The sequence below is a fragment of the Opisthocomus hoazin genome, chromosome 27, assembly GCF_030867145.1.
Source record: "Opisthocomus hoazin isolate bOpiHoa1 chromosome 27, bOpiHoa1.hap1, whole genome shotgun sequence".
NCBI lineage: Eukaryota > Metazoa > Chordata > Aves > Opisthocomiformes > Opisthocomidae > Opisthocomus > Opisthocomus hoazin.
Window position 1 is genome coordinate 8757085 of NC_134440.1, and position 136049 is coordinate 8893133.

Genomic DNA, 136049 nt, shown 5'->3' on the forward strand with positions numbered 1-136049 from the left:
CCGGCCCCGTGGTCCTGCCGCTGGCACCCCTGGCACCCGCGGGGCTGGCAGAGCTGGCACCCCGCTCCCCCTCCCCGGAAGCTCCCGAGGGGGGGTCCAGCCCCACCAGTCTCTGAAAGCTTTGAAACAGCTTCAAACGCGGGGCTGTGCAGGAACTGCAGAGCCAGGGCTCGGCCGCGCGCATGGGCAGGTCGGAGCCACCTTTCTGCCCTTTCCTCTCGCCTCTCCAAACGTGCTTTTTTTTTCCCTCTTAAGCTCCTGATTTGAAACAAAACCATCATGAACCCCCCCCGACTCCCTGACCTGGAGCTTTCTGGAGACCTCCAAAGAAGAGGAAGCCCCTGGCTGTCCGAGAACTGGGTCGGAGGAGAGCTGGGAGCCCAGGCCAGGGGCTCCCGTGGGAACAAAAGGCACATCCAGGGTTTAATAAGGGTAAAAAGCCCCTTCGCCACCCCAAGACCTCCTCTCCCCCCCCCGAGGATGCTCCCCGCAGCCCCCCCGGATGCGGGTTTACGGGGAGCGGGGTGGGGAGGGGATGCAGGAGGTGGGGGGCGACGCGGGGGGAGGCATCGCAGCCGGATTCGAGCAGGAGACGCCTGACAGATGGGTCTGCTCTAGATTTCACGACCGGTGCCGTTAATCTGGCTTCCTGCGCCCTCCTCCCCCCCCAGCCCACCTCCCCACAGCTCGCGGCTGCACCCAGGCTCCCCGCTGCTGGGGCGGGGGTGGCAGGGCCCTGCGGGGACGTGGGGTTGGGGCCATGGCACAACGGGGTTCTCCGGTGTCCTCAGCCCTTGGTGGGGCTGCTGGGAACCCACCCAGAGCCACATCACCACTCTCCGTCTTCAGTGTCCCCTGCCACTCGGCACAGCCCCAAACTGAGCCGTGGGGTGCCCACGTCCCCTCTTGTGTCCCCCCCCGGCTGGGGGGAGGTGGGTTTACTGCTGTGTCCTTTCACAGGGCTGAGCATCTCTTCAGCCTCCACCTCCTCCTCCTCCGGTCTCCCTTAACCCACCTTTGGATTTCATCCCATCTCCCCCCTGTGCCCCCCGCCCCGTTCCCCAAAGACCCCGCAGAGCTGCAGATGAAGGGGAGGGGGAGCACCCTGCAAAACCCCCCGGGAGGGACCCGACAGCTTCAGCTGCAGAACAGGTGCCCACGGCCGGGCTGTGGCATTTTTGGCTGCTCCCCGCGTGGGGACATCGCCCGGCGACCACCCCCCGGCAGCAGCCCCTGCCGCCGCCATGCCGGTGGGGACGGGGGACAGCGCGGGGAAGGATGCTCTGCGCCCCTTGGCCGCCCTGTGCCGCGTCCCCGGGCCGCAGAAGCGCAGCCCCCCAGACCCCCATGGCAGCTCGGCCCTCCCAGGAGTTTCTGCTTCTCCTTCCTCCCCGCCGAAGTGACGTGAGCTCCCGGGGGTGCCGGTATCTAATTATACCTCCGTGGTAGCACGGTCGGCTCCCCCACCCACGCGCCGCGTCGGCCCGGGGAAGCGAAAGAGAAGCGATGCCGCAGGCCAGGCCGGGTGGGAGGACACGGCGGAGACGCACCTGCGGCCGCGGCCAAGGACGGGCAAGAACCGGCGGGACTACAGCTTCCCCATGCCCAGCCCTTCCCGGGCAAGAGGGGTGGATTTGGGGGGGGGGATCGTTTGTCTCCGGCCCCCAGGACCTGCTGGGACAAGGCGATCTGGGCTGGTGCGTCCTTCCAGGAGAAGCGCGTCCACAACTCAACCCCTTGCTGGGGAGCTGAGCTATGAATTTAAGTCACTCCGGGTAAATTTCTCCAGGGCACCGGGTCGGTTTTGAGGTGCCTGCTCATGGGCAGGTTGGTCTTTGCTCCTTGAAGCCCAAGTTTTGGGGGGGGGGGGTTCAGCATCTTCCACTTGTGCCAGAGCCATGAGTGGTGGGATGAGGTCATGGTGCAGGCACAGAGGTCAAGGACCGGGGCATTACAGGAGGTGACAGATCCAAACTGGATCTTCCCCTAGCCAGCGGGGCTGGATCCCCCCGTTACGAGGATGGTGAGGGGACTGGAGCATCTCTCCTACGAGGAGAGGCTGAGGGAGCTGGGCTGGTTGAGCCTGGAGAAGAGAAGGCTGCGAGGGGACCTTAGAAATGCCTCGAAATATCTGCAGGGTGGGGGTCAGGAGGACGGGGCCAGACTCTGTTCAGTGGTGCCCAGCGACAGGACAAGGGGCAGTGGGCACAAACTGGAGCAGAGGAAGCTCCAGCTGAACCCGAGGAAGAACTTCTTCCCTCTGAGGGTGACGGAGCCCTGGCCCAGGCTGCCCAGGGAGGCTGTGGAGTCTCCTTCTCTGGAGATATTCCAGCCCCGCCTGGCCGCGGTGCTGTGCAGCTGCTCTGGGTGACCCTGCTTGGGCAGGGGGTTGGGCTGGGGGACCCACAGAGGGCCCTGCCAACCCCTGCCATGCTGGAATGCTGGGATTCTGTGATCCGGCAGTGGGGAGGCAGTCGGGGGGCAGGCGGTGCCCAAACCTCTCCCTGGGCTGAGACCCAGGAGGGAGGATGGAAAACGGGGCTGAGACGGGCCCGGCTGCAAACCCTGGCTTCGCCGGAGCGGGGTCTGGAGCTCGCTCCCGCTGTGGCGAGGGGTGTCACCGGGGTCTGGCCGTCCTCTCCCATGGCCGTGCCCCACGGAGCCTGGAGCAGGGACTCACCTCACCGGGGCGGTTTCTATTACTCCTCAAACAATGCAAAAACTTGACATTATATCACAAAACCCACGAAGGGAAGAGATCTGGGTAGGTGAAGGGAAATCCCCTGGCCGGTCCCAAAGCAGCACCGCCTGAGTCCTCTCCTTCCCCCGCAGCAAAGGCACCGAGGCCACCGCGGTCCCCGCCATCCCGGCACTCGGAGCAGCTCCACTTTGGGGGCACATTTGCAAATTGAAACTTTCTGAGCCCCCCCCACCGCGGCGATGTATTTATTTAGCTGTTCAGCCTGTAGAAGCTGGAAAGGCACCCTCTTAACCACGCGTTACAGCGGCATTCAGACCCCCAGACCCAGGCAAAAACCTGCCATTGCCTCCTGCCCTGTCCTCACCGGGGCTTTTGGGGTGGGCAGAGGGGACTTTTCCAGCTGGCAGAGGGCATATTCGCAGCCCTTTAGCTGGGTGCTGCCACCTTCCACATCCACAGAGAGTATTTACCCTCAGGTCTGACACCTGCCCTCAGGTCCTGCTGTTCTCACCGTGAGGAGGTGCTGGACGGGGCGTTTGCCATCCTCGCCAGCACCCACAGGCAAGGCTCCTGTCCCTGTTCCCCCCTCCGCACTGAACTCCCATGACAGCTTTTTCCTTTCCTCCACCTCTCTCTTCCTCTCCACCTTGCTCCCTCCCTCCTCTCCCTCTCCTTGTCCCCATCCCCCTTCCCCGGAGCCTCCTGCCTGTGTCTCTGCCCAGGCTGGGGGGGGACACACCAGCATCTCCCACTCCCCCCCATTCACCTTCTCCCACACACGAGCTGTCTCAGCAGCCTTCGCCCTGCATCCTGGCGAGGGAAGATGGGTCCCGCCGGCCCCCCTGGGGCACCCCAGCAGGGGCACCCCAGCAGGGGCACCCCAGGAGATTCCCCCCCCACCTCAGAGCAGGCGCTAAGGTGGTTTTTGGGTGCGGGGGTGCTTTTTCTTTCCATTCAGAGGAGATTCCCCGGGCCCCCCGCCCCGGCGAACGCTTACCCAGGGTTTCCTGTTCGTAGGCGGACGCCATCCTGGGGCCGGGGACGCCGCGTTGCCACCTCCCGCACACCGCGCCGAAGCCTCCCTCATCACCCTGGCTTCGTTTTGGTTGATTTTAAGGCAGCTTTTCCAAGCCCCCCCGGCAGGATCGCACCCCCTGAGCAGGCACAAGCATCCCCAGGCTCTGCTGTGCCGTGGGGACCGTATCCTGCTGCCCGGGGGGACAAAAAGCACCTTTGAGCTGGGGCACCCAGGGTGGGATTTTTTACAGTGAAGTCATCTAAATATCACAACTCGGGGACCGACTTCCCCGGAGCCCCAGGAGAGCCCACGGCGCTGGGGTGCTGCATCACGGCACGACCTCGCGCTTCCCAGGGGTCCCACCAGCACCCAGTGGTCTGCAGAAAATGGGCTGGAAAACGCTGTTGCGGGCGGCGTTAGGGAGGGCGGCGGCGGGAGCCCGTTTGTCATCGCCGAGGCACCAGGGCAGCCTCTGGACGGAGCGTTTTTTGCGTTTTTTGCGTTTTTTCAACACTGGCACAAAGCGAGGGGGTTTGCAGGCAGCAGAATTCCCCGCTGCGTTTTCCAGCGAGCCGCCCCGAAGGTTTTCAACGCGCGGGTGAGAAGTTTCCATCCCGGCTCCGCGCGGGCTGGGAGGCGAGCGGAGGCGGGTGCTGCTCTGCGGGGCTGGGTTCGGCCGGTCCCACAGCGCCCGGCTCTCCCGTGGGTCCTCAGCCAGGGCTGGGCTGTGCCCCCTCCCTCCACGGTGCCTCCCTCCATCCCGGGACCCCTGGGGTGCTGGCAGCGGGGGGGTCGGGGCTGCCGACGTCCCCGCTCCGCACGGTGCCCAAAAGAGAGGGTGAAGGGAGAGAGGAAGAAGAGGGTCCCCGATGCCCCCCACGCGAAGGCAGCGAGGACGATCGCGCTCTCGGCATTGCTTCTGTCCCCACAGCTGGAAGAAAAGGAGCAAAACAGTTCAGAGGAGGGGACCCATCCCTGTCACCAATGTCCCCGAGGGCTGTGCCAGGCCACGCTGATGGGCAGCCCCGGCATGCAGGAATGAACTCAGATCCATCGCTCGACTCCGGACTGTCCCACGGGAGATACTCACCGCCATAACGAGCGACGGTGACGATGCTTTCAGGGAGACGCTGGCAGCACACGCTCAGCCCTTCGGCCGAGGGAGCATCCGTGCACGGGGACCAGCAGCACCCCGGCTCTGCTGCGGGGGCTGCTGGGAAGAAGGGGGACCCTCGGAGGAGAGGGGGACAGCGTGGCCGAAGGGTCAGTAACCGCTGGCCGAGCTGCCTGGAGAGCGCGAGCCAAGCCCGACGCGTGGCCTCGCCAGGAGCCCGTCCCCGTGGCAGCGCGGCTGCTGCCCCATCACGCAGGGGGCAAAGTCGCTGCAAAGCCAGAGCTGGGCGGGTTTTAAAGACAAGAAAAAAAAAAAAAAGAGTTTTGAGGCCTTTTTTTCTCTCTCCTTGTTGTTGTTGTTGCCCATAAATAATAATTAAACCACCATTTCCAGCCGAGGCCACTTGGTTTAAATTTCCTGGCTAAAGTGATGTAACAGCTGTGCGTGATGCAACACCATGTGGAAGGCATCATCCGGGAACCCAAACCCTCCGCTGCCTCTCTGCCCAAAGCCTCGGCGTGTCTCCTTCCCCCAGCCCCGGCCCGGGGGGTCCCGCAGCCCCCAGCTCTGTGCTGCGCAGCCCCGATGCTCCCGTGGGCCCTGGGTGCCCGGTGCCTGCAGGAGGAGCTGGGGGGGGGCACAGGGGGGAGGCACCTCCCCAGTCGGTGCCCGCTGAGCTCCAGGTCTTTTTTAATCCAAACCATTACAAACCAAGAACTGTGGCTTTGCTGAGGACAAATAAACCTGCGCAAGCCCGGCACGTACCCTGCCACGGAGCGGAGGGTCTGGGGGGCTTTTCCTGGGGGGGTTCCCCCGTTTCCTTCCCCTCTTCCCCCCAGTTTTGCCCTGCCCTGGGGCCTCACCGCGACGGCCGGGGTAGCCAAAAGCTGCCGGTGGCTTCAGCGAGGCTCCTGCCACCCCCATGAGCCCCACAGCCTTGCTGGAGGGATGCGAGGGTCTCTCCGGCTCAACCCCCTCCACGGCCGCACTGTCTGGTGGGGTTTAACCCCCCCCTCAGCTCCCCACTGCTACAGGGAAAAATAAACTCTCTGGGATGCCCATGACAGAAAGGACTGGCCAGAAAGGGAAGAGAAAGAGGAGAAAGGGAAAGGTGGGGGGGGGCGGAGAAAAAGAAAAATAAGCCCCGAGGTTGCAGTGGGAAATCAGAAGTCAGAGCTGAGGCATTTCGGCAGCCGGGGCTGGAATGTCTGACTCACACTGTGACTAAACGCAAATATGAACTCCAGCTCGCTCCTTAAAGTCGCCCGGATCCAGCACGAAGCCCCAGGCTCCCACCGGCCCCTTGCCCCGGGACGCCCGGCGAGGTGGCCCGAGCCCGGCCTCACGCCGGCCAACGTCCCGGTGACCCCGGGGACGGGCATCGGCCGGAGCATCCTCCGCCGTGACAGCGTCGAGCCACGCTCCGCACCTCCCAGTTTGTTCTACCTCCCTGCAACTGGGACGAAGCGGGGCAGGATGGCACCCCCAGACCTCCGGGTGGGAGATGCCAGCCTGGTCCTGCCCCTCGCTGTCCCCCACGCCCAGGGGACCTCCGTGGGCTGCACTGATTTTTAGGGGTATGGGGGCTTTGCAGGGGGACTTTGGGCAGCCCCCGGCCTCGCTGGGTGGTCCTGGGCCGTCCATCTGCAGGTCCCTCGCGGCGCGGGTGGCTGTCACACGGTGTCCCTGGTCATTAATAGCTGGGGCAGGAGTCCAGGTCCCAAAGGGGGGGCAGGTCCCAGCAAGCAGTGCTGTACCCGGCTGTACCCCGAGAATCACATCACATCCAGGAAAAACAACCCTGCTCGAAGGAAATTCCAGGGAAATGGGGATTTTTCTCCAGTACCTTTTTTTTTTGAAGCCGGTTTTGCTGCCCAGCACTGAGCTGAACGTCCAGCCATCTTCAGCTCTGTCGGGGGGGTGGGAGGCTCTGAGGGAAGTGGCAGCGGCCGGCATCCCGCAAGCCCTCCCTGGGGCCGGAGCCCTCCCCAGACAGCCCCGCAGCATTTGGGCTGGACCAGCCCAGCACTCCCAAGCTCTCCCAGCCAAGGACCCTAGCGAGCCTCCCCAGGAGGTGACACGGGGACAGCGACGGGCCTGGGTGGGGGCTCAGAGGCAGAACAACCTGCTCCAAAGCTGCCGTTTCGGGGGCTCCATCCACCCCACCTCAGGTTTCAGCCTTTCCTTCCATGCCAGCAGCCCTTTCCCTGCAGACGGCACCTCCCCGGCGAAAAATTAAATGGCTGAGGTGGTTTTGTCCCTGGGAACGGTGCTGGGACAGGCGGCAGCCCCCTTGGCCTCAGCTCGGGCCGGTTTCTGCCGCGAGGTTCGGGGCTCCCCTGCCTGGGGGTGCTGGCGTGGGCTGACACACCGCTGCCGTACCCCCAGCAGCACCTGCAAAGATCTCCGAGGGTCTCCCGTGGGCAGCGTTCGTCCCTGCCATCATCTCGCCCAGGGGAAACTGAGGCACGGAGACCAGGGCTGCAGATAAACAGAAAGACCCGACTGGAATAACGGCTTGTCTTCCCGTGGAGGCGGTGCGCGGCTCTGCAGCCTCTCTCCGCTGACTTCTGCCTTCTTGCATGTAACAACCTGCCCAGGCCTCAGCGAGGAGGAGGAGGAGGAGGAGGCCGTGCCGGGAGCTGCACGGCTCCGCTTCGCACACGGGGAGCAAGACCTGGGGCAGGGAGCTCGTCGCGGCCGGAGCTGGGAGCTGGCCGGAGCCCCCCGACCTCAGCCAAGGGCTACCCAGGGATGCTGCTCCTCTGCAAAACTCTCAACGTCGCCAAATCCCCGGAGCGGGAAGCAGCAAAGCCGGCGCGGTGCAGGCTGGCGAGGGCACCCCCGCTCCGTCACCCCCTCCAGCTATCGCTTATTGATATTTTATTACTTTCTATTTCCCCCAGCACGGTGCTGCGAACACGGCACTGCGCCGCGGGGCGGGAATTGATGAACCCGGGTTTGGCTCCAGTGGGGTTGGTTTGGTTCCTGCAGAACTCACCCGTGGTTCGCAGGGCTGCGGGTGCCCTGCCAGGTGCTAAAGCCAGCGGGTACGGTGCTGCGGGGACCCAGGGCTGGAGCTGCTGGAGCTTGGGACCAGGGGACGGGAAAGGACCCTGGGAAGGGGACCAAGCAGCCCTGGAAGCAAAGCTGAGGGACATCAGCTGCGTTGGCGGCAATGAGGGGACTCATTTCCCCGGGACGCGGTGGGACGATGGCAAACCCAGCGTGGGTAGAGCTGGAGGCTCCTTGCTGGGGCTCTGCACGGGATGCTCCGGCCCCGTCGGCACTGCCGGCTTCACCACCGGCTTCCAGCGCTGCAAAACCCTTCCCAGAGGTAGCAGATGCTTTTGCAACAACGGCTGCTGTTCCTCCAGAGAGGGAGCGTTGAGGTCCCAACGTGAATCCTGTGCTCAGCTTTGGGCCCCTCACCACAAGCAGGACATGGAGGGGCTGGAGCGGGTCCAGAGAAGGGCAGCGAGGCTGGGGAGGGGGCTGGAGAACCAGTCTGATGGGGAGCGGCTGAGGGAGCTGGGGGGGTTCAGTCTGGAGAAGAGGAGGCTGAGGGGAGACCTTCTCGCTCTCTGCAGCTCCCTGACAGGAGGGGGGAGTGAGGGGGGCTGGGCTCTTCTCCCAGGTAACCAGAGATAGGATGAGAGGAAACGGCCTCAAGTTGCATCAGGGGAGTTTAGATGGGATATCAGGAAAAATTTCTTTCCTGAAAGAGTGGTCAGGCATTGGCCCAGGCTGCCCAGGGCAGTGGTGGAGTCCCCATCCCTGGAGGGGTTCAAACACCGTGTAGATGTGGCTCCTGGGGACAGGGTTTAGCAGGCATGGGGGAGATGGGGTGATGGTTGGATTTGATGATCTCGGAGGTCTCTTCCAACCTTAATGATTCTATGATGGGCTCTTCCCCTTCCAGCAAGGCTCGCCCAGGAGCGGAGCCCAGGGGGATGACCTGCCCGGGAGGGGAGGTCCCCACGTCCACCCCGGAGCCTCCCCTACGCCGTAGGGTTTTCCCCTGGCATCGCCAGCTCGGAGTACTGCAAGAGCCAATGTGAAACTGTGTTTGATTTATGTCGCAGCTCTTGGTGTCGTAGGACTACGACACAACCTCAGCTCCGTTCACTTCTTTATTAATTACTATGTTATTAGGACTAACAGGGGTGAAGACAATGAAAACTGCTATCCCCACCCTGAAGTTCAGGGGATGGAAACCAGGAGAACTCGAGGTGTTACCCACGCAACGCCACTGGGTTTCGTGCCGTTACGCAGGGGCAAGGGGCCGGATCGGCCCATATCTCACATCACGAGCGGCTCAGGGGACAGCGAGGTCGCTCCCGAGCCTGCAGGCTCCAGCGCTTCTCCAGCCGGGGAACGTCACCGGACCCCCTCCAGCATCCTGATACCCCTCTGAGTATCCCCTCATCCCTTCTGCTTCCTCCTGCCCTACGCCAAAATAGTCCTAAGTAGGAAACCGAGAGGGCCACACCATGAACTGCAAGGGGAAACTTCTCACCTTCAAGAAAAAAACCATGATGCTGGAGGAGCTTTAAGCCCCGCGGGCTGGCCTGGGGTCACGCTTCTCACCATGGTGCTGCCACCAGCAAGGAGGAGCTTCCAAAGCCAAGTTCTATTTCCAACACACACAAAGACGCACAGCGACCAAACCAGCTCGGAGCAGACACATCCCCCCACCGCCTTCACCCCCCGCCCCGGTCCCGGCCGCGCGTGCCCGGGGAAAGGCGGCGAGGCTCCCGCCGACTCCCGCCCGCCACGGCTCTCCATCACTCGGCTCTGCACAGCCACCAGCGGCAGGGTAGGGGGCTCTGAGGTTTAATTGCAATTGTTGACAGGGAAATTATGGCCACACACGGAAAATTAGAATATAATTGTGTTAGGGAAAGGTTTCATCTTCTCCTTGTCATCCCCAGGAGCGGAAGGCAGAGGGGGAGCGGAGGAAGGGGGGGGGATGCTGGTGGGAGGCACTGGCCCCGTGCCTCGCAGCGGGGGAGAGCAGCTGGGCTTGGGGGGCTGCGGGGCGATGGCAGCCCGAAGGGCCACCGGGCACAGAGAAAAGGCAGGGGAAAGGTGAGTGTCTTCATTTTTAAGAGCGCAGCACACGAAGCAGCAGTGCCCTTCCTTCAGGAGCGGGGGGGTGCGCAGCACGGGTGGAGGGGGGCTGCGTCTCTGCCGCCCCATCAGCCCCAGGCTCAGCCCTGCGCCAGTTCCCAGCACCGAGCCCCAGCAACGGTTCCCCGGCCGGGCTCTGTGACCGGGGCTGGGGCAGCGGCAGGGCAAAGGGCGATGTGATCAGTGCGGGACGTGCCCGGGGCGCCGAGTCCCATCTCCAGGGAAGGACGCTCCTCTCGGAGGGGCACAGAGGCCTGTGTCCGAGCGTGGTGGCTGGCGGTTCCCTCTTTGCTCACCTTGGACTGGCATCTCGCTGCCAGCCCGGATCCATCCCCATCCCTGCTGAACTGGGGTGGGGGCTGCTCTCACCCCTGGGAATCCCAGAATCCCAGCATGGTGGGGGTTGGCAGGGCCCTCTGGGGGTCCCCCAGCCCAACCCCCTGCCCAAGCAGGGTCACCCAGAGCTGGCTGCACAGCACCGTGTCCAGGCGGGGCTGGAATATCTCCAGAGAAGGAGACTCCACAGCCTCCCTGGGCAGCCTGGGCCAGGGCTCCGGCACCCTCAGAGGGAAGAAGTTCTTCCTCAGGTTCAGCTGGAGCTTCCTCTGCTCCAGTTTGTGCCCGTTGCCCCTTGTCCTGTCGCTGGGCACCACTGAGCAGAGTCTGGCCCCGTCCTCCTGACCCCCACCCTGCAGATATTTAGAGGCATTTCTAAGGTCCCCTCTCAGCCTTCTCTTCTCCAGGCTGAACAAGCCCAGCTCCCTCAGCCTCTCCTCGCAGGAGAGATGCTCCAGTCCCCTCCTCATCCTCGCAGCCCTGTGCTGGACTCTCTCCAGTAGCTCCTCATCTTTCTTGAACTGGGGAGCCCAGAACTGGACACAGCGCTGCAGATGGGGCTTCCCCAGGGCAGAGCAGAGGGGCAGGAGAACCTCCCTGACCTGCTGGCCGCACTCCTCTGAATGCACCCCAGGATGCCACTGGCCTTCTGGGCAGCCAGGGCACGATGTGCCTGATACGATCCGGAAGACCCATCCTGGATGACGGGCCGTGACTTTGGTCACCGATCCTGTTTAAACACGGGCAATTCTTTCCGCTTTAAAAAAAAAAAGAGGAAAAAAAGCCAAATGGCCGGCAGGTCCAGGGCAAAGCGAAAACCAACGCAGCCTCGCTGACCAACGGCTCCGACGCCGACGGGGCAGGGCAGGAGCAGCGGGCCTGGCCAGGGAGAGCACCCGCTCCCCGCTCCCGATGTGGGCTGAGACGAGATGTGGGACCCCCAGCCTGCACCCGCAGCACCCACCCGCATCCGCCTCTGCCTTGGCACCCACTCAAACGAGCTGAATCGGGGCGAAGGGCCCACTCCCCGCCATGCCACAACCCAGGGCAGGGAAGTGACACCGGGCTGAGGAGAGCCCCCCAACCTCCCAAACCCAGCTCCCTTCTCCCCGGGGCGGCGTTTTCAGAAGCCACCGAACAAGTGATGGGGAAAGGCCCCGTCGAACGGCAGCTCCCTCGTCCCCGGTGACGCGGGCGGACACGCGGCACGTCACGCCGGGTGCCAGGCTCACCAGGCGGCACCTTTGGTACGAAGCGCCCGCCGCCCGCATCAGAGCGCCGGCGCCCAGCCGCCGGGTCACCCCGGGCGGGAACGCGGGCGGAAAGATGTGAAGATCTGGATGGAAAATGTGGACTTTACATCACCAACGCCCGCCATGCTGCCGGGGACGGGCCGAGGCTGCTGGCGGGCAGGGGTGCGGGCAGGGCTGCAGGCAGGAGTGCGGGCAGGGCTGTGGGCAGCCCGCCCCGTCGAGGGGACCCGTCGTCCCCAGCACCGCATGGGGTTCCCGGGGCCCCCCGAGCGGGCGGCGGGGCCAGGCCCCTGCAGGCCCATGGCGGGGCGCCGAGGGGGCGTCCGGCCGGGAGGCGGCTGCTGCCCGGCGGGGGCTCCCGGAGCCCGCCCGGCCCTGCCCGCCCGACCCCAGCGGGGGCCCCGTCGGCGGCGCTGGGGGAGCTGCGGGCGGCGACGTGAACCAGCGGCCGCCCCCGGCCTCCGCCGCGCCCCGCCCCCCCGCGCTCGGTGGGCGGGGACCAGGACAGAGCGCGCTGTGGTTGGCCGTGCCGCCTGTCACTCGGAGCGGCGGGGCCCTGCCGTTGGACGGCGCCCCGAAGACTCATCAGTCCGTCCGCCGAGGCCCCCGTGTCGTCACGGCACTCCCGCCCCGCCCCTCGGCGCTGCGTCTGCCAGTCCCCTCCGCCAGGAAACATAGTTCCCGAATTCGGCGGGGGCTTCCGCTCCCGCGCGCTGCCGTCGGGGCCCGTCCCGCCGCAACACGTGCTGGCCCCGCTTCCCCCCTCCCCCCCCGCCCCCAACTTCGGCGGGGGGGGGTGCGTGACGAGCAGCGCTCCCCACATCACCTGCTGCCTGCGCGGAGGGATACGGCGTGCGGGGTGGGAGGGAAGGAGGCACCCCGCCGCGGGGGGGGGGCGAGGCGTGAGGAGGGGAGACGGAGGCGGGGGGTGAAGCGTGAAGGGGGGAGGGGGCGGGGGCGTCTCGAGCTGCCGCCGCCGCGGGGGAACCATGCGGGGGCGGCGGCGGGAGGCGGAGCGGCCGCGGTACCGGGGGGAGCAGCAGCGGCGACGGCGGCGTTAGGACCCGGGGCGGGGCGGGGCTGTGAGGGGGGGCGGGGGGCGGGGCCGGGGCGCACGCGCCGCCCGGTGCGGGGCGATCGCGCCGCTTCGCTACATTGTATCCGCCGGCGGCGCGAGAACAATAGGGGCCGCCGCGCGCCGGCCCTGGGCGCCGCGGCCGCCGCCCGCCGGACCTTGATGCGCGTCCCCGCGGGGGGTGCGCGCCTGCCCCGGAACAGGTAAAGAAACCCCAAAACCGAAGAAATAAATGCGAATTAGGACAAAACCAGTAAAATAATCAAGCGGCGGCGCTCCCCCGCTCCCCCCCCCCCCGGCGCTGCGCGAGCGGGAGGGTCCCGAAGCCGCTGGCGGGAGTTGGGGCGCCGGCCCCCCCCTCCCCCTTCCCCCGTGGGCTGTCCCGGGCCGGGGCCGCGCTCGGCTCGCAGAGAAGTTTGGGGGGGGGGGGGAGCGGCCGGGGCGCGCTGGGGGGTCCCCACGCGTGGGGGGAGGGGGGGGGAGGGTCGGTTCCCGGTCCTGCCGCGAACTTCAGCCGCCTCCCCCCCCCCCCCCCCCCCCCGAAAGGCGGGGGCCCGGCGGCGGGGGAGTTGCTCCGTGTCCTCCTCGGCGTGGGGGGGGGGGCCGCTCCCACCCCCTCCCCGCGGCGGGAGGGACCGTGGGGTCACCGCTGTGCCCCCCCCCCCGTCCCCACGGCGCGGGGGGGGTCCCGGGGGGGGGGGTGGCTGCTCGGTTACCCCGCTCCCGGCCGGACCCCCCGGGCCTGGCCGGGCCCACGCGTGTCCCGGGGCGGCGGAGCCTTTGTCCGAGGCCTCGCCGGAGGAAACCCGAGCGGGCCGGGGGGAGCGCGGACATCTGCTGCGCGTTAGCCCGGCACCGGCGGGGCCCCCGGCCGGCCCCGGCCCCGGCCCGGCCCGGCCTTTGTGCTGCGGGGGGGCGAGGCCTGCCCGGGCTGGGGGCTGCCGTTAGAAACGGGGGGGGGGGGGGTTGGAAAGGAGAAGCCCGGGATGAATTTGGGGCTGTGGGGTTTGGGGCGGGGGGCCTGCGGGCTTTGGGGGGGGCTACGGGGTTTGGGGAAGGGGTCTCTAGAGTTTGGGGGGGGGCTGTGGGGTTGGGCGAAGGGGTCTGTGGAGTTTGGGGAAGGGGGCTGCGGGGTTTGGGAGGGGCTGTGGGTTTTGAGGGGGTCCGCAGGGTTTGGGGAGGGGGGCTGTGGGTTTTAGGGAAGGGGTCTGTGCAGTTTGGGGGGGGGTCTGGAGTTTGGGGGGGGTCTGGAGTTTGGGGAAGGGGCTGTGGAGTTTGGGGGGGCTGTGGGGTTTGGGGAGGGGGTCTGTGGGTATTTTTGGGGGGCTATGGGGTTTAGGGACCTGCTGTCCAGGGGTTTCGCCGGGGCCGAGCTCCTCGCCCCCGACCCCGCCGGGGCGGTGCGTTGGTGAAGCTGCTGGAAAAATTACTGCCCAGATGCATGGGTGACCCTGAAAGGCTTTTTAAAGAAAAGAAAAAGGGAAAAAAGAAAACTTAAAAAAAAAAAAAAATCCCCTGGCTGGTTTTTATAGCGGCGAAGGGTTTTTACACGCTGGGCTGATCTCGATGTGTGTTTCTTGGTTTTTTTTTTTCTTTTAAAAAACTTAATTGAAGTGTGGTGGCTGAGCCGGCGCAGCCTACAAATGCTTTGGATCGCGTGGACTTTCTTTTTTTCTTGTTTTTTTTTTTTAGCCTTATGATTAATGAGTTAAATTTATTGGCCAGCTGCCCTTTGTAACCATGAATGAGTTCCTAAAAAAAAAGGCCAAAAAAGAAGGAATCTTTTATCTCATCCCAGGCCTCTCTTCCTCCCTCCCAAAGAAATATTTTTCTATCAGAGTGAGCTGGCCAAAAAGATCAGTCTCCCTTTAAAAAAAAAAAAAATCTGTAAAATTCGGAAGAATAATATTTACCTCCCTCGCCAGGTTGCCTGGAGGGCTTGATTTTCGCAAAACCCTCCGAAAACCAGAATTGTTAATTTTTTTTTTTCCTTGATTCCCCCGGTCCCTTTTGGCAGAGGTTCGCTGCTCGCCGGGTACGGCCTGGGCATCCCCACGTTCAGCCCCTGAAAAAGCAGCCGCAGGTGCTCGGCGACTCCAAGGAGAGAGGTGGAAGATCAGACCTTTTTTTTTCTTTCTTCTCTCTTTTTTTCTTCTTTTTTTTTAAACAAAACTAGGCAAGGCCAAGAGAGCCTCCCGCGGGGAGCGAGCGTGGGGGAAGGCGAGGGGGCGAGCCCAGCCAGACAAGCGCCTGAGTGATAACTTGCCTGAACCCTTTGATAAACGACTTCACTCTTTTTTTTTTTTTTTTCCTCCCCCCCCTTCTCCTTCATTCGCCGCACGCCGGGAACAGAATTGGCCTGAACTAGTGGAATTGGCAGCAAAAAACCAACATACAAGTGTGTCTGGTCAATAGAGCGCTTGTTCCTGCCCCTGGGTGCGATGCGAGGACTCCGACCGCGCTCGCCGCGCACGGGTTGGATGCCGGAGGCCGCGCCAAGGATTTTTTCGCTTCTCTCGCTCCGGCTTTTTTAAAATATTCATCAATGGGGTGGGTGGTTTGCTCTAGTCATTAAAATATCTCTCTCCCCTCCCCCTCGCTGGCTGTAGGGCTGCCGCTGCGGAGTCTGTGGGAGTATGAATCAGCAGCAGCAGCAGAGAATGGCTGCAGTTGGGACAGACAAAGAGCTCAGTGACCTGCTGGACTTCAGTATGGTAAGCCAGCGCGGCTGGGCCGGGGGGGGGGGCTTTAAAGACCCCGGGGGCTTTGCTTGCGCTCGGTGTTTCGGAGCTGCAGAAGGGGAGGAAACGCGAGCCCGTAAATTGGACGTGATGGGTTTCAGATGTGCCGTGTTTGTGTGCGTGCACATGTGCGGCGACTTGTTTATTTTCAAGCTGAAGCGAAGCCTCTGCCCCTCCTCCCCCCCCTTCCCCTCGAACCCGTATTGTTTCCTTGCGGGGAGCGCAGAGGTGGGTTGGTTTTTTTTTCTTTTCTGGATGGGAAATTTGGGGGAAACGTCGCGGCGTTGTGTGTTCTCTGCTTCAGCGCTCGCCGCGGGGCGGCCTGGGTGACTGTTTCTGAAGCCGTCCAGAGATGTAACTTCAGTAGCTGATTAATCAGGCATTTTTTTTCCCTCTCCCCAGATCCAGACTATTAAACTTCTGCTCCCGCAGGTTATTTTGTCACGGTTTGAATCGCGTCCAAGCTCTCCAGGGTGTTATTTTTGCCGGAGTTGGACACTGGTGTTCCCCACGCTCTGCTCCCCTGTCTCCTGGAAACCTTTAGCTGCGGTGGGGAGCTGTTTATTTTCAAAGAAACAGGACCTGAGAGTTCCCCCGGAAGGGTGCGGGAGGAGAAGTCCCCTCCGGCTGTAGCGGGGCAAGGGTTGGTCCCCGGCAAGCCCCCGGCACGGCCGTCCGGCGTCGGCGCTGTGCCACGCAGCGTCCGCCGCGCGCTCTGCCGTGGGCAGGTGGCTTGGGAAGGGGAGAGCTTTCTTCCAAAGAAAAGAACTTTCCTTTGGGTTCCTCTGCCGCGCGCGGAGCCCGCGTGGCGCTGGGAGCTTGTGTCTTGCTTGTGAGATAAGCGAACGTGCGGCGGAGATAGAAGCAGCAGCTCCGCGAGGAGGAATAACGATGAGTGTCACCGCTGCTGCCCTGGGGCACCCAGCCACGGTGCTGCCCTGGGGCACCCAGCCACGGTGCTGCCCTGGGGCACCCAGCCACGGCCCCGCTGGGCTGGTTTTCGTGCCCCTTGGAGAAGAAGGGAGTCAAGGTGGGGGGGGGGCAGCGGTGGCAGAACGAGGGGCACGCGCTGTGCTAGTGGGAAGTGTTGAGGCTGGGCCGCTTCGCTGCACCCGAGCGCTGAGCTTTAGCGATGAGAAATGAAATTTTTTATAGAGCTGGGGCTTGTACCCGTCCCGGCAGGGCTCCGTGCTGGGGGGGGGGCGGTGGGGCGTCCCCCAGAGAGCAGCTCTGCGGGAGGAGAGGCACAGTTCTCCCAGTTTCCTGCGCTGCTGGGAGACTGGTTGCGTTGAACGACCAGCCGTGTGTTTTTAGGGTAGTGTGTTTTGCGGTTGGTAGGGGGACTGTGTTTAAAAACAGGAATACGTTCTGGGTGCGTGGTTGTTTGTCCCTCTCTCATCCCGGGGTCCTGCGGGTGGGCGGGAGCCCCGGAGCTTCCCAGCTCCGGAGAGTGCCGGGTTCTGAACTGCGCTTTGGGTCAGGAACCCCCCATCTGCTCCCTGGCCGGGGCTGCAGTGGCTCCCGCTTTGCTTTTTCCTCTCCTTAGAAAAAAACAAAACACAAATTCCACTCACCATTCAGAGCTTTAAAAAAAACCCAGGACCTTATTTTCAAATTTAACGAACCGTCCTCATTTGCATGCCGAGAGCTGTATTCCCTGGAGGGGTCCTGACCTGTTCCCTCTGTACACACAGATTTCTGTCCTTGGAGATTAATCCGCACCCAACGGTTGATTTTGGGTTCATTTCCAACGCTCTTAACGCTGGCGTGAACCTGGGACCGACCAGAGCTTGTTCTGCGTTTGTGCGGCGGCTCTGGGGGCGGCTGCTGGCGGGATCAGGGCCTGCGAATGTCGTTTGCCAGCAAATGGTTCGAAGCTGTTCCCGCCGGGAGACGCTGGCCGAAGGGCTCCGACGCCGGCTGGGTCTGAGCCAGAGCTGTTTCCACAACCCCCCGTCCCCGCATGCCCCTCTCCGGAGTTTGCGTAAAGGGTTCAAGGCCAGGTTGGATGGAGCTCTGAGCACCCTGGGCTGGTGGAAGGTGTCCCTGCTCATGGCAGGGGGGTTGGAACCAGATGGTCTTCAAGGTCCCTCCCAACCCAAACCATTCCATGATTCTGTCAACGTTAACATCTCTCCTGAAGGATGAGGAGCTGGAATGCAAAGCTTCCCGGCTAGCAAACGGTCTTCACCCTGGCATCGCCAGCCTGGGGTGTGCAGTGTGGGTCTGTCGAAGGGGCTGCTTCGTGGGTTGCTCTCCCGGTGGTGTTGGGACGCAGGCTGCTTGACCGCGAGCTCGCTCTTTCAAGTACATTTGTACTTTTCCTTGAACAAGCAGGAGGGGAGCATCGGTCCACTAATCCTCTCCAGGAGAGTGGATGGGAGGGAAGACCTAGAGAGAGACTCAGAGCAGCTGGGATCATTTGCTTCAGATCAGAATTTCAATTCCTTTTTTTCTAGGAAAAATATGTTCAGCCCCAGTAGCCTGTGGCCCGGCTCCGTGCCGTGTGTTGCTGCGCGTGGGGTGAGTGTGAAGGTCTGGGGTTCCGTAGTCAGACGTGGGGTCGGTAAACGGCAGGGTTGTGTGAGGTGCTGTAAATTCAGCTTGCTTCCAGTCCTGGAAAGAAAGGCTTGTGCCTTTTTTAATAAATAAGCACATTGGGTGGTTATTGAGCTCGCCCGAAGCTTTGCGCCAGCGTCATTTGCAGTAAGGGTGAAAATGAAGGGAAGCTGTAACGTGCGTCGAAGCGAGCCGGCGCCGAACCCCCAGCGACGCCGCCCGCTCGCTGCTCTGCGGTGTGCGCGGCAGCGCGCGCTCCTCTGCCTCGGAACAAATTGCCTTTGATAATTGCCCCAAAGTGCAGGTAATTTGTGAGCTTTCTTTCACCACCGCTCCCTGGCAATGGTCCAGGCCGGGCTTGCAAATTTGGAGGAGAGCTTTCGGGAAAGCATCCTGCCTGTGGGCTCGAGCTGCCGGCTCGAGCTGTGTATTGGGCTCAGGGCTACGAGGGTGAGGAGGGGACTGGAGCATCTCTCCTAGGAGGAGAGGCTGAGGGAGCTGGGCTTGTTCAGCCTGGAGAAGAGAAGGCTGAGAGGGGACCTCAGAAATGCCTCTAAATATCTGCAGGGTGGGGGTCAGGAGGACGGGGCCAGACTCTGTTCAGTGGTGCCCAGCGACAGGACAAGGGGCAACGGGCACAAACTGGAGCAGAGGAAGCTCCAGCTGAACCCGAGGAAGAACTTCTTCCCTCTGAGGGTGCCGGAGCCCTGGCCCAGGCTGCCCAGGGAGGTTGTGGAGTCTCCTTCTCTGGAGATATTCCAGCCCCGCCTGGACGCAGTGCTGTGCCCCCTGCTCTGGGTGACCCTGCTTGGGCAGGGGGTTGGGCTGGGGGACCCACAGAGGGCCCTGCCAACCCCCACCATTCTGTGATTCTGTTTTGGAGCGTTACCCTTGGGGCTGCGGTTGCCAGCCCTTGCAGGCTGCTTTCGGCAGGAGCTGCCAGGGGTCTGCGCCATCGGGGGACCCGCGCCCGCGGGGACTCGCTGTGGGTACCCTGGGCAGCGTCCCGGCTGTCGGTGCATTGCGGGATGGCGCGGGCAGGTATCCCGGCTGAGATGGGGCGTCCGAGGGCACCCCACGGCACGGGGAGAGCCAGGATGGGGTTGGGGGTCCGTCTGTGCCGCAGAGCGCGCCTGCCGAGCTCGATGGCGGCAGGCGGCTGCGTGCCAGCCTGGGTCTCTGGCAGAAGTGAGATGCTGTTAACAGCCGTGATTATTAGCAGAGTATTAACCATATGCTGCGGGGCTGCTCGTTGTCAGGGTGGGTTTCCAGCTCGGTGAGACGTCGCGGGGTGGGCAGGGGCTTGAGCAGTCGCGTAGGACCTGCCGTAAGCGACGGCTCCCATTGCGTGCCAGCGCTCGGGGCTGCGGCCGTCGAGCTGGGGGTGAAAGCCAAACTGTGGCCAGGTCCAGGGCTGGAGCAAGCCCCTTCTGCCCTGGCCGCTGCCGCCGTGCGGGAGGATGCTGAAGCCGGGCCCTGTGCCCTGCTCCGGCCGAGGCGCAGCGCCTGCGTTCCCTGATAAAACGCTCGCTTGTGTTTAGAGCGGAGCAGCCGTAAAGTTCGACGTGACGGCGCGGGGGGCGTGCAGGCTGTGGTCAGGAAGGTCTGTCGTAAATGAGCGCCTAGAAAGTATCCTGCTGGCAGGGTGTACCGAGTCGAATTCCCTCTTCTCTCGGAATCAGCAGTGGGATGCTTTCCACGCTGCCAGATGGATGTTGGGTTTGGAGTTCGGGCCTGAGGCTGGTTCAGCTCGGGGTTCAGGAGGTGGAAGGGCGGAGGAAGTGAAAACAGCTGCGCCGGTAGAAGTACAGAATAAACGAGACGCTGCTCGGTGTTGTCATTGTGTCTGGCAAATGCCCTTTCCTGCTGACGAGTTCGCTGTGGGGAGCGTGGGGTCTCGTGGCTGTGACCTCCGCGGTGGCGGGTGTGGGCGCTTGGGTCTTCCCACGCGCCCGATTCGCATCGTTTAACCTGGGAGCGACGGAGGGAGGGTAAATTCTTTGGGAGGGGTGGGAGGTGAGCTACGAGGGTACGCAGAAGTCGTCGTCAGCAGTCGGGGAGGCTGGAGATGGGACTTGGGAAACCAAATACGGCAACTTCAGATGGGGGATTTTACATAACCGTTTAGATCTACATTATTCAAATCTAACAAAGGCCAAGTCATGACCCAGTTATGGTTCCTTGGCCGCTCATGCCGGGGTCCCTCCTCGATGCCGGGGTCCCTCCTCGATGCCGGGGTCCCTCCTCGATGCCGGGGTCCCTCCAGTAGGTGCCGGCTCTGGTTCGTCTCCTCCCTCCCGCCCCGTTGATTTTTAAAGCAGCATTTAAAAGCAGAAAGGAAATTTGCAGTGGGTGGGTGAACTTTGCCTGCGAGTGCCATACGGCGGCGAAGGCAGCCGGCACTTCACGTATGACTTGCGCCGGGCTCCTCGAGGCAGCGTAGCCCGTCGGCTTCAGCCCACACCGCGGTGGAAAAACAAACTGGCAGCAAGAAAAAGAAAAAAAAAAGCCCAGAACGCTTCCTGGAGCTGGCAAGCGAGAAGAGTATTTGGAGCCTGTGCTGAGGGGTAACCCGGGGTTCCCCCCTCTCTGGCATCGCCCTGCTTCAGCCTCCCCCGCTCCCCTCGGTGTGGGAAGGGGTCCGCGGTCCCGCGGGGAGGGGTTGCGTCAGTCTCGAAAGATCTCTGGGAGCAGGCGGCGGGGGCGAGGCGGGGAGGGCATCCCCGGCGCGGCGGGGGCACTGGGGATTGCCGGCGCGGCGGCGGAGGGGGGACCCCCGCGCTTGCCGAAGGCGGGAGCGCTGGTTGCGCAATGGAACAAGGCTGCTCATTCTCTCCGCTCGTGTTTGCTGCTCAGACCTTGGGTTTGTCGGCGTCAGCAAGCGTGAAGCAGAAACGCTGGTGAAGAAGAGCCAGCGGGGCTTTGCGCCTTTTTTTCTTCTTGTTGTTGGGGGTTTTTTTTAATTGCTTTTTGCTGCTCGGTACCGTTCTGTTCATGCATTCCACCCCCCCCCCGCTCGCACATGCAGAACTGCCTCTTGCCGCTCAGGAAGGGGGTTTCTAACCACTGAGATCTGCTTCCCTGCCTTGAGAGGAGGCAGGGAGCACGGGCCGGGTGGGAGCAGCCCTGTACATCCCATTTTGAGTAGTTTTTGGATGCAGAAAACAGCGCTGCCCTGCGAGGAGGGGGTGCAGGCAAAACCCGTAGCGCTGCGGAGGAAGGTGGGCTGCGCGTCTTCGCTGTCGCCGGGCTTTGTTGTTGGTTTCTGGCCCGACTTCCTGAGGAAACGGCGCGTTGGGTGGCGGGGACACTGGCCCCCCCGGCTGGGCAGCGGGTCCTGGGGGGCTGCGGCGGGAGGGACCCCCAGCGCCTGCCCATCGGAGGGAGCGGGGGGCTGTGGGAGCGGCTGTCCGCACGCGGGCTGCGGGCTTAAACGCTGTTCACACCTTTACTTAAATATTAAATACTTCTACATAACATCTGCACGAAGCGCGTGCCTGCGTCCGCATTCATCATCCCAGATCCCTGTGCTTTTTTTGAGTGGCAGTTGGTTTCTTAACTGCTCTCTTTGCATCTCCACCACATTTAACTGGTGGGGTTTTTTGATTTTTTTTTTTTAATTTTTTTTTCCTTTGCTCCCCAGCATTTGTGAAAACAAAGCTGGGCAGACGGTTTTGTGCGAAGGAATGTTTCTGACCACAGCCAGACATCGGCGATGTCAGGGCATGAAATGCTGCCTCTCTGCAGGCTCTTGTGCCATCACATTGTTTAATCTTCAAAGCATTAAACTTTTGAGCTGCGCAGACGTTGCAAAGCTAAAAATAATAAAAATTCAAATGACTTGGTGGTGAAAGTATCTTGAGTTGAGTAGTAAAAGGACATTAAAATGTTAATTCACTAAGCGTTTTCCCACCAGTTGTTTTATTGGCTGGAGCTCCGTTTGTGTGGAGAAGAATTAGTTTTCTGCTGCACACAGGTGCATATAAATTTTTAAATAAGAGCTCCTGAAACCCTCCCAACTTCTATTAAAAATATTTAGACAGGTTAGCGGACGGGGCGTGCAGTATTTGTGAGGAAGCTCCCTGGCAGGAGAAGATCAGCTGTGATCCTGGAGCTGCCCGGTGCCGTACGATACGTTGATCTCTGATCGTGAGTTTAACTCCTTTGCCCTTGGGGCAGCTTCTCACAGAATCACAGAACGTTCGGGGTTGGCAGGGCCCTCTGGGGATCCCCCACCCAACCCCCTGCCCAAGCAGGGTCACCCAGAGCAGGCTGCACAGCACCGCGTCCAAGCGGGGCTGGAATATCTCCAGAGAAGGAGACTCCACAGCCTCCCTGGGCAGCCTGGACCAGGGCTCCGTCACCCTCAGAGGGAAGAAGTTCTTCCTCGGGTTCAGCTGGAGCTTCCTCTGCTCCAGTTTGTGCCCATTGCCCCTTGTCCTGTCGCTGGGCACCACTGAACAGAGTCTGGCCCCGTCCTCCTGACCCCCACCCTGCAGATATTTAGAGGCATTTCTAAGGTCCCCTCGCAGCCTTCTCTTCTCCAGGCTGAACAAGCCCAGCTCCCTCAGCCTCTCCTCGTAGGAGAGATGCTCCAGTCCCCTCCTCATCCTCGTAGCCCTGTGCTGGACTCTCTCCAGTAGCTCCTCATCTTTCTGGAACTGGGGAGCCCAGCACTGGACACAGTACTCCAGCCCCCGGGGCTGTGTCAGCTTGCGGTGCTGCTGGAGCCCCCGAAGGACCTTGGGCTGGGGGTTCAGCCCTCCGGGAGCCGGTGCCAGGCTTCCTGTGCTCCGGTCGAGCATTGCCACGACAAATGCCGTTGTCACCTCTGCCTGCGCCATCCAGAGCATGGGAGAGGGGCTGGGCACAGGCCTGGGGACGTGGGATGAGACCGGGGCTGCTGCGGGTACTGGGGTGTTGAGGGATGAAACGAGCTGTGCTGGGTCTCGGTGGGTGCTGTCGTTTTCCCGCTAGCTTTTTATGAATGGAGTCGGCTCTTCTCCGTGGCCCCGTGGGCACCCTCCGGTCTGGGCCTTGGCAAGTGCATTAGGGAAGAAACTCGGTTTTGACCGCAGCAGCGATGCTTCTTGGATGGCTTTCAGCTGCACCTCGGGACCCAGACAGGCTGTGGACACAGGAGAAGTTTGTGCGCGTAGGAATGCGTGTGCGGATCGGCGCGCGGCTCGCCCGTCCCTCCTGCAGCTGAGCGCGGCAGCGGGGACGCGAGGCGGGGAAAGGTTTTTACATCAGTAAAGTGCTTTTCTCTCCCCTTTCCTCCCCCTCGCCTGCCCACCCTGACCCCCTTAGCAGCAGCACAGTAAAGCTAACATACTGAAATCTCTTTTCTCTTCCCTTCTCTCTCATCTTCTTGTTTTTCTAGATGTTTCCCCTGCCAGTGGCTAATGGAAAAAACAGACCCACGACCCTAGCGAGCACTCAGTTTGGAGGATCAGGTACTGTCATCTTCTTTTTTTTTTTTTTTTTTTTTTCCTTCCTGAACACCGTAATGTCTCTTGCAGTGAATTTGTGTTTGCTTCCAGAGACCCGAAAGGGGTTTCTGTAGTTTTGGGGTATGTATTTTTCCGGTGGTGGTCTGCTACTGTATCTCTGGATGCTTCTCTCATTGCTCCACGTGGCCCTGGGGAGGCAAAGCTGCTCTTGCCGATCTGTCTCCAGTTGAGAAGTGGCTGCCGGGGCTGAAGGTTGTTGTCTCGCCGCTCCGATGGAGGCAGCCTGAGAGCAGACGGTCAGAGCTGTGCTCTTAAGCCGCTTGGACGAGCGCGTGTCTGCGGCTGTGCGCCCTGGAAGACTTTTGCTGTACGGCACCGAGAAGACGCGGCAGCGGTGGTGGGTTCTTGGGGCTCGGCTGCCCGGAGGGAGACGCTGGTGCAGGTTGGGTGTCTGCTCCGTTCAGCCCCTCCAGCCGCTCCCCGCTGTTGGGTGGGATCTCGGCGTTCCCAAAGGGAGCTTTGCAGAGCCCTCCGGGCAGCACGGCCGCCCCGGGGAGGTGGGCAGCAAGGGCAGCCGGACCCTGCTGCCGTTTTGGGGGGCTGTCGAGCAAACCCTCGCCTCTCCGGCCTCGCCGCAGTGCTGCCGAAGCCGGCAGCTGGCCCCGCTGCCCTGGAGTGGCCGCGTCCCTGCCGGCCCGGCTGGCGAGGAGCGGCCGGGGTGCCAACATCAAAGGGCTTTGGGAGCAGGGCGTCTGCGGGGAGGAGCGGGCGGGCGATCTGGCTGCGATAGCAGGCTCTCCGAAGGGCGCGTAGCTTTAGATGTCTGATGGGGAAACGCGGCGCTGGTTAATTTGAGGCTGAAGCGGAGAATTTCCCCGGCCGGGCGGACGGCGCGGTGCCGTGCCAGGCGTTTGATGCCCGGGGAAGCTGCTCTGTGCCGGGCTCGCAGCAGCCCCTGGCATGCAGGAAGTTCAGTTAATTTGCCCTTCTTGCTGAAACATGCCGACGCTTTGTGGATAGTTAAAACTTGACCTTCCCTGTCCTGGGCCGACTCGAGCTGTCCAGGGAAACTCCTGGCCGCGTGGAACGGCCGTGCCCCGACACCGGGATGCATCACGGAGACCAGGGTGGGATTTTGGGAGAGCAGCTTTGATGCCGCAGTGTGCTGTGGGGCAGCTCTTGGCGAAGGGGCAGGAGGGAGTGGTGTCCTCTGCCCTGCTCCTGCCCTTTTTGGCCAGGGATTTTCGATGCTTTCAGACTGAGCAGCTTAGCTGCATGTCAGGAGGGTTTTGAGCAAACATTTTTACACGGAGGGAAGCTGTTGAGTGGGCGCTGGAGGAAATTTGAGGGGAGAAAACTCTTGGGTTAACCCAGATGGAAGCTGATCTCTCCAATGAGTACTCCTGCATGCAACATGCTGTTAAAATAATCCACGAAAGATGCACTACATGCTAGTGGGAGAATAGTAAGGGAGCAAGCTCCCATTAATGCATTCCCTGCTTGGAGGCTGGCTGGCCGCCGGGTTTGTAGTGCTGGCCAGCGAGGAGAGGCTGCGAGCAGGGCTCCGCAGCGACCAGACCCCCCTCTGCTCAGTGTGCGGCAGCCCAAACGACACCAAATCTTTTACTCTCCACCCCCTCTCCTTTTCTCTCGGGTGAGTGCAAGGTAATGTTGACACCACCCTTCCTCTGGGCTGCTGCTGCTGGAGCCTGGCTGCGAGCAGTTGGTGAAAACAGAGGGCTGGGGTTATACAACCGCGCCGACGGCTGTTGCGCAATCGCGGCTGTCCCGGTCCCGGGGCTCTGCGGTGCTCTTTGGTCCTGCCGTGGGCATCCCGGGCTCCGCAGGCAGCTCGGGGCTCGGTCTGGGGGAAGCCCTTTGCTCCGGCGGTGGGGTTGTCCCTTGGCCGGTCAGCCTCGCCTTTGGAGAGCGAGGGACGGGTTTCGTCTGCGTGTCGGCTCGGTGACTGCTCTCTGATCCTCAATGTTCGACGGTTGATTTTTGCTGATGGGGTGAGTAACTGCAGAGAGGGGTTAACGAGATGTGCCTTGCGCAGGGCTGCGCTGTGTCTGTTGGGAGGATCCAAGCTGTCTCAACTAGGTCCTAGAGAGCGGCGAGTGGTTGTTTCCATAGTTTGTTGCCATTGGTATAACTCAATCCACTACTTGACAGCAAAGTACCAGCAGATCCTCGTTCATCCCCAAAGGCGCAGCCAGCCAGCCGGCTCGGGGTTTGAGTTGAAGTTGATGTGGTCAGAGGGTGAAGAGCAGATGGTGCTTGGATTTGGGGACCTGGACTTGCTGAGGGAGCAAAGCCCCTTGCAGCCACGCTGTAATCTGGACCTGGAGATTAGCTCCCTAAGTCTCCTTGCCTTGCAGGAAGGCTGAAGCTCCATCTTTAGCGGGGCTCGTGCTTTCCAAATGCTCCTGTTCCATCGGTATCCTGTACCCCTGATGAAGCACTTGGTAGTGCTGGTTTCTTGTTGTCTGGGGTTCTTGTAGTAACCCCAAGGTAACAACCTGGTGCCACCTGACGTGCCAGTGCAACTGATGTTTCATGCTTCTGCCCGCGCTAGGGACAGGTGAATTCATGGCCTCCCACTTTTCATCTCCCCTGGGGAAATCCTGGGGCAATGTGTAGCTTTCATCTTTTTCCCCTCTGGAAGAGCTGTTAGCCCAGCTCGTTCGTCCGCGGGGAAGTTCGGAGTGGAGGGAGCAAGAAGGGAGCCAGAAGGCCCCACCTGCTGAGCTGAGGTTCTGGCTTGCAAAGCCCAGCCTGTAAATGAGGTAGGGCAGTCCTTTGAACCAGTGCTGCTAGAAAATCGCCATGATAAAATTGCTCCAAATTCAAATGCCTTTCAAAGCCCAATGAAGAATTCACAGAATCACAGAATGGTGGGGGTCGGAAGGGCCCTCTGGGGGTCCCCCAGCCCAACCCCCTGCCCAAGCAGGGTCACCCAGAGCAGCTGCACAGCACCGCGGCCAGGCGGGGCTGGAATATCTCCAGAGAAGGAGACTCCACAGCCTCCCTGGGCAGCCTGGGCCAGGGCTCCGTCACCCTCAGAGGGAAGAAGTTCTTCCTCGGGTTCAGCTGGAGCTTCCTCGGCTTCAGTTTGTGCCCATTGCCCCTTGTCCTGTCACTGGGCACCACTGAACAGAGTCTGGCCCCGTCCTCCTGACCCCCACCCTGCAGATATTTGTAGGCATTTCTAAGGTCCCCTCTGAGCCTTCTCTTCTCCAGGCTGAACAAGCCCAGCTCCCTCAGCCTCTCCTCGTAGGAGAGATGCTCCAGTCCCCTCCTCATCCTCGTAGCCCTCCGCTGGACTCCCTCCAGTAGCTCCTCATCTTTCTTGAACTGGGGAGCCCAGCACTGGACACAGCACTGCAGATGGGGCCTCCCCAGGGCAGAGCAGAGGGGAAGGAGAACCTCCCTGACCTGCTGGCCACACTCCTCTTGATGCACCCCAGGATCCCATTGGCCTTCTGGGCAGCCAGGGCACGCTGCTGGCTCATGGTCCCCCTGTCGTCCCCCAGCACTCCCAGTCCCTCTCCGCAGAGCTGCTCTCCAGCAGGGCCGCCCCAGCCTGTACTGGTGCCTGGGGTTGTTCCTCCCCAGGCACAGGACCCTGCACAATTTGCCCTGGCCAAGCTGCCGGCTCTCGAGCTGGTGGCCCCTCCGCGAAGGCGAACCCATTTCTCTCTCTCCTAGGCCAGGAAAATTCAAAGTGTTAACGCGAGCCCTCCGGCTCTGAGATCCCTTTTGCTTTTATGTTTGTCTGCTGGTTTTATTTTAAGCTCTGCCACCGTTTCCCTCATTTCTGTCCTCAAATGCACCGGGGAGGAACTGGTTTAGCTGCCCCGCCGCACGGACAATCCAGCACCTCCGCTTTGCCTGTTCTTGGCAGGGCGAAACCCAGCGATTGCCGCTATAGGATGGAGCTGACGTCAGGCGGGCCGTGCCGGCGGCGTTTATAGCACATATAGGTCACCGCGGGGAAGTTGGTCTTCCCGGGGCTGTGAGCTGCAGCTCGTGTTTGCCAGCGTCAGCCGAGCCATTTGCTGCCGGTGTTTTATTTTAGCCGGGACGCAGAGCGTTGGCCCTGTTGCCCCGGTCCTGGAAGGCTGCGGTTTCGTGCTCCCCTCGCCAGGCTGTTTGTTTATTATTTGCAGCAGCAAAACGTTTCAAACCGTATCCTCCGTCCCCCCCGTGTCATAGTTCATAAATGACTAAGCTGATCAGAAACGAGCTCCCTCCCGGCGCGCTTCATTAAACTCTGCCTCCAGCAGGAAACCGCGCGTGTGACATTTCGCATGGAAATAACCATTTTTAATTGACTTGAAGACAGCAGGAGCGGCAGCAGGCAAAGAAGTTCCGTCGTCCGTCCCCAGGCCGTGGCGTGGGGCTGTGCCGGGGCTGTTGCCCCGTGGCTGCGGAGTGTTGGGCAGGGTCAGTGCGTGCCGGCTGCAGCCAAGGAGCCGGGGCTCCGCGGAGCAGGGACGTAAAGCCCAGGCGAGCGGGTGTGCGAGGCGACGCGTCTCCCGGGCAGCGTTTTGCCTCTGCGGTGAAGATGGGTGCGCAGCCGTCTCCCCTCTGCGTCGGGAGCGCGGCGTGGTGCCGGGTTCGTGTCCTGCTGGAACGCGAGCCCGGGCGGTCTCCTGCTGACAGACGATTCCGCTCGCAGCGCCTAAAAGCTCTGCTAAAAAAAAATAGCTTTTTTTCTTTTGTCCTTCCCTTTTGAGTCTGTGAATTCGCCATTAAACGTCTTTTCCTTCTCGCTTTGTGCTGAAGGGAGCTCCCTTGCTTGGGGTCTCGTGGGTGGGTTCGGGAGGGGGTGTCCCCTCCTGGTCCGTGCTGCCACCTTCACCCCCGGCATTGGCTCGGGGCTTCTTTGCCGGTGGGACGGTGAGACGAGGTGGGTGCTGAGGGAATTGCTTTGATCGGGGCAAGTTCATAGCATACATTTGAAGCTGGCTAACCGGGGAGCTTTTCAAAGAGTTACAAGCTGGTGCATGTAACGAATTTTAAGTTATAGTCTGCTGAACAAAGTGAATGCGTTCTCCCCGGAGGGAGGTGAGTCCGTGTCCCCTTTGAAAGCCCGCTTTAAACAGCGTTCAGACTCGGATACCTGTGGCAACAGCACCAAAAGTAATAAATTCTATGAAAGACGAGGTTGTCTCTGTAATTGGTGCTGTGGGTGAGCTGTTTGAAGGTTTAATTACTTGGTGTGTGTGCGCGCAGCCCTGTCTTGGGAAGCTGCGAGGCGGGGAGGGTCCGGTGCGGCGGGCGGGAGCCGGAGCCGTGCTGGGCTCCGCTTCACGTGCGGAGAGTTCGCAGGAGGAGCATCCGAGTCGGCGAGCTGCGAGGAGCGAAGCGCAGCGTTTCTGTCGCCGTGCTGTCAGCAGTTGAGTTTTGGGCTGCAGAACAGCGTTCGCAACTCGTTTACCGTAGTGAGGAAAGCGGGAGCTTTTATTAGCAAGGCTGTATCACGTTTTCCGACTCACCGCCTCTAGTTCCCACGTGTTTCGCTTGTGCTGAAGTGGGAGTGATGGGCTTTGCCTGCTATTCTGATAGATGATGAAAGGCAGACGTGAGGTGCGCGATATGTGACTTGATATTTAAAACGAGCACTTTCCGTTAAAGTACATAATTCAGGCTGCTGCTTTGTGTTGCGGGTGCCCATCCAGCAGAATCACAGAATCACAGAATAGTAGGGGTTGGAAGGGACCTCTGTGGGTCACCCAGTCCAACCCTCCTGCCGAAGCAGGGTCACCTACAGCAGGCTGCCCAGGACCTTGTCCAGGCGGGTCTGGAATATCTCCAGAGAAGGAGACTCCACAACCTCCCTGGGCAGCCTGGGCCAGGGCTCCGTCACCCTCAGAGGGAAGAAGTTCTTCCTTGTGTTCAGACGGAACTTCCTGTGCCTCAGTTTGTGCCCATTGCCCCTTGTCCTGTCACTGGGCACCACTGAAAAGAGCTTGGCCCCATCCTCCTGACACCCACCCTTCAGATATTTATAAGCATTTATTAGGTCCCCTCTCAGCCTTCTCTTCTCCAGGCTGAACAAGCCCAGCTCCCTCAGCCTCTCCTCGTAGGTGAGATGTTCCAGTCCCCTCCTCATCCTCATAGCCCTGCGCTGGACTTTCTCCAGTAGAACCATCACTAAACACAAAGCCACCACAACAAGAAAGTCAAAGCAGAACGATTTATTCCCCTCCCTGTTGGCCTGACCATTTCTTTCAAAGCAAAAATGATTTATTCGCCATTATCAAAGGGGAAAATAAAAGCTGTGCCACGGGTGAGTCAAACCTGCGAAGCTGAGAGGTCCTGTCAGCCCTGGAAAGGGAAGATCCCTGCAGCCCTGCGCTGCTCTCGCACCCCGGGAGCGTTTCCCTTCCTCCCAGGGCGTAGCAGGGTGCTGAGGGCAGTGCAGGGAAACACCCTGGGTGCTGCGGTCCCAACCTCCCCGGCAGCAAAGCCTGGAGGACTTTCGGTGAAGTTCATCTCCCACGTGCTAGTCGGGTGTGTTGAATGGCTTTCTGCTTGGTTTTCCTCGCTGCCTTCGGGGAAGCTCCTGCTCTCCCTCCTCTCCCCTTTCTGCTCCCTGTTTTTCCCGTGGGTTGGGTCCCGTTAACCGGGATACAGAAGGCAGGGTTTGGAAGAAAAGGCTCGGAGAGCCCGAAAGCTGGGGCAGGGAGGGCAGCTCGGCAGGACGTAGCAAGCGTGGGGGAACACATGGTGGGGGCAGATCTTTGCGCCCGTCTCCCTTAATGCAGCGTCACACCCGTGACCCTCGTGTCCCGGGGCGCGTGTCCCTGCTCCCAGGGCTTCCCCACCTGGGCAGCAGCTTCTCCTGCGCCTTGGTGGTGGGCTTGGAGCAAAAAGGCCTTCCTCCCTCACTCTTTCTCTGTTACCGCTCTTCAGATTGATTTTTTTTTTTTTCCCTCGAATTTCCCGGTGAGGCTGAGGGTGCCCTGCCGGAGGGGCAGCCGGTTTGTAACGGACACGCGAGGACAGAGCCTGGGAAGCGCAGGGCAAGGGCGGCCGTGCTGCTGGGCGGGGGGGATGCTCTGCCCGCAGCTCAGCGCTCCTCTGGCAGCTGGGGAGGGGCAGAGGTGACCCGCTCCCTCTCCTGGGGTGCGTTTAGCTTCGGGGGGTGAAAGGGTGCACGTTTTCAGGGGAGGGTTTTTTGCCTTCCCACCCCGGGGATGAGTCCTCCTGGCTGGCTCTGAGATTTGGAACGAGGAAGGAGGACGAGGAGTGTCGGGGGTGCCAGGGAACTGAAGCTGTGCTGAAAGAAGTGACAGCTTTTGTTTAGAAGCTGCCAGTTTGACACAGCCCGTGTTTAAGCACGCAGTTTTAGCTTTGCCAGGAGAGCTGAAGCAGCACAGCTATCTCCTGCCGGCAGAGCCTGCTCCTGCCCGAGACGCAGCGGTTCAGGACCAGTGTAACTGTGCCTGCTCGAGGGGCTCTGACGAGGTGAGGGTGTCTGATGTGAAAATCACCGGCCTCGCCGGGATTAAAGCTGACGCGGAGCTGGGCTGCGAGCGAACCTTCAACAGAACGTGCACAAGCTCCAGCGCCTGCTTTCCCTCTAAGAAGAGGAGCTGGCTGCGCATTAATTGCGTCCCTAACATCGTTGCCATGTTCGCGCTGCCGTCTGCTCATCGCAAGGGCCGGGGTCTCGCCGCAGGCCATTTTCCGGAGGGCAGCGCGCTTGGGGTCCGGCTCTGGGATGCAGCCGCTCTGCCTCAGCCTGCCTCAAACCCTGCTCGCGCCGGGCTGCCCGAGCGGCGCGCGTTGGTGCAGCGCGGAGGGGGATGTTGTTTGCCTTTGGCTCAGCGTCCCGGCTCGAGGCCTTGCACGCTTGTTGTGCCCTTTCCAAAGGGGAGAGATGGCTTGGGAAGGAGCCCAGCGGGTCTGGCAAGCGTTGCTGCCGGACCTCGCGTGCTGCTAATTTCAAATTCTGCATGCTCGGTGGGGTGCCCTGGCGCAGCACGTGTCCCGCGTGTGACCAGTCACTGCCTGTCGCATCTCCATTGTTCGTGTTTGTACGCGGGGAGACTCAAATCGGAATGGTTTTTTTCATAGTTTGAGACAGCGAGTGGGTGTCTTGAGGGGATGGATTTAATGCGTGGTGCTGTTTTGTAACCCTGGAAGGCCTCCTCTCTAACCTGGCACTGGATTCTCTGGTGTTAGCGCAGCTGAAGGATGCTATAAATGCATTTTCTCCGTTCACTAACGCCCCAAATCGCTGAGATTTTCAGTGCTTTTCTAACACAAGAGCAGACTGATGATGGTGATCTACCACTTCAGCTGAAAGAAGGGCATTTGACACAAGCCTCCCTGTTGTCATCAGGGTGAAGTCACGAGCGTCTCTGTTTCCCGAGCGCTTTGAGCCGCAGACCCGAGAGCAGGAGGAGAGTCACAGAATCACAGAATAGTAGGGGTTGGAAGGGACCTCTGTGGGTCATCTAGTCCAACCCTCCTGCCGAAGCAGGGTCACCTACAGCAGGCTGCACAGGACCTTGTCCAGGCGGGTCTGGAATATCTCCAGAGAAGGAGACTCCACAACCTCCCTGGGCAGCCTGTTCCAGTGCTCCGTCACCCTCAGAGGGAAGAAGTTCTTCCTCGGGTTCAGCTGGAGCTTCCTCTGCTTCAGTTTGTGCCCGTTGCCCCTTGTCCTGTCACTGGGCACCACTGAAAAGAGCTTGGCCCCATCCTCCTGACACCCACCCTGCAGATATTTATAAGCATGAACTCGATGGGCGGGTGAAGCCCTTTCGGGAAACACCACGAGCCCTCGTAGATGAGGCCGATGCGAGACGGTTGTCTAAACCGGGCTCACCTGCCCGCTGGCAGCAGCGTGGCGGGAGGAGCTCGCTGTGGGAGTGGGGCCGATCCGGCTGCGTCACCGGGAGACCTGCCCCGGCAGCGTGCCTGGAAAACACGCTGCGCTCCTGGGAGCGGGTTCGGTACCTCTGCCTGGCCGTGCGGGGACCGCGGTGTGGGTAAAACACGGGTCAGTGGTGGCTGGCTTCTTGTTTGTCTTGGTGCTCGCTGCCCGGCGAGGCTCCTCGCCGCTGCTGCTCAGCCTGTTGTACCCACTCGGGGCGCGGACGGCTGCCGAGCGCAGGGCTGGGGGGGGACGTGCGGCTGGCGCAGCTGGCTCGGGCCAAAGAGTTTGCCCACATCTGCCTCTCGGGTTTGCAGCCGCGTGGAACAGGCTGCCCAGGGAGGCTGTGGAGTCTCCTTCTCTGGAGATATTCCAGCCCCGCCTGGACGTGGTGCTGTGCAGCTGCTCTGGGTGACCCTGCTTGGGCAGGGGGTTGGGCTGGGGGATCCCCAGAGGCCCTGCCAACCCCTGCCATGCTGGGGTTCTGTGGGTTGGGATTATCCTGCCCTCTCCCAGCGCCTCCAAATAGCTGAGAAATCCCAGGAGCACGGCAAGGGGGTGGCAGGAAGGAGCGCCCGCTCACCCGCCCATCCCTGTGCGGCGGGGACAAGGGACCTGGGCAGCGCCGAGACCGGGTGCCGGGCTGTCCCTGGCACGTCCCCAGCCCACCAGCCCGGCTGGATACGGGCAGTCGCCTGCACCTGAACCTTGGTGTTGGGATTCCCAGCCTGCAGGCAGTGCGGGGGCTGCAGAAAGCCCCGAGACTGTTGGCCGAGCGTAGTCGGTGGGTTGGTGCCTGCGCCCCGCCAGACCCCCGAGCAGAGACCGGCTGGCGCGGGGAGCGTCTGGCTGCACGCTGCGGAGGCCCCTCTGCCAAGAGGTTCCCAAATACTTTGCAAGTCTTGATTAGTGCATTAGCTTAAACAAATTGAGTTACATATGCCACAGAGGGAAGAAAGGTGCTGCACTCCTTCAGTGTTGACTTAAAGTTTAATTAATTTTGTTGCCAAATGAGGCATGAAATACAGTGTGAAATATATTGTGCTGAATGCGTAATTGGACGGGGGAGCGGGAGCCTGGTGAGTGCTGAGGGTGGGAGATCACCTGAGGCGAGCTGGGGCTTGGAGCTCTCATGGCACCGAAACGTGAGCAGCCGGCGGCGGCAAGCTGGTTCGGGGGGACACGGACCCCAGGAGCTCCCCGGGGCGGGTTGGACCGGGCCAACCTCCCCACCCCAAACGGAAACAGCATCTGAAGATGCTGTCACCGAATCACAGAACATTAGGGCTTGGCAGGGCCCTCTGTGGGTCCCCCAGCCCAACCCCCTGCCCAAGCAGGGTCACCCAGAGCAGGGGGCACAGCACCGCGTCCAGGCGGGGCTGGAATATCTCCAGAGAAGGAGACTCCACAGCCTCCCTGGGCAGCCTGGGCCAGGGCTCCGTCACCCTCAGAGGGAAGAAGTTCTTCCTCGGGTTCAGCTGGAGCTTCCTCTGCTCCAGTTTGTGCCCGTTGCCCCTTGTCCTGTCGCTGGGCACCACTGAACAGAGTCTGGCCCCGTCCTCCTGACCCCCACCCTGCAGATATTTGTAGGCATTTCTAAGGTCCCCTCTGAGCCTTCTCTTCTCCAGGCTGAACAAGCCCAGCTCCCTCAGCCTCTCCTCATAGGAGAGATGCTCCAGTCCCCTCCTCATCCTTGTAGCCCTGTACTGGACTCTCTCCAGTAGCTCCTCATCTTTCTTGAACTGGGGAGCCCAGCACTGGACACAGCGCTGCAGATGGGGCCTCCCCAGGGCAGAGCAGAGGGGGAGGAGACCCTCCCTGACCTGCTGCCCACACTCCTCTTGATGCACCCCAGGATCCCATTGGCCTTCTTGGCACCCAGGGCACGCTGCTGGCTCATGGTCACCCTGTCATCCCCCAGCACTCCCAGTCCCTCTCCGCAGAGCTGCTCTCCAGCAGGGCCGCCCCAGCCTGTACTGGTGCCTGGGGTTGTTCCTCCCCAGGTGCAGGACCCTGCCCTTGCCCTGGTTGAACCTCATCAGGTTCCTCTCTGCCCAGCTCTCCAGCCTGCCCAGGTCTCGCTGAATGGCAACACAGCCCAAGGGTTTGTCGCTGTTTTTTTGCTGGAGGATCCAACCACCGGAGCCAAACCGCTGGACAGGACTTGCGCCTGTCCTCGCCGGGATGCAGCGGGAGCAGCCCTGTGGGCGCTGTGTCTCTGCCATCTTGAAGCCGACTCGATCTGGGTTTGGAATAGGATGGGGAGTTCTGCTGTCTGGGTGTAGAGATTCTGGCCTTGCAGATATGCGAATAACGTGAAGAAACATCAGAAGAGGAAAAAGCTGAACTGTGACTGAAGATTGCTTGGTTCAGCTTTGGAGAATTTTTGTGGCGGCTGTTTTGATGCTCTTCTCGCTGCCGTGGTTAATGTTCGTGGAGGGAAGATGTCTTCACAGCACCTTGCTCCTCTGCGGAAGGAGGGAAAGAGGCAGTCCAGGGCATCTGCTCCTGTTTTTTATCTTGAATTTTTCATTTAACTCCCCAGGTAGCCCAGCTCCAAAGCCAGCAGGGAGAAAAATCTACAAAAATACTGTCCATCTGCCTGTTCACCCCGAGAAGCGCATCCACACCTCCAAAGTGACCTAAGGCAACGTCTCCCTCTAAATTTAGCTGGAGATTGCGTCAGGAGCCGAGAGGGAGCTGAAGTTAATGTGGCATAAGCTTTTTCTAGCAGGGGAGTCGTCGTGGTTAGACAGAGACTGAAAATAAATAAACGGGCCTCGTTCCAGGGTGTCTGAGGACAAGGATGGGAGGAAGGGCAGCCTTCAGCACCCCGATACCTGTGTGTGGGGGTTCATACCAAACGGGGCAAAGGACAGTCTTCTACAAAACATTGGCCCATCCTAAATGGGAAGAACCTTCCAGGGAAGCGGGTGATGCTCCCCGTGTCTTGTCTGCGGGGCGGTGGGGAATGCCGGCGAGCGAGGGGTCTCCTTCGGCATCAGCACTCACCTCTCCTGGGGAACCAGTGGGCAGCGGGTTTGGTGGTGGCTGCCCAGAGCTCGCTGGTCACCGTAGAATCATAGAATGGTTTGGTTTGGAAGGGACCTTAAAGATCATCTGGTTCCAGCCCTCCTGCCATGGGCAGGGACATCTTCCACCAGCCCAGGGTGCTCAGAGCTCCATCCAGCCTGGCCTTGAACACTTCCACCACACTCGGAACACTTCTACACCACTCAGAGCTGAGCTGGTCCTCTCCTTCTCAAAGAGTTTTGAAGCCTCTTCTGCCCGTCCTTCATCCCTGGCCCCTGGGGATGAGGAATCGGTGAGGTTTTGCCCTCTCCAGAAGCCCTCCCAGGTCTCCATCGTGGTGCTCTTTGGTCGCAGATGTGGTGGCATCCAGGAGTGCCCCAGGGACAACCCGTCGTGGCCCTGCCCTGGAAGAAGACCCAGCCAGACTCCTGCAGGAGAAGCCATGGAGGACACTGCTCTTGCCAGTCACCTCTTACCTTTCCACCTCGCCCTGCACGACTGGGTGGGATGGGTGGCTTGGCCATGACAAGTGACAAAGCCCATCCTTGTCGTGGTGAGTGTGTGAGCACTGCTCGGAGAGCGGGGAGGTCCTGGGCCCCTGCTGCTTTCTGGGGCATTTTTTTCTTTTTCAAAGTGAGGTGGTCTCTCTTCCAAAGGCTTCTTAATGCCCCGTTAACATTGTTATACAAAACAGCAGTGTGCCATTTAATTAGGAGGAATACGTACTAACCTCTACCATATGTTGCTCTTCTCCTCGTATTTGCATTTGAAAGTCCAGCTGAATTTCAATGCGAAAGTGGATTTTATCCAGATGATGAATGGCCCCAGAGGCTGTGGGGAGGTGGAGGTGCCTCCCAATCGCGTGTGGCTGGGTGGTTTTTTGTAGGGTTTTTTGCTTTTTAAAGAAAAAAAAATCCAGCATTCCTGTATTTCTCGTACCGTGGTTTGGGCTGTTCACACCTTTCCTCTAAAAGGTGAGGTGAGCGTGGTCTGGCTGGGTGCTCATCCCTGCGTCCTCTGGAGCAGAGAGGCTCCAGCCTCCCCGAAAGCGAGCGATCAGACCTGGTTTCGGTGGCAGCTCTGCTCGCGGCCGAGCCGACGAGCCTGGGCTTCAGCCGCGGCTGCTCTGTCCTCGGAGGTTTGCAACCTCCTTTTCTGACTTAAAAAAAAAAGAGCTTGGTGTCGGCAGGCGCCTTTTCGTTCACCGAGTCGCCTTTGCCTCCGCGGCGGGAGCGGGCTGAGGGTTCTCCCCTGCGTTCTCCCCGCCTGCCGTCGCCTGGGGTCCGTGGGCGCGCGCCTCGGCGCGTCTGCTGGCACGCGGGGCTCTGCTGACAGCGTCCCAGCTTCTACCTGGGGGCTGGAGCTTTTTAGCTTTTTATTTTTAGTTTATTGAGCCGGTGGCGGCTCCAAGCCCCTTTCCTAGGTTGGGCCGTGGTTTCTCTGTGGCCGTTGCCTCTCTGGCAGCGCTCCCCGGCTGCTGTGGAGCAGGAGCGGTGGCGTCTCGCTGCTTGCGGAGCCGACGGTGGCTGGGTCCGTGGCAGCGCATCCCTGGCGTCGCCGAGAGCTGCCTGGGCTTTCCTCGTGGCCCGAGGCTGGGTTTTTCTCCTTGTCTGAGGTGCATTTAAACGGGGTTAAGCTGTGTAACAAGCTCAGCATTACATTGCAGAGCTGGGTGTGCTCACACAGCTCTTGGTGACCTTTTACCTCACCTACCTGGCAAAAAAAACACTTAAAAATCACTTCATATCCGGATTATTTCACATCCTCCGCCTCTGCGAATCGGTCTTTGGAGGATCGCTTGGGTGCCGGGCTGGCAGGGGGTTGCCACAGGTTTCTGACTTCTGTTCTCCTTTCTAGTGGCCCCTTGGAGATCAGTTCAATCTATAAGACAGTTTTTGTTGGGGTTTTTGTGTTGGGTTAATGCAGCTGAAGTAGTATGATTACATTTCCAGATTTGGGTAGTGGAATAACAAGTCAGGAAGCTTTTTTTTTTTTTTTTTTTTTTTTTTAATGAGAATTTATGTCACTTCCATAATATCCAAGTCTCCAGTTGGGAAGCTCTTTCCCTTGCTCGGTTACTCTTGGCACAAGGGATCCCTGCTACCATGCCCATGCGTGCAGCACCCGGTCCTGGCGTAAGGGCTGCAGCACTTGGTGCTCCATGCCGTGGTCGGCCACGGACCCGGAGCAGCCCTGGGGTTGTCCTGGGTGCCCAAACAGATGGGTCTTCCCCTCCCCGAGCAAGCTGCTGGGCCGAAGGGGCCAGGTACGTCCCTGCAGTGCTGCGCTGGGGGCAGAGACCCTCGGGCGCGTTCCCCGGGGCGGGTTCACCAGCGTCTCGAGGCGCGCTGGCTTTGCTCATCTCCGTGCGCGCTCTCGGGCTGCGGAGAAGCGATCTGGAAAACAGCTCAGCCAAACCGGCTGGCGATGGCAACTTCCTTTCGAAAAAGAGAAGGATGTGGTGGAGTTAGTGGCTTCCCATTATTTTCCCCAATTCGAGCGCTTTCTTGCCATCGGTCCCTCCGTGTGCAGTCTGCTTGGGCTTGGAGACGGCGTCGCCGCGGCACGGGGCGGCTGCGTCTCGGAGTCGTGCGGGCTTTGGCTCCCCAGAGCACCGAGCTGCTGCTTCCCCTCCCGGGACGGGGGTACCGGCCGGCACGGCCCCGGCACCGGCACGGCCCCGGCACAGCCCCGCCGAGCGGGAGCAGGGCCGTGGTGTTTGCCCTTCTTTGGCAATGCCGTAAGAAGGTAGTGAGTCACTTTCCATCGAGCCGATGGTTACCCTGCTCCTGTCTTGTATTTGTGTTGTGTAGCCAGCGGGATTATTTATAACTTCGCCAGCATCCCGAGTCTATTGTTTCAGCAAAGAGCAGGAATGACTAGATGACTTCCTGAGATTTTTTTTTTCACCACCCCCTCATTTTTAATTTTTTTCTAAAATCTGCTTTTCCTTCCAAGTATTATATTCGCCAGTTGGATGCTTTCCCCCCACATCTTCCCCTCCTGATTGTGCATTTGTGCTGCTGACAATCCCACTACCGGTGTTGCTTTAACTCTGGAAACTCTCCCGGGAAAAGCCGGGGTCTGTGTCCCGGGAGGGCTGGGGCACCTTCGGGTGGGACGAGCGGCTCTCGCCAGACCTGGAGCTGGGCTGGCGGGTGCTGAGGACCGAGGCGCGAGGCGCCGGCAGTGCCGGTACCGGGAGGGCGAGCGCCTGTGCCGTGCAGGAGTTATCGGGTGCGTGGATGCTCGGGATGCTGTGTGGCCCCGGTGCAGGGCTGGTCCGGTCCAGGCCATTGGCGTGGGATTGCACCTTTCTGCACTGGCTCAGCCTTTTTGTCACTGCCCCTCTGAAGGTGTTGGCTGGCAAAGGTCTCACCGGAGCCCAGGGCCAACGCTGTGTCCGTGCCGGCATCCAGCCCCAGGGACGTGGCCGTGGTGGGTGTGGAAGAAGCGGGTCCTGAGCTCCTCAGGTCCTTGCGTGCGCAGCCGCTCGCCCGGTGGCAGTGGTCCCATCTGGGCAGTGTTTGCCCCGAATCCTGGGGCTCTCCTGCTTCTTGTCCTCCTCTTTGTCCGTCTGCCTGCGGTTAATTCGCTGTTGTCACCGTGAGACCCAGCAGTCATCACCATTTTAATGGAGCCCTTCCCTGGCAAGCGGTCCGTGGTACAGGTGTGCGGGATGGAGAGGACAGGCAGGGTGGGTGGTTCGGTGAACTCAGCCGGTTTGAACCTTTGGGAGGGACCTGCAGGTCGAGCTCCCTTGGGGAGCAGCACCCAGGGCCCCGACGCCTGCCATCGGCAGCTCCTCCTTGCTCAAACAGCCCAGGGCCACTGTGGATCTTCTCACTTGAACTTGGAGCGTAAGACTCCTGTTTTGGGTTTAGTTTAGTCGAATTCTGCTCCTGGCCAAGTGGGATGCTCTGAGGTGGAGCCGTGGTGGTGCCCGGCCCGGCTTCGTTTCCTTCGTGAGCTGCTTCTCGGCTGTGATGTCACGAGCAGCCTCTGAGGTTCGAGCGGCTGCAGAAGCGACCCGGGACGGAACAGCTGAAGAGGAAGAAGTCTTTGCTGCCTTGTGGTCAGCAGAGATCCTGCAGAAGTCCTCTCGGTTTCTATTAGTTCAGAACTCAAAACTTCAGGCTCGTTTATTTTTAAGCTGCTGTTTCCAGCCAAGGTGCCTGCCAGCCCTTGCGTGTCCTCTGCCCGTTGGTAAGCGCTGCCTCGCAGCCCCCCTGGCTCCGGACCCTCCCCGAGCGGGGGGCAGGGAGGGGTGGAAGGGGCTGGCGGTTGCCTGGCTTGTCCCCGGTTCTCCCCCTTCTCGGGGCAGCGGCACGGAGGAGTTGCTCTCCCTGCGATGACTTTCCAGGAGCTGCCCAGCTCCGCGGGGAAGCGCGAAGTTGATCCAAAGGGAGCTCTGCCGCGCTGGAAACGCCGCTCCGATGTGAGCAGCCCCGAGCGGAAAACGAGCCCTGAGTTCTGTCCTGTGGGGTTTTGACGTGTTCTTTGTCGCAGTTTTGCCTTCCCAGGTTTCTTGTGGTGCTGAGCACCAGCTATGGGTCGGAAACTGGAGGAGTGTCGCGTGGGATCCCGGGCTTGGGGGAGAGACGATGCTTCGAGGAGGGCCTGGGAATTGAGGCACCTTGGGGAGCTGATGTCCAGAGCCACGAGCTCACTGCAGACTTCTGGGATCCTCTCTGTATTGCTTGTTGCCATCGAAATTGGGAGTCCTTTGGGCCGGGCACGTAACTCGCTTCTGGTCAGCGCTGGTCGCAAAGCCTTTGCAGCCCGAGCGGAGCGGTTTGGGGCCGCCCGGGAGCTCGTGCACCCAGGAGGACGCTTGTGCCGGCTGCTGGCTGCCCCGCTGCTGCTGCTCCTGCCTACGAGGTTTGCCAGCTGCTGCTTCCCTAGCCAGGGCACCCCCGTGGGCTCCTTCCCATCCCAGGTGCGTGGTTATTTTGGTTTTCTGCCCTAGCTGGAGTCTGCGGGCCGGGATCTCCCGAGTAAAGCGCTGGTGTGATTCCCGTTCCATCGGCTCACCGCAGCGTGTCCCCGGAGCGGTGGGAAAAGCCAAGCCTGGATGGCACCGAATTGCCGCTCCCTGCCGCTCCGCAGGGTCCTTTCCACTGAAGTGCATGGAAAATAAAACTGGATAAAAAGATGGGGAGCTGCGACTTGGGCTCCCCGCTGTGAAACCCCTGCAGCCGAGGAGCTCCGACGGCAGGAGCCGCGCCGCGTGGCGAGGAGAGCCGGGCATGAGCATCTCCTGCCCCTTCCAGCCCTCCTGGGTCAGCTCAGAAATAGAGAACAGCACTGCTCTCCCCCAGCTTGCTTTGTATTTTTAAAAGCATTGTGGTTTTTTGTTCTCTTTTCTTTAAATAATTTTCTAAAAAGTTGAAACCGTAGGGCTGGTGCTTTTTTTTTTTTCTTGCCCAAAGAAGAAAACTGAAAGGTTAGCGAGGCGACGCGCTTCGGATTGCCCGTTGTGAAGGTGTTTGCGTGCTCCGGCAGGCAGGGCCTTCGGACCCGGTGAGCGCAGCTGCCGGTGCCGAGAGGCGGCTCGGCAGCGTGCGGGTGAGCGGCTGGCGGTGGGTCTGTCCGCGCAGGTACCGAAGGGATAATCCGGGTCGCTTCCTGCTGTGCCAAGAGAGGCTGTGTCAGCTCCGGTCTCCGCTGCTGCCTTTCCAGCTCTGCCCTGATTTTTGGGCAAGTCTCTCCGTACGTACAATAGCTAGAAACAGTTTGGTTCCCTGGGGAGGCTTTGAGGTTTTAGCATTTATAAAATGCCTTGAGATCTGCAGATAAAGGAGAGCGAGACAATAAACTTCGACCGGGGCTGTGCCAGAGAAATACCCCGTATCGCCACAGCAGAGCCACACAGGACTGGGTGGAGATGGCTTTTGTCAGAGGGCAAAGAGCCGCTCCAGGAGCCGCTGCTGCGGGCTTGGTTGGGAGCCCTGCTAGCGGGAGGGGTGCCGCTGAGCCCCGACCCCGGCCTTTAGCAGGGCTCGGGTTAAGGAGGGCACAGCTGCGGAGAAGAGCACGATGGAGGCACGGAGGTGAGTTTTTCCCGTTGCTCGGGGTGCTCTCCGGCTGTCCCAGGGCTCCCTGGGAACGAACCTGGTCTGGGAGAGATGCTGCCGGGTTGCTCTTTGCTCTCCGGGCAGCGCATCATAAAACCCCCCGAATAAACTTAATCCACTCCATAAACCTCGTTAACTTTCTTTTTAACTGCCTCTGCATGTCCTTAGAGTGAACTCCTTTATAGTCCCCCTAACAAAGGGAGGCAGGAGTGGGCAGGGACGGAGGAACCGGGAGCTGCGCTCCTCCCCAGCGCTGCCCGCAGGGAGGGAGGAGCGCGCTGGGGCTCAGCACCGGGGCGCTGGGCTCCTCGGCTGCCGCCCGCGCCGGGGACATGGCGGCCCCGAACAAGCCACTTTGGGGTAGGTCTTCCCGCCGGACGTCGGGCGACGCTGGGGGTTTTTTGGCAGGGGGATGGTAGGATGGAGTGCGAAGGAATGGTTCTGAGCGGATCGGGTGGGGATTCTGCGCTCGAGGGGTGTGGGCTGGAGCGTCAGGCTGGAAATCTGCAGGGATCCTTCCCTCCTCCTCCTCCTCCTCCTCTTCCTCCCCACGCTCCGAGTACCTGCCTTCAGTGCTGCTTCTGGGCAGGAGCGGGGAGCGTCGCTGCTGCCCGAGGACACGCGATCCTGTTCTGGGAGCAGGATACGTGCCTCTGCGAGGAGACCTCAGCTTTTCCTGCTGCTTCCCCAGTAACCTGTGCGTAAGTCCCTTAAAACCGACAAAAGCACGCTGCGGCGCGTGGCGGGGCAGGGAGGGGAGAAGGGTGCTGGCCCCAGCACACGGCGGAGTTACCTGATGGCGGAGGGTTTCTGGGGTGAGGCAGGGTGCCCGTGCTGCGAGCGGCTGGGTGGGTAACGCGACCTGGCTGCGGGGTTCTCTTCCCCTGCAAGGGGCTGGTGGGGTGGTTTTCATTTCAACTGGTTTTAAAAATGAACCGATGCCCGGCTCTGAGATGGTCTTGCTTGAATTGAAGTGGCCTGTGGGTATCTGGTTTGAACTGGAGAGAAACCAGTTTACCTGAGTCGCTGTGAATGGCGCCTGCTTGGGAACGAGCTGGGCTGCAGGGGCTCTTGCTCTGGCTGGGAAGCCTGCACCTCGTAGTTTCAAACAGACGTGGGCTTGTGTTCAGGTGAGGCAGGATGCCGCGTGGTGCCCGCGGTTCCCCCTGGGACGCCGGGGAGCAGCCGTGGCGTTGGGATGCTGCCGAGATAGGGGGGACAGCGCAGGATGGGCAACACCGTGCAAACCCAGAGTGAGCTTCCCGCGAGAGAGTTCAGCCTCCGTGCCCGAGGTCACGGGACGTGGATCGGCTCCTTTTCTCCTCAGTTCTCCCGGGGTTGAGGGGGTCCCCCCCAGCCTCTGCCGCCGTGGCAGAGGCAGACGGGGCTCTCGCCTCACCCGAAAGGCGAGAGGTGCGGAGCTGCGGCTTTGCAAACAGCTGAGCTGCGGGTCGCTTGCTGCCGGCTGAAGTCTTCCTCTTCTCCTCCGTCCTGGCTCCCCGCGTCGTGGGGGCTTCTGGGGCACGTTGCGCTCCAAATGGGGAACTGATTTTCGTTGGGTTTCCTGCTGCCTTACCCGTTCAGCAGCCCCTGGAAAGTCCGGTGAGCCCCTAAACTTGCTGAAGATGAATCACAGAATCCCAGAATGTTGGGGGTTGGCAGGGACCTCTGGGGATCCCCCAGCCCAACCCCCTGCCCAAGCAGGGTCACCCAGAGCAGCTGCACAGCACCACGTCCAGGCGGGGCTGGAATATCTCCAGAGAAGGAGACTCCACAGCCTCCCTGGGCAGCCTGGGCCAGGGCTCCAAAGATGAATGCAGATTGCGAAGGGCCCTTTCCTTCCAGAGCAGCGAGCGCTGCCATGCCACGAACCAGCTCACGCGCCCAGCGCAGCGAGGAACCAGAGGGAGCTTGGTCCGCAGCCGGGGTGGCCCGGGGTCTCCCCAGGAGCAGAGGTGGGAGCTGCCGGTAGAGCTCGCGTGCTGGAGCCCGTCCGGTCGTGCAGTGTTGACGTTGGTCCTTCCCATTTTGCTTGCAGCCCTGAGGCGAGGAGTGGCTTTATATATTTCCCCCCCCCTCCTCATTTTTAGCTATATATTCTTTCCAAAGCTATGTTTGAAAACACAGCCGCGTTTCCGCAGGGCGGCAGCTTCTGGTCCTGAGCACACGCGGCGTTTCACCCGGGAGCTGCGTGGCTCGGCGCCCGCCGTCCCGACAAACTGTGGAGCTCCGGGTTCTGAACCCCTTCCAGACAACCGGAGCTTCTGCGCTTACGGGTTGGGCACTGGTGCAGCTCTTTTTGTTCGTGGAGGAAAAAATTCCTTGGAGCTTCTTGTAGTTAAGAGAAAGCAAGCTTTAAGCAAAATATCAGAGAAACTTCTTAATGGTCAATTTTACTTACTGGTCAATCTGACAGTTACATCGGCGTTCCTGATAAGAAGCGTTACTGCTTGCCCAGACGAAGGCACTGGAAAACGAAGCGTCGGGTAGAGGAGACACAGACGAGATAATCATAGAATCATAGAATCATAGAAAGTTTTGGGTCGGAAGGCACCCCCAGAGGTCATCTAGTCCAACCCCCCCGCAGCGAGCAGGGACACCGCTAACTGGATCAGGGTGCTCAGAGCCCTGTCCAACCTGGTCTGGAATCTCACAGGTCGCTCTCCGGCTCCGGCTGGTTCCTCTGAGCAGCACCGACGTGGAGAGCATCCAAGGGCTCGGCGCAGCGCGAGAGGCCGGCGGGATGCCTGCGCGGGTTCGCCGGCTGCAGAGCAATCCCGCTCCCACCCTTCCCGGCAGCGCCGCATCACCCGTCCGCAACCGCAGCAATGGGTCGGCGCGTGCCTGGGGTGAGGCGAGAAATGTAAATTAGGTGAAATGTTGCTCATTAGTGTTGTAATAGTCAGAAAAATACAACCTGCTTGCATGAGATCCTCATGGGGCTTCCTAGGAGCTGTGTGGTGGGTTTTCTTAGGGCTTTTTTTGTTGTTCGGCATCAGGCCACTGAGGACCAGCGCCTGGCGACCGTCGTTGGGTGATGCTAAAGTTGCACCCAGGAAATGATTTGAAATGCACATTAAGGAAGAAAGTGTTGGTGAGTCCTAGAAAACAGAGGAGCCGTGCTACACGTGGAGTGCCATCTACTGGCACCTCCTCCGTGGCATTGAGGTGTTTGTCCAGGGAGAGGGAGAGCTGTCACGAAGGTCGGCAGCATGGGATCTGCCGTGGGGCTCGCGGAGGGAGGGCTCGGTGTGCCCAGCCTGATGACGAAGGGGTGGTAAGGACGGGCTTCCCCTCCGCTCATGCAACGATGTCGTTGTTCAGTGGTCATAGAATCGTGGAATGATGGAATGCTTTGGGTTGGAAGGGACCTTCAGAGGTCGTCTAGCCCATCGCCCTGCAGTGAGCAGGGATGTCTTCAACTAGACCATGTTGCTCAAAGCCCTGTCCACCCTGGCCCCATCCAACCTTGTCCTTGCTCAGCAACGTCCTCGTTGTCCAAGCCGGTTGTAGTCCCACCCAGTGCAGGAGGACCCCAGGAGTAGGTATCTGCTGAGGTTGAAGCATCCCAGCCTGAGCTGGATGCTTCACGCTGTACCTCCATGACCGATTTCACATCCACGCTGGTGATGGCAGAAGCCGTGCCACCCTCTGTTGCTGTCCTCTCCCTGAGCTGACCCCAGATACGTGTCTACGTACTGAACCAGACCAGGGGACACATCTAGAGTTTTCAAAGAACCAACCCACCACCACCAGCTCGGTCCCTTCATCTCTTCGCCAGCATTTGGGCTGATGCGGGCGAGCGTTGTGATCTGGTTTTACGGACAAAGGGAACCAGGGCACGGGGGGCCGAAGCGACTTTTCTGTGTCCCCTGGCCAACGTGTGATTAGGAACAGGGTCTCAGAGGCTGGCTGACAGCCCAAACCCGTGGTGCCATGTGGCACTGATATCTGGTGAGGTCAAGAGGGTGGTTGAGACCTTGCCTGATGGGCTCGGCGCCGTCCATGCCAGAAGCCTCAGTAGACTTCAAGCAAAGCTGATGGCTTCATATATCTTTTCAGGTAAGCTGTTTCTGTGACTTGTCCTTTTGGCTTTAGGGGTACAGGGGGAATCTGGGACATGGAGTGTGGTCGTGCGAAGATGTGGATGCTGTGCAGGGGAAGGGACAAGTGAACGTCTTGAAGTGTTTGAAGAGGAAAAAAGGGTCGTGGTTCTTGGAAATGGTGCTTCGTAATAGCAAGTAGATCAAATACAGCCCTTTTTAATGCAGTTTAAATAGTCAATGGTCTATTCAATTACAGAAATATTTGGCAGAGCTCTAAATAGGTCACATCTGTCCTTAAACTGTTCTTACGGTAAATATCTCACCGTGCTGTGTCGTGTTAACCAAATTATGTAGGAACGGGTGCCTGGGAGCGAAACCTCCTTGGCTGTGCGTGCAGGTATCCCCAGAACTCTGTGCCTTGTAGACATTGGCCTTTGGTTTTGCTTTAGGGCTGCCTCCGTAAGCCTGGTTTGTACACTGGGGACATCTTCTGCTCCTGAAGTCGGCAGTCCTGCAGTTGCAGCACTGCAACTGGGCTTGGCCGGGGGTTTTGGCGTCAGACGGGTATCGGTGGCTTCGGTCTCGCCCTGCAGCTTGCTCTCTGGGGACAGGATGGCAGCCCTGAGCCCGCTGCGCCCTCGCGGTGCTTGGCTCCGCGGAGGAGAAGGCAAAAAGACGACGCTTTTGTTGTGGCGACCACAGTCTTGAAGCCATTTGCAAACAAAAGCTGGGGCTGAGGGCTTGCCCCGGCCCCGCGGAGGGAGGCAGGCGGGCAGGTGGTGGTGAGAACACTTTGTTTGGGAAAGATTTTCTCATTGTGTCGAACAATTCTTCTGAGATGATCCTTCCTGTGGGCTGAATCATCGTCTCGGCGAGCGCGTTGGCTATGCTAGCCAGCCCCGCGGCCGCATCCTGTGCGGTCACAGAATCCCAGAATGTTGGGGGTCAAGAGGGACCTCTGGGGTCCCCCAGCCCAGCCCCCTGCCCAAGCAGGGTCACCCAGACCAGCTGCACAGCACCGCGGCCAGGCGGGGCTGGAATATCTCCAGAGAAGGAGACTCCACAGCCTCCCTGGGCAGCCTGGGCCAGGGCTCCGTCACCCTCAGAGGGAAGAAGTTCTTCCTCGGGTTCAGCTGGAGCTTCCTCGGCTCCAGTTTGTGCCCGTTGCCCCTTGTCCTGTCACTGGGCACCACTGAACAGAGTCTGGCCCCGTCCTCCTGACCCCCACCCTGCAGACATTTAGAGGCATTTCTAAGGTCCTCTCTCAGCCTTCTCTTCTTCAGGCTGAACAAGCCCAGCTCCCTCAGCCTCTCCTCGGAGGAGAGATGCTCCAGTCCCCTCCTCATCCTCGTAGCCCTGTGCTGGACTCTCTCCAGTAGCTCCTCACCTTTCTTGAACTGGGGAGCCCAGCACTGGACACAGCGCTGCAGATGGGGCCTCCCCAGGGCAGAGCAGAGTGCTGGGCATCCTGCGCTGCCCAGCACCCCACAGAACCATGGCCCCTGCGAGCTGTCATGGAATGAACGCTCCTGGATGTGCGTTGGCTTCAGCCTCCCTCTCGCCTTGGGGCGCTGGTTTCGGTCCCCTTGCTCCTGGGAGGTTTGCGGGGTAGGTGCTGGCTCGTTAGTGATCAGCCATACAAGCCATTAATCACCATCCCTCTCCCCGGCAAGGGAAGGCTTAGGAATAAACTACCAGGGCCACCGTGATCATGTGTGCGTGTGCTTGGCCGTTTCCCCACGTAATTTCCACATTATTTGGAAACAGTCTCTAATTTGTCTAATTTTTAAGTGCCTCTGGCCTCCCTCGGTGCCGGCCGCGGCGGTGGGCTGGGAGGGCTCGCGGCCGCGCGGCTGGCGTCGCTCGCAGAGCCGCCGAGGAGAAGCCCTTTCGTCTGAGCTGAAACGTCTCTCGTGCAGACTTTGGGGGGTTTTTTGGTCAGGTAGAAGTAAGCGGGCTTTGGTGCCCTGGTCGCTGAGCGATGGAAACCAGGCGGGAGAAGATTTCTGTCCCCGAGCCAAAGGACGGGGTTCTGGTTGCGTCTCTGACAGCGTCGTTTCGTTTTACATTGCAAATGAAACAACGCTTGGAAAGATGCAAATGGGAGCGGAAAGAGAGGTGGGGGGGGGGGGGGGGGGGTCTGCGCATCCGCGCCCGGGTGCGACGCACACGACTGCCCGCGAAACGCGCAAGGTCGGGCCGTGGCGTCTCGGCGGACCCGTGGCCTCCGCGCCGGCGTCGGGCTGCGGCGCGCTCCGCAGAACCAGTCCGTTCTGTGCACGACAACCCGTGCGTCGAGTGCCTGCCTTTCGGGAGGGTGCAACGTGGTGGTAAAACAGATGAGCTGGAAAAGACGGGAGGGGGATTTGCTGTTCTCCCCCCAGCCTGCTGTTTCACGGAACGTGACCCCTTGCTCTGTGAAGAAGCCGCTGTCCACTGGGTCGTCATTGGTTTGTGGTAGCGAACACGTTGAGGTCGTTGGACGCGTGCGATGCAGGATGGGAGCAGACGTTCTCTCCAGGGCTCTCCGCGCGTTTTGGTTTGCTGCCGGGGTCGCAGCTCCCCAGGAGCCCTCTGAGGTCCCATGGAGAAGCGCACGGGCGTCGGGCCGGGAGCTCCCAAGTGGCAGAGGCCGGCGTTCACACAAGGACCTCACTCCTCGTAGCTCCGTGGGTTTTAGTATTTATTAAAAGTTAAATGCAAATTAAATATATTAAATAGAATTAAACATTTTTCAACTTGCGCCCCTGGAAACATCGGGGAGCGTCGTGTCGGCAGTGTGCAGCACGCTTGGGTCGCAGGGCTGCGGGGAGGGGACGGGGCGGCTCTGCCTGTGGCCAGCGCTGCGTTTCTGTGCGCGGAGGTGTAGCAGCCCGCCAGCAGAGCCCGCTTGCGATGCGTGGGTGAGTTCCTCGGTGTCCTGTGGAAAAGTGGTTTGGGGAGGGCTGAGGTGCTGCGTGGAACCCTCCTGGCATGAGGGTCCCACAGGGCCGGGTCTGAGCCAGCAGCGTGCCCTGGGTGCCAAGAAGGCCAATGGGATCCTGGGGTGCATTAGGAGGAGTGCGGCCAGCAGGTCAGGGAGGTTCTCCTCCCCCTCTGCTCTGCCCTGGGGAGGCCCCATCTGCAGTGCTGTGTCCAGTGCTGGGCTCCCCACTTCAAGAAAGATGAGGAGCTACTGGAGAGAGTCCAGCGCAGGGCTACGAGGATGAGGAGGGGACTGGAGCATCTCTCCTGCGAGGAGAGGCTGAGGGAGCTGGGCTTGTTCAGCCTGGAGAAGAGAAGGCTGAGAGGGGACCTTAGAAATGCCGATCAGTATCTGCAGGGTGGGTGTCAGGAGGACGGGGCCAGACTCTGTTCAGTGGTGCCCAGCGACAGGACAAGGGGCAACGGGCACAAACTGGAGCAGAGGAAGCTCCAGCTGAACCCGAGGAAGAACTTCTTCCCTCTGAGGGTGCCGGAGCCCTGGCCCAGGCTGCCCAGGGAGGCTGTGGAGTCTCCTTCTCTGGAGATATTCCAGCCCCGCCTGGACGCGGTGCTGTGCAGCCTGCTCTGGGTGACCCTGCTTGGGCAGGGGGTTGGGCTGGGTGACCCACAGAGGGCCCTGCCAGCCCCTGCCATGCTGGGATTCTGTCATTCTGTCTGAGCCACCTCCTCGCTCGTCTGCCGGGTTGGTTTTCCCATGAGCAGGGGGCTCATTGCCAGGTGTGGGCTCACCCCCAGGGCTGGGAGCAGCCCCTCCAGCCTCCCCCAGCCTCTGCGGTCCCCACAGCCCTGCTTTGCCGTGTCGGGGTGCGGTGGGACCTCAGGGCTGGCCGGCCGGTGGCCGCGGTGTCCCCACTGTTGCCTTGCGTTGGGTCCGTGTTGCCACCCGTGAGGAGGTGAGCGTTGCTGCTTCTCCGAAATGCGCCTCGAGCCAAGGTGCTGGCAAAGAAAAAGTGAATTCTCCGACACCTGTTACCGGTCTGACTCAACCCGATGTTATTCTTGGCACTTTTCCCCACGCTTTTGTCTCTTGGACCCTCCTTGATCTCCTGCTTCTTGCGGAGTGTGGACGGGCTGTTGGGGTCGGGTGGAGGCTGGGGATGAGGGACGTGGGTGGGCTCCTCCTGGAGAGGTTGGGGACAAGGGACAGGGGTGGGCTCGTCCCGGAGAGGCTGGGGACGAGGGATGTGGGTGGGCTCGTCCCGGAGAGGTTGAGGACAAGGGACACGGGTGGGCTCGTCCCGGAGAGGCTGGGGACGGGGAACACGGGTGGGCTTGTCCCGGAGAGGCTGGGGGCGTGGGACGCGGTGGCTTCGTCCCGCGGGCTGCTGACCGTTTGAAAGCACCGACTGGTCGAGCCCCGCATTGCCCTCCGTCCCCTTTTCGTGCTGCTCCTTTGTGCTCTTGTTTGGCCATCGCTGTGCCTTTGTTTTTACAGCTGGGGGAAGTGTTTTGAGCTTGAAAGTTTATTTTCTTCCCTCTGGTTGTCGTCACAGATTTGTTTTCTTTCTCCCTGTGGCATCTTGCTGGCTTTTCTAGGGACGGGGAGGTAGGACCGTCCCTGCTCTCGGTGCCTTTCTCCTGGCGGGAGCCGGCTGCTTCCCCGCGCTCGGGAGGCCCCGTGGCCTCGCTGCCTTCCCTGGCTCTGGCTGCCATGTCGTTAGGTTGGTAACTCCTGCCCGGTTTGGCCTGTCCTCCAGGGAGAGGGTAACCCAGCAGTTCGGCACTGCCGTCAACCCCGGGATGCCGGGTCCGGTCCTTGGCCGCGCCGCGGACACCATTGGCGGTGGCCGTGCCGCGTTGTCCCACCGCTGGCACCGTGTGCCATTGGCGTGCGAGGCCTTGCTGGGGTTTGGGCTGGTCCAGGTGATTTATTTCCTTAATTCTGACTTCAAGCAGGCAAAGTCTCATTTGGGTTATTAAAAATGCACCCCCCAAAACCCAGTGGGGACCTTCCCGTAGGGTCTGCGGGTAACACTTGGTTCTACAGGGAGAGGTGGTTGACTTTACCCGTTGGATTTTCTATTTTTTTCCCCTAAACCTTCCTCACCCCAGTGCTGGGCACTGCCTTGTACACTGATTTTCCTCTTCTGGGGCGTTTCTGGCTTGTCACCACAGAAGCCCCGAGGCCAGGCCGGGGGCTGCCTTGGAGCCTGCCCCGTCGCTGGAGCTGCAGCCCCCCGCGGGCTGGGGCGTTGGCGTTGGGGGGGGTCCTGACCCACAGCTCCGAACGCAGCTTCGCTTTGAAACGCCACGTGCGGCATCTTCCCAAAGGCCGGGAGCAACTAAAGAACTTCTTTGGCTCTTTTTCCCCGCTTTCTGGCTTTTTTTTCAGGTGTTGGGTGTAGATTTAATTTCTCTCCCTGCTCATTCCTCATCCCAGGCCGACGGGGATGGAGCGTTTTTCCCCGCTCGCTGCCTGGTGACGCTCCCGCCTTTCCCCAGCCCCAAACATCTCCTAAATACCCGCTCCGAGCGTGGACGGTGCGGAAACTGCTGAGCCAGGACACGGCGCAGGAGATGCCGGAGCAGATGCTGAGCGGAGGAATTAGTGGTCGCTGAAGTGGTGGCATCAGCTTTTTTTTGCTGTCAAAAATTATCTCTGAGCGTGCGTTTGGGGAGGGGGCAGGCGGCAGCGGGCGCTTCCCCGGGGATGGGGGCCTGGGGCCCGGGCGAGGCGGATGCGCGTGTCTTGGCTTGGAATTCTCCACACATTTATCATCACGGAGACAGACGGGCAGAGCCTGCGCCGTAAATCTTGCGGGGTCTGCGTTGGCAGCTCCGAGGTGACCCGTTTGCTGAACGTGTTTGTGCGTCCCCGCTTCGGGATCTGGAGGACGGCGTCGCCGAGCTTCGCTTCACCGCGCTGTCGTGGTGCGGAGCATCCTGCTGGAGAGCAGCTCTGCGGAGAGGGACTGGGAGTGCTGGGGGACGACAGGGTGACCATGAGCCAGCAGCGTGCCCTGGGTGCCAAGAAGGCCAATGGGATCCTGGGGTGCATCAAGAAGAGTGTGGGCAGCAGGTCAGGGAGGTTCTCCTGCCCCTCTGCTCTGCACTGGGGAGGCCCCATCTGCAGTGCTGTGTCCAGTGCTGGGCTCCCCAGTTCAAGAAAGATGAGGAGCTACTGGAGAGAGTCCAGCGGAGGGCTACGAGGATGAGGAGGGGACTGGAACATCTCTCCTCCGAGGAGAGGCTGAGGGAGCTGGGCTTGTTCAGCCTGGAGAAGAGAAGGCTGAGAGGGGACCTCAGAAATGCCTCTAAATATCTGCAGGGTGGGGGTCAGGAGGACGGGGCCAGACTCTGTTCAGTGGTGCCCAGCGACAGGACAAGGGGCAACGGGCACAAACTGAAGCCGAGGAAGCTCCAGCTGAACCCGAGGAAGAACTTCTTCCCTCTGAGGGTGACGGAGCCCTGGCCCAGGCTGCCCAGAGAGGTTGTGGAGTCTCCTTCTCTGGAGATATTCCAGCCCCGCCTGGCCGCGGTGCTGTGCAGCTGCTCTGGGTGACCCTGCTTGGGCAGGGGGTTGGGCTGGGGGACCCACAGAGGGCCCTGCCAGCCCTGCCATGCTGGGATTCTGTGATTCTGTCGGGCCCGCCTGCTCCCCCCGTACTGGCCGGGATGCCGGCAGCGTGGAGGGGCCGGGGCCGAGCCGGGTCCTGGGGAGCTGCTTGGGCAGCGTGGCTCCGTCCCATTTTGGGGCACGACGCAGTGGCTTTGGGTCCCTCCAGTCACGGCTGGCGCCTCGCCGTCCGGGGGGCAGTTGGTCAGCGATGCTCATCCTCAGGGACCCCCCCCGGGGAGCACATCCCAGCCGGCGGCTGTCAGCCTTGGAGCCGTCCCAACCTGCCTGCGGCCACGCTGCGTCCCCCTCCCCGGGACCGGCCACGCTGCGTCCCCCTCCCCGGGACCGGCCACGCCGCAGGGCTGCGCGGTCAAGGCGTGAAACCGCCCGATCCCCCGAAATACTTCCGTCCTCCCCAGGCAGCCGAAAAGCTGAGCCTTGCCATCTCGGCCAGCTTCGGCCCAACCTCGGATCCCGAGGCGGTGGAGGGGGTGAAGCGGAGCTGCCCTGCCTGGGGAGAGGGGGCAGGGGCTGCGGGGGGGCATCGCCGGGGCCCCCCTCCTGCCCCCCAGGTGTTTGCCACCGCTTGCTGGGGGGGGGGGGGGGGGGATTTTTCTGCTCTTTTTTTAATTTTGTTTTTTTTCTTTCTTAAATTGTTTTGTCGTGCGCCGGGAAAAGGAAGTGAACAAATTGTATAGTCCCATCCAGCGTCGGCGTCCGGTAAACAGCTACCGGCTGCCTGCCGCTCGCCGCTGTTTTTTCCTCCCGGGGGGTGGACGGGGGTGGTAAATAAACAGGCCGAGCTGGCGGCCGCTCCCCGCGCCCGCTTTGCCCCTGCCCAGGGCTCTGCCCGGCTGCCTCGGTGGGTTTTTCCTCGCCGACCGTGGGTCCGGGGAGCCAGCTCTCACCGGGAAAAACAACTTTGCTAGTTTGACTGGGACTCAGGCTAATTACTAGTTGACTAATTTTATTGATTTCAAATCCCTTTTAGCAGAGATTTTGCTGTGAGGCTGATGGCCAGAGCGATTAGGACGCAAAGCCGCTTAATTTGGACGTGTTTATCAAGCAGCCTGCTGTCACCTCCGATTCAAATCAAAGTGCGGTGGCACCGGCGTCTCCGTCCGCGGCGGCTCGTGGCATCCCCCCCCCGATGGAGACGGCGAGTGGGGTCCCCCGCGTGTCTCCCGGGGTGGCGTGGGGGCTGGCAGAGGTGAAGCGTGTTTCTACCGTGGGCATGGCGGGCTGCTGGCTGCGGGGTTTTTATTCCCAGCTGCCGCCATCTCCCCGTGCTGCTCCGTGGGCACTGCTCCGGCTGCCGAGCTGAATGTGCCGCCGGGCTTTCAGAGCCTCGCCGCGGGCACATTGTGGTCTGTAGACCCTTGAAGGTGGGAGATGCCATCTTAGAATCATAGAATCAGTAATGTTGGAGAAGATCTCTAAAATCATCGAGTCCAACTGTCAAGGTCCCTTCTGCAAGGCCAGGGAGGGCTCCCAGCTGGCTTCTGACAACTCGGAAGCATCATCGTGAGATGGGAATCTCCGGTAGGTGCTGGTGTGACACAAACACACACGAGGGCCTGGGAAAGCAACCCCAATTTATTCAGCAACCTTGTTGCTTGATGAGCTTATTGTGCAAATGGGTGGTCCTGCTGGCCTTTGAAGGCCAGCGCCTGTAACGGCTCCTGCTGCGTGTGAGGTGGAAATGGCTGGCAGCCAGATGCCCGCGTTTCGGGGCTTGGGGGGAGCTCCTGTCCCCCTGCTTTGCTGGGGGAAAGGTGCGATAGCACAGAAGCCTTGGGAGCTCCTGCTCTGCTGCTTGTTGGGTGGATGGTTGGGTGGTTGGACTCGATGTTGAGTGGATGGCTGGACTCGTTGGGTGGATGGTTGAACTTGTTGGGTGGATGGTTGGGTGGTTGGACTCGATGTTGAGTGGATGGCTGGACTCATTGGGTGGATGGTTGAACTTGTTGGGTGGATGGTTGGATTTGTTGGGTGGATGGTTGGGTGGATGGCTGGACTCATTGGGTGGATGGTTGAACTTGTTGGGTGGATGGTTGGATTTGTTGGGTGGATGGTTGAACTTGTTGGGTGGATGGTTGGACTCGATGTTGGGTGGCTGGTTGGACTTGTTGGGTGGATGGTGGGAAGGTTGGGTGGATGGTTGGACTCAATGGTCTTTGAGGTCTTTTCCAACCTATGATTCTATGATTGAAGTGCAATGGAGAAGTGAGAATCGAGTTGTCTGTGCTTTTGTGAGGGATGGGGATGAGCAGCTGTGGCTGCTCCTGAACCTTTTCCAACCACATGAAGGGCTTGGCCTAAATATTTTTAATAGACTGAAAAATAAAACCCCAGCCTAGCCTAGTGATTTTGACGGGAATCAGATTAGGGAGGGCACTTAGATGCTGGCAGATTGCGGAGGGAGGGAAGCGCTCAGCCCAGCGCAGCCGCAGCTCAAGCAGCGCAGCGTCCCCGTCAGTGTCCCCCGCTGTCACCCGTGGGGCTGCCGGGACCGCCCCCTCGCCGCACCCCCATCCTGACACCGAGAGCTGGGAGCCTGTTGGACCGCAGCTTTGCAGCAGTGCGTGTTCTCCGGGCATCCCTTGGTGCAGGATTGAAGAGGAAAAACTCTGGATCCTGCTGCACAAACGATGTCCCGGAGGTCTCGGGAGTGGAATGTCCTGCTCTGCGTCCCTGCGTGTCCTCGGGGTGCGGGGAGATGGCTGCCCACCCCCTGAGCTTCGCTTGCGCAGGAATCCTTAGGCACTGAGCTTGTTTCGAAAGAACTTGGCCAGAACGCAAAGGCCGTACGGCGGGGAGTCCTTGGCCGTCTCCGGGTGGGCAGAGCACCGAAGCCACGCTCCCCCCAAGCCGCTGTGCTCGGGCCAGGGGGTTTGGGGCTGGGGTTACTGAAACCAGAGCAGCGTCTCTTGGAGCAGCGTTCTCGGCTCTGGGACCCCATGGGTGAGGGCTGGAGGGACTGTGAGCGGCTGCTGGGACGTGGGGATGGGGCAGAAAACCTGACACCCTCCTGCATGCCTTTTCTTTCCTCCTGGGCGGGAGACGTTTCCCAGTGTCACCGGTCACTTGTGCGTGGCCTTTGACTGTGGCGCGTTATCGGGTGAAGGCCTTTTTTTTTTTTTTTTGCTGAGACTAAATGTGAACAAATTATTTTTATCCGTGCTGAGAGCTGAGGACGGTTCTCATCTGTCAGCTCTTCATAGCTGCGGCACAAAAATCGTAAGGGGAAAAAAAATGACTGTCTGACAGCTACATCTTATTCTATTAGTATGTTTTAATTAGAACACGAGCAAGAAATGTGTTATGAATATTCATGATCAAGGTTATTAAAATGCACAATTAATCTGTGCGCTTTTTAATAACTGTATTAATGGAGAGAGGAGGTAGTTCCTATTTTTGTCTTTTCTGAATTGGGAAGTGTGCCTGAACTTGGTTAGTTGGAAAAGGGCTTTATTTTAAAATAAAGTTGGCTGCCGGCAGCTGCGCGCACGCCCTGCGCTGGAGGAGCATCGGGGGGGTGCAGAGCTGAGCCCTCCAAAGCTGGGGGGTCCCAGGGTGAAGCTGGCTTGGGCAAACGTAATTCGGCTCCGCGCCACGGGAGTTGTGGCACCATCTTGGCTGGTGACTTGGATTTGTGATTGATTCTTCTTTTTTCTTTTTTTTCTTTATTTTTTTTGTCTTACCCCCGGGACTGCACGTGCTTGAACGCAGGAAATCTGTGCCCGGGGGTGAGGGGGATGCCTGGGGATCCCCGTCTCACCCGGCGAACGCCCGTAGGCAGGAGCCCCATCGCCGGGACCCCCGGGGTGCTGCCGGCCGTCCCCCGGGCACCCAGCCTCGCCTGCCGAGCTGCCGGCACCGACGGGTCCACGTGCGACGCTTGGACGCCCTTGAGCCAGCGCTCGGGGAGAGCCCTGGGGATGCCGGGTTCTTCTCCTCCCGGGCTTCCCCATCTCCTTCCCCTTCCTCCACTCACAGAATCACAGAATAGTAGGGGCTGGCAGGGCCCTCTGTGGGTCCCCCAGCCCAACCCCCTGCCCAAGCAGAGTCACCCAGAGCAGCTGCACAGCACCGCGGCCAGGCGGGGCTGGAATATCTCCAGAGAAGGAGACTCCACAGCCTCCCTGGGCAGCCTGGGCCAGGGCTCCGTCACCCTCAGAGGGAAGAAGTTCTTCCTCGGGTTCAGCTGGAGCTTCCTCTGCTCCAGTTTGTGCCCGTTGCCCCTTGTCCTGTCGCTGGGCACCACTGAACAGAGCTCGGGTCAAGCCCGGCTGTGCGGTGCCGGGCGATGCCCGCGGGAAGGCCGGGCTCGAGGGCATCGCCGGTGAGCGCCGTGGGCTGGGGAAAGCGTGGCTGCGTTCGGTGGTGGCACCGGCTTCGGGGATTTTACAGCATGAAGGGGAGCAAAGCCCTGCTGACGGGGGCTTTTCCAGAAGCGCCCGCCTTTGGCCGAACTTTGAGCATTGGCGGGGTTGGCAGAGAGCGTTGGCTGCCGAATTTTAGATCCTTGCTGTGATACGGAGGGAGGGAAGAGCCGGTTGGCGCTGAATGCGGGACGGATGCCAGCAGTCAGAAGAGGGCAGGCTGCTTTTTCCTGGCTTCATCCCAGAAATCCCCGAATCCTTGAAACACCTGCGGGCTGAAAATGGGAGATTTTTGCTGGCACCTTCCATACCGGTGACAGCAGCTCGGGGAAGGCGTGGGACCTTTGCTCCCCGCAGGGACGGGACGGCAGGCTGGCTCCGCAGCGGCACGCCGGCGCGGGCACGTTCGGCGCCGGCCGAGCCCTCGGGGCTGCTCCCAGCGCCGGGTGCCGCGTGCCTCGAGTGGGAGAGCGAGAACCTGGCTTCGCCTTGGCAGCCGCGCAGCCACGTGAACGCCGGCACTTGGAGGGGGGGAAAAAAAGAATAAAATGGCTTTTTTGGGTTTCCCCAAGGGTCAGTTTGCTGTCGCGGGATCAGGGCTGCTGCTGTGCCCCGGCTCTGGCACAGCCCCTGTGCCCCCAGCTCTGCATCTCCCCGAGAGCAGCGAGGGGGAAAGAGGGGTGCCCGGGGCATGGGCTCTGGGAGAGCGGCTCGTCCTCCGCCGCCTGCCGCGGTGCCCTCGGAGCGCCCGGCGCGGTTTTGAGCCCGGTTTGGGGCGCGCTGGTGGCACCGCGGCCTGGAAGCAGCTCATGCCGGGGGGTTCTCCATGGCTGGGGGACGCGTGAGCCCCTTGGCCTCAGCTTGTGTCGCCCATACCGCCCGCTTCGTCCTCTTCCCTCTTCCCTTGCGGAGGCCTGGCAGTGGTTTTTGGGTTTTTTCTTCAGGAATTTTGGCAGAGAATTCATCCTGGGCTCCCAGAGCCGCCCCCACCCCCCCCCCCCAGCTTGCCCCACTGAGCATCCTCTTCCAGCCAGGGATGCTCCTCTGCGTCGGGCGCCTTGGAGACGGGATGGGGTGGCTCTGCGGGGGGGCAGGGTGACCCGACACCCACGAACACCCGTCCTGCCCAGTGCAGGGGTGGGCTGGGGATCAGGACCCCCCTGCATCCCCTTCCCCTCGGGCTCTGGGGCTCCCAAGGTGCCTCCAGGCCGGGTCGGTGCCGCGGTCCTCATCCTCCCAGCGCGAAGGGACAGCGCTTGCAGGGGTGCCTGCAGCTGCGCTTCCCGCACGTGTCTGCGCCCTGGGCGTCGGGGAGCTGCGAAAACACCCGTGAGAGCAAAGGGGGTGGAAGGAGCCTCGCTGCCTCCCGCTCCCCGCTGGCGTTTGCGGGGTGTGCGGGTGAACGGCTGTGGAAGAACAGATCAGCAAAGCCGAAGTTCATTCTGGGAAGTAGGAGGTGGGAGAGTTGGCAGTAATTCTCCCTGGTATCCAAGGTATTATTAGAGGCTTATCCCTGCTCTGCACAGTAATCACATTGGAAATTTTTGATTAGAAAACAAAATCTAAATGAGAGTTATGAATATTCATTAGGTGTGGAGATTAATATGCATAATTATGCAAATTAGACAGCAATTAAACACCAATTCTCTGGGGAAATGATTAACACAAAGGCACAGAAATAGAAGGATGTAATTTGAAAGAAGTTTCTGGTTAAACGAACAGTGAGGGGAGCGGAGGAGACCAACGCGTGGCGTGTTTGCCATAATAATCAGCTTTGCTCAGACGAAATCGGGGTGCGCCCTGCGCCCCTGCCCCCTCCGTGCCCTTGCTCCCGCACGCAGCCCTGGCCCTGCCACCGTCCCGTGCCGTCGCCTCCGAGAAGAAAATCTCCGTCAGGCTCTGCCGGCACCGTGGCTGCGGCCGCTTCACTGTCGGTGGAGGAGCCGGAGCGGAGCGGGGGTCCCCAGAGAGCACTGGGGGGGGGGCACAGAGTGATGCTGGGCACTGTCGGGAGCCGTTACGAGAGGTTTCTCGCGGTGCCCCGAGTCAAGTGTGGCCAAGAACCCCCCGCAGCGGGGCTGGGGTTGCCGTGGGACGAGGCAGAGAGATGGCTCTGGCCGGCGCCGTCCCCGCGGCTCAGCCTCCTGCGGATCCAGGCTCTCTCCCTCTCCGCCCCAGTGTCTGCGCAGCATCTCCAGGACCCGGCCAGAGGCCCAGGGGCACGGAGGAGTCGGACCAGCGCGGGCGGGAGCCCTGCGGCCGAGCGGAGCTGGGGCTGGGCTGCCGCGAGAGGCTCCTGCTGCGCAGTCCTGGTGCCAGCTCGAATGGCGACAGCTTTGCCGGTGCCACTCCCCGGGGTTTTTTTTGTCCCGGGGGACGTTGGCCGTCTCCCCTGGGTGCCTCGCGTGCTGGCAGCCCGAGCGGCGCAGCCTGGCAGCCGATGAAAGGAGACGGCTTCCCACCGCGGTCGGCGTGCGGGCACGTTGCAGAACCCTCCCTGCCTGGTCCGTGGCCATTTTGGGTCAGATCCCCTTGGCCGAGGATACGCTTGGGAGGGCTGAAAAGGACATAAATGGGAGCGTGCTCTGGTGGGCCCTGTGTTGGCCGCCCACCTTCCTCCGTGGGACCACGGGGGGCTTAATTAACGAATAGCCCTGAACGAGCGCGGCTGAGCCACAGGTAACGTCGGACCCCCAGCAGCTCCCGTCTGAGGCTTCCAGCTCTGGGCGCGCTTTTAATCTGCTCGGGCACGATGAAGAACAGAGTTTGGTCCATGACCTGGCAGCACCGTGGGCAAAAATCAGGTCCCAGTGGAGCATCGCGATGGGGGCAGTGGGTTTGGGATTCGCAGTCCTCTTCGCCGTCCGTCTCTGGGGAGAGGAGGTTCATGGACGCGCTCTGGAATAAAGCGAGCTAAAATAGTTGTTTCTCCTCTTCCCACTGTCCCGTGCGTTGAAACGTTTCCAGGCTGCGGTGGGATTTGCTTTGAAGTTTGTGGAATAAACTCGCAGCTGGAGTGGGAAGGTGAGGAGGGAGAGGGGAGGATCGGTCACGCCAAGTGGAAGTGGTTTATTAATGAAAATATTGTTTTGTTTGTAGAAGGAAGAGTTAATTTTGCGAGAACACCTTTGAGGCTTTGCTGATAAAGCAAGAGTAACCTTTGTTCTTCCTGTTTTTCAGCAGGTTTGGATGAAAGACCGGGATCAGGTTCCTGGGGAACGGGAGATCAAAACAGCTCCACGTTTGACCAAGGAAGGGTAAGGACGAAGCACAAACGCCCAGCTCCAACCAAAATAAACGGGGGCTTTACCACGGCGTCTCGGCACGTGGGTTTGTGCCCAGGTTGGGTCTAACCCCAGAATGTCTTTTCTTACCCCATTTTGGACATCGGTTCTGTTAACCCTGCGAGGACGGCGGTTGGGAGAGGAGCCCTCCATCCCCATCTCGCCAGGCTTTGAGGTCCACCTGGAGAAGGCTTCTCCTCCAAACCCCCCCCGGGCCCGCTCCCCGCGGCTGCTCGGGCTTTGGCGAGGGGAGAGGGGGGGTCCTGGCCGTGGGGTGGGAGAGGTCCCGAAGCGGGTCACGGCCACGCGGGCTGGGGGATCTCACCTGATGGGCTGCGCCTTCGGCAAAGCTCGCTGCGCCCACCAAGCGCGGCTTTGGGAGCCCGAGGGGGCGAACCTGCCGCGTCGGCGGGGACGGAGAGCACGGGAGGGCTTTCGCGGGGAAGGAGTCGAGGCTGCGACAGCGCAGAACTGGGGCCTGAGGAGGGGAAGAGAGAAGAGATGTTAACTTAATGGAAATGGTGTTATTTTGACAGATGCGGGTGTTTTGATGGGTTTGTGTGCTTCGTTTTCGGAATGGCACCTTTCCCTTCCCTTAGGTCAGTGGCGGAGCCGGTGCTGTGGCCTCGTTTCTCATTTTTATAGGCCTTCTCCTCGCCCCTTCGTCCCCCTGGCTCAGGGACGGGGGTGCCTGGCTCCCACCCGGTGGGTGCTGAGCTGCGGGCAGACGCCCCGCGTCTCCCTGCTGGGGTGCCATCTCCCCTCCCAGTGCCGCGGCCTCGGGGCTGCCCTGCCCTCCCTTGCCACGAGGAGAAGATCATTTCTGCACCCTTTTTACGAGGAGCCCTTGACTTTGACCCTTGCTGCTATGGCAGAGCCTGAGCTCCACCAGCCTGGCCTTCGGGCACTGGGCTCGGCGGCCCCCACGCCCAGCGGTAACTCTCCTGTGTTCCTTCAGCAGAGCTATGGCGAAGGCCCCCACTACGGCGAGCACAGGGACCTGCCGTCCCACAACAGCGTGTCTTCCTCACCGTTCCTGGGAGCCGGGCTGGTGGGTAAGTGCCTTCCGCCTGCCTGGCGGGCGCGTGGCCGGAGCGGGGGAGAGCGAATGCGGGGTGGCACGTGGTGAGAGCGCTGCTGCTGGCCAGCGGTGCTGGTTCCCATCTCAGATCTGCTCCAGAAGGTGCTCTCAAAGCTGTGGTTGAAGGAATCCCAGAATCAGAGAGTGGTGGGGGTTGGCAGGGCCCTCTGGGGATCCCCCAGCCCAACCCCTGCCCAAGCAGGGTCACCCAGAGCAGGCTGCACAGCACCGCGGCCAGGCGGGGCTGGAATATCTCCAGAGAAGGAGACTCCACAGCCTCCCTGGGCAGCCTGGGCCAGGGCTCCGTCACCCTCAGAGGGAAGAAGTTCTTCCTCGGGTTCAGCTGGAGCTTCCTCTGCTCCAGTTTGTGCCCGTTGCCCCTTGTCCTGTCGCTGGGCACCACTGAACAGAGTCTGGCCCCATCCTCCTGACACCCCCCTGAAGGTATTTATAGGCATCTATAAGGTCCCAGGAGGAGGGGAGCTGCTGTCCAGAGGGTCTCATCCGTGCTTGGCGTGCATGACAGCCGCCGTATTTTATGTGCGTGATTGTTTTTCCCCAGCTTTACAGTAGCACCCAGAGGCAATAGGGGAGATTGATGCCTGCCGTGCTGGCATGGGATGGGCTGAGCTTGCACTTGGGAGCTGGTAACCAAGGGTGGAAAAGCACCAGGAGGGCTGAGAAGAAAAGGCGCAGCTCGTTGTGAAGGTCTTGTGCCAGGCTCCTGGCTGCTTTGCTCTCCAGCCCCGCAGCCCCGGCGCGGTGCGATCTCCACAGAGAGCCGTAGCTGCCCTCCTGGCCACGGCGGGGTGCAGGGGGTCTGTGCACGGCTCCGGCAGCCCCGTCTGCCTCCTCTAATTTAGATGAGAGGGAAGGAAGAAATTATTCCCCATGAGGGTGGTGAGGCCCTGGCCCAGGCTGCCCAGAGGAGCTGTGGCTGCCCCCTCCCTGGCAGTGCTCAAGGCCAGGTTGGATGGGGCTGGGAGCACCCTGGGCTGGTGGAAGGGGGCCCTGCCCATGGCACGGGAGTTGGAACCAGATGATCTTTAAGGTCCCTTCCAGCCCAAACCATCCTATGATTCTATGATTCCTCTGTCCCTGCCGCAGCCGGGCAGCACGCGGAGCTCCGGGACCGGCGAGTGCCCTGCGGCCCCGGCTCTGTGATGCAGACAGCGAGCGTGCCTGACCAGCTGCCTGCGAGAATTCACCCAGTTACCTCTCCCAGCTCGGGGGTGGGAGGAGGGATTAAGAGCAGAAAATATCCATCCTGAAGGGCTTAGAGAGCTCTGATGACATTAGGTCAGGAATTGGGGTTAGTCCTCCCCGCCTTTGCCCACGCGGTGATGGTTAAAACCCTGCAGCCAGCATGGAGGGAGCGGTGTCGGGGCAGGGCCCTGCTGCTAGTGGGGTCTGCTCGTGGTTCGAGCGGTGGGGTTAGAGGAGGGGACTGTGTTTGAAGCAGAAACCCCCCCATGGCAGGAGGTTCCTCCTGCGGAGCTGGTCGGAAAGGGGAAGAGAGGAGCGGGGTTGCGCCGGGCAACGAGCAGCCACGCGTTTGCTCCTGCTGGCTCAGGTCTGGGGCGAGGGGCTCGCTCGCAGCTCTGCTCCCCCCTTTCGTTGCGGGAGACGATGTTGAATTGCCCCTCAGGGGTCCCGCGCAGGCGTGGAAGAGCGTTTCCCAGCAGCTCCCCTGCCCCTCTGCGAGGCCGGAGATTCCTGCTGGATTTCTGCCCCAGGAGGATGGCGGCCAAGCAGCCGAGAGGTTTCCTAACGAGGCGGGGGAGCCTGGATGCAGCTCAGCGGGGCTTCTTGGCAGGGGGTGCGTGGGGGGACCCATCCCAACCCGTCCCACGCCTGAGGCCAAGGCAGCCTCGAGAGTTTCCAGCCGAGGAGGAGCTGCCCGGAGAGGAAGACGGAGGTTTCCCCTTTGATGTGTGCGGGGAAGACGCATTTGGCTTCCTCTCAAAGATGGGGCTCCCAGGCTTTGGCAAGCGCCGCAGCACTCCCCGGCGAGGCCGCAAGCCCAACCGGTCCCCAGCGCGTGGAGCCGGAGCCTCGGCCGCCCCGGTGGGCGATGTCCAAGGGCGAGCTGCGGCCCCGTGGACGGGACGGCGGCCGTCACGCACAGTGCCCGGGGCTCTGGCGCGCGCCGGGGCTGCATCTCCCGGCGCTGGCCTGGGCGGTCGGGTGCAGCACCAAAATGGGAGCTGGGGAGGTCGGGAGGGGCGGGGGGCTCCTCACGTTTCAAAGTTGCTTTTGTTCCTAAAATTGAAGGTGGTTGAAGTAGAAAACATCAATTCCTGGAGCAGGTTCCAAAACACGTAAAGGAGTTTTGCTTTGCCTCTGTGCTCGTGTGCCGAGGGGGATGGACCGGAGGAAGACCACGGGTGGGATTTTCCTCTTATCAAGCTGCTGCTGAAGACCTGCCAAGTGGCCAAATGCTGAGTGGAAAGGGAGAGAAAGGAAAGCAGAGGGGGAAAAAAACCCCTTTTGCATACGGTAGTGTGGAAGCAGTGGCAAAGTGGAAGGGAAAGGCGAGTGGTGGAGACGTGTCAGTTCAGCTGCCAGCCCCTGGTCTCCAGCGAGGTCCCTCTGGGGGCAGCCGGCCGGGCGAGCTCGCACTGACGGGGCCATCGAGTGGCACTGGTGAATTTTAAGATGTGAGGAGATGGAAGGAGCAGGTTAAGATGGACATGTCCAGTGGTACTGGATGGACAAAAAGTGCATGAGACCGTCATGTAAGCCCTGCTCCAAAATCAGAATTCGTATCTCTTCCCAGCTGAACCTCGGTTTCTCCAAGGAGGATCAGAAACTGCAGGAGGAAGCATTTCAGGACGAGGGTGGTCTGTGATGGAAATGAGGGGCTTGGCCAGCGAGAGAGGGAGCCTGAGCCGAAAGGGCCCCACAAAGAGAACGTGCACGTTGGCTTCCCCCCTTGGTACGGGCTCCGGGCGCTGCGCCGGGGACCCACATCCTCTGTCTTTTGTGTCTGCTGAGTCAGCGCAGTGTCCCAGAGCCTGGCCGTCCTCTAACGAAGTGGCACAGGGACAACGAGCGCCCTTCCCGCAGCGAAGGGTCGCTGCTGGCCAGACGGCACTTGTTGGAGAAGCGGGGCTAAACGGTGATACTCTTTTTTTTGGCTCTCTTTTCCGCATGGATCCTGCAAATGGGAAGGAGTCTCCACCCTCAGCAGCCTGTGGTGGGCTGGGGAGCTCCTGCCAGCCCGAGCTGCGAAGCAGCGCTCGCGTCCTTGCGAGGGTGAAGACCCCCCCTGGCCCGGCCAGCGTTTTGGGGCCGCGGAGCGTTGGTTTCAGGCGTGTTGAACTAGAGGGGTGGAAAACTGAGAGGAGGGCAGCAGCTCCCCGAGAAGGGCAGGGCTGGAGGGGTTTGCGTGGGTCGGGAGAGGAGAGCAGGTCGGAGTCTGGGGGGAGCACTGCCACACAGCCCCGACCCCCTGCCAGGCTGCGTCCCGTAGCGTGCCTTGTTCTGCCCGCCGGCTGGGCAGGTCCCTGTGCCATCGCCCCAGCCCGCACCTGACAGAATCACAGAATCACAGAATAGTAGGGGTTGGAAGGGACCTCTGTGGGTCATCTAGTCCAACCCTCCTGCCGAAGCAGGGTCACCTACAGTAGGCTGCACAGGACCTTGTCCATGCGGGTCTTGAATATCTCCAGAGAAGGAGACTCCACAACCTCCCTGGGCAGCCTGTTCCAGTTCTCCGTCACCCTCAGAGGGAAGAAGTTCCTCCTCATGTTCAGACGGAACTTCCTGTGCCTCAGTTTGTGCCCATTGCCCCTTGTCCTGTCACTGGGCACCACTGAAAAGAGCTTGGCCCCATCCTCCTGACACCCACCCTTCAGATATTTGTAGGCATTTATAAGGTCCCCTCGCAGCCTTCTCTTCTTCAGGCTGAACAAGCCCAGTTCCCTCAACCTCTCCTCGTAGTGGAGATGCTCCAGTCCCCTCACCATCCTCGTAGCCCTCCGCTGGACTCTCTCCAGTAGCTCTTCATCCTTCTTGAACTGGGGAGCCCAGAACTGGACACAGTACTCCAGATGAGGCCTCACCAGGGCAGTGTAGATGGGAAGGAGAACCTCCCTCGTCCTGCTGGCCACACTCTTCTTGATGCACCCCAGGATCCCATTGGCTTTCTTGGCAGCCAGGGCACACTGCTGGCTCATGGTTAACCTGTCGTCCACCAGGACACCCAGGTCCCTCTCCACAGAGCTGCTCTCCAGCAGGTCCACCCCAAGCCTGTACTGGTGCATGAGGTTGTTCCTCCCCAGGTGCAGGACCCTGCACTTGCCCTTGTTGAACCTCGTCAGGTTCCTCTCTGCCCAGCTTTCCAGCCTATCCAGGTCACGCTGAATGGCAGCACAGCCTTCTGGTGTATCTACCACACCTCCCAGTTTGGTGTCATCAGCAAACTTGCTGAGGGTACGCTCTAACTCTTCATCCAGGTCGTTGATGAAGAAGTTAAACAAGGCTGGGCCCAGTACTGACCCCTGAGGGACACCACTTGTCACCAGCCTCCAACTAGACTCAGCGCCGCTGATGACAACCCTCTGAGTTCTGCCATTCAGCCAGTTCTCTATCCACTTCACCGACCAAACCTCGTCCCCTGCCCGGGTCCCCCTCCCAAATGCAGCATGGAGGGGGCTGCTCAGCTCCTGGGGGGAGGGGAGAAGCTTTGAGGGCCCATGCTGGAGGAGAGCAGAGCTCCGGTGCAAAGCGCCGGACAGATTTATCCCCAGAGGACAGCGTGCTGCTCGTCCGCGGGCAGCCCCGGTCCGCCCCGCTCCCGGGGTGATGGCCCTGCTGATCGCAGGGCGCGCGCCCAGTCCAAAACCGGTTTGAATTTGCTTTTAAAGGAAAAATACTGGTTTCTGTTCAGCTGTGACACGCAGATGTGGTGTTTGGAGCTTATGGATCTTCTTTCAATGGACGTAGGGCATCCGGCACGGTGGGAGCTTGGCGTTGGGAGGCAGCTTGAGCACGGAGCGGGCGAGGGGCTGCGCTGGCAGCGGGGGTTTGTGGGTGCTGCTCCCAGCACCGGCCTTCCCCTGCCCTCGGGTGACTTTGTGAAGGGGACGGTGCGAGGGCGATCTTCGGGCGGACGCTTCCCGAAGGCCGGGTTCCCGCTCTGCCACAGCTTCAGCTCCTCAAGGTGATGGGGAAAACTGGAGCTCGCTGCAAGTCTAACTGGGCGGGGAGCTCTGGCCTGTGCTGCACTGGGCAGGGTAGCTTAAATTAAAAGAAAAAAAAGAGAAAGCAAGTCCCTGAATGGCAATACCGTCAGTGCTCTGAATCAAAACCACCCCAGGCTGCCGGCGGGGGTCGGTGAGCGCGACGAGCAGGGCGCAGCAGCAACGCTTGCGAGTTCCAGCGCTCCCTCCTCCAAGCTTTGAAGCTTTGAGCCCCGGGTGCCGCTCCCCAGCGCGCGGGTGACGTCCCAGCGAGGTCTGAGCATCCCAGCCCCGCGCGGGGAGAGGTGACGGAGACCGTCCCTGGCTGCCCGGGGTGCTGCCGGGACACGGCGGGGTGACGAACCGGCTCGTCCCGGGGGTGAGGAGGGCTTTTCTGCTTGCTTTGAATCCCAAATCTTCAAAATCTGCCGTGATTTTACCATTCATCCGCAGCGGGGGCAGGCGGGGGGGGGGGGGGATTGCTTAAACAGCGAGGAAACTGATAAGCCATAACAGATTTCTTTCTAGTAATTATTTCTAGTAATTAGCTTCTTTTCAGAGGAGTGTTCCTAATCTGGGGTGTATTGTGAGCTGGGGTGGGCTGGGTTCTTCCTGGACAATGGTTTTCATCTGCCCATGGGTGGGGTTTGTCGCTGCTCCTCATTTTTGAACATTTTTTTTTTTCTTCTCCCACCTTTTAATCCCCGGGTGTGTTTTCATTCCGCCTTCTTCCCCAGGCTGTAACTACTGGAATTACCGGCACGGGGTGGGGCGGTGGGTGCCGGGCGCTGCGCCCGGGCTCTGTGTGGGAGCACGGGGACGGGGTGCTGCGGGGGGATGGTGTGAGCCCACCGCGGGCTGGCCGGAGCGCGGGGCACCGAGCCTCGGCGAAGCACCGGCCTTCGTCCCGGCGGGCGCCGGCAAACCCCGTTGGCCGCGTCGAGTCGCCTTTGCGTGGCTTGTCCGTACAGATCTGTGAGCGGGGCTTGGCCTGGGGAGAGAAACGGCGAAACCGCAGGTTTGTTTCAAAGCGTGTTTCGCTCCGGCGGAGGTGAGACGGTGCCACGGTCCCGGGCGCCGAGGCCAAACCCCGCCGCCGCCAGAAACCTCGGGAAAGAGGAGTTTCACAGAATCACAGAATAGTAGGGGTTGGAAGGGACCTCTGTGGGTCATCCAGTCCAACCCCCCTGCCCAAGCAGGGTCACCCAGAGCAGCTGCACAGGACCTTGTCCAGGCGGGACTGGAATATCTCCAGAGAAGGAGACTCCACAACCTCCCTGGGCAGCCTGGGCCAGGGCTCCGTCACCCTCAGAGGGAAGAAGTTCTTCCTCATGTTCAGACGGAACTTCCTGTGCCTCAGTTTGTGTCCATTGCCCCTTGTCCTGTCACTGGGCACCACTGAAAAGAGCTTGGCCCCATCCTCCTGACCCCCACCCTGCAGATATTTGTAGGCATTTATAAGGTCCCCTCGCAGCCTTCTCTTCTTCAGGCTGAACAAGCCCAGTTCCCTCAACCTCTCCTCGCAGGAGAGATGCTCCAGTCCCCTCACCATCCTTATAGCCCTCCGCTGGACTCTCTCCAGTAGCTCTTCATCTTTCTTGAACTGGGGAGCCCAGAACTGGACACAGTACTCCAGATGAGGCCTCACCAGGGCAGTGTAGAGGGGAAGGAGAACCTCCCTCGTCCTACTGGCCACACTCTTCTTGATGCACCCCAGGATCCCATTGGCCTTCTTGGCACCCAGGGCACGCTGCTGGCTCATGGTTAACCTGTCGTCCACCAGGACACCCAGGTCCCTCTCCGCAGAGCTGCTCTCTGTTTTGGTTCTACCACCTTGTCTCCGAGCCCGGGAGCAAATCCGGCGCGCGGGGGTTGCTCTGCAGAAGCCCTGGGTGAAGGCAGGCCCCGAGGAGGCTCCGTCGGAGCCCGGCACGGCCGGATCCTGCAAGAGGGAACACGCAGGGGAGCGGAGGGAGGTTGGGAAATCGCTTACTGAGCAGGGTTGAAGGCAGCGTGGGCAGGCGAGGGGCAGGGGAGGGAGCTGGGGGGGTGGAGAGGCGGGAGGGGGATGCCGGGACTCGCAGCGAAGAGCTGGGAATACCAAATATTCCAGTTTCTGGGTGCACCTCGCTCCGGGAGCCATCCGCCGCGCTTCACCTTTGCATGCGAAGATTTGCAGAGGTAAATCCGACAGATAGCATTTCCCAGGGAAACCCCTTTCCCGTTCCAGGGATTTATTCCCAGTATCTTTGGATTATTCCCCCCCCCGCTATGATCCCGTAACGCCCATCTGCAGGGTTTCAGTAATTCCATCGGGAGCGAGGTGGTGCTTGGGGAGATTCCTGGCGTTTGCTGCCAGGACCTGCCTCCGTCCCGCTCCTTGCCCCCGTCCTGGGGTTTTGTCACCTTTTCAGCTCGGTGTTCCCAGGGCCATGGCTGCGAAGGGGCGAGTCCTGGCGCAGCCGGGTTTGCCGCCCGTGCCGGCTGGCATCTCCCCGGCAGCAGGAACAGCACCTTCTGCCGGCAAGTTCAGCTTTTTCTTCCCCAACTCGTCGACTCTTTTTTCTTATTTCCATAGGCTGGATACGTTTGCACAGAATCCCAGCACGGCAGGGGATGGCAGGGCCTCTGTGGGTCCCCCAGCCCAACCCCCTGCCCAAGCAGGGTCACCCAGAGCAGCTGCACAGCACCACGTCCAGGCGGGGCTGGAATATCTCCAGAGAAGGAGACTCCACAGCCTCCCTGGGCAGCCTGGGCCAGGGCTCCGGCACCCTCAGAGGGAAGAAGTTCTTCCTCGGGTTCAGCTGGAGCTTCCTCTGCTCCAGTTTGTGCCCGTTGCCCCTTGTCCTGTCGCTGGGCACCACTGAACAGAGTCTGGCCCCGTCCTCCTGACCTCCACCCTGCAGATATTTAGAGGCATTTCTCAGGTCCCCTCTCAGCCTTCTCTTCTCCAGGCTGAACAAGCCCAGCTCCCTCAGCCTCTCCTCGTAGGAGAGATGCTCCAGTCCCCTCCTCATCCTCGCAGCCCTCCACTGGACTCTCTCCAGTAGCTCCTCATCTTTCTTGAACTGGGGAGCCCAGCACTGGACACAGCGCTGCAGATGGGGCCTCACCAGGGCAGAGCAGAGGGGGAGGAGACCCTCCCTGACCTGCTGCCCACACTCCTCCTGATGCACCCCAGGATCCCATTGGCCTTCTGGGCAGCCAGGGCACGCTGCTGGCTCATGGTCACCCTGTCGTCCCCCAGCACTCCCAGTCCCTCTCCGCAGAGCTGCTCTCCAGCAGGGCCGCCCCAGCCTGTACTGGTGCCTGGGGTTGTTCCTCCCCAGGTGCAGGACCCTGCCCTTGCCGTGGTTGAACTTCATGAGGTTCTTTTTGACCCAGAAGAGTTTGCCATTCTTCCTTCTGCCTTGTTTTCCTAGACAATTAAATGTCCTCCGTCTCCCGCCTGCGGTCCAGCATCCCGGTTATCCGATGCCGGCAGAGCCGTTCCCCTCGGCGCTTCACCGCTCGCACCGCCTGAGGAAGCAGCAGCGTTCTCACCGGGGCGGCCGGGCCGTTGCTGACCAGAGAAACCCGCGGGGCATCACCCCGGTTTTCCTCTGGGTTAGCAGTAATCGCGAGCCGCCCGCGGCCGCAGGCTGCGGAGTTATTTCTGTAAAGTCGTGGCAAATAGAGCTGCTAAGCTCTTTTAAAAATTAGGTCATTTAGGAGATCCGTCCTCTGACGTTTTGACCTTTGTTTACTTAACGTTTAAGCCTCCGAAGCGGTGGTGCCCAGCGCGTCCGGCTGTTGCTGGAGGTGAGGGGCGGTGGGACGCTGGCGAGCCCCAGCGCCGTCGGGAAGGGGGGGATCTCAGGTTTGGGGGTTGTGGTGGGGAAACCCACTTGGGAAAATCTGGCTTGAGCTCAAGGCTCCTGTGCTGGGTTGCAGAGACGAGCAGCCTCCGCTCTCACAGGATCATCGGATTGTTAAGGTTGGGAAAGACCTCCAAGATCATCCAGTCCAACCGCCACCCCAACACCCCCATGCCTGCTAAACCATGTCCCCAAGTGCCACATCCACACGGTTTTGGACCCCTCCAGGGATGGGGACTCCCCCACTGCCCTGGGCAGCCTGGGCCAACGCCTGACCACTCATGCAGGAAGGAAATTTTTCCTGATGTCCAATCTGAACCTCCCCTGACACAGCTTGAGGCCTTTGACCTCTTCCCGTATCTCTACCCTGTGCTTTGGAGGGGGCTAGTTTGGGGAAATTTGCTCTCCCCCCGGGCTTCATCTGCTCCCCAAACCCTCTGTACGGGGTGAGGAGCTGCGTGCCAGCCCGGACGTCACCCCGGCGCGTGAACCTGCGTCCCGGCAGGCTGCGGGGACGGCTCTGGGTTAAGCGGATTGGCAGAATCCTCCCCCTCCCGGTTCTGCGTCCTGAGCCAGAGCGGCGGTGGGACGCGGTCACCCCTTCTCAGGGAGGCTTTTGCTGGGGAAGGGGCTGGCAGAGCCCAGCGCCGGCCGCACCGCGGGCAGGGTCCCCTGCGCTGCTCTGGGGCAGCTGCCGGAGCCGGGCCATCCCGCCCTGGGCTCAAAGCTGTTTTCATCATCATCTCCTGCTTCCCTCTTCCCTCCCTCTTCTCCCTGCTGGCACCATTAACAGTCTGTAATTAACAAAAGGGAAAAATTCTGCATAGATTTTCATTTCAGTTTTTCTTTTATTTTTTTAACTTTATGAAAAAGTGCCTGTTCCCCACTAGAAAAATGTCTGATTTTGCTTCGGGTAGGGGGGAAGCCCCAGAGCAGGCTGCGGTGCTGCTGGCTGCCCCGGGCACAGGGCAGAGCCATCCCAGGGGTCCCTCCCCGGGGCTGCGACGCTGCCCTGGCACCCATGGGTGCTGCTGACCGGGGACCACGCTGCGCTCCGGGGCGGTGACGGTGAGCGAGGAGACAGCGAGGACACTTCAGAATGGAAACATTTCACCGCGTACGCTGGGTTTCTTTGTTCCCCCCCCTCCCAAACCCAATATTTTCAGCAGTGTGTGGGCAGGGTGAGGTGGAGGGTGTTGGATAAACGCCGGCACTGGGTGCTGCAGTTCACGCGGCGGCGCTGGGGCAGGTGGGCTCGGCTCGCCCGGGGCTGCTCCCGGTGGGCAGGGATGCTCCGGCTGCGAGGAGCCCCGCGGTCCGGGAGCAGCCTGGCCGCTGGGCCCCGGCGGAGGGGGATCGGGAAGGAGGGCAGCGCTGCTCTGCTCAGCGCCGGCTCTTTGGATCTAGGCGGGGTTTGGGAAAGTTGAGTCTCCAGCGGGAAGGGGGAAGAAGGTAATCCCTGCGCCGCACGGCGCGGGAGCTCAGCGCCGCGCGCTGCTGCTCAGCACGTGCTGGAGTTGTGTGTCCCGATGCGCGGAGGCTGGTGGCTCCTGCCTGGCTCTCGGTTTGCTCCGCCGCTGCCCCTGCCCGTTCGGCTGGCTGTTCTTAGTGTGGCTGCAGGGATTTTTCTTTGGTCTGACCCTGCTCGTTTCCGTGGCCACGAGCACTGCCCTGCGTCACTGCGTTTTGGGGTTTTGCCTTTTCTGGACCAGCCGAGCGCTGCTATCCGTGAACTTCAAAGAGCTCCTGTGTTAGCAAGAAGCTCTGTGACGGGAGGCAGTCGCCTCTGCAGCCGGGTGGAGGAAGCTGCGTTGCCAGAACGGGCTTCGCACCGCGGTGGGATGCCCTGGGAGGGAGGGCGGGCGTGCAAGGGCGCACACAAAACCTCCCCTTCCCTCTTACACTTCCCCTCTACACTGTCCTGGTGAGGCCCCATCTGCAGCACTGTGTCCAGTTCTGGGCTCCCCAGGTCAAGAAAGATGAGGAGCTACTGGAGAGAGTCCAGCGCAGGGCTACGAGGATGATGAGGGGACTGGAGCGTCTCTCCTACGAGGAGAGGCTGAGGGAGCTGGGCTTGTTCAGCCTGGAGAAGAGAAGGCTGAGAGGGGACCTTAGAAATGCCTCTAAATATCTGCAGGGGGGGGGTCAGGAGGACGGGGCCAGACTCTGTTCAGTGGTGCCCAGCGACAGGACAAGGGGCACCGGGCACAAACTGGAGCAGAGGAAGCTCCAGCTGAACCCGAGGAAGAACTTCTTCCCTCTGAGGGTGACGGAGCCCTGGCCCAGGCTGCCCAGGGAGGCTGTGGAGTCTCCTTCTCTGGAGATATTCCAGCCCCGCCTGGCCGTGGTGCTGTGCAGCCTGCTCTGGGTGACCCTGCTTGGGCAGGGGGTTGGGCTGGGGGACCCCCAGAGGGCTCTGCCAACCCCGAACGTTCTGTGATTCTGTGATTCTTACCCAGAACCTTGTTTTTTCTTCTTTCCGCTGTAGGGAAGAGCAGCGACAGAGCCTCGTACTCCACGTTCGGAAGAGACGCAGGGATGCCAGGATTAAACCAGGTAACGACAAAGTGCAGTGAGGTTTTTTTGCTTCATTTACTGGCTGAGCTGCTGGGAGTGAGAGCCTGGGAACGGAGAGGAACGTGGCGGTTTGCATCTCGCCTCTCTGCACGAGGCCCTGGAAAGCCTTTGCTCTGCCCAGAGACGCTGCTGGGTATCGGGGGTTTCTGCGGGCTCAGAAGAGTTGTCAGAGTTTAGAAAATGGGGTGATAGCAGCTTCCCAGTTCTTTTCAAAGCCTCTTCAAGCTCAATGATTTTATTACTGTTAGTCCGGTTCCTAGCTGATTTGTGGTTACGACCCAGCCAGCGCTGCCCTCGGAGGCAGTTACAGCGGGTGGGATCCGAGCAGCACCTTTCCTTGTGGCAGGGTGGCCGCGGCAGAGCAGCGCTCCGGGAGGCTCCTTCGCCCTCTGGCCGCCTGCCCTGGGCCTCTCGCTTTGCCTCCGAGCACTGCGCTGGGTGCTGCTTGCTCTCCCTGGCCAGCACCCCCCTGTACCCCACCAGCATCCTCCTGTACCCCACCAGCATCCCCCTGTACCCCACCAGCATCCTCCTGTATCCCACCAGCATCCCCCTGTCCCCCCACCAGCATCCTCCTGTACCCCACCAGCATCCCCCTGTCCCCCCACCAGCATCCTCCTGTACCCCACCAGCATCCCCCTGTCCCCCCACCAGCATCCCCCTGTCCCTCCACCAGCATCCCCCTGTCCCCCCGCCAGCATCCCCCTGTCCCCCCACCAGCATCCCCCTGTACCCCACCAGCATCCCCCTGTCCCCCTGCCAGCGTCCCCCTGTACCCCACCAGCATCCCCCTGTCCCCCCGCTCGCCGGCTGAGGGGAGGGCGAGTCTCCAGGATGGTTTCTGTGCTGGTGCAACATCCCTTGGGCAGATATCGGGCGTTGTTTCGGGTTTGTGGTGGTCCTGCTGAGGCAGGACCTGCAGCAGATGCTGGTCTCCGCGGTCAGGGAGGGACACGGCGTGGGAGAGCTGCCTCTCGCAGCCACCACCCTGCCCCGTTGGGTCACCCCGTGCGAACCCCGGCGGGGGGACCGGGGCTGTGCCATGGGGAGAAGCTGGCTTCCCGCAGGGAATGCTGCAGGTGCAGACCGGATCCGGGGCGTGCCGGCAGCCAGCCCTGCGATGATCTAGCCTGCTGCCGCCGGCATCCAGGAACAGGTTTTCGGGAAGGAGCGAGCAGCCCCGCTTTGATGTGTTCCTGCAACTGCCCGGTCGGTGCCCGAGCGTGGCCCCGGGGAGACAGTCCCACCATTGATCGGAGGGAGCAGCTTTTGGCCGGACAGCTTTTTCTTTTATACATGTACACACATATGACATGTTTCAATTTTACACAAATTTGTCATAATTTCCTCTTCTCTGAACTGAGGATGTTTCCTTTGCTGAAACAGCTGTGCCGGCTGGCTGTGCCAGAGCGGGTTCAATTTACCACTGAAGCTGCTAAAATAAAAATGGGACGGATGCCAAGCCTGGCTTTTTAATGTTATGGTTTTGCTGGGCTTTCGTGGAGGAGGGGGAGATATAAGGTAACAGAAACGGGGTGGGCAAATGGTGCTGCGGGCCCGGATCGGGTGGCAGAGTGGGAGACGGAGCCCGTTTGATGCGGAGGGGAGACAAAACCCCTCTTGTGCGGGGCGGTGGGAGGCGGCGGGGCCGTCTGCGCGCTCGCTGTGGCCCCCACAACAGTTGTTGCTTCTGGCTCCCGTTAGGGAGGGCAGGAGGGGTGGACCTGGGTGTTCTTTTTCTTTATGAAAAGCGCTGGAAAATTGTCCGGTGGCAGATGCCCGGGGTGGGGAGCAGGTTCCTCCCCGAAACGCCTTCCTCGGGGTTGAACCTCCGGGCTCCCCCGTCATTCAGCCCTAAACCACCTCTGGAAGCATCCCCAGGGAGAGGGAAGGGGAAGAAAATCCCTTTTTCTCGGAAGTTGCCTTAACATCTCAGTGCCTCGCCGGGGGAGCCGGGCAGCAGCGACCCAGCCCTCGGGATCTCCTCCAGCGTGCCGGGCCGCTTGCTTTGCTTGGCCGCGCCGCTCCGTGGCGCGGAGCGGTGTCGGTGCAGAGGTAATATGAGCGGTGGAACAGATTGCAGGAATCTCACCAGCTGTGAATACATGAGCTTCTCTTTCCCTCCCCGACCCCTTGCTGGAGGAGATGGAGTTTTAAAGCAGACGGTTTTTCTTTCCAGTTTCTCTAAAGCCTGAAATCCTCCTTTATTTCAACGTGTTGCCCTCGGAAGATGGGTCAAAGCGAAGCTTTTGTTACGTGAAGGCCCTTTGCTCTGAAATTCCGTGTCCGTACATTCACCTTTCTCCCGAGGTGGAAGGGGCGATGCCATCGGGCGAGCTGCTGGGGCGAAGGCACGCGAGCACCCCACGCTCCGGCTGCTGCCGGCTCCGCTCCGCGCCGCTTCCCGGCGTGCCCAAGGTCAGCCGGGATAAACACCAGGGAGGAGTTTCCTCTTTTTAGAAAGAGGGATTTGACTTTTCCCTGATAAAATGCAAGAGAGAACCAGCCCCAGCAGAGGCGTTGCGGCTCCATTGCGTCGTCCACGGTGGGTCTGGCCGCGCGGCGCTGTGGACGGGAGAGAAACCGTCGGTGCCGGCACCCAGGGCTGGGTTTTGTGGCTGGGGGGGACTGGGAGAGGCACAGTCAGATGGGCTGGTGGCCGCGTAGCCCCTCCTGTCCCTTGCAGTCGTGAGGTGTGACAGCCCAGGGGCTCCCGTGGGCGAGTGCTGTGCCTGTCCTCTGCCCTGGCCGGGACCCTGCCGGCGTACGGGGCGAGGGGCGGCGCGGGACCTTTGGAGGTCACACCAAAGCACCGACCGCGTCAGAAACTGTCATCTCTTGCCGTAAAACCTCGGGAGGCGGTGAGGGAAGAGTTTTTCCCCAAGTCAGTCCGTCAGTCCCCGTGCGGGGAGAGCTGGCTGCCTCCAGCAGACGCTTCCGACCCCTCGGGCTTGTGGGCAGGCCGGCGAGGCGGGCTGGGCTGGTAGAACCATCAGCAGGGTCTCATCCTGCACTGCGGGCAGCGAAGTGAGGTGGGACCGCGCTGATGGCACCTGCTAGTGCATCCTTGGTGTGGAGAGAGCTTCCTTGCTGGGGTCCAGTGACAAAACACAGCTTGAAAGACCCCTTCTTGCCTTCCCCCACCGCTACCCCCATGTTTCCATGTCTTGTTTTTCCTCCTGGCCCCTTGGCTTGGTGTCCTCTCTCTGCTGAGCTGGTGTGACAGCGGCTCAAGGCGGCTCCATTCTCCCCCCGCGAGCGCAGTGGGTTCACGGCGTAATTACACGGAAGGGCTTTTCTGTCTCCTCGTTTGCAGACCGGTTTCCTGCCCAGCGAGATGGGAATCGCCAGCCCCAGCACGCTTTCCCCCACCGGGGTGAAAGGGGGGTCTCAGTATTTTTCTTACCCCAACAATCCTCGCAGGAGAGGTGCCGAGAGCAACATCGGTAAGTGGTGCCGTGGCACACTCGGGTGCTGCCGCTCCGGGTGCTTCTTTGGAGGAGGGGGGAATAAATATATATATATATATAATTTTTAGAAAGAGGCTTTGGGCTCAGAGCAATGTAGAATTTCCTTCTTTCTGGAGGATGTCTGGTTAGGTGGACGCAGCACTTGGTTTGAGGTTCTTCTGAAGACGCCTCCGGCCACGCTGCACATCAGCAGTCGTTCCTGGAATACCTCAGGCCGCCTTCGAGGCCGTTTTTATGGCCAGTGGCCCTTTGTGGAGTCCCCGTCCTGCTGCAGGCAGACGGGACTGCCAGGAACAAGTCGTTGGGAAGCGGCGTGAGGCGCGGGTGCCCTGCCGGGCTGCGGGAGCTGTGTCCTGGGACAGAGGCGGTCTTCGCTCCGGGACCTCTCCCTGCCCGCCCGCCTGCTGCGATGTTCCAGAGCAGGAGTTGCCCACGCGTGGATCTACCTGGGAAGAAGCCATTTTGCTTCTAACGAAGGCTGAGGTCGGGTGTGAATTCAGCTTTCAAGTGAAGACAAGCCCCAGTTCTCCAGAAGTTGCGTTTCTTGTCATAGTTCCCCTTCCAAAGTCAGTTTCTTGCTGCTATTTTGGGTTTTCCCCAAGAAACGAAACCAGAAGTGACCCAGTGTTACACGTATTTTTTCCAGTGCTTTTCAGAAAAAGGCATCCACTTTGGTATTGCCACTTGAAAACGTTACTGGTTTGGGTTGTCAGCCTGGAAAATGGTTCTTTCGCATCAGGTCATTCTGTGTGATGAATATTTCTCCTCCTGAGCCGTGACCTGGCCGAGTCCCTGGCTTGGCAGACGTGTTGCGTTAGCATGCTGCACCCCCCCCCCCCCAAGCTGGGGCTTTCCTTCATTATGAACTGGAAAAAAAAAACCCACCAAATTTTTGAGCACTGCTTCCCCTGCAGCCACTTCTCGGGCTGTTTCCCCCCCCCCCCCCACCTCCCTGGATTGCCTCCCTTCCCCCAGCACACCGCGTCCGCCCCGCTCGGAGCTGGGCCTGGAGCGATGGGCTGGGGAGGGACCACCCGGCCGTGCCTGCCGTCCTGCAGCGACGCTTTCCTGGGGATGCTGCTGTATGAGGAGCAAAGGAAAATACAGCCCCAGCCCTGCATTTGTTCTCTTTCTGCAATCCTCTCTCCACAAACCCACTTCAGGTTAAATTGTTTTCAGATAAAAAACCCCAGTGAGGGGTTATTTATGGGCTCGGTCTCTTCCGAAGAGCAAGTGCAGCCCTGCTCTGCGCGGGGAGCACCTCTTACTGCGGCGTTTTGGGAGAGACTGCCCTGAGAACTCCATCTGTGGGTGAAACCCACCCTCAGAGGGTGTAGACCAGACGAGGAGGAGAAGTTCATCCTCAGACATTTTCACTCTTGACACTTCTTTGGCTACAGGGCATTCGGGATCCGAGCCTGGTTTGTACCTGTGTCTTCCGTCCTTGGAGGCTTTTAGCTGTAGCTTGTTGTTTTCTCTCCCACTAACCCCCTGCAGAAACTGGATCCTCTCTTCTTTTCTTTAAACCAGATGGACAGCCCAAAAAGGTTCGGAAGGTGCCTCCTGGACTCCCCTCCTCGGTAAGTGGAGCGTTGTCCCTGCAGATCCCCCATCCCTGTTCCTCCATCCCCGCTCCCTTTGCTGCGAGAGCTCCAGCCACCCCAAACATGGAGGGGTGGGGAAGGGTTTTCCCCGTCGCACTTCCTGTGGAGGAGAAACAGGGAAGCTGTTGTCACCGCTTAAAGGCGACCAGGACAGCTGTCGGGCTGCGGTGCCGGGGCACTCGGCGGGGAGAAGGAGCTGCAGTGCTCCCGGTGCGGAGCAGCCGTCGGCAGCACCTCCCCGGCCGGAGCCCGGACCCTGCCCGCGCTGGCTCTCGTCTGTTTGACGTTGTGTCGCGAGTGCCCGAGCGAAATGTAATATTCTGAGTGATCAGATTTCACTCCAGAAGGGAAACCAACCCAGTTGTAATGCGGGCAGGCAGCTGGGGCTGCTCCAGGTGTGTGCGCTGCCGGGGCCGTTTTATAAGAAAGCCGAGCAGCCTGCAGGAATACGTTAGCCGTGCTCCTGCGGCTGTTATGGGGGAATAAACTGAGCAAGGTCTTTGTGGCAAGGAGTAATGGGATCTCCAGGAAAGCTAATTGGAGTGGGCTGGAGGGTTCCTGCAGGAATATGGGAGCTGTCTGGCTGCGTGGCGGCCGAGGCAGCATTCCTTGCTGGAGCGGTTGCGTGCTCGCGGGGGGACGGGGAGGCTCTGTCCCGCGGCGAGCTGGAGCCCGGGCTGGGGCTGCGCTGGAGACCTGCCCTTGCCCGAGCGTGTCGTGCCGCTCGCTGCCAAAGCTGGTGCGAAGGAGCTGCTGGAGAGAGTCCAGCGCAGGGCTGCGAGGATGAGGAGGGGACTGGAGCATCTCTCCTAGGAGGAGAGGCTGAGGGAGCTGGGCTTGTTCAGCTTGGAGAAGAGAAGGCTGAGAGGGGACCTTCGAAATGCCTCTAAATATCTGCAGGGTGGGGGTCAGGAGGACGGGGCCAGACTCTGCTCAGTGGTGCCCAGCGACAGGACAAGGGGCAACGGGCACAAACTGGAGCAGAGGAAGCTCCAGCTGAACCCGAGGAAGAACTTCTTCCCTCTGAGGGTGACGGAGCCCTGGCCCAGGCTGCCCAGGGAGGCTGTGGAGTCTCCTTCTCTGGAGATGTTCCAGCCCCGCCTGGCCGCGGTGCTGTGCAGCTGCTCTGGGTGACCCTGCTTGGGCAGGGGGCTGGGCTGGGTGATCCCCAGAGGGCCCTGCCAACCCCTGCCGTGCTGGGATTCTGTGATTCTGTGAAGCAGGCGCCTGCTCCCCCTCTCCCCGGGGACACCCCTGTGTGTCCGCGCACGGGGGAGATCTCGTGCTGCGGCTTCACTTCGCGGCTGGAGCGAAGCTCGGTCCGTAACCTCCACCGCGGGCTCTGCCTTCGGGAACGGACCCTGAGCGGCCGATGTTGGGAGGGCGGAGGGAGAGGAAGCCACGGGGGGGCTTGCTGGTGTGGGCACGCACACCAGACGGCGTGGGAGGGTTCCTGCAGACCCACAGCGTGCAGAAACCGGCCCCAGTCGACAGCACTGAGTTGCAAAGAGTCTCCGAGAGTCCAAGAGACTCCGAGCATCTGTGTTTTACCGGGGGAAACCTGCTCGAAGCAGAATCCGTATCGCTGCGTCGAGTTTCTGTGTGAAATTCAGAGCTTTTAAACCCCGGACGACGTGTGGGGAAAACATCGCTCCGCCAAATGGCCCTTTGCTGGCCTCGGATTTCAAAGGTGAGGGGGCTCGCTGCCCGTCGTGCTGGCGGAGCCCCGAAGGGCCCCGATTCCCGCAGGAAGAGCCGCTCGGCGTTTGCCAAAACTCGGCCCCTTCCCTGTGTCCGAGCCCACAGCCGCGCGCGGTGTTCCCGGCCCGGCAGGCGCCGGCCGTCGCCTCGGCTGCCGCTGGAGCGCAGGGCTCCGGGTTTAGCCGTGAGGGCCGGTGCTGCCTCTTCCCGCTGCCCTCTCTGTGCCGTCACCTCCCGCTGCCTGGTTTGGTTTTGAGCTTCCACACCTGGGGGGAGAGAAATCGGCACCGAGGTGGCGAGAGAAGCACGGAGCAAAAGGAGACGCCGGCCTCAAAGGCAGCGGATCAAAGGCTCTTGCTCGCCTGCGCGGGAGCCCCCCCCGTGCTGCCGCTGGACCCCTTGCAAAATAAATAGGTTAATCAGCATCTTATTAGAACGAAGTGCTTTAATCTGTAATTCCCGAGCTGCTCTGAGAACTGGGAGAGGTCAGCGGCTGGGGCAGTCGCGGGTGGCTGAGCGGGGAGCCGTGCTGCCGAGGGCACCGAGCCGCGCTGGCGGCGTGCGATGGCGCGGGAGGGGTGCGAAGGGCGATGCTGGGCCGCGCCTGGGCGGCTCTGAGCGCGGACGGGCGCGCAGGAGGGACCTGTGCTTGTGACCCACGGCCCTTGGGGGCTGGGTCTTGTGAACTAGGTGCTGGGCTGGGGCAGCAGCACGGAGCCCCTCTGAGCCCCCCTGCGATGCGGAGCTGGAAAGCGGGGTTAGCGCGGGCGGCTGGCGTGTCCGGGCACAGGACGCAGCGCGGGAGGAGGCCCCCGAGCCCCCGCCGGCTCCGCTGGAGGAACCCGGGGAGGGATTTCGTGCAAGTCGGTTCCTGCAGGGTCTTGTTGCCGCAGCGAGCGTGGCGGCTGGGAGCCGCTTCAGCCTGCGAATTCGCAGTGGGGTCACCGCTCTGCTTAGCGTCAGTCTGGCCTGGTGTCCCACCCCGGTTTGTGCGTTGAAGCAAGAAAAACAAGGAGAGAGGGGGGAAAAACCCACCCCCACATCGCAAAGCCCTGCGAATCCGAGTGCTGGGGCTCTCTCGCCGCGCTGGCGGTTTTAACCGGAGGAAATGACCTCACCTGGAGGTCCCGGCGGCCGCCGGCGCGAGGGCTGGGGCCGCGGCGTGGGGACCTGGCACGGGTTCGCCGTTTCCTGCGGCGCTTGGCCGCCGGCGGGGCTGGATGCTCCTCGCTTGGCTGCGTTGGCTTTTCGCAGCCTCCCCTGCGCTGAGCGGGGAAAGGAAAGATCTGGGGGGGCCAGAGCCGCTCCTGGGGTGAAACCTGGGCCCCCAGGATGGGGGGTCGGGGGTGGCAGGGCAGGGTGCGTACGCAGCGAGGCCGACTCCTTTGCGACCCCGCTCCGCTCATCCCTGCTATTTTATTCTTCTTCTTTTCGCTCTGGATTTATTAAATGGACGTCGCAGCTCGCGGCGGCCCCCCCGCCCCGCTGCCGCGCAGCTGCCTCGCTGCTGGCCGGGCGCCAGCCCCTGGCAGATGGCGCGGGGCTATTAGCCGCGCTTCACTCGATTCCCCGTCCCCGCTCCCGCTATTTAATCAAATTATAGGAAAAAGTCAATTTGCTGCATTCTCGTTCCTTGCGGCCGCCTCCATTCCCCCGCTCTCCCCGGCCGCACGCGCTGCCCACGCGCGGCTCCGTGCGCCCGCTTCGCCCCGACGCCGTCCGGCGACGGCGCGCCAGGGCGAACTGCCGTGAATTTTCTTTTTTTGAGCGAGGGACGAAGGGCAGCTGCCGGCGTCTGTCAGGTTTTTCCCTTCCCCCCTCTCTTTATTTTATTTTTATTTCTTTTTTTTTTCATTTTCTCCTTGATTTTCCACGTTCCCCGGTCTCAATCTGTAGCACCGATGCCCACAAGTTGCTTCTGGCTCCGGCAAGAGCCCGGGGCTGCCCTGGGGGCTCGGAGACCCCCGGCTTCGAGGGAAGCTCCTCTGAGACGCAGCGACCTGGGCTGCCAGGGGAAAATCCAGCAATATATTGAAGCGCGACGGCTGGTGCTTTGTTTTTAACAAAAAGACCCCTACTTACTGTCACCCCCCACAAAAAAAGAAGAAATTCTTCTGGGCAGTTACAGAAAGAGAAGAATTTTTTCTTGCTGGGTGAGGACGAGGGGTCAGAGGGAGCTGGCTGGGTGTGGGGAAAGAGAAACTGGGGGCAGGTTTCCTTGCCAAAGAGAGCTGGGTCTTCCAGGCAGGGCTGGGGGAGCGCGCCCGGCCACCCCCCGCTTTCGTCTGTGTTTAAAAAAAAAAATGATTAGCAGTTTCAGAATGAATCAGTGGGGATGAAAATAAGCTGTAACTGCAGTTCTCACGTAATTCAGAGTGGCATTTCGGTTTCTTTGCATGTTGAATTTCTGCTTTAAAAAAAGAAAAGGATGTTTTAGCGCTGGCACAGGGTGATTTTCGGTAAGGGCTCTCTAGGATGGGTCGGGTTAATTCAGAAGAGAAAAAAAGCCTTTTTATTTCTTAATGTGCTGTTAAATAACATAGCTGGACGGTGCTGCGGAAATCTGGCCAAAAGCTGCCCGAGAGCCGTCCCCTCCCGTGTGACATCCCTTCCGAGCTTCCCCCGTGCCTCAGTTTCCCCTCGAGCGGGACGGGCTGATCTCCGTGAAGGGTTTTATCTCCGGAGCGGTGCTGCCATCACGGTGCCGCAGCCCGGCTTACGGCGGGGTGGGCGCAGGGCTGAGCCGCTCCCGAAGCCTCGCCGATCCCCAGCGCCCGGCCCGCGCCCTTGGGTGTGCGGGGTTGGCACCCAGAAACGATGGCTTTTGTGGTTACCCATAAAAAGTTATAACTGCAGAAAAAGGAACTAGAGCAGAGAGCTGAAACTTCTGCTGGCACCGGCGGGTGCTGCCGGAGGGGGCTGTGGGGATCCGCGCCGCTCGGGGAAGGCAGCCGGGATGGGTCTGCGCGATGGCCCCGGCCCCTGCGCCGCTCCCCGGCAGAACCGCGCTGTTCGGTGCCGCTGCCGCGGCTTCGGTCCCCCCCTGCCCCACCTTGGCCGCGGGACCCGCTCTGTCGCTCGCTGCGGTGGAGAAGAGCAAAGCTGCGCGGGGTGGGGTGAGGCCCCATCTGCAGCGCTGTGTCCAGTTCTGGGCTCCCCAGTTCAAGAGAGATGAGGAGCTACTGGAGAGAGTCCAGCGGAGGGCTACGAGGATGAGGAGGGGACTGGAGCATCTCTCCTGCGAGGAGAGGCTGAGGGAGCTGGGCTTGTTCAGCCTGGAGAAGAGAAGGCTGAGAGGGGACCTGAGAAATGCCCATAAATATCTGCGGGGGGGGGTCAGGAGGACAGGGCCAGACTCTGTTCAGTGGTGCCCAGCGACAGGACAAGGGGCAACGGGCACAAACTGGAGCAGAGGAAGCTCCAGCTGAACCCGAGGAAGAACTTCTTCCCTCTGAGGGTGCCGGAGCCCTGGCCCAGGCTGCCCAGGGAGGCTGTGGAGTCTCCTTCTCTGGAGATATTCCAGACCCGCCTGGACAAGGTCCTGTGCAGCTGCTCTGGGTGACCCTGCTTCGGCAGGAGGGTTGGACTAGATGACCCACAGAGGTCCCTTCCAACCCCTACTATTCTGTGATTCTGTGATGTGGGGCCGGGGATGGGCCAAGCGCTTCTCTTCAACCCCCCGTCCTGCCCCCAGGTGTATCCATCCAACTCAGGTGACGACTACAGCAGGGATCCAGCTGGATACACTCCCTCGAAACCTCCCAGCACTGTGTATCCCGGAGCCTTCTATATGGCAGGTGAGTGATGGGCAACGCCGGCGAGCCGTGAGCCGGCTGGAGCGGGGGCTGCCTGGCCCGTACGGGCGATGGGAGGAGCGGCACAGCTCGTGAGATGGAGGGAGCTCGGGGCGGGAGCCGCCAAGCAGCCCCGAAACGGCTCCGATTTGCTCGGCGGGTGATGCTCGGCGTAGGCAGGACGCCCTGGGGACAGCCGCAGCCCCTCATCGCAGGCTGTGGGACGCGCGCCGGTGTCTCTGCCCCGCTGAGCTCCGGTTTCCCTTCCAGATGGGCTCCATAACTCGCCGGACCTGTGGAGTTCGCCGGGTGCCATGAGCCAGTCGAGTTACGGTGCCATGCTGGGCAGCTCCTCCTCCCCGCTCCCGCAGTCCGGCGGCTTCAACAGTTTACATCAGCACGAACGCATGGTAACGTGTCCCCGCGGGTGGGCTGGGGGTCACCCCGTCCCGCAGCTGTCGGCGTGGGGCCCAGACGCCGACGCCCGGCAGCCTTTTGAGGGCACCTCTCACCCCTCTCTGCCAGAACTACCAGCTTCATTCAGGAGAGGTGAACGGCGGACTCCCCTCCGTCTCTGGCTTCTCCTCCGCCTCCACGCCGTACGGCGTCTCCAGTCACACGCCCCCGATCAGCGGCACGGACAGCATGATGGGTACGTGCGGCCCTGGGGTGCGGTGGTCCCCAGCACGACCCCCCTCAATCCACTGCCGTGCAGAGGCTTAACTGGAACATCGGAGTCCGGTGCAAACCTCGGGTGCCCGAGGCTGTGATAGCCGTGCCCGACGTACCCGGGCACTGCTTATCCTTGGGGTGTCACCCACGCACGAAGTGACCGCGTGAGGCAGAGACGCGGCGAGGTGGTCGCTGCTGGGTACCTGGGCGGGCTGTAGCGGGGGGTCGGGGTGCTGGCTCGGGGGTTTGCACCTCGCTGGTGGAGCTAGGAGCAGACCGGGAGCCGTGGCGTTGTCTCTTGGAGGTGCCGTGGCTTAAAGGAGCTGCGGGAAGGGACTGGGAAGGGAGTGCAGCTGCGTGGAGGGGAGGCGGGGGGGTGGGTGAAGCCGTGTTAGTGCTGCGCCTGGACGCTGCCTTAAACCCCCGAGTGCTGTAACCCCCAGCCCTGCCGAACCTGCTCCATAACCTGTTACTGAACTGAACTCGTGTTCCCCAGGGAACCAGGATCCTGACCCTGATTTGTAGAAAAACTGATTTTCTAAAACAAATTTTTCTAAAACAAATTTTTTCTACATTTTTCTAAAACAAAATTTTCCTAAAACGATTTTTTTCCACATTTTTCTAAAACAAAATTTTTCTAAAACAAATTTTTTCTACATTTTTCTAAAAATTTTTCTGAAACAATGTTTTTCTACATTTTTCTAAAACAAATTAAAGTTTAGAGGAGAGGAAGCAAGTCTGGGATTGTAGGGGCTGAAGATGCCCCGTGGAAATGGTCCACGCTGCAGCAGAGACATCTGGTTGCTGTCGATGGCCCGAAGCCGTCGTCGCAGCGTCTTACGTTCCTCCAGCCCCACGAAAGCTGCCGGGGCCTGCGTGCCCTCCTCCGGGCCACTCCACTTAATTTTGGAGCAAGGCGGTGGGAGGGAGGAATTTCAGTCTCCGAGCGGGTGACCCCGGAGAAGGTCTCGTACGGGTGCCGGGTCCTGTGGGGTGTCTGCGCCCCGGCAGTGACGTCTGTGTCCTCTCTCGGCAGGTAACAGAGGAACCACAGCTGGGAGCTCGGGAGATGCGCTCGGGAAGGCACTAGCTTCAGTAAGAGTTTCTGCTGATCCTTGACGAGGTCCCTGTCCGGTCACAGCGTGGGACCTCCTCTCTGTCATGGGGACCCTCTAGGCAGCAGGGAAGATGGACACCTGGAGAAGTTTGGGTGAATGCACCCCAAAAGCACAGCAGCCTCCGAGGGAGGGCTTTCCCCGCGCTGTGTGCTGCCATGCTGAGTCCTGGCGCTGCAGAAAAGCACCTTTGCGCAGATGGGGAAACTGAGGCACTGGACGTTATGGTGGCCCCACAGCCCCACGTCCGTGAGCCAGCTCAGCGACCTGTACTGGTCTGGCCTGACGACCCCATGCAGCCCTCATAGCAGGACTTGCAGGTCCCAGCAGTCCTGGCCCTGCGTGTGCTGGTTCAAACTGGAGGGCACTGGTCCCGGTGGGCTGTCCAAGCTCGAGGTTGCCTCTGTCGCATTCGGAGCAGGGACCTTTGCTTCTGCATGGTGGCAGAGGGGTGCTCAGCGCTGCACCCCGTGATTATTTCTTGGGGCTCTCGCTTCCCTCCGAGGTGGGGCCTGAACAACGAGGCTGGAGCTGCGGGGCTGGTGGCAGTGGGGACAGAGAGGGACCCCCGCCTTAACGGGGGAGCTGTGGGGGGACCAGCGGGCTGGGCCGTGGCACTGACCGGGAGCTGGTGGGCTGTGGGGAGGGGGGTGCCATCGGGTGGGCCCCTCGGGTGGTCCTCGCTGCACCGGGGCTCGGCGGCGCTGCTGGGGAGGGGGAGAGCGGTCGCAGGGGTGGGCGCTGCTGACCGTGCCTTTGCTGCTTTCGCTCCAGATTTATTCCCCCGATCACTCTAGCAATAACTTCTCGTCAAACCCCTCTACACCGGTCGGCTCCCCGCAGGGGCTTGCAGGTAGGTGAAGAAAGTTGCTCTTTGTGGGGGGGGGGTGCCAGGTTTGCTTTCAGGAGGCCCAAGGCAGCGTACTGCCCAGAGCAGCCCCAAACCCTCCTTAAAGAAGCTTTTGGCAATCTCGCCAAATCCCATTTATTTTTAAAAGCAGGAGGGCAAAGAGGAAGGGCAAGCAAACATTTTAAATGTCCCCTGTGAAGCTGCATCTCCGTCTGCTTTAGCTGGCTGTAGCTTCTCGCCGTTTGGAGCTGAGCAGGACGTGGGTGCGGTGAAGAGAGGGCTGAGAGGGGACCTTAGAAATGCCTCTAAATATCTGCAGGGTGGGGGTCAGGAGGACGGGCCCAGACTCTGTTCAGTGGTGCCCAGCGACAGGACAAGGGGCAACAGGCACAAACTGGAGCAGAGGAAGCTCCAGCTGAACCCAAGGAAGAACTTCTTCCCTCTGAGGGTGCCGGAGCCCTGGCCCAGGCTGCCCAGGGAGGCTGTGGAGTCTCCTTCTCTGGAGATATTCCAGCCCCGCCTGGACACGGTGCTGTGCCCCCTGCTCTGGGTGACCCTGCTTGGGCAGGGGGTTGGGCTGGGGGACCCACAGAGGGCCCTGTCGACCCCTGCCATGCTGGGATTCGGTGAGCACCGCGTGCATGAGGGTGGTGGCGCTGCCTGTGCCTGGCTTCGTCCCTGCGTCGGGGTTTTACGAAGCAGGCGGCTCTGCCAGAGGCGTGAGCCTGGCTCCCGTGGGAGCACCGCCACGTGCTGGAGTCAAAGTGTCTTTGCCATCCCCTGGGACCCGCTCCTGCCCTTCAGACGGGCCCTGTCCTGAGCGTCCCGTCTTGGAGAGGCTGGGAGAGTTCGTCCTTGGTTGTGTCTCCCGTGGGAGGAGCGCAGGGGGAACTGGGAAGCAGCCAACTAGTTAAAAAAAATTTTCAGCGCCTGATGAAAGCCCCCTCTGCTCTCATCCGGCGGGAGAGGTTGCGTTTCTGCGCAGCAGAGCTGGCACGGAGCTCCTCGGTGCCGGGGGTGCGGAGCGGTGGGCACCCACCAGCCTGCCGCTCCCCCGGGGTCGGGGCCAGTGCAGGGACAGAGACATGAAAACCGCTCGAGGGCTGAAGGCTCGAGCTCAGATTCCTGCTGGGGCAGAGCAGAGGCGAGCCTGGGGTGCCATGTGGTGCCGTGGTGGCCGGTGCCGTGCCAAGCAGTGCCGTGGTGGCCCGTGCGGTGCTATGGGATGCCATGGTAGCCTGTGCAGTGCCATGCGGTGCTGTGGTGGCCCGTGCAGCCAGTGGTGGCCGGTGCGGTGCTGTGCATGGTGTGGTGGCCCCTGTGGTGCCGTGGTGGCCCGTGCAGTGCCATGCAGTGCCGTGGTGGCCTATGCGGTGCCATGCATGGCATGGTAACCCTTGCGGTGCTTTGTGGTGCCATGGAGGCCAGTGTGGTGCCGTGCATGGCGTGGTGGCCTGTGCTGTGCGGTGGCGTGGTGGCTGGTGTGGTGCCGTGGTGACTCATGCAGTGCCATGGTGGCCGATGCGGTGCCACACATGGCATGGTGGCCGGTGCAGTGCCACGGTGGCCAGTGCGGTGCCGTAGTGGCCCATGCAGTGCCGTGGTGGCCAGTGCGGTGCCGCGTGTGCCATGGTGGCCCATGCAGTGCCGTGGTGGCCAGTGCGGTGCCGCGTGTGCCATGGTGGCCCATGCAGTGCCGTGGCGGCCGGTGCGGTGCCACGCGTGCCATGGTGGCCGGTGCGCAGCGTGGTGGCCCAGCTTCCAGCCCCATCTAGCGGCAGCCGTGCCCGGTCCCACGCTCTCCCCGTTTCTCCGCAGGCACATCGCAGTGGTCGCGAGCGAGCGGACAGGGTGCCTTATCTCCCAGCTACGAAGGGAGCCTCCACACTTTAGTAAGTGTTGCCGAAAGCTCTGCCTCTTCCTTTCCTCCTCCATCCCGTCCGCGCCTGGCCGTAAGGGGCTGCTGGGTGAAGTCCTCTCCGCAGACGTCTGGGGTCTGGGGGAAGAGGGGTGGTGAACGGGTGGACGTTGGGTTGGAAGCAGCTGAGCAGAGCTGGGCGCTGCCTCCCGGCGCCCCGAGCCTGGCTGGCAGAGGCGCAGCCTTGCACCCTCGCCCTCTTCAGGGCCCGTTCCCATGGCTGCGGGTCAGGCCCGGCCGAGCAGATTGCCAGCTGGTTTCTGCCTCCCTGTCCCGCGCGGATCTGCTCGTGTGACCCCTCGTGCCTTCCAGGGACGGCATGGACGGGTCGGGGGGTTGTTTCTCCCGGTACCTGCCGTGCGGTAGCCGCGTGCATGATGGCCGTCATCCATTCTTTAGTGCAGAAGCCGCAGCGGGCCGCTGGCTTTACGGCGTTAATGCAGACCTATTTCTCTGTCCTCTTCTTCAAGCAAAACAAAATGGAAGACAGGTTGGACGAAGCCATCCACGTGCTGAGGAATCACGCCGTGGGCCAGACGGCCGCCATGCCAAGCAACCACGGGGACATGCACGGGCTCCTGGGCTCGGCGCCGGCCCACAGTGCCGCCGTGGGCAGCTTGGGCCAGGCCTTCCCCGCCTCAGTGATGTCCCTGGGGAACAGGCACCCGAGCCTGGTGAGTGCGGGAGCGTCGCGGCAGCTGGTGGGGATGCACCCACATCACGGGGTCCCCGGGCATCCAGAGGGACGTTGCCTTTGGGCTGAGGACAGCTCAGCGTGGTCCAGCTGGGGTCGGCCGTTGGCAGCTCTGAAGGGGCGACGTGCGCAGAAGCGCAGTGGCTTGCTGTGATTGCGCAGGGGGGGTTGAATCCGCGCTCGGCACGGTGGTGGCTCTCAGGCACAAGCCCTGCATGCACTTCGCTCGTGTTCCTTCTCGGGGCAGGCAGAGGTGGTGAAAGCGCTTCCTCTTTCCCTGCAACATGGATGGAAATCCCTCAGAACAGCTTCAGGCTGTCCCCGGGGGATGCAGGGAGAAGCAGGAGAGGGATGCGGTGCAAACGACCCAGACGTGTTTCGCTTCCGAGCTCGTCAGACTCTGCCACGAGGCGACGGACCATACGTGTGTGCTCCGCTGCCCGCTGCTGCCAGCTGCAGAAGCGAGAGCGTTTGCAGCAGGGCGGGCTCTGTCCTGCTGGTCCCTGGCTGATGTAGTGCGGCCTTGGGGGGTGCGGGCTCAGAAAGGCTGCTGGACCCCTGCCCTTCACATCCAGGCCATGCGGAGTGAAGTTCATCGTAGAATGATAGGTTGGAAAAGACCTCTAAGATCATCAAGTCTAAGATCATCCAAGTTCATGCTGCTGGGATGTCCCCTGCTCTGGTGGCACTGGGGAGGTGACAGAAACGGTGCTTGATGGAGTCAGGGCACGTGCCACCCAGGCCGGGTGTCACAGAATCACAGAATAGTAGGGGTTGGAAGGGACCTCTGTGGATCATCTAGCCCAGCCCTCCTGCCGAAGCAGGGTCACCTACAGCAGGCTGCCCAGGACCTTGTCCAGGCGGGTGTCCTCTCTGGTGTGCCAGCCCTGCATCGCGGCAGAGGGCACCGACGGGAGCTTTCTGCTCGGCCCAGCTGGTGTGCGGGGTACGGAGCTGCTTGCTGGGGTCCCCACAGCACAGTTCCCGGGGCTGGGGCCGGAGGAGGTCGGCTCTTCCCTCCTGGGAGGTGGGGGTGTGCGAGGGGGCCCTCCGCTCTGCGGAGCCCCGCGGCTGTGCGAGGGGGGACGGTGCCCGTGCCCACTGGCCGTGACATTTCCCCCCTCTCAAGGCTTGCTCTGCTCGTTCTGCTGTAGGTGGGAGGAGGTCACCCCGAAGACGGGTTGTCCAGCAACCCCGGCATGCTCCACAACCACGTCGCACTGCCGTCACAGCCCAGCTCGCTCCCCGACCTCAGCAGGCAGCAAGACACGTACAGCGGTAAGGCAGCTCCGCGCGCTCGAGGCTGGCGTGCCGCGGGGGCCATTCGGGTCGCCCGTGAGGTCCAGCCCCGTGCAGCAGCAGCAGCCAGGGGGGAGATGGGTGCTCTTGCAAGGCCGGTGCTTCCTTGCGGCTTCCGCAGGGCGGTTTCTACCTTGAGCCTTTCCCCGAGGTCTGAGCGACGTGTTCTGTCCCTGCTGCTGGCGGTGGGTGCGTGGAGCCCCGGGACCCCGGCTGTGCGCTGGGGGGGTGGGCTCTGACTCTGGAGGGCCTGGGAGGTGGGGGGAGAAGGATGGGGAGCGGTGGCAGGGCAGAGCACCCCTCCAGCTCCTCGTGCTGCCGACCGGCGATGTGGGATGAGTCCGGGATGCCGTACGCCGGCAATGCAGCCCAGCAGGAGCAGGGCTTGGGGACCCCCCAGCCCCCTGTGCCGGTCGGGCCCCTCCAACCTCCGTCTGTGGCTCTGCTTCCTCAGCAGGCTTGTCAGGGGGGCTGGGGCGAAGCAGCGTCTCCTCGGGAACCAGCGAAATAAAGAGGGAAGAGAAGGAGGACGAAGAGAACACGTCGGTGGCGGATAACTCAGAAGAGGAGAAGAAGGAGCTGAAACCCTCCCGGAACAGAACAAGGTGCTCTTTGAACAGGTCTCTCCCTTCCCTTACTCCCATAGCAGGCTGGGGGCGTGTGGGCTGGGGTACGGCCGTGGTGACGCACCCGGCGCTGGGCTCGACCCGGTGAGGCTGGGGAGCGTCCTGCGGCACAGACCCGCCAGCCCCTGCCCACCGCCGGAGCCTTGTCCGTCCTCGCACAGGCGGCACAGCCCGGGCTCCCGCCGCTTCCCACAGCCGGCCGCTGCGAGCCGTGCCGGGCAAGCGTCCCTGCCCTCCTCTGCTGCCGGCTCCCATCCCCGTGGCCGCAGGGCTTCCTCCTGCTCGTAAAGCAGAGGGCTCACGCCTTGGCCACACGAGCTGCACCCACCGGCGTGGTCGCTCAGGGCGTTGCTTGGTGGCCGTGCGTGGAAGGGACCGAGCACGCAGCTCCCCTCGGCCAGGGGCAGGGAGGGTTCGGCCTCCTCCCTGCTTCGGGTCGTCTCCGCTGTCTGCCTCGGGCTCCTGAATCCTCTGTCACATCCAGCCAGGTATGTGGCAGCGGATCAGGTAGAGTCCTTCCAGCGCGCTGGCTTGTCCGCCACCTCGCCGTCGGCTCAGAGACCTCGGCAGGGTGATGCTGCCCGAAGGGGCAGCGCTGGCTGTGCTCCTGCCAGGCTGCAGCCACCTCCTGGCCCGGGGACAGAGGGCTGCGTCCTCCCAAACCGCCAGCCTGGGACACCAGTGTTGGCCCCGACCTTCTCCGGGCCACCCTGCAGCCTCCCGGCAACAAGCTCAGGCCTTAATCGCTTTGTTGTGGTTTCTTTCTTTCTTGTTTAAAAACAAAACAAACAAAAAAAAAAGAGGCAGAAGAAGAGCCTTAATTGCTTCTCTCCAAAGTCGCTGCGTGTCCCCGTGTCTGAGCGCGGGGCACCGGGCCGGCACTTCCCGGCGGGGGCACGCGCAGGGCTTGGCATCTCGGTGCCTCGACATGTGTTTCTTTTCTGTGAGTTGACCAGTGCTGAGAGTGCACGCGAGGAATGTCCCTGTCTCGTTCTTATTTTAAACCATTAGTCAAGATGAGGATGAGGAGGACGATCTTCTTCCCCCAGAGCAAAAAGCCGAGAGAGAGAGAGAAAGGAGGGTCGCCAATAATGCCCGTGAGCGCCTGCGGGTCCGTGACATCAACGAGGCCTTTAAAGAGCTCGGACGCATGTGCCAACTCCACCTAAACAGCGAAAAACCGCAGACCAAACTGCTAATCCTACACCAGGCCGTATCAGTCATACTGAACCTGGAGCAACAAGTTAGAGGTCAGTGAGGGTCCCGGAGTGGTGATATTTTACGTATCTGATCGGCACGGGGCTGTCTGTCTGTCTGTCTCCTGTGACATGTGCTGTGGTGCCTCGCACTCTCACTCTCCCCTGTGGTCTTGGGTTCCCAAGGCTGTTAATGTCCTTTTTTGGTTTTTTCCCTTTTTTTTTTTTCCCCTCTTTTTTGCATCCCTGCTGTTCTCTCTTTTGTTCTCCGCTGCGTGTGCTGCATGGCGGTCCCCGACGGGGCACCTGCGCTGTCCTCGCTTTCCCGCAGCCAGGTGTTTTGCTCAACTGCTTGGCCAGCAAAATGAAAAAAGAAACCCCCAACCCAGCAAATCTCCCCGAGGGGGCCCAGACCCAACGTCTTTCCGAGGGCTGCTCCGAGCGCGGAGCCCGTCTCTGGCCGCAGCAGCAGTGAGCGATGCCCCGGCACCCGGCAACCCCCTGGGGATGGCTGGAGCCGTGCGAGGGGCAGCGGGACGCGGATGCCAAGCCCGGGGTTGGGCAGCCCTCGCTGCCTGGTCTCCGACGCAAGCTGGGAGCCCTGCGCAGGCTCTCCGCTCGCCGGGGCACGCTCGCTCCCTTCCCACGCACGGCTGCGCCCGTCTCGGCCACCCATGCCTGCCCCGGGTGCCGCGTCCCGGTGGGAGGGGAGGCGGTGGGCTTGGCTTCCCGCTCCGGAGGGCTTTGCTGCTTCGTTCCCGCATCCCGCAGTGCATGCTCCCGCTCCCCGGCCCCGTGCGCAGGGTGCCGCGGCAGGTTAACCCCCTTTCTCTCTGCAGAGGCTGTTGTAACACGCATCGGTGGTTTGTGCCTGGCTGTGCTCCTCTCTGCTGGCCTCTGCTGTTGCATTGATGTTGGAGTCCTTTGTGCCTCTCTTCAGTTTGTAATTTTTTGCCTTTCATAACATGTATATTTTTTCCTGTCTCTTTTTTAATTTCCCCTTCCTTTTTATTTTTTTACTTCGAGTTTTTATTTTTTGGTTCTGTTCTTTCCGATCTCCTACAGACAGTCCCCAGCCGTGACCTCTCGGTGGTCCCACTCTCTACCTTGTACTTGCTGCTTGCGGATGGAGGCAGGAGCCGAGGGGCGGCGGGGGGCAGGGGCTAGGCAGAGTTGGCACCGTGTTCACTTTGGTCTCCCACGCTTGTCCCTTTTTAAACCGTTCTTGGACGCAGCCGGGGCCGCGTGCCGAGCCCCGCGTGCTGCTGTCGGCGGGCGTTGGCGCAGGCAGCCAGGGTGTCCCTTCTCCGGCGGGTCTGGCCCTGGGCTGCTTTGCAGGAGAAGCCGACCTGCACGTCGGGGGCTGCCGTGGGAGCGGGGCCATCGGGTCCCCGCGTGCCCAGCCGGGGCTGCCAGGATCCTCCCGCTGCCGTTGGCAGCTACCAGGGCCAGAAAGGGCAGGAGAAGGTTGGGGGGCGTCGCGGGGGGCCGGGCGGGCAGGTCAGTGCCCCTTGGAGCGGTCGCATGTCCTTGTCACCCGGAGGACCCCGCGTGGCCATGCAAACCGGCGGCGGGGAGACGGCTCCATCGTGGCTGGCTGTGGCGTGCAGGGCGCTGCCGGAGCTGTATCCGTGGCTGCCGGCGTGGTCGGAGGAACGAGCTGGGTTCCTGCCGCAGGAGGGTTTGGGTGCTGGGGTGGCTGGTGGCTCCACTCGCCCTGGCCGCGCCGAGCGTGCTGGGGAGAGGGTGGCAGTGCTGGCTGCGGCACCGAGACAGTGAGGAGGGGACACGGGCAGGGACAAGGCAGCGAGGAGAGGATGCAGGCAGGGATGGCAGGCACCCTTCTGTCCCACACAGGCAAACGCTTGCCCAGGGAGCCCTTGCTTCCCCTCTGCGCGGTCGGGCACCGTCTGGGGGCTCTCCAGACCCCCCAGCGCACCCAGGAAGGCTCTGACTCTGCGGCCCCTCTTCAGTGAGGGCTTATCCCCGTGTGGCTCCCCTGGAGCCAAAGACCACAGTCTGTCCCCGTGCCAGGTCTCACCCAAGGACCCTCCTCAGATAGGTGTCTGTCATGCAAGGTTTTTTGCTCTGGGGGAGAAGGTCGTCTGCACAGTAAATTGGGGGTTTGGAGGGGACGGGCTGCGGGCGAGGCCACGGTTTAAGATGCTACCAGCACGACTCTGCCTTCCCCCTTTTCCCTGCCTGTTTTGGGCACCCCTAGGGTGCTGCCAGCAGTGGAGCCTTTCCCAAAGCTCCTGACTGCGCCTGGGGAAAAAAAAAATCGCCCCCTTCCAGAGTGATTTTGGCTGTGTTGAAGGACCTGGATTCAGTGCCTGCATCCGAGACTGACCCTCGGCAGCAGCCGGGGAGCTTGGCTCCTGCCCCCGTGCTGCCCGCACCCGTAAGAGGGTCCCGGGCCAGGCTGCCTCGCGCTGCTGCGGCACGGCTGCCCGAAACGCCTGCGCCGGGGGATTTTGCTGCAGATGGGAGTTTTGAAGGAAATCTTACAAAGAGGGATTTGCTTTCTGCCAAAAAGTCTCTCTCTGGGGGGATGAACCTGATGGTTTTGGCTGAGACACCCCCCACCCCCCCGAACTTTTAGTTTTCAGCCAAAAACAAACAGGAAGGCAAAATTTTGCGGAGGGGAGAAGGTGTCGGTGTCGATTCTGCATCCGCTGCGTGCCCTCGCCCCCGGCAGCACCCTCCGGCCCCGTGCTGGCAGCACCTTCCCGGGGCTCGCAGCCCGGGCCGCTCCAGGAATTGGCTTTGCAAAGTGCGGCGGTTTGAGCCCTCTCCAGCGGACACCAGAAGCACTCCCAGCACGGCAACGTATAGCTTCCGCTCGGTGCCACCCCCTGACTAACCCCTGTGGTGCTGTGAACCCAGCAGTACAGACGAGGCCTTGTCACTGGAGGACAAAGATCTGAGGGACCGGGAGAGGAGAATGGCCAATAACGCCAGGGAGAGGGTGCGTGTGCGGGACATTAACGAGGCCTTTAAAGAACTGGGACGCATGTGTCAGATGCACTTAAAAACGGACAAAGCACAGACCAAACTGATCATCCTACAGCAAGCGGTGCAGGTCATTCTGGGCCTGGAGCAGCAAGTACGAGGTATGGTAACGGCTGGCAGGTGCCTTTCGGGGCCTTTCTCTCCCCGCCACGTCTCTGCGCGCGCGTGCCTCTCCGGTGTGACTCCCGCTGTCGGTGCAGCCCTCCGCGGCGGGCTGAGCTTCCCAAAGCCCCGGCACGGGGTGGGTTCGAGGCCGCTCTGTCCGTCTCCCCTCGTGCTTCATGGGAATTTGGCACCTGGATCCCATTAAGCAGCTTTGGAGAACTCGGTCCTCAACTCCGAGAGCTGGCCGGGGCGCTTGGGGTTTTCTGTAAGCGAGCTCGCGGTTAAATTGGCGCGGTGTTTCGGCCGGGCGTGGGGTTTTGCTCCAGCAGAGGTCCGGCCAAGTCACTGCGGCCGCTGCAAGGAGCGGCAGGCAAAGAGCAGCTCGCGCGGAGGTGGCTTCCTCGCATGTGTCTGTCCTGGGCCTCTCTCCTCGCTCTCCCTTTCGGACGCCGCCGCTGTGCAATGCTGTTGCGCGCACTGAGCTTGCTTCCCTCCCTCCCTTGCTGTTTTTGGCGTAGAGCGCAATCTGAACCCTAAAGCAGCCTGCTTGAAGCGTCGGGAAGAGGAGAAAGTGTCCGGAGTGGTAGGAGATCCCCAGATGACCCTTACAGCTTCACATCCTGGTCTAGGAGATGGTCACAACCCTGTCGGACACATGTAAAGGTACCGTCCCCTGCCCTGTGATCCCAGCACCGTGCTGCGGGGCCAACCCGCCGCCGGCACGCGCTGCTCTGCTTTGGCAGCGCAGCCCCGCTCGCTCGGCACCAGCCAACGTCCTGCGTAATTTCCCTTAAGTAAACGACTTGCACGTGCGCGTCGTTTGCTCGTCCGTGGACACCCGAAGCCTCTGCCCCGGGGAGAGGCGCAGCTCCGTAGCCGGGACGGAGGGTTTCGGTGCCGTCACCACCCTGAGCGAGCTCAGCTCTGCTCTGCGCCTCCCAGCCCTGCCCCAGTTGGCCACTGGAAACCAGCAGCTCCTTTACCTGGTGGCCCTGCGGGAGGGAATGGGCAGGTCCCAGAAATGCCACGAAAGACACGAAGATGGGATTCCCCCAGCGAGACGGTGGCAGGCGCAGGCTCTGCTGGGCTGTCCCTGTTTTTGAGGGAAACGCTGTGCTTGGCCGGGAGCAGCTGAGCCCGTCTGGCCCGAGCAGTGCGCGGGTGTCGGGGGGGGATGGAGCAGGTCCCAGCGTGGTCCCCATCAGCGATGCTCCCCTGTGCGGGGCTGCCCCAGTCCAGAGCGGGTGGAGGGGCTGAGGTCCCCTGGTGTCCCCGCGCCCCTGGGTGCCTGGGGCTGCCCTGGGAAAGAACTGAAAAAGGCAAAGCCGCCGGTGTCTCCGAGCTCGTGTCTCAGCTCTGCTGCAGGCGCGGCGAGCCCTCGGGGCTGGCTTCTCCTGTGGAGCGGAGGCTGCGGCAGGGGGGCTTGTGGCCCCCCCCACAGGGAGCAGTTTTTTATTCTCGTTTGGGTTTCTCTCACTTCAGGCTTTTGGGGTTTTTTATTTGTAGATCTTTTTGTTCCTCTGGATACAGAGATCTGTAGGAAGAAAACCCTCGGTGCGACCTGCAACCTTCTCGAACCATAGACTTTAGTACTGCTAATACTGACAGATGTGGACGGATCCTGGCATGACGTAAGGGGTGGAAAAAACACTTTGTCAAAAACAAAACAAAAACAAAAAAATTGCCTTAAGTATAAAGTGCGGAACAGTCAATACATATCACTCAGTTAGGAGGGGGTGGCGTGTTCTCTTGGCTTGTTCACAAGCAGCCAGCAGCAAAATTGTGCCTAAGCTTGATATTTCTTTTTTAAAAAAAAAGAACATTAGTTATGAGATTTTTTATGTAGAACAAATAGCAATGCCTTTTGGTTTTTTTAGCTTCTTTTGCATATGTTTTGTAAGCAACGAAAAGAATTTTTTTTTGTATAAAAAAATGTCTTGTACCCCACGCTTTTCTGCTGCTGTTTCTATAGTTAATGTTGCATCTTTAGGATCAACCAGAATATTAAAATTGTATTAAGAGAGACTGGATATAAAGAGAGGAATTCTCAAATTCGGCTCTGAAAGCCACTAAAAGCGAATGTAGCCACAGCGAGGGGATGTTCTTCCTTGCCTGGCTTGTACCTCCCGTTATAAAAAAAACAAACTCGCTCACGTGCTGAGTTCACCATCTCTTTGCTTTGGCCACTTCTGATTTGGGAAAAGAAACTTCGACAGCAAAGCGAGTTGCAGCAGCATCCCTCAGCGGTGCTCCCGCTCCTCCCGGGAGGTGACCGGGGTCCATCAAGGGTCTCTGCAAGATTCGGAGCGTCGCGGAGGCCGCAGTCCCGCCTGGGACAGGAGGTGCCCCACGGCCGTCCCCGAGTGTCGCGATGGGCAGGACGAGCTGCCGGGAGAGAGCAGGCCTTTGGGGCGGACAAGAACCGAGGGACTGGCACGCTCGCAGCAGCACGGATGCGAGAGGAAGGCCCGGGGTGGAGGAACGCGCCTGCTGCCCACGCGTCTGAGCGAACGGCCGCCGTCAGGGGCACTTCCAGGGGCAGCGCTGAACAAGGACGAACTGAACAGAGCCGGAGGCCTGCGAAGAGGCAGAGTTGGATGGAGCAAAGGCAGCGGTGGGACACGGTGCTCCTTGGCCTCGCAGCAGATGGACCCACGGACGCTGGCGGCAGGCAGCAGAGCCCGGGGTGGCAGGAAGGGGAGCAGCTACCCGGCACGTGCGCTCACTCCAGCCCTCAGCAAGCCACGACTGGCAGCGGGATCCCCGTCTCCAGCTTCTCTCCATACTGGAGCCACCACCATGGGATGTGCAAAACGCTGCAGGCGTGGGGAGAGGGGTGGTTTCACACCCCGCCTTCACCTGCTGTCGTATTTCCAAAGCATCCTCGGAGGCAGACTCAGCTCGGCATGCGGCCCGGCTTGCCGTGGGGACACAGAGTGGCCACTGTCACCTGCACGTGGGCTCCTCTCTCTGTGCTGGAAAGGAGGGGAGCAGCGAGCACCCATCCTGCGCGAGAAGTTCCAGCAGCCAAGCTGGGCCAATGATCCCTTCACTCCGAGGGCTTCCAAGTGTCGCTCCCTGTCGCTCCGGTGTGCTCGGCGGGAGGAAGACCCCCGGCAGCCCCACCGCGTGGCAGGGGGCCCCAGAGGTGCGGGAGCAAACGAAGAGGAGCTTGGTGGTGCTGAGCTGTGGCAGCCGTTCTGGGGTTGGCAACGGAAAAGCGTCCACCGGGCGTTCATTCTTGTTTCTTCCCTCTCCTTCCCATTCTGGAACATTCTGTGCCCAGTTCTTCCCAGCTCTGCAGGCAGGCGGGCTCAGCTCCCTGGGGGATGTTAATTCCCATCTCAGCAGGGTTTGTAATGCCCTCGGCCTGGGGCCGGCTGCTGCCCAGATGTGCCTGGCAGAGCCCAGTCAGCCAGGGCAGTTCACGGGGGGGAAGTGGGGACAGCGAGCACGGTCGGACCCCCGGCAGCAGGGTCTGTCTCTGCCCTCTGCTCCTCTGGGCTGCGCTCCGGGGGAAGCTGTATTGCTTTGGCACAGGGAAAGGGAAGGAGTGGCGAACAGGATTAGGTCCTGTGGCCCTTCCTAGCAACCCTAGGCTTTGGCATAACCTTCTGGTGCTCCTCTGTGCTTGTAGCGATGCTTTGTGCTCCAGCAAAGCCCGCTGGAGATGCTCGGGACGTTGCTGGTCTCCCACCTACACGCAGGTACCGTGGGCTCAGGCCCTGTAGCGTCTCGGAGAGCCCTTACGAGTGCCGGAGCAGCGTGGGGCTGTCTGCCTGCTGCCCCTGGCACCGGCACTGCCCCAGGACTCTGCACCATCCAACCATGGCTCTGAGGCTTTCAGGTGCTCCTGGCTTTCCCTGCCCGTAGCCTGCTGCTCCCACCATTGCTTCTGTGTGGCGAGACCCGAGACCACAGCAGCCTCCAGCTGTGTCCCCGGGAAGGGCCAGTGGCTGTGGTCCCCGCGGCCCAGGAACACGCGTTCTGCTCGCCGATGTCAACAGACATGTTTCAGCCTAATTAGCTCGTCAGGTTACAACACTCTTCCCTCCCTTGGGTTCTTCTGCCTGCTTAAGCACTGGGCAGCGTGAGATGGATGAGGTTTTCCTCCGTGTGTGACAGCCTTGCCGCCGCGGAGCAGCTCCCTTGCAGCAACAGCCTTGTCTTCCTGAAGCATCCTGCTGGGTTGGGATGTGCTTCAGATGCTGGGGCAAGCTCAGTTTGGGGACGGTAAAGCACGCAGGGAGGGGGCAGTGCCCCTCCGTAGCCCGTCAGCTGGGTCCAGAGGCTCAGACAAGCCCGGTTCGTGCGCTGGGGTAGGAACTGGGGACTCATGGGCTGCTTTCTGCAGCCTGTAAGAGGCTGCTTCGTCCCGTGAGCGTGTCTGTCGCAGCGGCAGGACGGTGCTGGGGCTGGCAGGGCGCTCGCCGCTCGGGAGGTTCTGCTGGCTCGGTGCCACTGCCCCGGGACCGGGGAGGGCTGGAGCAATGTCCCAGCGCTGGCAAGCTTGAAACCGTACATAAAAATTAAAAAGTGCTTCCCCAACACTTGGATTTCGCAACAGGAATTTGAGGACGCAGTCACGTACAACTGGTTTTAAAGAGATTGTAGTCAAGAAAAATCCGGAAACTCAACAAAATTGGAAATTTGAGAAGATTTATGATTTGTTCAAATTTTTGCTGAACTCCTTCATCCCCTCCGAGTCGTGGCTGACGCTCTGCAGGCAGGGGGGCTCCTGATGAGACGGAGCCTTTCCCGTCATCCCCGAGCCAGCAGGCATTGCAACAGAGGTGGGGCTTTCCGGCTGCGTTTAGGTGGTTGAGATGCTCTTTTCCTGACAGCAAAACCAGCTAACTTCCTTGGCAAGGCTTGGAGGAAGGTCCTTGAGCATCGTCCTGTGGCACTGAAGCTCTCGTCTTTAGGGGTCATGGTCAGAGCGCGCCAGGCTCTGCGCCCTCCCCAGCCCTCGGCTCTCCTGGCGTTCAGCTGTGCCATCTTACAGGGCGCTTTTCTCCCCAAACTTGCTTCTCTGCGCGTCCCGCGCGCCGGTGGCCCTGCAGAGAGAGGTGTCACGGATGGGTGACGTACTGCAGGGTGCCGTTCCGTTTGCCGCTCCCTCTCTCAGCCTTGCGTGCGTGGGTTCTCCTGGGCTGCGTGCCCCTCATCGTGGGGGGCCGCAGAGCCCCCGCCAAGCTTCCTTCATCAGCCAGGGGATCGGGAGAGGCCACCTTCCCCTGCGTGCATTTTCTGGTCTCCCGTTTCTCGGGCCGCGGTAGCTGAGCTGCATCGTGGTCAGACAGCAGAAGGGGGGTCCCCGGCACGGCTGCCGTGGGACGCTTCTTGTGTGGCGGGGCCAGCCCAGGGTGCAGCCTTTGGGTCCCTGGCCCCAGGGACCTGCTCCGTGCTCCTCCTCACGCAGCCCCCTGCCTCCCTGCGTGTCCTGCCTGAGCGCTGCGTGTCCTGCCTGAGCGCTGGGGAGCGTCCGGAATCCGGGTTAACAGTAAAAGTGGCAGATTTTTGTGCTTTCTCCCTGTTCACCTGCTTTCGCCCCAGAGCAAAACAGCTGCAGCCTCCCAAAGACGGCACCTTTAGGGTCTCGTCCCATCGACAGGAGGTGGTGGCACTCTGCCTGCTCCTGCTCACAACCCCGCCGCCGCTGCCAGTGCACCCCGGGGAGCAAAATTCCAGCTCACCCCTGGTTTGGCAGTCGCTCCCCTGCCTGTGACCCACCAGTCAGAGCTGCTCACAGCCAAGCAACTGCCTGGCTTCAGTTCAGCTCCAGCTCTTTGCCAACGTGTCCTTGGGCTCTCTGCTCCCCTGCTTGTACAGCTTGCACTGGTATCTAGGACAGGGCCTGGGCCATCTGGATCCCGGTCTGTGCCCCTCCGCTCTGCACCGAGCCCCGGCCCGGGAGCAGGGGGTGCAGCAGTGCCTGGGCGGGCGGTTTGCAGGAATCGGGGCAGTCGAGTTAGCTGGGCACCCCGAGATCCTGGGCTGGGATCGCCTGCCCCACACGGTGGGGTCAGCTTGCTGCCCCCTCCCCATCCGCCATCGCTCCAGGACCAGGGGTCTGGCTGCTTGGCCGCTGGGGTTTTTGCCCTCTCCAGCGGAGCAGTGCAGAAGTGTGATGTGAAACCTCCCCAGCCGTGACACCGGTGAACGGTGAACCCCAGCCCGCGTCTCGGTGGTGAGCCGGTTTCCTAGAGCTGCTGCGCTCACTGCCCGGTCGCGACTGAACAGGAAGGACAGAACCAGGCTGGGATTTCCCCAGGAGTCTGCGATTTCAGGTTCAGTGCAGAAGGCGCTCTCAAAGGTCTCTTGCGTCTCACGCGTGTGCCCCGTGAAGCCTTTGGGCCCTGGGCCCTTACTGGGCGATTCAGCGCATCCTCCCCCTCGGCAGGCGGGGGGGGAGGGGAGGTCCTTGAGAAACAGGAGGCTTTTGAACCCCCAATCCCCCACATCCCTGAGCTTTGCTCCCGTGGGGGGGCTGCCGACTTCAGTGCCAGCAGAGCCCAGGTCGTCTTGCAGGCCCTGCTGTGTGCTATGCTGGTGGCTCTGGGCCAGCTCCAGTTCCAGCGAGCCCCTGGCCTGGGGTTTTAGAAAAGAGCTGAGCATGGGGAGGGGAAGCAAAGCTAGTGCTGGAGCTGGGCCAGGACAGGCCATCAGCCCCCGAGGTGCAGTGTTGGCTACCCTGGAGCAAGCCGTGGCCACTGGATTCCCCCATTCCTGCTTGACACCAGCAACAGCAAGACCTGTTTTCCGTACTGCAAGCTTGCACGAGGTCTTTGCCCTGTTAAATCCTATGCAACCCCCTCTCCTCTACCCCGGGGCTCTCCAGATCCCAGCCCAGCCCGTTCTCGCTGCTCTTGTCCGTGGCTGCTGAGTTCCCGCTCCCTGCTGCTCTCAGGGCCCAGCTTCATTTCTAGCAGCTCCAAAAGCATTTGGAGACCCGCACTGTGGAGCTCTGGGGGGATGGATGAGGGGTGAGACCGCAGGAACACTCCTTCCGATTTACACTGCAGGAGCTGAGCACTGAGTTGGAGGGGGCAAGGCCTGGTCCTCGGGCTCCTCCACGCACCCTTCACCCTCCCGTGCCTTCTGCTCGATGCTGGTCGGCTCGCTGCCAGCGTCCTTCACCTCACACCATCTCCCCCAGTAACCCCGAATGGGGAAGCTGTGTCCCGCCTCGCCGCTGCCCGGCTCTGCGGGCTGCTCCGCTAATGCCTGAGCCTCAGGCTCGGCTTGGCTGGTCTTCCTTCAACCGCTTCAAGCCTGGAGGTGTTTTCCTTCCTCCTGCGCTCCCAGGTCTCCAGCCAGCACCTCTGAGCCCCTTCCCTTCATGCGCAGCCACCGTGGGTTTCTTCGCCACGGGGCAGAACCGTGCCACCGGCTGCGCTTCCGCGGGGCAGAGCGGGAGGCTTTGGGAGGTGGATGCTGCGGGTCAGTCCCGCGGCACGGCTGCCTGGCCCTGCCCCGCATCCCATGGGGCTGGCGGGGGGGGTCCCGGTGCTCTGGGCAGAGCTTTGCTGATCTTCGGGGCCGATGAAGGGCGGCAGCCGCGGTGCCTTTGCCTGTGGGACTGGAGGTGGTCGCTGGTCAGGAGGGCGGTGCAGGCTGCAGGCCTCCTTTCTGCCAAAACTTCTGTGTCCACCTTGCATCCCTGCCTCGGGGGGCAAGAGGCAGCACTGCCGTGGGTCTCCACGCTAGTTCTGTTCCTCTGCTTTCGTACGCCTCTCGCTCCTCAGGGCTTGCAGTACCCACCCTGCTCCGGCCAAGCGCTCGCCGCGCTGGGAGCAGAGGGAATACAACTCGTGCCCTGTTACACCTTGGCGCGGTGCAGCTGCGGGCACCGGTACGGGAGAGCAGAGGGGTTTGTCCTTCAAAATGGGGCGTCCTGGGTCCCGAGGCCTTTTGCCGAAGAGCATCCCTGGGGAGCCACGGAGCTCCCCGCGGCAGCGAGCTGGGGACACCACCTGTCCCCTGTGCCGGTGCCACGTCTTCCCAAATCACTTGAAAGCCACCAGCTTCTGAGCAAACCTTGTAACGGGGGGCCTCTTGGGGGGGGAAGGAGCCGTGGGAAGCCACGCAGTGGTTAATTTGCCGGGAGATGAGAAAGAGGCACCCGGTGAAGCGGGGCAGGGGTGACCCCAACCACGCGACCCATTTTCTGCGGAGGGTTCCACCTCGTTGGGGAAACGAAGCGTTACTGGGTTGCTCTTTCTATATATTTTTGTAGGACTGGGGGGGGGGGGGGGGGGGGCAGATGGGAGATGCCTGCGGAAGTTGTTTATTTTTTGACCCCGTAGAAAGTTTTGGGTTGGTTTTGGTTTTTGGCCTTCAAAAAAAAATGGTCCTTGCTTTTGATGTTTATGCTGCCTACCTGTAAATCCAGATGTACTTAAGTGGCTGAAATCCTTGTTCTTAAATCAGATACACATTATAGTTTTGAACTATATATATAGTAAATATATATATATATATGCCTAACCCAGCAAAAAAAAAAAAATAAAAAAAATAAAGTATTTGGGGGTGGGGAAATGCGTTGTTCTTTGAAAGGAATCACAATTGGGGGATAAAATTGTGTTTCTGAGTGCCTCAAGATATGAATTGTTTTCATTTTTTTAAATAATTTTATACAAGTGTCAAAACAGCTGGCTGGATTATTTGGAATTTTTAAATAATCCTAACTTTTTTAAAGTAGATTTTGAGAACTGTCCTGTATATAACAGTAATGTAGCAATAAATGTGACATTTTATAACAATATTACTTCTTTTCCCCATATCTGTCTTTCAGAAGTTGTATACCTACGAATGAAAAGTTGTAATAAAGGTTTTACCTTGTACAAAAAAGAAAAAAACGGGAGGAAAAGACAAGAGCAGACAGGTTCTCAGACCCCGCCGGCTCAGTCTGTTCCGGTGCTCTGGGTGCGGGTCCTTCCCACCCGAATCAGCACGGCGCTGCCGCCTGACCTCGTGCGCTGCGGCCGCTCCCGAGCCCCTCGCACGCCGCTCTGGTGAGGGTTCCCGGTGCTCCCCGTCACCGTGGGATCTGGGCACCTTCCCCGGCAGCCGTCGGAAACGCCGGGGCAGATGGAGGTGCCGGGGTCCCCGTGTCGCAGCACGGCTGCTCCCGTGGCTCTGCTGCGGTCGGCGGGGCCCTCGGCCGCCTCTCCCGGGTGCTCTTCTCGTGGGGCAGCGTGCATTTCAGCCCGGGTTACACGTGGCAGGGTTCTCGTCTTCATTTTTAGTGCTGGAAAGATTTGTGTTGGGAAGGCAGCCCCTGCCTGGCTGGGAGGAGGGGATGCTGCAGGGTGGCTCATGTTTCCTTGCCTCTGCCCTGCCCTGGGGAGCACCCAGTGAGGGCGGTACCAGCAGGGTGCAAGCTGGAAATCAGCTCAAACGCACCCAGCCCATAGCAGGAGCCCAGCATAAACTGGTAATGGGGGATGCAACGTGGCAGAGCATTGAAGAGGGCTTAAACCCTGCGAGAATGGGCTGGATCCGGCACTGGGCGACAGCCCAGCCTCGTCGGTTCTCGCCCTCCCAGCCTGGTCCGTGGGGTGAGGCTATGCCCGGCCAGGCTGAATCGTGTGGGATCCCTCTCTGTCACCCTCTGCCACGCCTGGCACAGCATCTTCAAACGCTGCGCTGCTCAGCCGAGCTCTCCCTGCCCTCATCCCCCAGGCTTCGCCGCGCAGGTCCCCGAGGTGTTGCCCCCCCGATCAGCAGGTATTTCCCCAAATCGTCATCGCTTCAACCCTTGTGGTTTCAGCGGTTGGGTTAGCCCTCCGCCACCAGCTCGCTCGGCGTGCTAGCGACTGCCTTTTGGGGGAAGGAGTCGCAGCAGCTGCGTCCAGGAGCACTGAGCCCTCGCAGACCCTCTGCGAGACCCTGGTTCCGAAGAGCAGATGATTCTGCCTGAGAGCAGCCCTCCTTTCCCAGGTTTGCTGCCTGTGTTTCTGCTGTGCTGCTCCAGCTCGGGGCTTGTCCACGTAAGCCCAAGCAGGAAAAACAAATCAGCGGAGCAGTGGCGCTTGCAGTAGTTCGTTAAATCTCCTTGAGCCCTGGATGCCCTCCTCGGCAGCGAGCAAGCTCTGAGCAAGCGCTGCCCTGCCCGAGCTGCACCGAGTGACAGTCCTTTCGATTCTGTGTCTGCTTGTCGGGGCTGCTGTGCCTTGCCTCCTCCTCTCTGCATCCGCTCCCCTAGAGGAGCAGGTCTAGCTCAGGGGGAAGACAGTCCCATGCCCTCAGGCTCCTGTCCCCTCTCCAGACGGGGCCGGGCACGCCGCCATGCAGCCACGCCAGACGCCGACCGAAGCGAGGCTGCTGTTGCTATGACAACTCAGGCAGCGCCACGGGCAGCCCCGCCTCACGCGCATGCGCAGGGCGCTCACCGGAAGGGGGGGTCCTTTTTGGCGCATGCGCACCGGGGGTGACTTTGAGGGCGGCGGGATGCTGAGCAAGGTGGTGGGGCCGCGCTACGTCCAGCTCCTCCAGAACTGGTGAGGCCCGGCCTGGGGCTGCCCTTGGACCTCGGGGAAGCTCCTCGACCTCGGGGATCCTTAGGTGCGCGGCGGGGGCCCTGCCGCGGCCCCCGCCGCGCACCTAAGGAGCCTGAAGGACTTCCCGAGCCTTTCCCCGTTCCCCTCCGCTTTCTTCCGCGGGTCTCTGTCCCGTGTGAGGGCCGGGCCTCACAAAGGCAGCGCTAGGGCTGGGTTTGAAGGGCTGAGAGGGGCGGCTTTGGGGGGAGGTGGGGGGGGGAGGGTATTGGACTCTGCCTGGCGTTGGTTTGGCTGAGGTGGATTTGGCCTCCGGATTGCTGTGGGTGGCTTCGTAAAGTGTTTCAGAGCTTTAAATGTTTGTCGCGGTGCCAGCGGGTCCTGTTTTGCAGGGTTGCGTGAGGGAGAATGAAGGAGCCTGCGGGCCAGAATAAAGGGGCTCCTCACCACAAGCAGGACATGGAGGGGCTGGAGCGGGTCCAGAGAAGGGCAGCGAGGCTGGGGAGGGGGCTGGAGAACAAGTGTGATGGGGAGCAGCTGAGGGAGCTGGGGCTGCTCAGTCTGGAGAAGAGGAGGCTGAGGGGAGACCTTCTCGCTCTCTACAGCTCCCTGACAGGAGGGGGGAGTGAGGGGGTTTGGGCTCTTCTCCCCAGTAACCAGCAGTAGGATGAGAGGCAATGGCCTCAAGTTGCATCAGGGGAGGTTCAGATTGGGTATTAGGAAAATTTCTTTCCTGAAAGAGTGGTCAGGCATTGGCCCAGGCTGCCCAGGGCAGTGGGGGAGTCCCCATCCCTGGAGGGGTTCAAAAACCGTGTGGATGTGGCACTTGGGGACATGGTTTAGCAGGCCTGGGAGTGTTGGGGTGACAGTTGGACTGGATGATCTTGGAGGTCTTTCCCAACCTATGATTCTATAGCGGTAGAATAGTTAAACAAATAAATGTCTTTTATTAACTTGGTTTTTAAATAAAAGCATATCGGCCCTTTCCTGTAAAATATCTTTACCCACCTGCCAGCGACTGATACTTTTCCGTGTATGTGAGACTCTTTCAAGATTTTTGCCAGGCTTTTTTATCAGTTGACATTACTTTTCCAGGTGCCTTAGCCGTGAGCGTTTGCCAGATCTTTCACAGCAGAGCATTAATGTTGTTTACCCGCACGTGTGTGTGTCTTCTTCAGGACTCCCACCCTCCTTACGTGGGGTGGTGTAGCTGGGACTGGTTTGATATGGTTCACAGATTGGAAGCTGGTCCTTCAGTATGTCCCCTACATCAGTGGCAAGTTCAAAACTGAAGACTAAGCTTCCCTCTAACGGTAAGTTTTGTTTGTGCATCTTTTATTTTAGGGAGTAATGTAGTGCTGGTGTGACAGTTGATGTGTCCCGTTTGTCCAGGGCACCGTCACATTGTTGGTGCAAAACAGAACTGCTCAATTTGATTGTTCAGGGCTGCTTTTTTTTCTTTTTATAATTCAGGGCTTCAGAGTGCCAGAAGGATGAAATATTACCAAGAATGTGTTTTTTCAAGTGTGTATTTTGCAAGCAGTGGATTTTTCACAACGTAATGTGGTTCTTGAGAAGTCAAATCGAGTGTTCTGTGGCAATTTGGAACTTTTGGCAGAGCTGTTTACTGCTAATCCTGGGTAGAATGCCTTCAAGCTCATGACCAGTTTTGCTGCTAGGCAAATTCAGACTCCTTTCTGTTCCTTGTAACTGCTGTTAAAAGCAAGCTGAATGTTCAGAGCTGGTTACTGTGTACCACAAATTCGTTGGGAAGATTGGCTTTCCTAGTTTTGTTTTTTTCCTTCATTAATTACCTACGAAATGTGCTGTTCTGAATCTTCTAGAAGACTGCCCATCCATACAGCTAGAGCAGCAATTAGATGATACCTTCTGTTGGGCCTCTAAATACACAGTTGTGTAGTAGGCAGGCTTAGCACTTTTTTATTCCTTGTTTCAGATAGATGGGACTTAAGGATATTTTTGCCTTGCATTAAAGGATGCTGATTGAAAAAGGTCCAGAGGAAGCTATAAAGATCTCAACTGTTTTTCTGACTGGATGAAACAACTATTACATTTAAATGTTGCTGAATGAAAGTAAGATTCCTGCCCTCGAGCTACACAGTGTTTTACAGGGAAATCAGCGAGTCTGGAAGTCACAGAGCAAATTGTTAGTACTTTTGTAACTCATTTTTTTCGAGAATTACTTGTTGCAGTTTAAACAATTCACTGTGTCTTCCCTGGTTTCAAAATATGTATCGCACAGATCCTTGGTGTAAGCAAAGGATGAAAGAAGCTTTTCATAAAAGTCAGCTGCGCTTGTAGCATCTTGGGTGACCGTAGATGTCTTCGGACGAGTCAGTGGGAAAGCGCTGAAGTTGTGTAGAGGCAATTAAATGACCTGGTAGGGGATTGCTTTACGTTAAACATTGTCTTAGCCTGCAGTAGGAACATGGGTACATTCCTGAGACCACAGCACATGTTCTCTGTTTTGAAGCAAGAGCTCTGATGTGTCTTTGTGCATAAATCCTTTGGAAAGAGCATATTCCTCCACAGGAACAGAGAAAGAGGATGTTTCTGTGCTGGCCTGTGATTCCTTCCAGAGAGACTCGAGGTCTGCTGTGTCTGTGTCGGCTTCTGCAACAGAAGCTGCTTGCCCGGATACCAGAGGCTTTTGAAATCTGTCTGTAGTGTTGGATGCTGTAGCACTTTGCGGGAAGCACTGCTTAATGACTGCTTTGTGTTTATTGTAGGAAATTTATTGCTGGCTAGAGTGTTTTGGAGCCATCCGTCCGCTGAGACCCTGCTTTGAGGTGAACTTGAAATGCTCAATACAGATTCTGCAACAGGTCGCGGTGTCCCTCTCTCTCCCGTGAACAGTTGTGACCGCTTGGTTGTGAACAAATTTAACTTCACTGACCAGCCTGCCTAGAACTCTTCCTCTGCTCACTTTCACGGCAGATCTTGTCCTAACGGGAATAATTTATAAACCTGATGTACAAAATAAACCAAGTGAATGATATTTTCGGGGGTTTTGTGTTACCTTCTTAGTTCACATTCTCGGGGCTCAAGAAAGGCAGTCTGCAGACCCTGGGAGGCTTTCCGTGTGCCAGGGCGAAAACCAGTGGTTTAGAGAGCTGCTCAGGTACTTCCTTGATGTGGGTTTTGAGTAGGAAAAGAATATGTATCTGTGCTTCATAGGTATAGTTATAGACACAAATCGGTGGTGAAACAACCCACTACCAGAGCCCTTTAGATGCAGAAGTTTTTAGCTGTTAGTAAAAGGAAGTACAAGGATTATTCTTGATCTGGTCTCTGCCACTAAGCCACAGCAGACGACTCGGATTTAGGGGGGGAAGTTCATGCCTTCCCGCGAAGGCCAGCATTTGCAAACGAGCTGATCTCTGTGCAGGAATGCAATCGCTGTTTTCTGTCTGTTTAGTGCCAGATTTCACCTCGTCGTAATTTTTTTCTGTAATGAAAGGTTTGAATCTCTTTAGGGAGAAATCTCAGTTGTAGTAGCTGTGCTGCTTGGGTGTCACCTTCAGGGCTGATGGCTTCTGAGTGAGGTTTCTATGGAAAACTCTGGTAAAACATGCCTAAACGGTGGCACTGTGCAGGATGCTCGAACTATTTAACAGAATAATTGTTTTAGCATTGCTTCGGCAGCATCATTGATAATTAACAGGGGGAACAGGAATATAATTTTCACGTGCAAAACTCACTTTGCTGCCCTGCTGAGTCCAGTGGGATGGTACAGAAGCTTACAGCGTAATGGGAAAACCGTGCTGTTTCCTCAGCCTGCCCCCTCCCCTGCTCCAGTGGTGCTCCTGAACTCCTGGCTGACTCCCAAACGGCCAAAGCCGCTGAGGGGTTTGACAACAGCAGCCCTACGCTATGTATAGGGATGTTGATAGGGATCCAAGTGGACATTATGTTAGCCTGTACTCGCACGTCATCAGGACTTCAACAGTTAGAGCCTCTGCTCTCACCTGTTCAACATGTCTAGACAGCACGGGCGTAATGCGCTGCTGCTGACTGCAGAAATGACCTAGTTTTGGCTCGGTCCCGTGGGCGGGCGAGCCTCTGGCTGGGAGAGTGCTCCAGGAGGCCTCGAGCTGAGGGTCTGCCTGTGTTGCCCATTCCTGCGAGGACCCTGGTCTCCCCGAGTTGTGGGTCTGCAGCTCTCGTTAGTGAGAGTTACCTTTAGCAAAGCCCCAGTGATAGCGCTGTGTGCAGCAGATGAGATTAGAAGATATTTAAAGGAGAAAAACATACTCAAAATACCAGCTGCCTGCACAGACAGGCACTGCAAGAAGTGTACGGACTTCAGATTTGTTTGCCCTTTGGCGATTGTTTAGCTGCTTGTGTTTTCTGCGGCGTTTCAAATGATGGCTTTGTTTCTAATTAGCCCTAGGATTAGCATGTAACTGATTTAATTTCTAGTATTTCCCCTTCCACAAGAGCAAGGGCCCTTCAGAAATACTCTGTTAGAAGTATCTTCTGCATTCTTACCCAAATTTCTGTTAAAATCCAAATAATCACTGTTCAAGTGTCATGAGTGAGCTTTCTAATTTTTAATATCATAGACTTGTCTCTCTTCTAACAGTTAATTATTTTTCAGAATGAGCTAACCAAATGTCACATACACTATATGAACAAATCAGGTAAAAGACAGTGACCCGACAGAGGAGGAAGAGCTTCCCCTTCAAAACCTGGAGAGTTCCACTAGAAGGCATGGCGGCAGCCAACTCACGGGGCTTCGGATCTACAGAAACCAAAAAGCGCCTTCAGCTCCTGGTTAACGATGCAGCTTTCAAACCACCTCTGAGGGAAGGAAAGCTTGTATTGCTGCCTGCCTCTTCGGAGGGTTTGTCCGTGCTGGTACCTCCACTTCACTTTCGTCATGAGGTGTGAGTGTAGATGGGACCGGGAGTCGTTTCTGCAGCCACCTCTGCACCGTCAGTCTGCTACGTTCAGCCCTTGCTGTCCGGTCGTCTCCTGGGTCCTGCCCTGTGATGGGGGCTGGTAGGTTGGGTGCTCGGTGGCAGTTCCTCGGTTTGCTCTGGGGTATTTGGCTGCAGAGCAGAAAGCTTCCACCTCGAGTTATCTGCAGGGCTAAATGGAAGAGGTTTTTCTGCCAGGATGTTCTGCTGCTTGATTCCATGGCTGGCAACAATTGATTTTGGTGATTTTTTGGGATTATTTTGGTGCTTTTTTTTTATTTGGATTATCTGCTAGTCCTGGAACAACACGCGCTCTCTGGCAGCTGAATACACTTTCAGCCGGTGGCAATGTCTGCACATACCTGATCCTCTGTACCTTGGCAGCGTTCCTGAAGGAACACTGGAATATTTTCCTGGGGGCTCGAGAGGGTGTTTCTACCCCAATGTTTTATGCAGTCCTAGGAGAGAAAAGGTCTTCCCTCCTGCAAGCTCTTGCTGCGCCAGTTGTCAGTGCAAGCTGGTTTTCTAACATCCATTGCCCCAAGCTTGAGGTTCAGTGGACGTTTAAGAGGTCACCTTCTCCATCTCCACCCTACAGCAGGATCCACTCCCCAGCTTTTGCAGTTTGTTCTTAAAAAATGCCATTGAGGGGGGATTTCACAGGCCCTCTACACGGTCTGCTTCTGTGCTTAACTTCTCAGTTTACATGTTTGGAAAAAAATCCTCTCCCCTTCTGCAACACAAGCCCAGTAATTCTGTCCCTGTTACATATCTGAAGGCTATTATGAGATCTCAGCTGTTTTCTGGAGACTGAACAACGCTGGTTCTTTCCTCTGTCCTCGCAGATCATTTTGTAGACAGCTGGGGATTTTTGTTGTTCTCCCCTTGGCTTGCTTCCAGTCGCTCCGTGTCTCTCTCCAAACGCGGCATCCGAATGTGGAAGGTGCGTGTTGCACCCTCTCGTTTCTTCGTGAAAGGATCGCTGCTTCCCATGGCTTCGACTTTCGTCGGTGGAAGAGGAAACACGGAAGCGGTTGGTGCGGAAGAGAGGGCTGCTGGGCCTCCACCCCTGGTGCTGGGGGTCTCTGTGCTTTGGAGCAGGGGGGTTGGCACGGGCAGGGCTCTGCGCCGGCGCCTGTGGGCGACCTCGCAGCGCGCGGGGTTTGGGCTCTGTCGCAAGCTCGCCCTCGCCGAGTGCTGCTCCCGGTTCCCCCGTTTGCTGTGCTAAACGAGAGGAAACCGCATTGCTCCGTTTCCCTTTGCACACTTATTTCGTTTTTACTCAGGAAGCTGTACTGCAGCGTAAGTTTTTGGTTAGAGTGGTGTGACCTTGGCTGGGCTGTGAGGTTTTGGGGTTTTTTTTACAAAAAAAAAAAAAAGGAGAAAGTGCATTTATGAACAATAAGGTGGGTTTGACCAGTCCTGGCAATTAGAACTTTTCTGATCTGTGTGTTCAAGGTTGGAGGGAATAACAGCGAGAGCGGAGCAAGGTGTTTGAGAAGTGTGAGCCCAGCAGGCGACGACGTGAAACACAAACCAGCACAACCAAAACCGGTCCCTGGAGAGCCGGAATGCCGTCGGGCAGCAGGAGGCTCCGTCCCGATTAAATGAAAGGGCAAATCCCCACGGGCACGTGTCTTAAATACAAAAATCTTCCTGCACAAAGCAAACGCAACCCAGCGCCTCCAGGCACACCCCGCGCTTTGAAGGCGTCGGTTTCTACCCCCGGCTCTGGACGCCTCGCACCCCGCGCACGGGGCTTCCTCCCGCCCGCGACACGCGTCCCGCGTCCTCCCTCGCGCTCCCTGCTGCCTTCCAGATAAGGGGGTCTGCATCAAGTGAGCGAGCCCTGTTTTGAAAGAAAAACAGTAATAGGTAAAACTACTGCCAGCTTGTTGCTGAAGGAAGGGCTGGGAGTTCGAACAGATGAAGTTCGGCATCAGAAGGATCACAGAATGGTCAGGGTTGGCAGGGCCCTCTGTGGGTCACCCAGCCCAACCCCCTGCCCAAGCAGAGTCACCCAGAGCAGCTGCACAGCACCGCGGCCAGGCGGGGCTGGAATATCTCCAGAGAAGGAGACTCCACAGCCTCCCTGGGCAGCCTGGGCCAGGGCTCCGTCACCCTCAGAGGGAAGAAGAACCGCGCGGTGGCTGGAGCTGCGCTCGCCTGCACAGCCGGGGGAGCGGCCGGCCCTGCCGATGGCGGCAGGACCCGGGCGCGTTCCTGTGGGTGCTGCTTCTTCCAGGTCCGATGGGGATGGCTTCGGGATGCTGCTCCCTGCAGGATTCCTGACAAAAACCTCGTGTCATTCATTCGTCGAAGGAAAATGAATTCCTCTGAGCTGCTCTGGAAGGCAGGCGGCCTCGTGCTGCTCAGCATGTGGGTACGGCAGCGACGAGGAGCCGGCTGCCGAAACACCGGTGCTCGGCGGCTCGCCGTCGGGTGCGGGCCTGAGGTTCGCGGGGCGTGGGAGGCGGATGCCTCTCCCCGGGGGTGCTGCGGTGGGGGCTTCGGTCCCCTCGGCTGGCGTGGGGGTGATGCTTCGTCCTCGAAAAGCTTCTCGTGGCCTTGCCCTCGCGTCGTCCCCTGCAGAGCACGCTGCCCTCCTGCTAACTGGGGGGGGGGGGGGTTTAGTGTTTCTCTTTTCGGACGTGGCCCCGGGAGAAGGGGGGTGGGCTCCAGGCAGAGGGGTGCTGCCCAGGGTGCTACATGAACCCCGAAATCGCCTCGGGGGGGGGGGGGGGGGGGGAGCCGAGCCGGGGGTCTCAAGCCGACCCTTGGAGCAGGGCCTGGGTGCCGCGCATGGCCCCTCCGCGCCCCGACCCCCGCTCCCGGGTGTGCAGGCCCGGTGCGGGGGGGGAGGATGCCCAAAGCGGGGTGCCGGGACACCGTGGGGGAGGGGGGTTAGGGACCGGCTTCCCGCCCAGCGGGGCGGCGGGGCGGGACTACACGGCGCGAGCGGCGGGATCCGGCGGGGGGCGGGGCCGGCGGCGGGGGGCGGGAGCGGAACCGTGGGGGCGGGCGGAACGGAACGGCCGCCTTCGGCGTGCAGGAGGCGGGAGGGCCGCGGCGGAGCGCGGAGCGGCGCCGGGGCCCGGCGGGGGGAGCGGGACGAGCGGCGGCCTCAGCGCCGCCTCCCCGGGGGGGGGGGGGGGGTGTCGGGGGCCGGCACCGGCGCGGCGGGGGGCGGCGGCAGCGGGGAACAGCCGGCGGCGGGAGGAGAGCGCGGCGGCCGGGAAGAGCCGGCGGGAGCCCTGAGGGAGCGGCCGCGGGCCGGGCCGCGCCGCCATGGAGCGGAAGAGGTGGGAGCGCTCGGCCGGGCCGCGACGCCTCCGCCCCGGGCCCGGGGGGTGGGGGGCTCGGGCCGCGCTTCCTCACGGCAGGGGGCCGGGGGGAGAGGCGGGGCCGGGGCACCGGGGGAGGCGCCAGCCCCGTCCGTCTGTCGCCAGGGGTGGCCGCGCCGTGGGGGCTGCTGTGCCCCCCCCCGCCGTGAGGGGCCGAGGAGTGGGGGGGGGCTGAGGCCCTGCTGGGGGGCTGAGGCCCGTCAGATGCAGCTGGGGTTTTGTTCAGTGTCCGATAAAGGAGGCGGTTGCGAAGTGGCCCGGGTGGGGGTGAGGGCGGCTGCCGCTGGCTTGGGGCTCCGGCTGCTGCTTTTTCCGTAGATGAAAGGATTTAGGGTGAGGAAAGGAGCGTTGTCCAGAGGAGCTGTGGCTGCCCCCTCCCTGGCAGTGCTCAAGGCCAGGTCGGACGGGGCTGGGAGCACCCTGGGCTGGTGAAAGGGGGCCCTGCCCATGGGAGGGGGCTTGGAATGGGATGATCTTTAAGGTCCCTTTCAGCCCAAACCGTTCTGTGATTCCATGATTCCATGGCTGTGGCCGTAGCTGAGAGTCCAGGAGCAGAGCTCGGGACCCGTTACCCTCTGAGCATCGCCGTTGGGGGAAGAGTGCGGCCCGGGAGCTGCTGCCTCTGCCCGAAGGATTTCTATTAATATCCACGTATGCCTCATACGGCTGTGGGTGGGCCATATGGATCCTTCCTGCCCCCGTAAGAGGCACCCTCGGTGCGCCCGCCAGCCGCTGTGCGAAACTCGGCTCCCGGGGAGGTGGCAGGAGCTGCCCAGGTGCCCTTATCTGGCCTTTGTAGTCGGCAAAATGTACGCGATCAGCTTCTGCACGTGTTAGGTTTCATTTTTTGGGTCAGATTTTAGCTGTGAGAAAAGCGTGTCGTGCTGGCCGGCGAGCGAACCGGCAAAGATCGTCCTCGAGAGCGTAAAGGTGGCCGTGCCGGCTCCACTGCCGCGGCTCGGAGTCTGCGGGGGGAAGACAAGACCGAGACCACCGGCAGCGGCTACGGGAGGGGCAGCTGAAAGCTGCAGTGATCCCTGTTTCTCCAAGAACTTATTTTATTTGTAAAGTTGCGGTCTCAGAGCTGAATTTAAAAAACAGGGTGAGAGAGGATAAGCAGCATATTTTTATTCCCAAGTTGTAGTGGATTTTCCGTTTATATCAATTTGGACAGAGATCAAAGGTGTAATAGGGCCCTGCTGCACTAATTTTTGGTTACTGTTTCATTTTGCATTACCTCAGAGTGGAAAACACCTGTGTGGCAATTTATTAATACCTCTGCTGTTTCTGCCTGTTGCTTACCTGGATGTTGTTTGTTTGGTTTTTTTTTTTGTCCAGCTACCCTGAATGTCCTGATGCTTTTAAGTGTTCGTGGAAAATTGCACGCAGGGTTTGGAAATGAGCGCTCCTGTGCGCGGTCGCCAGCCTTAACACCGAGCCGAGGCGATCGGCGGCGGGCTGGCGGTTGCTGTTTTTTCGAACTGTTTTTTAGGGTTACGGCGCTTTCTGTTTAGAGGTTTCCTTTTGTGACCCCAAGCACACGCAGCGCTTGCTTTCTGCGTGGAGGTTTCGTTCGAATACGAGTTCTGCTCCGGGCGACTGGGCGAATGGGTTGTGCCAAGTATGTTCAGCCCGTCGGATGTGAGCCTGTGCGAGCCGGTGGCTGGCTGGAAGTGAAACCCTGCGCAAGGTGTAAGTCCCTGGGCAGACTTTGAGAAACAGTCCTAGAACCTCGCGCTGACCAGCTGTTGATTGTGCAGAAATTTTTTTAACTGGAGTGCGTTCTCTCACCTGCCTGTGGCCTGTGAGTTTGGAAACCCCAGAGGGTGTCTGGCTGATGTGCTGGGGCTCGCGGGCCAAATTCGGAGCGAGCGGGAGAGGTGCAGGGATGCAGGGTTTCGGGAAGGGAAGAGTATTGGGGCTTTTGTGAAAGGGGTGGGTTGTCTTTGAGAGAGTTTTGGCTACGAAGGCTCTCTCCAAACTCAGTGTTCTCACCTAGGGGAAGGAGAATTTAGGGCTGCTTTGTGTGACTTTTCTTCATAGTGTTTTTTTGCTGAAGGTTTGAGGACCAAGTGTCTGAGAAGTCTGGGATCCCTGCTTATCCCTGCTTCAAGGAGTTGTTGACATCACTGTTCTGGAAAACTTAACAAATCTCTTGGGTGAAACTTATCTTGTAGTGAATTTCTTACCTATGCAGCACGGATGCAAGAAGTTGAGAAAACGTTTTTAACATCCCCACTCCCCCAAGTATCTTTTGGCCTATATACTTTTTTCCCCCAGAAAAAGTTGTGGAGGAGAATGCTTTTACTGAGGCCGTACTCTGCTCCTTCTCAGTTGTTCTGTTGTACCCACAGCTCCCCGGGGAAGCTCTCGTGATGCTCGAGACGAGCCTTATGAAACGGCTGGTTATATTCGGGCTCATTCCTGTGTGCTATGGGGCTGCTGCTTGGGTTCTTGTTTAGCAGTGGGGGGCTTCTGGAAATCTGAGAGATTTTGTGTGTATTGTGTGCATCAAAGTTGGGGTTTGGTTTTGTTTTTTTAATTTGGTGGCTTTTGTTGCTTTTTTTTTTTTGTGGTCAGAGCCCAAGTTACTGAACAAAGACCAGCCCATTGCCCTGCGGGGCAGGGAGCGTCCCTCACGCCGTTGCTGGCAGCGATGCGGGGCCTCCACGGGCGCTTAAATATTGCTTGGGACAGCAGCGGTGGCGAGGGACAGCTCGATTCCCCGAGGCTGCTCCGTGCAGAGCCGAGGGCACCCATTCACGGAGGGACGGGGAGATGCCGCTGCGTGGGTGTGTGAGGACGTGGGGTGGGTTGTGGCAGCTGGAGGAGTCGCCCGGTCTGCTTGTTCACACCGGTGCGGTTTATGTGCGCTGGTGAAAGCTGTGAGTAGGTGTCTGCTGGCCCATGCCGGAGTGAGTGGTTGGAGTGTGGGACCACCGAGGTAGGACTTGGTGCAGATGCTGCAGCCAGGGATAACGCAGAGCTGCAGTGGGAGAGGGGGGCTGGGGCTGGCAGTGTGTGGGGTGTCCCAGGGTGCCCGTCTCTCCCTGGGAAGCCATGTCGGGGGGCATAGAGCACCCAGAGGGCCCCCGGCACCGGGCTTTGCCTGGAGCGGAGCTGGGGAGAGAAGCTGGGGTGGGCCGGGGTTGAAATGGAGAAGGATTGAGCACGATTGAAACAGAGAAGGAAAAACATTTTGCATTATACCCGTCACCCCTCCACCAAGGAAACGAGGCTTTGGGCATATGCTGTTGATCACCCTTTACCTAGGTTATTCCTGTCTCCATTTCTTAATAAAAGGCAGGCGACATCTGGGTTTGTTCGGGGTTTTTTTTTTCCCCAGTCTTTTGTCCCTTGCTTTCCAAGTTGTGCAGATCCTGTGTAGGCTAGATGGGGAGAGCGGAGGGGAGGAGACTTGGGTAATGAGGGAGGAGGGGAGAGGGCCTGGGCTTGCACTGGGTCTCTCTTTAAGAATATAAGGCTGGAAACAAAGGGTTGAGCTCCACATGGAGAGCAGCAGGCACCTGGCAGCGCCTGGCCCTGCAACAGGCTGCCACGCATTCAGCTTAATCCGTGCCCGGAAAGTCTGTGAATGGGGGGTGAGGGCTTGGGTTTGGTCCTGCCACCCCTCGCTCCTCTTCGGGTTCGTTTTGTTAGGGCCAAGGCAGGCTGCGCAAGCGGAGAATGCGTTGGAGCTTTTGATGGACGAGCATGTAAAATCGTTTGCAACTTTGCCGTTGCCTTGCTTTTCGTAACGTGGTGAAGTGTGGAAGCCCTGAATTCAGCGCGCTCGCAGAGCAGCGCCGGCGGTGTTGGTTAGGAGAGGTTGGTTTTTGCAGCTTCGTACTGAGATGTCTCGCTTCTGGGTCTCTTCAAAGTCTTTGTATCAAAAACAGGAGTGCAGAGCAAAGCTTTCGCTCTGGAGTGGAAGGAGATGAATTTCATGTTTTGTGACATTTAAAGGGCACGCAAGCATTTTAATGGCATTCAGAATTCATAAATGCTGGTGTGTACTGTTTCTGTGCCTTGTGATGTGCAGCAAGCCATCCTGCTGCTCGAGTTTTGTGGGTTTTTTGGCTGCCCTTTGTCTTCCCCCCCCCTTGCTTTAACCCTCTCAGGTGTCCTACCAAGCGTGCTCCTGCCGAGGGACCCCGGGAGCCCCAGCACACACCGGCTGCTTCCTTTCTGTTTGTGCTGACTGAGCAAGTTTACTGTCAGCTTGGAGTTGTAGCTGTGTTCCCCGCTCTGTTATTGCTCCGGAGAGGCTTGGTACGGTATTGCCTTTTTCAAGACATAATCAGAATAAAAGTTTTTCTTCTGAACATTTCAGTGCTTTTCCTTTGGGCCAAGCTTCCCCAGGAAGAGACAGGACTCTGAGTCATTTCAGGTGGGTTTTTTTAGACGTATGTGGACTTTTAACAGCTTTTCAGATCCATTGCAAAATTACTAGAACATGTACTAAACAAAAAAGCTGAAGGACTGTGTTCATTTAAAATACTGTCTCTGCGTGTATCTGGCTCTGTTGTTCTGCAAGTTACACTGTGCTGCTAAGTGCACAATTCGTGGTAATGTGTAGTTTTTAAAATTACTAAGACACTAAACTCAACTGTAAATTGGAGCTGCATCTCTTGGAAGAGGAACCAGCATCATATTCTTCGTATAGCGGGAGTTTCTCTTCTTGGCTTCGCTGAAGGCACCGATGGCTCTGGCCTAAAAGCTGCTGGAGTTGGTTATTCCCTTTTCTGGATTGAGGCGTGTAACCCCCTTTATATTTGTAAAAACTGGTTTCAAACTTCAGTCTGGACCCAGTCTCTGTGCCTGTCTGCTTATTCCTACGGTCTGTGTCATCTCCTGGCCCAAGTGTTTGTGCAGCTCCGTAGTGAATCGGTCCAGCTGGGGAATAACCAGTGATAAAGTGTTTTCTCCTCTCCTCCCTACCCTCTAAAGATGGATTATTTTCCCCATCTGGTTAACTGCATTTGCATGAATGCTTTTGTGCCTGAGCAGTGGTGGTGGTGGGGAGTGGATACGGGGCAGGATAAGCAGCTCGGGAGCAATTGGGGCCAGGAGCTTCCTAAGCAGATGCTGGGGCGGGGGGGGGGGGTGGCCACAGCCTTTCAGTCAGAAGTCCTCTGAGAGACTTTTTCAGATTTCAGTCTTAGTATCATTCATATTAACCTTGTCTCTCAGTTCTTGGAGAGTTTTAATACTTTGGTTCTTTCTGGATTTTTTAATCTATTTTTTTGCATACACAGTCTGACTTGAACTAATGGGTTTGCCACTGTCCCATACTAGCAATTCTATGCTTGCTCTTTTTTCAGACCTTTCCCCTAGTAAAGGCTTCAAGGAAGCAGATAATGTGTTGAAAAGAGGCTTTTTCCTTGAAGCTTTTTTTTTCCCTCTGAGAAGACCCTGGGGAGGTTGTTGGTACCTTACCAGTGTGAACACCACCACTGTGGTCAAGCAGGGTCTATGCTGCTGAGATGGTAACACTTCTTTCCTCTCATCCTATGGCAACTCTATTATTTCAAGTTATTCTTGGCCTTCAAGTAGAAACCTTGCATAAGTAGCCTGCGTTTCTGGCTTCAGGAATAACAGAAGGTAACCTGAATCACAGAGCTCCAACTGTCCTCAGAAAGCATTTGAACCTCATTGGCATTGGTTTGTCTCTGGCAGGTATAAGTTGCATTAATACCACCTCTCTCCTCGGTAGAAAAAAAAAATAGACACTAATATGTAGGTGCTGCTTCGAGGCATCTCAAGTTCAGTGCTTGGATATTGTGAAGTTGCTTTGAATTGAGCTGTGGAAGCCAGGGGTGCCACCGCTGCGTACCACGGGCACCCAGCTAGCGAGGTCTCACCGGGGTGTGACCTTACGTCTTCAGAATGAGACACTTGGCGCACAGAGAGCGGACAATGTTTGTAGGCTAGGGAGGAGATCACCCCGCTCCCATGCAGCATGGCTGAAAACAACGTTCTGGCACTACTGACCGCTCTTTAAAAGAAGAAAATGGATAAATAGGGCTGGGATGGTAACTGGCATTTTTGGTCTTAAAATGCCTTTCGCCCAGCTAACCTGTGTTTAGTGTGGTAGATGTATGTGGAGTGAGCTTCTGCCACATGGGTGCTAAGATTAATATGCAAATTTCAAGATGCAGAAAACCAGAAATGAGAGAAATTGAGGGGATAGAGGGGCATCGTTAGGATGCTAAGTGAGAACGTGAAGAATACTTTGTGCTTATTGTCTGTATATTTCTACACTGCAGTCATAACATATGCATAAAGCAAAGATAAGTCAATAAAAAATAAAAGAGCTTACATAGCAGTGCTTCTTGTAGTAGTGCAAAAGGTTATAATATTCAAAACAAAACAAAAGCAAAAACCAACAAGGAGAAGTTGGAGTAATTTGTGCCTGCTTGCCAGGTTGTAGTCTTTCATGTCAAACCATGTGTTTAAAAATAATGTCTCTTCTGTTTTACCATTAATGAGAGGTTTTCCAAGGTTTTTACCTTTATTTTTGCATCACTTAAGCTTTGTAATTCTTTGCTTTGCAGCTTGTCTGCAGTTAACTTCTGTTCTTTCTCCTTGCTGCTGTGTAATCCTGAAGTTAAGTGTTCAGAATGTCATGTAATGTCATCAGACCTGAATGTGCTATTCAAGGGGGGGGAAAGGGCATCTGAGGAGAGGGTTGTGGTGCTGGTCAAATATAACGCTCATGGGAGAAGAAATTGTGCTTGAAAATGGGCATTTATTGTTTGAGACAACGGAGAATAAGTACATCTGTGCTGGTATCTCCCATGTCAGTTATTCTGTGAATTATGCTATGTTCATTTATACCTGGTCTAAATCTTGCTTTTCATGTGTAAAAACATTTAAACATGGTCTGCACCTAATTTGGCTCTTCCACAGAATCAGGAGAAGGAGTTAAGATGAAAGCAATAATACCCATTTAGAGTTTAATGTGAGCTTCGTTCTTGGAAGTTCAGCACACGTTGTTTTTCATGAAGGAAATAAAACTTGCCTCTCTTGAGTTGCAGCGAGCGCTGGTATTGAAGTCCAGAGGGTTTTAATTTCCCTCCTTGTTTCTTTTCTGTCTGTTATTTTTTTTGCAGCCCAAGTGGTAAAAAGTTCCGAAGCAAGCCGCAGCTGGCACGCTACCTGGGGAGCTCGATGGACCTGAGCACTTTTGACTTCCGCACAGGAAAAATGTTGATGAATAAAATGAACAAGAACAGACAGAGGATGCGCTACGACTGTTCCAACCAAGCCAAAGTAAGACTGAGATGCAGCAGCAGCTTTCACCTTTGCATCTGCTATCGTACTGGCCAGACTGGAACAATGTCTGTGACAGTAGGAAAACTAAACTTTTTGTAATTAATGTGCGAAACTGGAGTTGTAGGAGATAACATCTCTGTTATGGGGTGTTGTACAAATACTGCAGTTCGCTGATTCTTCCAGGGTACTGATACCATGGGAGAACATTGTGGTACCGCTAAATCTTCTGTACAGAAGGGCTGGAGAGAGGGCTGGCATCTTTCTTGCTTCCCCTCCCTGGAGTGCGAGATCGTCTTCTCCAGCAGGATCTCCTCCAGAGCCCCAGATCTGCAGCTGTCTGTGCAGCAGCCCCACTCTGCTCTGGTGCGTACTGCTTGCCTGGATAGGTTGGCTCAAGTCATTCTTAAGTATCTTCATCGGATGCTAAGAGCTTTTTCAGAACCCGAAAGCTTATGTCTGTGGACCTAAACGTGAAATGTGGAAAATAGTACGATGCTTATTTTCTAAATATGTCAACCAGTCAAGAATCATCATCACTGGAGTGATTAAAACATCTACTTACAGCGCTAGGTGCTGTAGTGATTACTTTAAAAGAAACGTGCCTTGCTGCAGACACCAGCAGCTGACACACATCTCAATGGCTAAAACTTCTGCCCAAACTACGTACAAATAGCAGTCATTGGCTTATAAATGGATTAGCACACAGATGATTCAGAATGATATTTGTCCTGAATGCATCTGTTCTACATCTCATGAATAAATATGTTAAGCAGACATGATGTCTGCATCCTCGAGAGCAAAGTATGTCCTACAGCCATTTCAAGACTTGCGTGTTAGATCTCAGGGACGAGGAACGGGCTTCCTGTGTTTCCACTAACAGAAAATGCAGTCCTGTCGTGAGAACGTGATTGTTATGAGCTCCGCTTAAAAAATGAGTCTTATTAAGAGCTGAAGGTAAAAAAAGTGATCAAGGTTTCAGCTGTACTCATTTGTTTATTGGCGTCCACAACTGGATTTAAACAGAATGGTTTAGAATGGTTTCTGGATTCACAAACTGGTCTCTAAATCCCACACTATAATTTTTCTAATTATTGCAAAAATTGTATCCGAAACTTCTGTTTTGGTGATCTACAGGTGGCTTGTCAAAGCCCAAACTCTGTGTTTGGGCTCAATTCTGTCAAAATTGAGATAAAACCGATGTGTGTAAACTAGAATGAGAGGAGGCTAGTAGGTTAAGTAGAATGTAAAAGAGTGGAAAACTTAGGTTAATTTTGATAGGTCTAAGGCAAGATTTGAAGATAGTTATGCATTTTTAGCAGTCTAACTCATAGAGCTTGAGATCAGACAAGTCTTCAAGTCCATGAACTCTTCCCTGCTGTATGTCTCTATGGGTGTAGTAGCATTTTAGGAAATTGAAAATATTTTTGTGGCTTTTTCCCCCTCATTTTGTTTAAAATTTTTAGGGCAAGCCTGATTTGAACACAGCGCTCCCTGTCAGACAGACAGCCTCCATATTCAAGCAACCTGTCACAAAGATCACAAACCATCCCAGCAACAAGGTGAAGAGTGATCCTCAGAAAGCTGTGGACCAGCCCCGGCAGGTAAGCCTTGCAGCTTAGGACCTCCTTCTCCAGAACGAAGAAAGTCCTGGTTTTGCTGCTGGGAGGGTCTCGGAATAAACCGCTTTAATTTTGCGATGCTGAACAAATAGTCTGTGGCAGTTTGGAGTCTCTGATAGTTCAGAAACAGTAACTTACAGTGCTCCCAGCTTCTAAAATCGGAACAAACCCCTTTTCTATATATATAGAATATATATATATATATAGTATGTAGTTAATAATCTGTCTGCGCTGTGTTTTATAACTAGACTCCAACCATTGTTTAGATTACAGTCCTGTTGTAGTTAAGCCTTCATTTCCTTAATGCTAAATTGAAGTATTGCCTACAAATTTAGACAGGCCACCTTAGGGGACATTTGCATTGTAATTAAAGTCACTGTCGAGTGTTCCAAGTGTATAAGAATTCTGTGTTTCAGGAAATCCCTGCTTCTGTCCAGGCCACATGCAACATGGTGTCTGTGATGCCGTGCGAGGGATTGTAACCCCTGCGTGGGCCTTCTTTTCAGATGCGGATGTCATTAGTAGTTAACTCCGCCTGTGTGGATAAGGTCATAAATTCATTTGAAATATTATTAATACAAAATCAAAGTGTTTTTCTAATCATATTGTGTTTGCAAACAAGCAAATACACCAAAATGAAAGGAAATCTTTCAGCTGAATTTCATCGAGTGACAGGATGCAAAGAGTGTGCTTAGCACAAGCGTGGCTTTGAAGCGGGGCGCTGGTAGGGTGAGATGGACCTGTTCAAAGCAGCCTTTGGAAGGCACTCGCATTTCGGTAGCGTTACCTGGAGCTGGCAGCCTGCTGCCTCCGCAGAGCTCGCACCAGGGATTCGCAGAGTCCTCTCCTGCAGTGAGTCCCTCTTTGTACTTTTGGAAACTAGATGTTCAGCTTCATTAGTCTGTTCGGATGCTGTCATCGTTTTCAGTTATCAGTATATTTTAAACTCTTGGGAGTCTGGTGGAATTAAAATACATCATTCCAAGAGGGAAAGTGATTTCAATATAATTTTAAAAAACCCTGTAAACTACTCGCTTCTCACACTGAAAACCTTTTCTGCAAACTTCAAAACTTGCCTTTCTGAAGGGTGAGGTGGGCTCTGTTTGAAATGGAGTTGGGTCGTTTGTTTTGGTGGTTGTTTTTTTTTTGTTATTTTTTGTTTTGTTTTTAAAACAAGCTGGTAGGGTTTTAACATGGTTTCCTAACGAAGCAGATCATGTGTGTTCATAGTGTTGTTATTCCTGTAAACCCCTTGGCTAGTAAAGACAATAAAAGAAGACACTAAAGATATGACATTGATATGCAAACCCCTGAGCTGGCTGGAGGTTTGTATCCCTGTTGGGAAGGAGTTTGATGTGCGACTGCAGTCAAGCAGCAGAGATCAGCCCCGCTACACAAAGGTGTTGTGATCAGACCTGTGTAGTTTCGCTGCTCACATTACTGCTTGTAGTAATGCAGCTTCCTAGACTCTGTTGTGCTTCGCTTATGTAGTCCTCTTGCTTTCGGATGACAACGTTGGAATCTCTTTTCTGAGAAGGTCCCTTAGAGGGTTTTGTGTGTGTGTGCGTGTGTGTGTGTGTATATATATATATATATACTGTGTGTCTAGTATATATACACATACTGGTTTATATATTTAATTTTCTATTATATCACATAGAATATGGCAAAATTGCTCTTTCTTGTGTCTTTCTCTGCATTATACATCTAAGAGTCTGTTAAATTGCAGCTTTAGAATATTTTACCGGACTGCAGTGTATTTTAACCTCTGGTCGGCAGACTCAGATATTTCTTCAAAATTGGAAAACAGTGCAAAGTCCCATCATTAGAATTCCTATTTTATTTATATTCCTGTATTTATTATATTATTCCTATTCCTAGTGTTCCTAAAATGACTTGCTTGATAGTCGTAGGCTAGAGAACACCCAGGCGATGTGTTTTGACTGTGCCTGTCCTTATTCCCCGGGTTGGGAGCTAGTAACTGGAAAAGCAATGTGAGTTCAGCTGCACTCAGATTTTGACAGGCTTGAAAAGGGGACATGTGGATTTTTTAGGGTAAATTTTTAGTTTCTCAAAATCCAGATAAAACTGCTTTCTTGCAAGACAAATGGTACTCCAGGTATTCACTGATCGTCCTTACACGTGTAAATTGGGGGTTGAAGGTGTGTCTGGGTATAGTTTCTGCCTTTCCACCAAACCATGCGTTCACCTGCTCTTTAGCTTGAGGAGAACTTGTGATTCAAAGTATGGTGAAGGACTAGACATGGTGATTCTCATGAGAAACAGAGAGCGCAATAAAATGATGCTTCACCTTGGGAAGAGCTTGGATACAATTCTTGCGTTCCTTGACTTCTGTGGTGTGTGTGAGACAGCAGGAGAGGAACAGGAGTGTAAAATAAGGCTGTCCCACACTGTGTGTGCTTAGACGAGAGCCAGCAAGCCTTGCCTTGCTGTTCCAGTACAGAAGCAGTGAAAGTACCAGTCCCTGGAAGGAAAGAAAGTCTTTTTCAAGGCAGCAAATCAGGAGAGAGTTGTGGGCCTGACTGGCAGTGAGGGTTGTTCCCTGCTGTCAGACATGGCAGACCCCTGCTCGAGTAAATCCAACATAAAATTGTCCGCAGCAGTTTTCTTCCCTCTTTCAACAGTAAGCAGGTGCTTTGTGTAGTTGTCAATTCCATTTCTGTTTTGTGCCAATAAACACTTTCTTTGATGTCAGCTCTTCTGGGAGAAGAAATTAAGTGGACTGAATGCTTTTGACATTGCAGAGGAGCTGGTGAAAACGATGGACCTCCCAAAAGGTTTACAAGGTAATCGGAGTCTGCCCTTCACTCCCGGGGTGACATTGTGATACCGGGCAGTGGTGATCTGGAGGTGTTGTGGTTGACCTCCTCGTTCTCCAGTGCTCCTTTGGGCTGCAGAGCATTCCTGCTGCAGCAGGAGCTGTTAGCACGCTGGCTGGGAGGCTGCGTGCCCTTCGTCCTCAGGGAATACTGAAGCAGAGCTGCTTGACTGGTTTTTTTGTTAATTTTCCAGAAGCAGAATGGAAGCAGCTTCCATTCCCAATGTGGGGGGTTTTTTGTGTAACAGAATGAGGAATTGATCGAGGTTTAAGTAACCTTGGAGGGAGTTGTACAGATGCTGTTAGAAGCGTTTAGGACTGAGATTTATGTTTTGTTGGCTTTCTAAATGACGTTAAAATTTAAATAATGCCTGTTGTCCTGATTTGCTGTTCTGTCTTGCACAAAGTTGATGATCGCTTTTCCTCCCGCTTGCAGGGGTTGGACCTGGCTGCACCGATGAAACCCTTCTCTCTGCTATAGCTAGTGCTCTGCACACCAGCACGATGCCCATCACTGGGCAGCTCTCTGCGGCTGTGGAGAAGAATCCCGGAGTTTGGCTAAACACCTCGCAGCCGCTTTGCAAAGCGTTTATGGTGACAGATGAAGATATTAGGTATTAACTGGAAATATCACTTACTGTCTTGGCACAAGGTCGCTTATGGTAAAATAGTACGCCCTTTTTCTTTTTTTCAGTGGCAAGTTTAAATGTCTGGTGGAGCACTGTGGCCTGCTGAGTTAACTTGAATGGCTCTTTGTAAGTGGAGTAGAAAAAATTATTACGCGAAGCTGCTCTCATACAGACGTGTACTTAAAGCCCGCTCGTTATTTTTTTATTTTGACCGTGCTCAGTTACTCTTGAGGTTTCAAGTTCACATTTGTTTTTCATATCAGAGTGCTTCACCTTTTATTGAAAAAGGTCTCTGAGTTTGCCTAACCTTGATTAAGAGACCTCTAAAGCAAAGAAGGGATTGGAGACATCCTGAGCAGTGCAATTCGTTTCTGTGCGCCTTACTCTGTGTCAGCACAGGACCAAACCAGAGCACTAACTGCTGCGGAGGCAGCGAACAAAGATGCAGTTTATTTAGGTATAGCTTGCTTTCAGTAAGGAATTATATTGCTGAATCAAGACCAGTCAAATTCAGCTTCAAGCACTTGATAGAGAATTGAATATACCAAAGAGACTAACCTGAAAGCACGCTGCGCTGCATTCATTAACAATGTCTAAAGGTAGTACTTGTCTTGAGTGTTTGACTGATAAATCTTTTTGAATTACAGGATGGCTTTTTTGATGCTTGATTTATAGGTGAATGACCAGGAAAAATGATCTGTTTATAACTTTATGATTTCCTGTGGCTGAGGTGAAATAGGAGTCCCATGAGCCACGGATTGTTGACCACTTCTTTATTTTACTATGACTTTGACAGCAAAGGAGCTGTAAAATTTAAGGCTGTGACTCAAAAGGAAAAAGAGTAAAAAGATTGAAATGGTCAGAAATTTAATTTTGTCCAGTCTCGTTTTTGGAAATCTGAGCAGGGTAGGCTGACTTTTTCTTGTTTAATATTAGTACTGGGAATTGAAAAAAACAACCAAGTCTGGAGTCAGGCGCTAGATTAGGCAACTTTCTGCCAGAATTAAAAATGGTACAATCAATGCTAAGGACTCACAACAGAAAATCTTGGATGACTTTTTAACGGTCTCCCATAACATCCTCCTAGGGAAGCTCAGGCAGTGTGGGCTGGACGAGTGGTCGGTGAGGTGGATTGAGAACTGGCTGAATGGCAGAGCTCAGGGGGTTGTCATCAGCGGCGCTGAGTCTGGTTGGAGGCCGGTAACCAGTGGTGTGCCCCAGGGGTCAGTACTGGGCCCAGCCTTGTTTAACTTCTTCATCAACGACCTGGATGAAGAGTTAGAGTGTACCCTCAGCCAGTTTGCTGATGACACCAAACTGGGAGGTGTGGTAGATACACTAGAAGGCTGTGCTGCCATTCAGAGTGACCTGGACAGGCTGGAGAGTTGGGCAGAGAGGAACCTGATGAGGTTCAACAAGGACAAGTGCAGGGTCCTGCACCTGGGGAGGAACAACCCCAGGCACCAGTACAGGCTGGGGCGGCCCTGCTGAAGAGCAGCTCTGCGGAGAGGGACTGGGAGTGCTGGGGGACGACAGGGTGACCATGAGCCAGCAGCGTGCCCTGGGTGCCAAGAAGGCCAATGGCATCCTGGGGTGCATTAGGAGGAGTGTGGCCAGCAGGTCAGGGAGGTTCTCCTTCTCCTCTACACTGTCCTGGTGAGGCCTCATCTGGAGTGCTGTGTCCAGTGCTGGGCTCCCCACTTCAAGAAAGATGAGGAGCTACTGGAGAGAGTGCAGCGGAGGGCTACGAGGATGAGGAGGGGACTGGAGCATCTCTCCTATGAGGAAAGGCTGAGGGAGCTGGGCTTGTTCAGCCTGGAGAAGAGAAGGCTGAGAGGGGACCTTAGAAATGCCTACAAATATCTGCAGGGTGGGGGTCAGGAGGACGGGGCCAGACTCTGTTCAGTGGTGCCCAGCGACAGGACAAGGGGCAATGGGCACAAACTGAAGCAGAGGAAGCTCCAGCTGAACCCGAGGAAGAACTTCTTCCCTCTGAGGGTGACGGAGCCCTGGCCCAGGCTGCCCAGGGAGGCTGTGGAGTCTCCTTCTCTGGAGATATTCCAGCCCCGCCTGGCCGCGGTGCTGTGCAGCTGCTCTGGGTGACCCTGCTTGGGCAGGGGGTTGGGCTGGGTGACCCACAGAGGGCCCTTCCAACCCCCAACATTCTGTGCTTCTGTATGATGCCAGGTAATTTTTTTACAATGCAGTTCTTACTGAGGTCGCTTTCGAAGCCATGCTTCTCTGTGCAGCCTCGTGTGTGAGGGATTTGAGATTCCTTTATGGAATCACAGAATGGTAGGGGTTGGAAGGGACCTCTGTGAGTCATCTAGTCCAACCCTCTGCCAAAGCAAGATCACCTCCCTTGAGAGAGGCAGCTTTGAGGACTGATGTCGGTGTTCGTTGGTTTGGGGCAGGAAGCAAGAGGAGCTGGTGCAGCAGGTGCGAAAGAGGCTGGAGGAAGCCCTGATGGCCGACATGCTTGCCCACGTAGAGGAGATAGCAAGAGATGGGGAAGCTCCTTCAGAGAAAGAAGGAGGCGAGGAAGAAGGAGAAGAGGAAGAGGAGGAGGAGGAGCAGGACCATGACCAGGAGATGGAGAATGTATAGTCCAGGTAATGTGACAGCATGCTTCCTCACCTTAAGCTGCACTTCACTGGATGCAGAAACGTTTTGAGAAGGAATCTTAGTATATATAGATGAATCTTTGCTTTTCAGCGTGCGCTTTTAAAGGTGTAGTAGCCATGCTTTCAGGAAAAAATCGACTATTTTCCTGGGTGTGGTGTCTGGTGAGTGCTTGCATTGTCACAGAGTGTTGTGGGCTGGCTGTCTGTGTCAGGTGGGCTAAATGTGCCACCAGAAGCTGTATGTAAGCGTTTGAAGGATTCTGTCTTGAAAGTGGATCAGTTCTTAAAAATTTATTTGTCTTGTGAGGGTCAGGCTTTTTTCCCCCATATTTATTCATCACTTCCTATGATAGGCAAGAGGACACTGTGGGCAGAAAGGGCAGCTGCCATTTTACGGACTGAGCTTCTGCCCCTGCCTGCTTGTTTCTCTCACTTTTGCATTTTCAGCACGTGTTTTCTTGCAGGGTGTATTAGAGGGCACGCTTGTGGAATTTTTTAAATACTATTTATAGAAAGTTAGAAAAAGGCAACTTGACCATCAAAAGACAAAAGGTGCTAAAACACTTTATGTGTGGCGGGAGTTTAAGGGCTGAAAGTAACAGGAGAACATATATATGAAAAATCTGGAAACATCTGAAAAGTTGAAGAAAGTGTAACAGTAGTAACTACGGGATTCACAGAAATGTGCCTTTACATTGTCCATCCCATAAAAGTATCGCAGAGGGCTAGCTGCTGCTTCTCACCTGTGTGTCTGGCTTTCATTGGTGCGGTGGAACTTCTGAAAGGTGCAACTGGAATTTTTTTTTATTGTCTTGTAAACCAAAATAGCTCCGAGTAATGCATTGTTACTGTGTAGCAATGCAGCAAAAAGCAGATCTGTGAGGCCACGTCAAGACACACCAGCAGGAGTCCCCTGGAACGTTTGATGTTGCACGAGATAGGGACAGGGCACCATGCTACGAAGCGAGAGTTTCTCCTTGCTGTGTTCCTTTGATGTAACCCTAGCCAGGAGCACTGTCTGTACGGTGAGGGGAGCTCATGCAGGGAGATGAAAACAGGACTCGCTGATTTTAATTTTTGATCATCTGAAGTTTTAGCCTAGGAAAAGCAATTAGTGTTCTGTCACTGAAGTAGGATAGCCAATACCCTGGGTGCTTCATTATGTAGGCTCCAGAGGCTGTGAGGCAAGGATCAAGAATGTGGAGGGGGAAAAAAATGAATTTTAGGATGAATAGCAGAAGAAAAGACGAGCTCCTTTGGAGGGAGTGGCAGCTGTATTTCAGGTAGAAGGAAGGATGATGTGTGTTAAGCAGTCCTTCAGGCGGGAAGGTTGATTAGAACAGGAAATCTGTTTGGCCTGGGGGAGATACCATCTTATGTCTGGGCTTTCTGTATTTTCCTGTTTTACCACATCACTAACGGTAGCTTTATTTGGACAGTGAATATCTTGCATTCCTTCCTACTGCAAAGGTCTGGCAATAGTAAAGAACTGGAACAAACTGTCTGCTGAAGGTGAAAAATGGGAGATAAAGAAATGGATATGTTATGGCAATGGTGCTTTATTCTTTTAAGGGCTCACTTGTCATAAAGACATAAAAAGTTCTTACTGACTGACAAGGTCTTTTTTTCCTCTTTCTTCTAGGGAGTTCCATCTAAGAATTCCCAGTATAAACCTGATCAGCAGGGTCAGCACAACTATTTACAAAGCCAGGAGTGTCTGTGAAGTAAATTGCGCCAACAATCCAACCGTACCTACGAGCATTTTGATGTACAGTTCAGAAAACGTCGAGCAGCTGATGGTTCATTAATTGCTGGGTAGTTTTGAAGATGGAACTTGACTAAACTCCACTCCCCATGCTTTTTATAAAGGGGTAGGGTAATGAGGAAAGCAAAAGTGGGAGGGAATAAAGGAATATAAAAAGGTGGGAGGGAAAATACTAGGAATCAAATTTCCTGACCTTTTTTTGTTGTTGTTGTTGTGGGTCAGTGATAAGGTGATACATTTTTAAGCTTTTCTATCAAAGTACCTTTAACAATGACCCACAGAAACATTTTTCTCTCTAACACAAGGGAGAGAGATGCTGTTTCACTCCTTGGCTACTCTGCTGTAGGCTAGCTGTTTGTACCAGACTCTGGAGAGGTCATTTTATGTTGTGGATTGTCATTCCATGTGCCAACTGGGGTCACTGAATTTCCTTTTCCTCGCAAGACCACATTGGTCTTGGAAGTGTAGTCTCAGAGATGAACCGCTAGTGCCTCTTTCACCTGAGGTTTTTTTTAGTGGGGGAAGTTACACTTGAGGAATTGGTCTTACATCAACGGCAGTCGGTTTTTTAGTTAGTTCCAGCACCACACTCCATGCACCACGGTGCACGTTTTTGGTACGGAGTTGTGTGTATGTCTGAGCATAGCCAAATAGAGTTTGGAAGATGAATATACCCACTCTGTGGTATATTTGCTTTGGTTTAAGTCCAGTCAGAAGGACCTGCTCAACTGGGAATGGAAGGATGACTCATTTCTGACTGACAATGAGGAAAACTTCCTCCTTTCTCTTCTGGTGCCAAGAACCCTGACCTCTGTTTCTGTGTCTGTGGAGGGAAGGGGATCCATTCCAATAGGTGTGTCTACACATCTGCTTTCGTGTGCAGTAATGTTCTGACCTCTTTTAAAACAAGAAAGGAAAAAGGTTGATTTTTCTATAATTGATATCTAAAAACGAATTTAAAGCTTTTTATGGAGTATTAAATCTTTCTTATTTGCATGTGCAGTGAAGTGACCAGCATTTTGTGTCCAAAAATGAAAAGATGTGAAACCTGCCTTAATGTGTTTATAAGTATTTGGCTTCACCATGGGTACCTTGATTGATTCCTCAGTCTCTTCTAGTACGTCTGTGAGCATATCGGGGTAACTTGTGGCTAAAAATGGATTTATCTGGGGAGGGAGGGGAGGGAGAGGGGAGGAAGATGACGGTTTATAGCTTGGAGAATGTGTCAACTAATTTGCAAAAGTTATTTTAGTCTTAGGGTATCCATTGCATAATTCATGCATGGACGTCTCAGCTGAGAATACAGTATGAAGTGGTGGATTAAATATTGTGCCACTAACCAATTGTACAGGTTGTTGGTATCCCAAAACTTGGGGAAGAAAGTAGCTCCCAGAGCCTTTATCGTGTAAGACTGATTAGCAGTGACAGCGAGGGACCAGGGGAATGGCCTGGAAAGTGATAGCCTTTGGGAGTAGTTCAGCTTAGTGATCCGAATAGGTTTAAGCTCCTTGAAAAATAGCCCATGCCAAAGTGATTGATACTATGTTAACTCTTTTCTTAAAGATTTGAAAATACAAAATTCTTTGATATTGCTCATTTGGAGTACTGCAAGAAGACTGAATGGTATTTTGCTGCTGCTCTGCCAGGTATTGCTTTGGGGAACCTTGCCTGGTACTGCAGCCAGTGAAAATTCTTTTCCTTTTTGAACAGTCTGTTACGGTTATTATTCTGTAAATCTGTCCTCTTGTAACTCATTGTGTTGAATTAAATGTTTCTCACAAAGTAGAGATTCTTCTAGTCTGCGTCAAGCCCCTACGTGGAGTTTTTCTGTTATGCCCCTTCCAGTTGTTTCAGCGGAGATGCTCCTGCGTTTCTGTGGCAGGCTCCATTCTGAGATTTGGATCTTGATATTTGGGACCCAGCAGAGGGGAATACGAAATGAAACACATGGAAAGCCAGTTCGTTCTTGCTGCGGAGTCCTCCTGTGTCCTCACCGAGCAGGAGGCTGCCAGGGTGTCCCGTCTAACAGGCAGGTTGCTGGTATGGTGCTTTCAATCTCAGCTCTAGCAGTTTATAACCCACACTAGAGGTGTTTTATCGACCATGGCAATCTTGTTCTGACACTGTTTCTTTTTTTGAAACTTGTTTAGTATCTGGTGATGTCCTTATTTACTTTTATTTGAATCTAAATACATTGTAAGCATTTGTAGCACCAGAACTTAGATGATTGAGATGTTGATACTAATATTTTGATACATTGAATACCAGGTTTAAATCACTGCCAACTTGTCTGCCAACTCTTTTGTTTTCACCACTCTACTTTCCCTGTCCAGCTCTCTCTCTTTCCTTCAGCCCTTTAAAAAGTTTATTAATGTTTTCGTTTGTATGGAGGAGTTGATTCTTCAAAGGTCCGAAAAGGGGCCCAGGACTCCTATCACATCCAAAGAAACTTAAATATCTTTACCTGCTTATCAAGACAGGTAAGTAGATATTCCTTTTAAATGAGCCTGATGTCTTTCTCGTGGTGTTGCAGTGAGAACTGGATTAGTTTGTCTGATCACAGCCTACTGCCACGGACATGACTGATGAGCATATGGTGGTCTGCCAGCACTGAGTAGATCCCCAACATGGAGAAAGCAGTTGTTACGGGAGGTGTATCTTGTTAAGCAGGTGATTAGTGAAGAAGGTAGTTAAGAAAACTAGTTGAGTGGAATTGGAGCAAAACTTACCCTTTATTAATATACAGCAGCTGTTACCTGCGAACGTACTGACGGTGGTGGTGTCCGTTGTTCCGTCTGAGATGAAGTTCGTCTGCTTGGAGAAGGGCTTAGTGAGGGGATGCTTTGGAAACTGGTAATTCTTTCTGTCAGTGGTAGTGGCACCTTCCTGTCGCCCTCAAATATTATAAATGTGTGTAATATGGAGCTGCGATGGGAAGTAGCCTTACGTTTGCCCTACACACTGTTTGCACTGGGAAATTATTTTGATTACTTTCTACTGAAACAATAGTACCAAGCTCTGAGGACAGACAGTTATATTGATGGAGACAGCGTATAAGCATATTTTAATGGTCCTTGTACAGCTTCAGTGAGGGCTAGGATCTTGTCCAGTACAGCTAAGGTTTTGCATCTTTTTCTGTAGACAGTGTAATTTTGGACACATACCACCTGAGTTCACGAAAGCTCCATTTCTTACGTTGTTTCACACTTGGTCAGGTTTTCTTGTTTTATCTGGAAGCAGCAGCCTGCATAATTCTAGAGGGCACTGGCTGGGGGAGATGGGGGGATGGACGGGTTTGGTTGACGTCGGTAGGTAGGGTGAAAACCCCCAAATTGCTGTTTTACTTTGCAAAGGTAGCTTTGTAAAAAGAGACCCCTGGTTATTTAGAACTTCTGATTTCATCTGGTGCAGAGTGTGGTGGGGCTGTTCCATTAAGATGGCTCAATTTTTTTTTTCTTTGCTTTGCAAAACTAACAGAGTTAAAGGGAATGTAATTATCTCCCTGTTTGTACGACCAGTGTTATTTTTACTGAACTCTGGTTGGGTGAAGTTTTAGTGCAATCAAGAAAAATACCGAATTTGCATGGCTGTTGGTCCAGTCTGGATGTGACCTGCAGAGCTTCTGTAGGTGGTTCTGCCCAGGAGAAGTTAGCTTGATTCACATCTGAAAATGAACTTGCTGAACTGGCTGTTGAGCAAGGGAAGGGAGGAGTGTCCTTGCCCGTAAACCGAGCACATCGGGAAGGGAAAGCGGCCATGGATGACACGGCTGGACTCGGGGAACGTGGGCTTGTTCAGCCCCCCGGATGGAGGCTTTGGTGTCACGGCTGTGCCTTGTTTCCTAGGGATTGTTTTACATGAAAAACATCTTTGAAGTTAGAATTCGTGGATAAATGTACATTCTTGTTCTGCTTTCCAAATCAGAAATGTATTTTCATCAGTAAAACCTGTTTTAGTTACTGTGGGGCTGAAAGCACATGCTGTGTATGAGGCAGACTCTGCTGAGTGGAAGCTTCACGTCCGTGCTAGTTTGTCAGCTGCTGGGTGAGGTGATTTTGCTTCTTTGTAACTCTAAGAGACTGTCCTGCTCTTTTCTATAAAGAATGTTGAATGTGAGTATGAGTGAAGGTTTAAAAAAATTATTACACATATTTTGCAGCTGTCATGCTGAAAACTAATCTTGTACAAGCTGGCTGTGGTACTGTGAGGAGCAGAGGGGAGGGGCAGTTAGTTAAAAGTTTTCGTTGCGTTAAATTAGTATTTGTGGCAGCCCCATGAAAGGCGCCCGGTTGCACAGCTCAAGGCTGCATCCATATATTTTTGAAAGACTTTAAATTCCCTGGTGCTCCTGTACCCTCCGCAGAGCTGCGGGGTCATGCTGTCTCTGCGGTGTGGGTTGTGTAGCCGTAGCAGTCTCCCTGCTTGAAGACTTCATCCTTCAAAGCAGGCAAGCTGTTCATCTGGAGCTTTTTTCCCAGGCCTGTTTCTGTTGTTGGATATTACTTCTAATCTTCTATCGTTACATTTCCTGGCCTAATACTTACTCATCCCTGTCTAACTTTGTCTTGGCTCCTGCTTATCAACTTCAGATTGTTCTTCTGAGATCGTTATGAAGCACATTCTTGCTTTTCTTCTCTCCAGTTTGCAATTGAATGTTACCTCTGTGGCAGTTGTAATGCTTCTGGATGTGGGAATGTATTTTAGCACCTAACCCCCCCTTGGTAGCCCTTTCTGATGAGCCAACAGAACACCCAACCCCAAAGCTCCCTCCAGGCTCCCCAGCCGTGCTTGGGGTTTGGAGCAGCCATTGCAAATGGCAAGAGGCCCTGGGACCTCAAATGCAAAGTCTTGCACTTAAAGGAACCGTGGCCATGTTGTCTCCACCCAGATTCCTCGCTGCCTTCCGTTCGGATCTGTTCCTGGGGTCTGATGAGCTACCTACACGCTCAGCTCTTCCTGCTGAGACTATACCTGGATGCTTGGTGGTTTGGGTTCTTTTTTTCTTTCCCACTCCTACTCGTTACTGCTGTGCCGGAGGTAGATACAGTGGAACATCTGAAAGGATAACTAGTCTTGCAGCACTTCTGAGTCATGTCCTTTTTGTCTTGCTTTAAAGAGAGCCCGTTCTATCTAGACTGACTCTCCTGGCCCTAGAAAGGAAGGTGGGATGACATGTTTAAAGGCCAAGGGGGCGGGAGAATGTTCAGTGAAGAAAAAGGAAGTTTTTCAGGATTAACTCTCCAGTCAGACAATCCTATTTATTTAGGATTACGTCCATAAGAACAATCTCCAAGACTCCAGATGCCCGTGCACATCTTTGGGTGATGCCATTTATTCCCTGTCAGATAAAATGCATATTCGTAGCTGTTGTCACTCTGAGCAGGAGTCTCTGCATGCGCTGGAACTGCTTCATGACAGACATTTCCTTCGTGGCTGGTCGAGGTTCACAGTGTTGCGTATTTTAGCTCCCTGCTTTAAATAAGTGAACAGCTAGCCGTGAGAAGGTGGTGTGCTAGTTCTGCAGCACAGAAAATAACGTCCTGTATGGGATGGAGCGAGCTAAAAACTTGGATTTGTTCTCAGATTAGCAGGGATCAACTCTGTTCCCTTGAGCTAATGAGGGAAACCACCACCCTGCAGTCTGACCCCATTACTAGCTGGAGTATATGAGAAAACAGCATTTGCTAAATGCTGTTTACAGTGATAGAGCATTTATGCGAGTGAGGAGGAAATAACATTTTGAGCTTCAGAACAACCCACCAAATTGCACTTGAAATTGTCAGGGTGATTGGTTAGCAACCTATTTCAGTATTGATGAGTACTGATACAACGCTAACTGCTAGTAATAAATAATATTTACTGAGTATGGTAAATTAACATTTATTTAATTCATTCAGTAAATCTCTTAACATTTAGTGCATTTTTCTTGCCTTGCAGAGTCACAAATGGAAATAGTTTGGGATCACACAGAACTGGAATAGTGGGGCACTGAGTGAGCTCTGAAATGGTTTGTCTCTAGTGCAAGGTTCAGGAACTGCCTAGCTGTAGGAATCTGGTTTCATTTGCATATACAAAATATTCTGGTAAATAGACGCCCAAGGTCG

At 58.1% G+C, this 136049-nt stretch overlaps 3 protein-coding genes across 20 annotated transcripts; all 3 read left to right on the plus strand.

Annotated features, from left to right (window-relative positions):
* The first annotated feature begins 12751 nt into the window (after nt 1-12751).
* On the plus strand, nt 12752-102643 carry TCF3 (transcription factor 3). Of its 15 annotated transcripts, none has more exons than XM_075444500.1 (20): nt 12752-12833; nt 15240-15344; nt 23314-23386; nt 59542-59618; nt 60604-60700; nt 72258-72325; nt 75663-75792; nt 77347-77396; nt 82816-82918; nt 83186-83325; nt 83441-83567; nt 84624-84682; nt 85477-85555; nt 87371-87444; nt 87941-88144; nt 89319-89442; nt 89918-90083; nt 94175-94398; nt 94921-95065; nt 95909-102643. In XM_075444500.1, exons 2-19 carry the CDS (start codon nt 15267-15269, stop codon nt 95061-95063), a joined length of 2016 nt encoding a protein of 671 aa, XP_075300615.1. In that variant the 5' UTR covers nt 12752-12833; nt 15240-15266; the 3' UTR covers nt 95064-95065; nt 95909-102643. The 15 variants fall into 15 exon arrangements, with proteins under 15 accessions (XP_075300615.1, XP_075300614.1, XP_075300621.1 ...); XM_075444499.1 differs by lacking the exon at nt 94175-94398 and adding an exon at nt 91101-91339 and having other exon boundaries at nt 89918-90068; XM_075444506.1 differs by having other exon boundaries at nt 89918-90068; nt 94172-94398.
* A 2174-nt stretch (nt 102644-104817) lies between these two features.
* On the plus strand, nt 104818-107923 carry UQCR11 (ubiquinol-cytochrome c reductase, complex III subunit XI). Its single transcript, XM_075444404.1, has 3 exons — nt 104818-104907; nt 106083-106217; nt 107655-107923. The coding sequence occupies exons 1-2, from the start codon at nt 104825-104827 to the stop codon at nt 106201-106203; spliced, it is 204 nt and encodes a 67-aa protein (XP_075300519.1). The 5' UTR covers nt 104818-104824; the 3' UTR covers nt 106204-106217; nt 107655-107923.
* A 5109-nt stretch (nt 107924-113032) lies between these two features.
* On the plus strand, nt 113033-132102 carry MBD3 (methyl-CpG binding domain protein 3). 4 transcript variants are annotated; one of them, XM_075444359.1, is made up of 8 exons: nt 113033-113149; nt 117525-117581; nt 120307-120466; nt 121933-122070; nt 124805-124895; nt 125364-125541; nt 127971-128168; nt 129823-132101. In XM_075444359.1, the coding sequence occupies exons 1-7, from the start codon at nt 113136-113138 to the stop codon at nt 128161-128163; spliced, it is 831 nt and encodes a 276-aa protein (XP_075300474.1). In that variant the 5' UTR covers nt 113033-113135; the 3' UTR covers nt 128164-128168; nt 129823-132101. The 4 variants fall into 4 exon arrangements, with proteins under 4 accessions (XP_075300474.1, XP_075300477.1, XP_075300475.1 ...); XM_075444362.1 differs by lacking the exons at nt 127971-128168; nt 129823-132101 and adding exons at nt 125622-125682; nt 126232-126707; XM_075444360.1 differs by lacking the exon at nt 117525-117581 and having other exon boundaries at nt 129823-132102.
* Nucleotides 132103-136049: the final 3947 nt, after the last annotated feature.

Excerpts from the sequence above, each read along its gene's own strand:
- TCF3 (XM_075444500.1), top strand. The coding sequence starts at position 15,267 with ATGAATCAGCAGCAGCAGCAGAGAATGGCTGCAGTTGGGACAGACAAA. Across the intron at positions 83,326-83,440 it reads TACATCAGCACGAACGCATG|AACTACCAGCTTCATTCAGG; the intron begins GTAACGTGTCCC and ends CCTCTCTGCCAG. Across the intron at positions 94,399-94,920 it reads CCTGGAGCAGCAAGTACGAG|AGCGCAATCTGAACCCTAAA; the intron begins GTATGGTAACGG and ends TTTTTGGCGTAG.
- UQCR11 (XM_075444404.1), top strand. The coding sequence starts at position 104,825 with ATGCGCACCGGGGGTGACTTTGAGGGCGGCGGGATGCTGAGCAAGGTG. Across the intron at positions 104,908-106,082 it reads GTCCAGCTCCTCCAGAACTG|GACTCCCACCCTCCTTACGT; the intron begins GTGAGGCCCGGC and ends TGTCTTCTTCAG.
- MBD3 (XM_075444359.1), top strand. Across the intron at positions 122,071-124,804 it reads CTGTGGACCAGCCCCGGCAG|CTCTTCTGGGAGAAGAAATT; the intron begins GTAAGCCTTGCA and ends CTTTGATGTCAG. Across the intron at positions 125,542-127,970 it reads GTGACAGATGAAGATATTAG|GAAGCAAGAGGAGCTGGTGC; the intron begins GTATTAACTGGA and ends GGTTTGGGGCAG.